At 54.3% G+C, this 133,874-nt stretch overlaps 13 protein-coding genes across 21 annotated transcripts in view; 6 read left to right on the plus strand and 7 right to left on the minus strand.

Moving 5' to 3' along the window:
- Positions 1 to 201, plus strand: part of LOC111160559 (histidine rich calcium binding protein) — a 3,681-nt gene extending 3,480 nt beyond the window's left edge. The window contains exon 6 of the mRNA XM_022523753.1: positions 15 to 201. Within this exon, the coding sequence (XP_022379461.1) occupies positions 15 to 51 (37 nt within the window). The 3' untranslated portion in view covers positions 52 to 201. The remainder of the gene's footprint in view (positions 1 to 14) is intronic.
- A 117-nt stretch (positions 202 to 318) lies between these two features.
- Positions 319 to 19,120, minus strand: LOC111160557 (PTPRF interacting protein alpha 3). The gene is made up of 28 exons (XM_022523746.1): positions 18,740 to 19,120; positions 18,370 to 18,471; positions 17,831 to 17,995; positions 17,395 to 17,469; positions 16,987 to 17,061; positions 16,241 to 16,462; positions 13,824 to 13,970; positions 13,582 to 13,716; positions 13,091 to 13,174; positions 12,825 to 12,956; positions 12,133 to 12,195; positions 11,888 to 11,967; positions 11,479 to 11,623; positions 10,745 to 10,932; positions 9,053 to 9,275; positions 8,237 to 8,400; positions 7,978 to 8,105; positions 7,151 to 7,244; positions 6,725 to 6,806; positions 5,820 to 6,020; positions 4,548 to 4,610; positions 4,358 to 4,384; positions 3,101 to 3,276; positions 2,603 to 2,700; positions 2,228 to 2,403; positions 2,071 to 2,139; positions 1,706 to 1,877; positions 319 to 1,271 (listed from the first exon to the last, which is right to left on the minus strand). The coding sequence occupies exons 1-28, from the start codon at positions 19,082 to 19,084 to the stop codon at positions 1,213 to 1,215; spliced, it is 3,690 nt and encodes a 1,229-aa protein (XP_022379454.1). The 5' UTR covers positions 19,085 to 19,120; the 3' UTR covers positions 319 to 1,212.
- A 4,459-nt stretch (positions 19,121 to 23,579) lies between these two features.
- LOC111160585 (chromosome unknown C19orf73 homolog) lies at positions 23,580 to 24,383 on the plus strand. The gene is given in 3 exon segments (XM_022523780.1): positions 23,580 to 23,714; positions 23,823 to 23,963; positions 23,965 to 24,383. Coding segments are annotated over 3 exon segments (633 nt in total). The 3' UTR covers positions 24,322 to 24,383.
- Positions 24,384 to 24,424: 41 nt separating this feature from the next.
- LOC111160548 (lin-7 homolog B, crumbs cell polarity complex component) lies at positions 24,425 to 28,080 on the minus strand. 2 transcript variants are annotated; one of them, XM_022523727.1, is made up of 6 exons: positions 28,019 to 28,080; positions 27,500 to 27,618; positions 27,153 to 27,224; positions 26,107 to 26,316; positions 24,879 to 25,042; positions 24,425 to 24,534 (listed from the first exon to the last, which is right to left on the minus strand). In XM_022523727.1, the coding sequence occupies exons 1-6, from the start codon at positions 28,053 to 28,055 to the stop codon at positions 24,513 to 24,515; spliced, it is 624 nt and encodes a 207-aa protein (XP_022379435.1). In that variant the 5' UTR covers positions 28,056 to 28,080; the 3' UTR covers positions 24,425 to 24,512. The 2 variants fall into 2 exon arrangements, with proteins under 2 accessions (XP_022379435.1, XP_022379436.1); XM_022523728.1 differs by lacking the exon at positions 26,107 to 26,316.
- Positions 28,081 to 31,964: 3,884 nt separating this feature from the next.
- On the minus strand, positions 31,965 to 48,728 carry LOC111160547 (small nuclear ribonucleoprotein U1 subunit 70). 3 transcript variants are annotated; one of them, XM_022523726.1, is made up of 10 exons: positions 48,529 to 48,728; positions 47,628 to 47,784; positions 46,234 to 46,296; positions 46,066 to 46,120; positions 39,839 to 39,903; positions 39,613 to 39,675; positions 38,876 to 38,957; positions 35,547 to 35,648; positions 32,868 to 32,955; positions 31,965 to 32,758 (listed from the first exon to the last, which is right to left on the minus strand). In XM_022523726.1, exons 2-10 carry the CDS (start codon positions 47,772 to 47,774, stop codon positions 32,134 to 32,136), a joined length of 1,290 nt encoding a protein of 429 aa, XP_022379434.1. In that variant the 5' UTR covers positions 47,775 to 47,784; positions 48,529 to 48,728; the 3' UTR covers positions 31,965 to 32,133. The 3 variants fall into 3 exon arrangements, with proteins under 3 accessions (XP_022379434.1, XP_022379431.1, XP_022379433.1); XM_022523723.1 differs by having other exon boundaries at positions 31,965 to 32,785; XM_022523725.1 differs by lacking the exon at positions 48,529 to 48,728 and having other exon boundaries at positions 31,965 to 32,785; positions 47,628 to 47,791.
- A 7,627-nt stretch (positions 48,729 to 56,355) lies between these two features.
- Positions 56,356 to 58,698, plus strand: LOC111160748 (potassium voltage-gated channel subfamily A member 7). Its single transcript, XM_022524079.1, has 2 exons — positions 56,356 to 56,952; positions 57,883 to 58,698. The coding sequence occupies exons 1-2, from the start codon at positions 56,398 to 56,400 to the stop codon at positions 58,696 to 58,698; spliced, it is 1,371 nt and encodes a 456-aa protein (XP_022379787.1). The 5' UTR covers positions 56,356 to 56,397.
- A 5,257-nt stretch (positions 58,699 to 63,955) lies between these two features.
- LOC111160824 (neurotrophin 4) lies at positions 63,956 to 65,578 on the plus strand. Its single transcript, XM_022524180.1, has 2 exons — positions 63,956 to 64,072; positions 64,931 to 65,578. Exon 2 carries the CDS (start codon positions 64,943 to 64,945, stop codon positions 65,576 to 65,578), a length of 636 nt encoding a protein of 211 aa, XP_022379888.1. The 5' UTR covers positions 63,956 to 64,072; positions 64,931 to 64,942.
- A 5,591-nt stretch (positions 65,579 to 71,169) lies between these two features.
- On the plus strand, positions 71,170 to 72,271 carry LOC111160757 (luteinizing hormone beta polypeptide). Its single transcript, XM_022524095.1, has 3 exons — positions 71,170 to 71,184; positions 71,531 to 71,698; positions 71,952 to 72,271. Exons 1-3 carry the CDS (start codon positions 71,170 to 71,172, stop codon positions 72,192 to 72,194), a joined length of 426 nt encoding a protein of 141 aa, XP_022379803.1. The 3' UTR covers positions 72,195 to 72,271.
- Positions 72,272 to 72,746: 475 nt separating this feature from the next.
- On the minus strand, positions 72,747 to 87,935 carry LOC111160659 (RuvB like AAA ATPase 2). Of its 2 annotated transcripts, XM_022523903.1 has the most exons (15): positions 87,511 to 87,935; positions 85,160 to 85,214; positions 84,057 to 84,112; positions 83,631 to 83,772; positions 81,890 to 82,019; positions 81,664 to 81,730; positions 77,503 to 77,609; positions 77,314 to 77,407; positions 76,803 to 76,926; positions 76,363 to 76,457; positions 76,142 to 76,260; positions 73,997 to 74,116; positions 73,455 to 73,584; positions 72,993 to 73,107; positions 72,747 to 72,867 (listed from the first exon to the last, which is right to left on the minus strand). In XM_022523903.1, the coding sequence occupies exons 1-15, from the start codon at positions 87,520 to 87,522 to the stop codon at positions 72,842 to 72,844; spliced, it is 1,392 nt and encodes a 463-aa protein (XP_022379611.1). In that variant the 5' UTR covers positions 87,523 to 87,935; the 3' UTR covers positions 72,747 to 72,841. The 2 variants fall into 2 exon arrangements, with proteins under 2 accessions (XP_022379611.1, XP_022379612.1); XM_022523904.1 differs by lacking the exon at positions 72,993 to 73,107 and having other exon boundaries at positions 87,511 to 87,846.
- Positions 87,936 to 88,134: 199 nt separating this feature from the next.
- Positions 88,135 to 104,867, plus strand: LOC111160708 (glycogen synthase 1). Of its 2 annotated transcripts, XM_022524019.1 has the most exons (16): positions 88,135 to 88,427; positions 89,915 to 90,096; positions 92,561 to 92,752; positions 93,467 to 93,652; positions 93,842 to 93,986; positions 94,850 to 94,967; positions 95,260 to 95,380; positions 95,660 to 95,766; positions 97,120 to 97,179; positions 97,271 to 97,349; positions 99,251 to 99,364; positions 99,651 to 99,777; positions 102,378 to 102,473; positions 102,627 to 102,790; positions 103,148 to 103,228; positions 103,387 to 104,867. In XM_022524019.1, the coding sequence occupies exons 1-16, from the start codon at positions 88,310 to 88,312 to the stop codon at positions 103,708 to 103,710; spliced, it is 2,214 nt and encodes a 737-aa protein (XP_022379727.1). In that variant the 5' UTR covers positions 88,135 to 88,309; the 3' UTR covers positions 103,711 to 104,867. The 2 variants fall into 2 exon arrangements, with proteins under 2 accessions (XP_022379727.1, XP_022379728.1); XM_022524020.1 differs by lacking the exon at positions 92,561 to 92,752 and having other exon boundaries at positions 88,160 to 88,427.
- A 2,049-nt stretch (positions 104,868 to 106,916) lies between these two features.
- LOC111160644 (ferritin light chain) lies at positions 106,917 to 108,285 on the minus strand. Its single transcript, XM_022523873.1, has 4 exons — positions 107,966 to 108,285; positions 107,668 to 107,814; positions 107,338 to 107,463; positions 106,917 to 107,224 (listed from the first exon to the last, which is right to left on the minus strand). The coding sequence occupies exons 1-4, from the start codon at positions 108,065 to 108,067 to the stop codon at positions 107,072 to 107,074; spliced, it is 528 nt and encodes a 175-aa protein (XP_022379581.1). The 5' UTR covers positions 108,068 to 108,285; the 3' UTR covers positions 106,917 to 107,071.
- Positions 108,286 to 111,016: 2,731 nt separating this feature from the next.
- Positions 111,017 to 114,760, minus strand: LOC111160657 (BCL2 associated X, apoptosis regulator). 4 transcript variants are annotated; one of them, XM_022523900.1, is made up of 6 exons: positions 114,679 to 114,752; positions 114,009 to 114,060; positions 113,772 to 113,918; positions 113,236 to 113,371; positions 111,641 to 111,745; positions 111,017 to 111,189 (listed from the first exon to the last, which is right to left on the minus strand). In XM_022523900.1, the coding sequence occupies exons 1-6, from the start codon at positions 114,710 to 114,712 to the stop codon at positions 111,124 to 111,126; spliced, it is 540 nt and encodes a 179-aa protein (XP_022379608.1). In that variant the 5' UTR covers positions 114,713 to 114,752; the 3' UTR covers positions 111,017 to 111,123. The 4 variants fall into 4 exon arrangements, with proteins under 4 accessions (XP_022379608.1, XP_022379609.1, XP_022379607.1 ...); XM_022523899.1 differs by having other exon boundaries at positions 111,116 to 111,228; positions 114,679 to 114,760; XM_022523901.1 differs by lacking the exon at positions 113,772 to 113,918 and having other exon boundaries at positions 111,017 to 111,228.
- Positions 114,761 to 131,178: 16,418 nt separating this feature from the next.
- Positions 131,179 to 133,874, minus strand: part of LOC111160798 (dihydrodiol dehydrogenase) — a 7,727-nt gene continuing 5,031 nt past the window's right edge. The window contains 3 exon segments of the mRNA XM_022524150.1: positions 131,179 to 131,276; positions 131,522 to 131,675; positions 132,650 to 132,774. Coding sequence (XP_022379858.1) covers positions 131,179 to 131,276; positions 131,522 to 131,675; positions 132,650 to 132,774 — 377 coding nt within the window.

The raw sequence follows: 133,874 nt of genomic DNA on the forward strand, positions 1-133,874 counted from the left end.
GTCCTCCTCTCCAGAGCCCTGGCGGACATGCTGGAAACTCCGGAACCCTGACCATGGGGCTGCGGTGCAGACGCACCTGCCTGGCCCTCCGACCCCTTCCCATGAGCCATATTTATTGAATTGCAGTATGAATAAACATGCTCCCCGAAACCTCGTCGTCAGGCGTGGGGTCCGGATTCTCGGGGCACCAGGGAAGGAGCGGGTGGGGATTTGGGACTTAGACTCATGGGTGGGAGGGAGGGGCGATCTGGCCTCCCGGTTTCCTGAGGAGGTCGGTTTTCCTAAGGTCCTGACAAATAAATCAGGCAACACGGGAGCTTTTTGAAACAGTTCTCTTTACCCGTGATCACTGAGTGACGCCTGGGGCAGGGAGGCCGACCAAGAGTCTCGGGCGAGGGCTCCCCCACCGTCCTCCCGCCCCCCACGCCACGTCGCCCAGTGGCATCGTGGAAAGAGGATTCTCCCATGCAAACCCCGGAGCCGGAGGGGAACCGGGAGCGCAGTTCTGCACCCCCTACCCCCGGGGCACGGACACGGCCACAGCACGGGGGGCGGAGAGGCCCCGGGGACACGAGACACTGGGGAGGAAGAAGGGACTCCACCCGCAGCTGACCCCAGGCACCGGCGACCTGACGCGGCGGGGCGGGGATGAGTGGCACATGGGGCGAGGCTTGTAGCAGCGAGTCCCCCCTCCCCTCCTTTCGGACGAAGAAGGAAGACTTGGGCCCCGCGACTGGGGAGGAGAAAGGGGAGCGGGCAGCCTCTCCTAGCATGCGGCCCGGGAGGGAAGCCCCGCTCCCTTCCCACGGGGAAAGGGCACCCATCTCCCATCGGAAACTGATCAATAAATTACAAAGTAGAGAAAAGGGAGGCGGAAGTTTGGGGCGGGATTTCTTCCTGCCCTCTTCGTTCCCCCTCTCAGTCCAGTTCGTGTGGTTTGGTCCAGACCCAGTCCTTTTGTGAGGCGGGGACTCGCACTCCCTGCTCGTCTGTACAGATGGTCCAGTCCGCGGCGCGAGCTCCCCCGCCCGCTCTCCCGGGCGAGACCATACTCTGGGCAGGAGGGGGAACAGCCCAGCGTCTGGAAGATTCTTCCATCCGAGTGAGGTCACCTGCATTGACGCCGGGGGCAGTACGTGGAGCCGTGAAGATCCATAGTGCCGCCCCGACCCCCCAAGATCGCCCAGGACAGTCCTCACCTGGAGGCCTACACTAGCAGGAGTAGGTCCGGACCGAAACGCCGTCTGCCCGGGAGCTCCCAGAAGTCTGGCCTAAAGGGAGAGCGAGCATTGGTTTGGTCTGGTGCGCACGCGCGTGTCCCCCCCACCCCCCCTCCCACACACGGTAGGGTTTCTCTGATCCTCAACCCCAAGCGTCCTCTCTTCGATTTCCCTTCCTGCGATGACAACGAACACCCGGCTCCACGCCGGTTTCCCTCCCCTTCCCGCAGCTGCGGATTCATCTAAGGTGCCCCAGGTGACTGTGGGCGGACTCATTTCCCACTTCGGAGAGGGGTGGGGGTTAATCCACTCCACACCCGGAGGGGGGAATTAGACTGAGCAAGCCATTCGTCACGCGTCAGGGAGAAAAGGACTAGGCCATTTCACAGAACCTGGAGGGAGGCTTCTGGAATGTAGGGTTGGTCCTTTTCCCACCCCGAGCAAGGGGAAGGGAGGAGGGGCAGTCGCCCTGGGGAGCCGCCCACCTTCGGGCTGCAGCTTGCGGAGAGGAAGCCCGGGGGATCCCAGGGCCCCCGCTGCGGCCGAACGAAAGTTGGGGGGTAACATCTCAGCTGAGTCGGGGGTTACGCCTCGGAGGTCCTTCTCTCGAAACATCTTCCTCCAGGACGGGGAGCGGCTGAAGGACTTGGCGCTATCCTAGGTATAGGGGCCGGGCCGGCGATGAGCAACGCGGACCGGTTCAGTCCCTTCTTTTGACTCCGCCCCGCTCGGGTTGCACCTCTCCCTTAGCCCCGCCCCTGCCCTAGCCCCGCCTCCAGCCGCCTCCGGCTGGTGCGGTCAAGCCCCATCCTTCAGCTCAGGCCCCGCAGGTGTCGCTAGCTGCGCCCACCTCGTCCAGCCTCCTGTCGGTGCCCAAGGAGATGAGGTTGCTGAACTCCTTCTCCAGGAGCTGCCGGGCCTGGGGACGAGAGATGGAAGAAGGGTGGCAGCGTGCAGTCTGCGAGGTGGGGGGTGCCCCATGTGCCCCGGGCCGAGCGGCCGCTCACCTGCGCATTCTGTGTGGGGATCTGCAGGAGCAAGGCCAGGTCGGAGTAGTCGAAGGTCTCGTCCAGGGCGAGCAGCGCCCCGTGCACCCCACTCTCCGTGAGGTTCGTGGCGAATTCCTTCAGTCCCAGCCCGGACACCCAACCCATGACCCGCTCGTTGGACCACACCATCACGTCTGGGACAGAAGGGGCTCTCAGTGGCCGGCCGGTCCAATTTAAGCCCCAGGTCTCCTCCATTTCCCTTTTCCGGACCCCCGCCCCCTACTCTGGCCCCGCCCCTCCCCCTCCCTTAATCACACCTCCTCCCCACCTGCCCTAAACTCCTCCACCTGGCCTGGGGAGTGGGGGGGAGGAGACTCCTATGCTTCTACTCACCCCGGATCTGGGTCTGACTCTCTTCCCGCCTCCGCTCCAAGTCCTTCCGGTCATAATTGAGCCGTTTCAGGCACATGATCCCATAATGCAGACTCACCCTGGGCAGTAGGGAAAGCGGGGTCACAGAGGAGCCTTCACAACTCCTGCGGCGGCGGCTGCTTCCCTCCCCACTGGCTGTGGTCTTCTGGGAAAGGTTGGGGAGTTGTTCTACTGGGTCAGTTTTGGGATCGCTGACCCTCCCAGACTTGGGGTATTTCCAACAGGCAGTTCCTACTGGATAACCTGGACAGGATGTGGGGTCAACGAGCCAAGCTGTCTGAGGACGTGAACTTTTCCTAGCAGGCCGCCTTATTGGCGGAAAGGACACAGAACTCGGGATTTCCTGAGAATCCGGGTGAAAGGGCCACAGATAGTTCCCGTCACCAGTCCCACCGGCCAACGACTCTCTAGGAGCGAGGCCTCCCCTCGGACTGTCCCCTTTGGCCAGGCAGCCCCCACCTGTGGAAGCTGTCCACCATCTTGAGCTGGCCCCGGAGCTCCTTCTTGTTAAGATGATCTAACATGCGGGCGTCCACCAGCGACTCCATGAAGTAGCTGCGGTACTGGGGCAGCCCCAGGCTGGGCAGCCAGTCGTTCCCCACCCACTCGTGGTTCATGTCACCATATGCCAGGATCTGGGGCCATGGGCAGGTGGGGGGAGGGGTCAGGCCCTCTGACCCCTTCCCATGTCCGTAGGAGGGTGCGCTCCAACCCCCTGACCCAAGGTCGTTCTTTCTCCACCCCACCTTAGGGACATCGGTCAACCTCTGCTCAGGACGATGGACCCATCCAGTGGTCTCCTACACCTTCCTAATAACAGAGCAGACCCTTGTCTCCTGGGAGTGTGGGCCCGGGACCCACAGGATCACCATCACCTGCGCACCTGCCGGCACTGCAGCATCTCAGACCCTCCCCCTGCTGGGAAGCAGAAGCTGCTCGCCCACCAGAGCCTCAGGCTACCGGAGCGGTCAGGGGGGAGAAGTACTAGTCCCAGCTCCGAACAATGCATCAGCCCAACATCACTCTCCCCCAGTCGGGACAACCGATTCTTTCAATGTAGCTGTCCCCACAACACACGATAATGGATCCATCCATCACTCTTGCACTGTCCAAAAATACCAGTCTCATGCTATAGCTATCCCAGGACAGTATTCTGGATTGGCCCAAAGTCCTTCACTCCGTTTAGCGCAAGGAAGCAATCAACACCTTCCCCCACCACCCCCCGCGCTCCCCCGCCCCACTGGAAAGGAAGACCCAGGTCCAACCTAGCTCGGCTACCTCAGGGGAGTTCATGCCTCTCCTTTCTTGAGAACAAAGTGTAGCTCTTCCTTCCCCGCCAACTTCTCAGCCTGACCTGCGCGGACCCTCCCCAAGATGCTTCCCCCCCCTTTGCCTCAGGACACTGGAACAGCCCCACTCCCCCTCGATCAGAGAGAAAAGGTCTCCCCTAGTTACAGCACTGGAACAGCCCCTGGTGCCCCGCAACCCACGATAATGGAATGGTCCGAGCCCCACGCTAACGATGGACTAGTCCAGGCTTCTCCACCGACCCCCACCAAGCCACAGTGAGACAGTCCAGAGCCCAGCTCCACGCAGCGGCCCCCCCGCGGTGATGATGGAACGCTCCGGCGAGAGGGCGGGGCTTGGGGAAAGAGGGGCACGCATGCAGCATGCACAGCCTGTTCATGCGTCCACGTCCCACCCCGCGCCCCCTACCTGCTCCCAGCTGATCTCCTTGGTCTCCTGACCCGTTAGTAGGAAGAGGGGAGAGAAGGGGTGGGTTAAGGGGCCGGCGGAGGGCGGGAGGAACGAACAGACTGACGAACGGAGGGAGATTCACCCCCCGCCCCACTCCTCCCCAGGAGAGTCAATGCCACCCCCAAGGCCACCGGCAGGGGTCACTCACAGGCTTGGTCGTGGCCGTCAGGGACTCCATCTCCTCGTGTGTCATCCACACGTTTCCTGTGGACTGAGGGGCGAGGGTTGTTATGGGGATTGAGAGGCGGCTTCTGGGTGGGGGAGAGATGTTCCTAGAGGCCCAGACCAGGTCCGCTTACATACATTCTGCTTTCTGCCTCAGAAAGGCCCGTCACTGCTGTGGGCCAGGCAGTGAAAGAGAAAGGGAATGGTCATTTATTGAGCACCTGCTGTGTACCAGGCAAAAGAACATGGGCTTTGAGGTCTGGCCAGTTCAGGTTTGAATTGAGGGCCTGCCCGGGTGTTTTGCTGTGTGGCCCTGGGCACATCACCTCTTTGACCTCTCGCAGGTGTGTGTAAAGTGACTTTCAGAACGAGGAGGCAGATACAGCAGTGGGGTGGGACAAAAGTTTGGAGGGTGGTAAAGGGGCTGTGTATTAGCATTTACTGAGCACCTGCCCCCAACAGCCCCATGAGTTCGGATTTCACACATGGATTCAGACGCCTCTGTAGCTCCTCATGGGAGCCAGGCATGGTTGTAGGGTCTGGGACACAGGCGGGGAAATTTGAAAATGGACTGAAAAGATGAAACTGACAATAATGGTCACGTTCTTAGGTATAAGGGCGCGGTGGCTGCGGGGGAGAACATTCTTACTGCTGGAAGATGACCCGATGAAGTAATTTTTGCGGGCTAACCGGTAATGGTGTCCACAAATTACACTGGAGGGTCTCAGATACACACATGCGCGCACGCAAACAGCAACTAGGGCAAGGAGTTAACAATTGCCGGATTGGGCATGACACGCAGAAGTTTGGGCACGGAACAAAAGGATAAACTATTAGAAGGCCATAAACACTAGGGGGGAAAATTCGGTGTTAAGGTACTGGGGTGATGGGGCAAGTGACTAGTTTAATCATTGAGTTAGGGAGGCTTCCTGAAGGCGGTGACATTTGAGCTGAGACCTCGAGGATGGGGGTGGGGGCGCTCATTAAGGACTTTGTAAGGAATCATATGATTTTGGATTTCTCCCCCAGATGGGGATGGAGTCCTGTCTGTGTAAGACAGACCGAGGTAGAGGGGAGGCAGGGAGACCTGAGAAGGGGCCACCGCCCCGCAAAGATAATCCAATCCCGCTGAGACACAAGGGGGTGAGGGTCTGAGAGACAGGGCCAAAGTGCCGGAGCCCAGGATTGGCTGGTCTGAGGGCAAGAGGCGGGGCCCCGAGGCGGCAAGGGGTGGGATTGGCCCGCGGACGCTCACCGTGCGGGAGGAGGCAGGCGCTGAGGGCGAGGTGAGGGAGACCATCTCTTGGATGGCCAGGCGCAGCTTGAGCCGGTGCAGCGGGTTGCTGATGCCGATCTCCCGCTGGATCTCCGTGTCCGACAGGTTGGCCATGATGGCCCCGCTCTTGACGTTGGCCCGGCAGGCGGCCACATACCATGCAGGCATGCCTACCCACAGCTGGACAGAAGGAGTGCGGGAGGCGGGGAGAGGGATGGAAGAGACACACACCGAGAGACAAAGACAATATGGGGCGGGGGGGGGGGGGGAGGACACCAGAGAGACAGGAAAGATACAGAAAGCAAAGGAGAGAGGGAGATGGGAGAGGCGGGAAAGTGGGCAGTGAGAAGCGATGGAGATGGGGCAAGGCAAACAAGAAGAGAGGGAGTCAAAGGGAGACACGGGGAATGGGGGGGTGAGGCGGGGGAGTCGGAGGGTAACGCCAGAGTCACCGTCACCGGATGGGGGTGGGGAAAGAAGGGAAAGAGGGATGGGGAGGGAAGGGAGCGAAGACATTGGGAGAGACACGCAGAAAGACGCAGAGACGTGGGAAGAAATGCGGGGAAGGACAGTAACACAGAGATGGGGAGACAGGCCCAGAGAATCCCATACAGTGAGAGAGAGATGTGGGGAGACAAAAACAGAGAAAGCCAACAGGACAGCAGGACCGAGTGGGGCACGGACAAAGGCGCAGGGGGAGGGGGACAAGGAGGAAGAAGGTGTTCAGATCAACAGGAAGGCTGACCTCTCTCAGGGCTTCATCCCCCTGCACCCACCCGCCCTGGGCCAGGAGGAGGATGCTGGGTGGCCCGTGGTGACTCTGAGTGGCAGGGCTGTCACAGGAGTTGGGGATCAAGAGTCGGGGTATTTCTGGGTCCCAGTACCTCCAGCCAGGAGACCACGGTGGGCCCATCCCAAGCAGCAAAGGGCAGGCCCTGGCGGCAGGCCTCTTCCAGAAGTTCGTGCCTGGGGACAGAGGCCTAGTAGGGTAGGAGCTCTCAGGGACAGAGACCGCCCCCCCCCAGCTGTCCTGGATGGGGCCCTTCCCCACAAACCCCCTCCAAAGCACAGTTCTATCTCTCATTGGGATGCTTCATGAATTTGCCTGGCATCCTGGTGCAGAGACCATGCTAATCTCTGGATCGTTCCACTGTTAGTACAGCGGCTGCCAAACTGAGCTCCCAAAGCACTTTTTATGAAAGGTAGAAAACTTGGAAGGTTTATAGGGCAAAAAAAAAAAAAAAAAAAAAAGTGACTCTCTATAAGTGGCCTCCCCTAACCCCCAGCCCACCCTACACACACACACTCACTTCCTCTTGTTCCGTCGGTCTTTGTCCCCTGGGCCCGTCAGCTTGGCTAACCCCAGAGGGTCTGTGGCCAGTGTCTCGTCCGAGGGTGTTGCTGCTGAAAGCAGAGAGAGACCAGAGTTTGGAGAGTCTCAAGTAGGAAAGAGACTCTCTGAGGTCAGGGGTGCTGAGAAGGAGGCCAGTGAAGCAGAGGTCCCCGGGCAGTGATAATGCCAAACAAGAAGTGATTCGACCTCCCGGGGCGGTGGGGGGTGGGGGGACTGGAGACCTGCCCCGCACAGGGCTGGGTTCACTGGGCTGGCCTTGGTAAGGGGGCAGAGGGATGCTGGTAACTGTTTCACCACTCTCTGCCTGGGGGGGAGGGAGGGAGGGCATATGCCCCGATTTGTGGTGTTCACCGATTTCCATGATGTAAAGAATCCCACCGATTTCAGGCTACTGATGTAAGGTCAGGCAAGCCCATAAAACTCCTGAAAATTAAACTCTTGGCTTTCACAAGCCAGTACAAGCAGGTTCCAGCACACCGTCTGCCCTGCCTTTCGGTGGGCCTCTCTCTTTCTCTATTTAAAAAAATAGGTAAATGCAATAATAAAATTCATTTAGCTCCCCACCTCCAGTCACCCAGGCAGGCCTCAGAGAGCCCTGTCCTTGTCCCTCTTCCTTCCCTTTACCTCTGCCGAGTCCTGACCCTTTCACATCCTATGAACTAACAAATGAATGAAGACTCTCAGATGAATGTCAAGTGAATTTGTGAAAAGGAAGAAGGAAGGAAGAGAAGAAGGAAAGAAGGGAGAGAGGAAAGGAGACAGGGTTGGCATCAGGGTCCTCACCCAGAGAAGAGCTGTCCCGGCCTGGGGGTCCCATTCGCCCCTTCTCCTTCTTGCCAAAGAGACGGCCTATGGATGACTTGATGCTCTTCTTCTTGGGGGCTTTGTGCAGGGAATCTGGGGTGCCCTCACTGGGTGAACAGGACAGAGTGAGGGCACACCCCCTCCGGGATGTCTCCTCCCCTGCCAAGTCCTTGCCCCTTCCCCCAACACACCCTCCCAAGCAAGCCCCTCCCTCATCCCATCCACTGTCCCTGCTGACCTTCCCCGCGAGGGCCCACCATCCTCCAGGGATCCCGCCTGCAGTGCCAAGGCCTGTGTCATTCTCTCAAGGCGGGCAGAACGGGGAGTGGGAGGTGGGGTGTCTCCTGGGATGGCTGGCCCCTCCCCTCGTGGAGCCCCAGCTTCCTCCTTGGGGACATGATTCTGCGGACAGAAAGGCAGAGAGGCTGAAATAAATTAGAGGAGTCATGCTGGGGGCTCTTCATTAGTTGGGATGTCTGCGAAGGGGTGTCCGGGATGCCCCTGGTTTGGGGTACCATTTCTTAAAGCAGCCTAGATCAGGTGGGGTGAGCTGCAGAAACATAAAGGCAATGAGTCGGCCTGGAGCTTGACCGGCCGGTTTTGAGGTATCCCAGCTTCTGGTGTCAGGAGTGGGATCTGCTCAGGCTCAAGGAAAGCTAATGAGTTACACATTCTGGAAGTCAGAAAACTGGGTGCAAGGCAATGAAATGGGACTAATATGTCCTATTCCTCCTCAAAGATCCATTCTGAGGATCTAATATTAGCTCTCAAATGTATGTTTAGTCACGGAAACCTTAAAAAAAAAAATGAAGAAATGTACTGCATAAAACAGGTAAAAGCAGGCCAGATCTGACTAAAGTACTAGTTAGGGTTCAGAAACCCCATGGCTCAGCCTCCCCACTACATCCTCTAAGTTGGATCTTGTAAGGAAAGTGAAGGCTGCTTTTGAGAAATCACTGGTGTGCGGGCTTTTTGCTGCTGTTGGTTGGGGAGCTTTGTCTCTGATCTCACCACCCCCGACCACCCCACCAAAATGAGACTTCAGAACACTCACGGCTTTGTCGGTGCCCTCACGGGCAGGGCTAGGTGGTGCCAGACGGGGCGTTGAGTGGCCAGAGCTGGGAGGGGAGGGGCTGGCAAGGGTAGAGGTAGTGAGGGAGGGGGGCAGTGAGCAGCTACTGCGGTAGCGGCCCAGGGAGTCAAGGCCAGAGCCAGACACCCGGCTCTCTAGCTCCTCTGCCCTTTGTTCTGTTGTCTCCTTCTCCTCTTGGATAAGCCTGAGGAGGAAAAGGGGGCAGACTGGGTGAGAGAACAGAAGCAAGCAATGGGGACAGAGGCAAGCAATTGGGGATTTCAAAAGGCCAGGAAGGCTTGGGGGTAGCGGGGAAAAGATTTCTGAGGAAAGCATAATGAGGTCAGAGGGTCTTGGGGCATTCATCATGGCCTTGTAGGTTCAAGGGCAGTCAAGGGGTCATGAGAGGCTCAGAAGGTCATGGAGGGATAAGGGACAACAGGAATATCAGGGTCTGCATCAAGGTTTCCATGATGATAACCACATGGTTCTATAAAATAAAAAAAACATCACTAAGGGGGGCGCCTGGGTGGCTCAGTGGGTTAAACCTCTGCCTTCGGCTCAGGTCATGATCTCAGGGTCCTAGGATCGAGCCCTGCATCGGGTTCTCTGCTCGGCAGGGAGCCTGTTTCCCTTCCTCTCTCTGCCTGCCTCTCTGCCTACTTGTGATCTCTCTGTCAAATAAATAAATAAAATCTTTTAAAAAAACACATGGGGCGCCTGGGTGGCTCAGTGGGTTAAAGCCTCTGCCTTCAGCTCAGGTCATGGTCTCAGGGTCCTGGGATCGAGCCCCGCATTGGCTCTCTGCTCAGTGGGGAGCCTGCTTCCTCCTCTCTCCCTGCCTGCCTCTCTGACTACTTGTGATCTCTGTCTATCAAATAAATAAATAAAATCTTTAAAAAAAACACACAACAAAAAACAAAACAAACAAACAACAAAAAAAAAATCACAAGGGAAAGAGGCCCAATTCTAAGGAGGAAAAAGAGAGCAATATCATAATAAGATCAGGGGAGATAAGGGAATCTGAGGTCAACCTAGGATCTGAGAAGTTCATGGAGTCATCAGAGTCAATGCCTCAACTCACAATGACTTTGGATGGAAAGTGGTGGTCACGTTGGCGTATTTGCAGGGGCCCATGGAGAGTGCATTGTTAGAGGACTGCCAAGTAGGGCAATTTCTGGGAAACCAGGGTAGACTTTATGTCTACCTGGGGATTCGTGATAAATCAAGGATTCTTGTTCTATTAAGTAAAAGTTCTTGGTATCTTGAATTGAGGTTCTTGAAGTGTTAGGGTGAGACTCTTGGTGTTTGAGTTTGGGGACCTTGTGTTGTGCTGAGATTACTGAGGCAGTGGGAGGCCCTGGCTACTAGTTGTGTGCAGCCATTGACATCAAGGGTGTGCTGAAGGATTCTTGCTGTACTGGCTTGCGAACCTGGGTATTCTGGGAATGCAGTCTTTGCTGTGCTGGGAAATTATGAATACTGGAGAGAGGACAGATAGACAGGAAGCACAGAGGAGGCTGCTGGGTATATCCTGAGGGATTCCTAGTTTCCAGAGGGAGTGTTGGGGTGGGGGAGTTCCTGAGGATAGTAAGAGAGGAGATGCGCTCAGGCTTTCAGAGGAGCTATGGGGTCAGCTAGGGCAGGGTGGAGGAGGACTAGGCCAGCGCTCACTTGATCTCCTTGTTGATGGCTTCCAGCTGCTCCTGAAGCATAATGGCGAGTGTCTGCACATCGGCCTGTCCGCTGGGGGAGAGCAGCTCAGCCCCAAACATCCCCTCAGCCTCCTCCTCATCTGAGCCATCCAGCTCCCCAGGGAATGGGGGTGGCATGGACCCCGCAGGGGCAGACCTCTCCCACTCCTGTCTCTGTGTGAGGACAGAAGGATGTCAGGTGTTGGGGCTTCCCTCACCTCTACTGACCTTGTCCACCCTCCATGACCTTGCCCGTGTCCCTTGACAAGGACTGGCCTCACCTTATGATCCAGCCCACACACTTTTCCCAGCCCAGCTTTGTCTCTTGACAAGTCCCTTTCCTTGACCAACTGCCCCAACCAGGATTCTACCTTGTCTCCTGATTCCACCATTTCCCTTTTCCATTGACTCGGGCCACTTTCTTTTTTCATCCTGCATCCCCATTCTAGGATTCTATACCGTGCCCATCCCACACTCACCGCCCCTCTCCCCACCTCATCATTCCGCTAAGGTTCTCACCAGGTAGCAGGATATCCACGTGGAGACATCGGGCAAGTGGAGAGGATGGAGTTGCAGGAGAAAAAAAACAACGTGGGTCCAGGAAACCCTGCTTCTCAGCCCAGCCCCCTTCCAGAGCCCTGCCTATTAGACTCTCTTTCCTACTGTTGCCCACCCACCCCCTATTCAGTCTGGGCCCCAAAAGTGGCTGCTGACCTTGGAGGGCTCATCCTTGACCCCTGACCAGCGGCTCCTCTTGCCTGCCCGGCCACTGCCAGCCCCATAGGGGTCCAGGTGGGCACCAGAAGGTAGTGTGGGTGCCTGGGAGTAACGGAGCTCCAGGGCACTGCCAGGGAGAGACCTGTGGGTATGAAGAGAGACCAAGGGGTCAGGAAAAGGGCAGAGAGGTCAGGCATCATGGGAAAAGCTCTGGGGTCAGAGGACTGGGAGAGGGATCTGAAGTCAGAGGGCAGAGGCCATGAAATCAGGTGTCAAATATAACAGGAGTCAGTGAAAGCCATGGGAGGAGAGGGAGTGGGGGTGGGGAAGACCTGGAGATCAGAAAGGAAGAGCTTGGCCAAGGGGGCTCCTATGGGCAGGGGTGAGGCAGAAGGACTAGTGTCACCTGGAGTAGGAGGATGGTGGCCTCCCCCGAAGCTGGTCGATCTCCATCTGCATCCGCTCCATCTCTGCCAAGAGCTGCTCCTGGTGGCAGGAAATTGAAGGTATCAGGTCAGAATCCACCCCATCCCTGAAGAATTGCCCCTCCCAGCCTGGCTGGTGCCAACACCCCCCCAACCCCGCCAGCAATGTCTGCTCCATGTCCGCGGTCCTAGGCGCCCATATGCTCTCCTCCAGAGCCCTCCTTACCTTGTTGAGCAGGAGTTCATCCTGAAGCTTCTTCATGTTGGCTATCTCCTCACTCAGTGAATTCTGTGGAGGACAGTGGGGGGCAGTGAGGGGCTGGAGCCTGGAAGGGGCATGACCTGGGGCTTTAAGAGTCCAGAGACTGGTGGAAGGTGATCCCAGGGGAATGAGGTGGGCATAAGTGGTGAGCTGGAGGGCACGGGGCTTATGGGGCCAAAGATGCATCTGGGGAGGGGAATGCCTGGGAGCCCTAGAATCCAGCATCCTGTGTAATAAAGATTCAAAGTCTGAGGGTCCATGGGTGCCTGGCTGGCTCAGTCCCTTGAGCGTCCGACTCTTGGTTTCAGCTGGGGTCATGATCTCAGGATCCTGAAATCAACCTCCCCTCCATTCTCTCCCTCTTCCTCCCCCACTGCCCCCGCCCCCTGCTCCCGCTCTCTAAAATAAATAAATAATCTTCAAAGTGTGAGGGTCCAAAGGGTCAGAGGCTTGGGGAAAAGCCAAGAACTCAGGGGGGTAGGTGCACCCAGCTGGTGGGGTGTTTAGACCAGGTACAGACCCGAGAAGTCTGTTGAATTCAAATTCCGGATGCCCAGATTTGACATTTCAGCTAAGGGTTTGGGGAACGGTCTGGGGCCCCGGGATGGTGGCAGGAGGCTGTCTAGGATTGCAGGTTACTGAAGTCCCGGGCACACCTTCTCCTCGAGAGCCCCCATGCGCTCCTTGAGGTGCAGCTGTAACCGTTCGTTGGACTCGCTCAGCAATTTGTCTACCGTCTCTGACAGCCGCTTATTGTGGTCATCGTTCATCTTCTCCCGTTGCCGTGCCTGCCCCAAGGACAGCAAGACAGGGACACTCTAGCCCACCAGGCCCGGAGTCCCGCCCCCAACTCCACCCCCTCATCTAAGCTCCAGGCACAGCTTCAAAGCCCCAGCCCCTCTGCAGTCGTCCGCCCCCTCACCCGCTGCAGCTCCTGGTTCTTCTCCTCCAACTGGGCCTCCAGCTGCCGAAGCCGCTCCTCAAAATTCCCGTGACGTTCCTCAGCCTAGTGGACAGGAAGCCAGGGCCTCTGACTTTGCCCCACTAGGACCCCGGCAGGCTCAGGCCCCGCCTCTTCCAAGGCTGGGGGCCAGGCTCCGTCCCCCAAGCCCCAGGCTCCTCCCCTGAGAGACTCCAGACCCGCAGTAGGATCCGCACCTTGCCCCTTCCTCGGGGGTCTGTTCTGTCCCTTTTGTGTTCCAGGCCATCCTGTCAGTCAGGACTAGAGAACCCCCAACCCATCACAAACCTTCAGGTTCTGCCCCCGTTCCAAGTTCCCTCCCGTTCCTAGACCCCCGGCCCCGCCCGTTTCCCCAGAATCCATGAGGCAAGTCTCCTACCCCTCCAAACCGAAGGCCCGGGCTCATCCCTCTACCCCACAGCCCCGCCCTCCCGCCGCACGCCTCTCCTCACTTTGTTGAGCGCCGCCACGCGCTGGGCCAGCTGGGCCTCTATCTCCGGCAACGTCTCCGCCTTCTGCAGTGTCTGCTGCAGCTTCTGCTTGGCGTCGTCCAACCACTCCGCCAGCTGACGGCTCTTCTCCTCACTCTGAGGGAGGGCAGATATGGGGGTGGGGGGTGAAGGGGGAAGGACAGGAAGCAGGTCGCAAAGGCCGCGGCCTCGCCCCCATGCCCCCTCCCTGGCCGTGCCCCCACCTGCCGGTACAGCGACTCCTTGCTGGCCAACTCGTTCTCCAGCTTGTCATTGGCATCGTGCAGAGACGTGGCCTCTCGCTGGGCACTCAGGTAGCGCTTCTCCAGGGTGGTGATCCGCTCCTCCATATCCTCCCGCTGCGCAAGCGCCTGCAGAAGCCGCAGAAGGTCACGTGGACCACAGCTCCCAGCAAGCCCCGGGGTTGGGGGGGGGTAATGTAGGCTTAGAACCCCAGACTAGGCACCCCAGGGTATCCTGGGAAATGAAGTCTCCCGCTATCTGGGCGTCAGAATGGCAGAAGTACACCTTCCAAGAACTGGGATAGCCAACCTTAAGGACCCCGACCACCCAAGAGTTCAACGGTGGTACCACACCTCCCACGAGCGTCTAGGGTGTACTGTCTTAGACCCTCCCCATATGGATGACCTGAAGCCCATGGGATCGGAAATCTCCAGTCTCCTTGGCCCACTCCCCTCAAAAATCCAGGCCTTAGGGGCGCCTGGCTGGCTCAGTCAATAGAGCCCTGTGACTCTCGATCTTGGGGTGCTGAGTTCAAGCCCCACCTTAGCAGTAGAGTTTACTTCAAAATAATAATAAACTGGGGCGCCTGGGTGGCTCAGTGGGTTAAAGCCTCTGCCTTCAGCTCAGGTCATGATCCCAGGGTCCTGGGATCAGGCCCCACATCAGGCTCTCTGCTCCGCGGGGAGCCTGCTTCCTCCTCTCTCTCTGCCTGCCTCGCTGCCTACTAGTGATCTCTGTCAAATAAAACAAATAAAATCTTTAAAAAATAATAATAATAATAATAAACTACCTTTTAAAAAAATTTTAGTTATATTCAACTGATGAATCACTAAATTCTACCTCTTAAGCTAATAAGAAAGAAAGAAACATATAAATAAATAAATAAATAAATAAATAAATAAATAAATAAATCCAGGCCAGATTTTTCAGCAACTTCTAGCACAGCCCAGCTTTAGAATTACAGAGCAAGTGTCCTAGGGTCTCATGAAAAACAAAAGTCCCGGGACACCTGGGTGGCTCAGTTGGTTGGACGACTGCCTTCGGCTCAGGTCATGATCCCAGAGTCCTGGGATCGAGTCCCGCATCAGGCTCCCAGCTCCATGGGGAGTCTGCTTCTCCCTCTGACCTTCTCCTCACTCATGCTCTCTCTCACTGTCTCTCTCTCAAATAAATAAATAAAATCTTTAAAAAAAAAAAAAAAAAAAAGTCCCCTCCACGTGGGAGGAAACATTTCCCAAGAGGCCCATGTTAGCACAGGCTCAGAAAAACCCAAGTCAGGACTCCAGGGTCTCATGGAAGATGGACTTCTATCTGGGAGCCCCAACAGGACGATCCAGGCTTAAAATCTGAAGTTGAAAAACAAAGTGCTCGCTCTTCTTTCTCATCCACCGACTTCCAGAATCCATACCCTACATTTCCCAGCAGTCCCAGGGACACAGGAGTTAGGATCAAGGGGCCTAAGACACGATGGGGTGAAACGCAGACAGAGGAGTTCAACTTAGAAGCACAAGAGTGGGGTGCCTGGGTGGCTCAGTCAGTTAAGTGTCTGCTTTGGGCTCAGGCCGTGATCCCAGGGGTTGTGGGATTGCCCTTCCCCCAGACCCCTCCCTGTTCATACTCTCTTTCTCAAATAAATAAATAAAATCTTATTAAAAAAAAAAAAGATTGTATGGAGGCGCCTGTGTGGCTCAGTCAGTTGGGCGTCTGCCTTCAGCTTGGGTCATGATCTCAGGGTCCTGGGATGGAGCCCTGCATGGGGCTCTCTGCTCAGCGGGGAGTCTGCTTCTCCCTCTCCCTCTGCCTGCCACTCTGCCTACTTGTGCTCTCTCTCGCTCTGTCAAATAAATAAATAAAATCTTTAAAAATAAATAAATAAATAAATATTGTATGTATTTATTCGAGATAGAGCGAGAGAGCACGAGCAGGGGAAGGAGCAGAGGGAGAGGGAGAGAAGCAGGCTCTCCACTGAGCAGGGAGTCTGATATGGGACTGAATCCCAGGACCTGAGATCATGACCTGAGCCGAAGGCAGACGCTTCACTGCTGAGCCACCCAGGTGCCCAATAAATAAAATCTTAAAAGCAAAACAAAACAAAACAAAAAGACAAAAAAAAAAAAAAAAAAAAACCTTGCAAAAGAATTTCCCAATGATAACCTATCTCGGACCAGTTATTGAATGCCTACCATGTAGGTTTCATGTGCCAACCCCCTGGCAAGGGTCATAAATCCCATTCTACCGGTGAGCAAACTGAGGCTCAGAGAGGAGGAGAGTCCACACAGCTTGTGGACCGATTCCAGGTTCCACCATTCATGAGCTCTGTGACTCTGGGCAAAGGGGGACGGGGAGGGTTAGGGGGAGGGAGGGACAGAGGGCAGCCCACCAGGGGCTCCGGCCTCACCTCCTTGAGGTCGCGCTGGAGCTTGGCGTTAGCTTCCTCGGCCTTACCCAGCTCGCGGTGGGCGGTGCCCAGCTCCTCCTCCAGCTGGCTCATCTGGCGGCACAACACCGCCAGGCGCTCTCGCAGCTGGCACACCTCCGCACGCTGCCGCTCCAGGGCCTCCTCCAGCTCTGCGGTCCGCCGGTTCGAATCCCCGCCAGGACCAAGGCCATTGGCCAGGGGCTGGAGTGGAAACAGTGAGAGAAGAAGGAACAGAACCCAGATTGGGAACACAGAGATATAGAGAGAATACGAGGATAAAGTTGATGCAGGGGATGGGGGGGTAGTCAAAGGTCAGTCTAGAGGTAGCAGAAGTTAGCTAGGTGACCTGAATCAGAGGTCAAAGACCAGTAAGGGTCTTATGACTTCAGGTGTCATAGAGCCAGTGAGGATCACACCAAACATTAAAAAGACAATCACAAGGGGCACCTGGGTGGCTCAGTGGGTTAAAGCCTCTGCCTTCGGCTCAGGTCATGGTCCCAGTGTCCTGGGATCGAGCCCCAAATCAGGCTCTCTGCTCAGCAGGGAGCCTGCTTCCACCTCTCTCTCTATCTGTCTGCCTCTCTGCCTACTTGTGATCTCTGTCTGTCAAATAAATAAAATCTTAAAAAAAAAAAAAGACAATCACAAAATCAGAGGGCTGAGTGGAGGTCACAGGGATGGGGATCCTTGAAGAGCCAGGGGAGCGAAGGACTACCGCCTCTCACCTGCCCATCCCCATCTTTGCCGGGCTCCTCCAGCCCCGACCGGCGCCTAGACAGCTGCTCTCGAAGGCTCAGGGTCTGGGAACAGGAAACGGAGATCAGGACGAAGGGAGTCCTAGAGCCAGCAGCTCTACTTCCCACTGGCACTGGTCCTGCTGGAGCCACCCCATCCCACAGTCCGTCTTTAAACCCTGTGCCTTCATTATATATCTCCTTAGCTGCTCAGCCTGAAGAAGTCCACTGTTACTCTTCCCCCTAGCCTCCTTGTGGCGCTGTCCTCTATATCCCTAATTTTCCCCATCCAACTATTTCCTTCATAATCCGTTCTTTCCCTTAGCCCCAACCCACTCAATCAGCTCCACCCCATTGGTAGCTCCCTTAGTCCCTCCTCCTCCTTGGCCACGCCCACACCTCCTGATTGCTCAGCTCCAACTCCTCCTCTAGCACCGCCACCCGCTCCAGCGCCATCCGCAGTCGCTCCCGGACCTGGGGATGAGGGCAGGACAGAGTGAAATGGGGATCAGACACATTTGACTCAGACATTTGACTGTGAGGCCGAACACCCCTGGGACGGCCTGATAGGGCAACATTAGCATTCCTCTACCTATAATGGTTGTGCAGCTCCAACCAGTTACCAAGGCAGCCCCACCCACCGGTAGCCCCCACTGAAATTCAGTTTTCAAGCAGTCGGGTCCCATTCTGAGTCGCCCGTCCCAATCGATCTCAGTTAAAATTCTTCCCACTTAGGATATCCCCAATCAATCACAGCTGGAATCTCTCCTATCCAGGACAGCCCCAGCCGACCATGGGCTTAAGTTCTGCATCCAGGCTCTTCCGATTCTCATACCTTCTCATCCAGGGCCTTGTGGTGCTCGAAGAGGGATTTTAGAGCCTTGAGCACCTCCACCTCGGAAGAGACCCCACCCGGGGACTGGGCCTGGCGCTTTACCACGGTCATGCGCAGTGACCTCTCGTGCCTGGACACCAGGCATTCCAGATGTTCAAGGAGAAGCTACAGGGTTAGGTCACCGGGCCAAGGAAAAAAGGCAAGGGAAGAGAGGCAGGTTCGAGGATAAGAGTAGTCCAGCCAGATGGGGCAGACACACGGAGTAAGAGGGGAGCCAAGCAAAGAGGTAAGGAGAGCAGTCAGGATAAAAGAGGGATATGAGAGGTAGGGGTATGGTCCAGGAAGGAGTGGTGCAGGAAAAGAACAATTATGGAGGTAAGGGAGGAGATGTGAGGGAAGGAGGGACCAGAGGAGACCAGCCAGGAAGTCGGAGTAGGGAGAAGACAGGAAGGTAAGATGGGTAAAAAAAAGACGGGTTAGGCAGCAACACCTTTGTGGCCCCGCCCACCCCATTTGGGCCCCGCCCCCACACCCCTCACCCGCGTGTTGTTGCGCTCCGCCTTCAGCTCTGCAATCTCTTCCTCCCGCTCCAGCAGCTGCTCCCGACATAAGTTCAGTTCTTTCGTCAGAGCCGCAAACTCCTGTCCAGATGTGGGTAGGATCGGGACAATTAGATCAATCCTTTCCCCATATCCCTCATTACACGGGCCTGGAAATGTGAAGGCCCCGCCCCTCCCTGCTAAATCCCGCCCCTTCCAGCGGCTCAGGCCACGCCCATCACCGGCAAGGCCCCCCCCATGTACTCCTCCCTTCCATGCACCAAGTCCCGCCCCTTCCGGACCGCCCCCTCCGCGCCTTCTGTGGTCGAGGTCCCGCCTCCCGCAGGCCCCGCCCCGGTCCCGCCCAGACCTGGGGCAGAGCGATGCTGAGCTGGCGCTGCAGAGAGTCCTTCTCATGGCCCAGCTCGCGCAGTCGCAACTGCGCCGTAGCCAGCCCGTCCTGCGCCTCGCGGAGCGTCTCCAGCAGGCGCTCGCGCTCCGTTAGCATCGTGACCATAAGGCGCTCCAGCTCGCCGCCCGCCTCGTCCGGGCCCAGGGCCGAGCCCCGCCGGCCATCCTCGCTGATGGTGGGCATCACCTCGCACATCATGGCGGCGGTGCTGGCCTGCGGGAGTGGGGAGGGAGCAGGGAACAGAGACCGGCCTTGTCGAGGCACTGGCAGAGAAACTGAGGCACGGCCACTGGGATACTCCATAGTGGAAACTGAGGTGGGGCAACCCAGGCATTGTATAGAAGAAACTGGGGTCCATCCGTTCTGACCATGGCGCAAGATAAACTGAAACCCATTGCTCTCAGGCAATCAGGCCCAGCTACGTGGGTGAGAGAATCTGGGGAAACCGAGGTCATACTCCATCAGGCACTGGCAGCAAATCTAAGACCGCTCTCGTCAGAGAAGCCAAAGCCAGGTGACCCATTGCCTCAGTCAATGTGGGAAAATCAGTCCACCTGTTCTGACCCTACTGGGAATACCCATGAGCCCACTGCGTGAGTGAGAAGACAAGCCCAGCTGAGAACCATGCCTTCAGGAGGTCAAAGAACTGGGGCCACAGAATTAGGTCAGTGGTACTAGTACAGGGTCACAGGGATGGCCCTCACCTATCCAGCCCAACTCCTGCCGCCAATTTCCCAGATATCGGGACCCCAGCTCCAGATCTCTAAAAAAAAATTCTTTCTCCTAGAAAGAATCTAAAAAACACTCCACTTGCTAGCCATCTCCCACAACCCAGGAGTCCAAGATCCAGCTCCCTCCTACCTCAAGTCACAGGAGGCTAGGTCCCCAACTCCCTTCTCTCCCCTAGACCCTGGAGTCCAAGCCTCCAGCCGCCTCTTCCCCAATCCTGGGGGTCAGACAGGGACACAAGAATCCGAGCTTTCCACCTCCATCCTCAGACCCAGAAATCCCGGCCTGCAGACCACTCCTCTGCCCCTACCCCCCGCCCAGAACCCAGGCGTCCAGGCCCCCAGGCCCCAGGAATCTGCCTGTATTAGCCGTGGGCGGAGATGAAGGGAGGTCTCCTGAGCTGCTCCCTCTACACACATCAGGTCAGACGGGTCCAGCTTGCCTGTTCGAAAGCAGGAGGGACTTTCACTCCATTCCCTCCTTTCTTTCTCTCCCTCCAGGCAGCGGCATAACCGGTTCTGACAGTGGATAGTTCCCAGCCCCACCCAGCATGCAGACTGTGTCCAAAACCTGGAACTGGGGTCTTGGAGTTCATTGAGAAGAGGAGGGGATGGAGGGCCCTGGAAACTGGGAGTGAAGGCAGCTAGATGCCTGTAGCCTTGGATCTTTGAAGAGGTGCCCCTAGGAATCTAGACACCAGTATGTCAGCACTTAGAGGCCAGATTTAAGACAATATTTATAAGGAGACAAGTCAAACCAAATGGTATCTAAACCCAGAACCTACTCGAGAGGTGCAACACAGGCTGTTTCCGAGAAGCCACTCTAGAACTTCCAATTCACTGAGAAGGAATAGAACTTAGCAAGGCTGGGTGTAGGATCTAGAAGGCCATTGGCATGAAGACAGTACAGAGTGCAGAAAGGACATATGTATCCACATGTACAGTGTGCTTGGGGTAATTCCTTACATAGGGCCAAGTAGAGGGGCATAGTCTAGAACCCAGGTCTGGAACCCGAACCAGTCAAAAGCAATCCAATAAATTAAAGAGTGGTCTGGGTCACCGAAGAACCCCAAACACAGAGGGGAGCATAATGATACCTAAAAACACACCTAATGCGATGTATGACGAACCTAGTCAGGAGACATCTAGAACTCAGAACCCATCAGGGAGGCAGGTGTAACAAAGAATATAGCAGGGGTCACACTCTCGGTGTTATCATGTGTCTAGATGACAGACAGAGGTGGAAGATAGACTCTAGAATTCAGAATATGCCCTGGGCATGGGGGAAAAAACCCTAGAAAGTCGCAAGGAGTTTGCCCGGAACTTACAAGTGCTTGGGGGAAGATTCAGAAGCATGCTGGGAATTGAGAATTTACTGGCATAAGGACTGAGCTGGCAAAGGAAAGGGGGAGAGATGTTCTGGAAATGAGGACATTTCTAGCTGAAGACTCCAAAAGAGGAGATGAGCCTAGAGCATGCTTAGAATGCTAAAGTGGCAGATGGAGGAGGAAGCCCACAGTCCTCCAGGAGATAAGTTCTAAACGAAGGTCACGTTAGGGAAAAGATGGACAGAAAAGGTCGGAATGGATGAGCCTAGCACCGAGTACCTGAAAAGGGAAGATGTACAACATTTCAGTGAGAATCCTTTAGATTTAAGACAGTAGATGTGGATGGAACCTAAAATAGGAAAGTGCATTTTAAACCTGATAGCACAATGTGGAGAAAGGCTAGAGCATATAATTGGAACACACATATTCTAGAATGGAGACTGCCCCTGGGAGGAGAACGGAATCTAGAACAATGCCAAGGATGTGGCTGGAACCTAGAACACACCTAAAATAGAATTTTAGCAGAGAATAAGCAAGTACTGGTTTCTAAAAATTCAGAACACATGTGAAGAGAAGGTGGGATCAGAATTTGGTTTGGGGACATTATCAAGACATTTGAATTCCCCTGGGGAAATGCATGCCTAGAATTTAGCATCTAACCTAGAATTGAGAACATACCGTGGGCAAAAACAGAAGATATTGACTGAGAGCATTCTAAGATTTAGAAAGAACCTAGAACATTGCAAGGGCACAGTTTAACTGAAAATACAGAAGACAATAGGTAGGTTCTGAGTCATCTAATGAACCTAGGTCACAGAACACATCTAGAGGAAAGCGTGTATGTTTGGTTCATCAGCCTGAGAAGGTATACACAGAGGATGGGACATCATGACACAAATATCATGGTAGGGTGCTCGAAACATCTCAAGAAGAGAGAATATCTGGGAATAGAGAAGACAAAGCCCAGGGAGCACAGTGCCTGATATGATATGGGGATGAGGCAGGGATTTGTTAAGGACACTAAAGTTGTCAAGTTGATGGGGGACCTGGTTCCCTAAGAGTAAGAGCTAATGGGCTGATACTTGGTGGGGGCCTGGAGTCCTGAATCGTTGTGGAGATAAAGGACAGTGAAAGCTTGGAGCCTGAGTCCTTGTTGGGAAGGAGGGTTGTGGCAGATGGCTTTGGTGGGCAACACAGAAGCTGGGTTCTGAACTCCTTGGTCCCTGAGGGGATGCAGGACCAGGGACAAAGCATCTAGGTCTCCAAAGGGGAAGGTGGGCAGAAGCTAGAGAATTGCATTAAAAAATTGCATTCCAAGCCCCTGAAAGGGAGAGTGTCATGGTGCCTGAATCCCTAACCAGGCAGATACTGGGATGTGGGGAGGCTGGGTATATTTGCCTGAGGGGCACAGTGGCTGTTGAACTGGGTCTCTAAAGGGGGCAAGAGCTGGGTGAACTGGATTCCCAGGTCCTGAGCAGGTGGGGGTTACCAGCTGGGGCCTTCAGCTAGACGGAATGAGCACCAGCAGGGCTTCCAGAGACAGGTGGGAGCTAGATCCCTGGATGCCAAGGTCCCTAAGGTGGACGAGGAAGGAACATTCAGAATCCCCGACTCCTCAAGAAGCAGCTGGGGTCCCAGAAACCTGGGGCACTGAGGACCGGCCGGGAGGCTCGCCAGCGGAAGCCTGAGGCTCGGGCGCCCGGGTTGGAGAGGCCCCGGGTATCTCCGGGTCAAAGGCGCGGCGGGGGGTATTCCCCCCGGCGCCGCAGGCGCCCCCTCCCCGGCAGCAGGAGCAGCAGGAGGTGGGGGAGGTGAGGCTGCCGAGTGCGCTGACCATGGACAGCTCCAGAGCGGGCCTGTGTCCAGGGCGGCTGCCGAGCCGGCCTGGACCGAGGGAGGAGGCTGGCTGTTCAAGCCGGAGGCTGGAGATGGGCAGACCGGGTGCACGAATAGGGGACTATGCACACCCGACGGGGGGCAGCTGGCCCTGGCTGGGGGTCTGACACAGCTACAGCAGGTGTCTGGAGCTCCCGGGAATGGGCCGAGGAGGAGGATGTAGGTCCAGAGGGGGCTGCCGGGCTGAACTGGGAAATCCAAGCTCCTGGGCCCTGGACGAGGCGCCAGGCGGCAGTACGCCTGGGATTCTAGGGTTCGGTTGGGGACTCTGAGAGCCGGGAGGGGCACGCCTGAGTCTCTGGGGTTGAGCTGTGAAATCTGGGCTCCAGAGCCCCCGGGGATAAAGAAGGCAGTCCAGGATCTCGGGAAGGAGAGGGAGGCTCGGCGAGGGGTCCCCGGGGTGGGCGCTGCCAAGCGGGCTGGGCCGGGCTCTTACCTACCTGGTCCGCGGCGGTTGCGGGCGGAGCTGGGCTGCAGGAGGGACGTGGGGTGGGGTGGGGGTACCGGGCGGGGCCCCTGGCGGCAGCCGGGGCCCGGATCTGTGGCTCCGGAGCCCTGTCTCCGCCGCTCGCGCGGGCTCCGCGTCTCTGGCTCCGGCTTGGGCGCTGGGGACCCCCCCTCCCCCTCACGGTCTCACAGCCCTCTACCCTAAAATAGCCCCCTGCCCCTATCACCGTTCAGCCTCCCCCCCCACGAGGCCGCAGCCGCCAGATCCAGGGGTGCCCACCAGCGCCCCCCAAATCCCACCTCCCCCCAAAAAAAATTCCTCCTCCCTCCCCCCCCCAATAGCTCCCGTGCGGTCGTGGCCCCTTTAACAGGAGACTGACAGACGGCTTTGAATGGCCAATGGGAGACGTAGTCGGAGCCGGCCGGCGGCTAAACCCCGCCTTCGCATGGACTGGGAGGGGTCGCGCGGGCGGAGAGCGGAAGGCGGAGCTCAAGGAGCGCCGGCCAATAAGTGCGCGGCGTGAGGCGGATGGGGTGGGAGGCGGAGCCCGGCAGGGGATGATGTCACCTGGAGCTAGTGGCGCGCGGCGTGGAATGCGAGTTGCGACCCCAGATCCCGGAGGTGGCGTGCGCCGGCCCTAGCGCCGCACGGGACGCGAGGGCTGGACCGCCGGTGAGGTGGGAGTAAAGGTTGGATTTTAAGGCGGGGGCGGCTCCCGGAGCCACGCGCTCAGGCTGGAAGGTGGGGTGAATGCCGGGTCGGCGGGTGCACCTTTTTCTGCACCCCCTGCGTCCACCTCGGGAACTGCACACGGCACCCCCACCCCGCACGCTGATGATAGTACGGCCTGCAGGGCTCCCCTTCCGAACGAAGCTAATGGTTCGCTCCGCCCCGCCCACACAGAGGCCGCCCACCGGCTCTGCAGCTTCGCAGGACTCCTCCGTCAGACCAACTACAGAAGGCGCTTGGCCTTCGCCCTCAGTCTCTCTTCAAGGCCAGGGGGCGTTGTCTTCGGTTGCGACCCCGCACTTGGACCCAAACAGGGTCCCAGCCTCGGCCTTGGACTTATGCCTAGGAAGCCGGCCAGCCTCCCGCTTCAGACCTTGGGGGAAAGTCTCTACCTCTGCTCTCAGACTCTGAAAAGCGTTTCTTCCGGGCCTGCTCTAGACTTCAGCTTCTCTCCCTCTCCCACATCCCAAGACACTCTAACCCCAGGATGCAGGACAGACGCACAGACACTCAGTGAGGGTCAAAGATCTTTAAATAAGGAGCCGGTGACAATAAATACTGTACAGGGGAGGGGGCGGGGTGAGGGTCCAAACACTGTGGTTTCAGCCTCGAGACTCCAAGGACCTGCAAAGAGGGTGAAGAGATGGGAGCCAAGCTCAGGGGAGGGGACCTGGGGAGGCTTGGGAGAGAACCAGGCCTGGGGTTCCAGAGCCAAGGGCCCAGGGAAGTGGACTGAGGGATTCCAGAGAGTAGGCTGCAGATCTCGAATTGACAGTGAGCTGGGAGTCCCCATGGGATGTAGCCAGAATGGCTTGTGAGAGCCTGGGTCAGGGTCAAGGGTCAGAACCCCAGGGAGAGGAGCCAGGGCTGGGGGTAGCCATGAAGGTCCCAGAAATCACTGGCCTGGCTTGGGACTCGGGATAAAGGAGGCAACAGAGGCCCCAGGGGTGTGGTGGCAAAGGGCTCACGAGTAGCTCTGGTGCTGCTGGCGCCGGCGGGCAGAGCGCATCTTCTCGAAGCGGGCCTCCATCTCCTCCAGCACGCGAGGTGTGTAACGCACCACCAGCTTCACCGAGCCCTGGGCTGCCTTCAGGAGCTCCACTGCCTTCTCGTGCTGCTCACCCTCAACGCTCTGCAGGGCAGTGCACAGACACCTGGGCCTGGGGCCTACCGCCCTCCCCCAGCCCCAACCCTGGAAATGGGACCTACTGTTGGTGAGCCTGGTACCAGCCCAAGAGGTCAAGGCCTCGTGGCCTCAGGGGAGAGTAATTATTCTTAGCTCAGTGTCCTCCCTCAAAACCTTCCAAGTTCATGTCGGGGACAAGCCCTATCTGCCCTCCCTCACTAAGCCAGAACTCTAGGTCCATCTTTATCCCCCTCCGTCCCCAAAGCCTGCTAATCCTAGCCCTCTCCCTCTTGCTGATTCCCTCCTCTTTGTCCCCACCACCCTGGCCCCAGCTCAGGCCTCCTCCTCTCCCTGGTCGACTTTTACCTAGCCTTCTCCCTAGAACTTTCTGGCCTCCAGTCTCTACCTTCAGTCCGTCCCCTGTAGAGTCCCAAAGGGATCCTTCTACACCTCCAAGCTGAGCCTATCCATCTCCTCTTCACAGCCTTCCCAAGGCTCCCCAGAACCCTTGAGACAAAGTTCCAACTTCTCAGGCTGGCCCTCGGGCCCTGCGTAGCCGACCCCCACTACCGATCCATCTGTGCTGTGTCTACTTCCAACTGCAGTGATTTTAATTAACCACGTGCTCCACTCCTCCACTAGACCTAAGCCCTTTCTGTACAGCTCAGAGGAGTGCAGAGTCCCAGCCCCTACCTACAACACCCTTAGCTGCTAATACACTTCTCTACCTTATTTGCCTGGAGAACTCCTCCTCATCCTTCAAAACCCAACTCAAATGTTCCTTTCCCTGCAAAAACTTCCCTCATCTACACTGGTCTGGTGAGAGCCACATTTGGGCTTCTGTACTGGTTTGTGCTTCCTCATTATGATCTCCCCAGATTAGGACTATTCCAGTCAATTCCCCTCACCAAGAAGGGAGTCCTTGGACATAGGAGCTGAGGCAAACTTCTTTCAGGATCTGTAGTGGCGCCCAGCACGCAGTACTCTATCGTTGCATGTTGAATGAATGTGAAAAGCAGGGACTGTGCTACCTGGAACAGACTGTGAGCCCAGCCTCAGTCCCCACTCACCACACCATTCACTGACAGCAGCTGGTCCCCACGCTTGAGGCCTCCATGGCGGTCAGCCACACCTCCAGGGATGACACGGGAAATGTAGATGGGGGAGTTCTGCTCCTTGCCCCCCATGATGTTGAAGCCCAGGCCCTCATCTGTTTTGGGCAGCTCCACTACCCTGGGATGTGCGTGGCCCTCGCTGGCTGTGAAGGCAGCCACTGTGGCCTGGGGGAGAGAAAGCATTGGGAGGTGAGGGCCATTCCATGGCTGGGGGCGGGGGGGGGGCAGGCGGGGTGAGGGGGGAGGATCTGGGCCAGGGAGAGCAATTTGGATCAGATCGCTTTCCCCACACAGGGGACACCTGCCACAGTTCAAACAAGCTTGCACTGTAATGAATCTCTCTTAATTCAGTCTGGATGCTTCAGACATGTCGAAGAGAATGTCTCCATTTGGTGTGAGTGTACCTTCAGTAGTCAACTCTTGCCAATCTCAATTTTTAATAGAGAAAAACAAGGGCTGGAAGAAGCTGAGAGCCTCCATGAAGCAGCAAGAAACAGCATACAACTAGAGTTTGATAAGATTTCAGTGTTTCATGCTATTTCATTATGTAGGTGTTAAAAGGTATCTTCAGGGGCGCCTGGGTGGCTCAGTGGGTTAAAGCCTCTGCCTTGGGCTCAGGTCATGATCTCAGGGTCCTGGGATGGAGCTCCACATCAGGCTCTCTGCTCAGCGGGAAGCCTGCTTCCCTTCCTCTCTCTCTACCTGCCTCTCTGCCTACTTGTGATCTCTGTCAAATAAATAAAATCTTAAAAAAAAAAAAGGTATCTTCATGTCAGGTATGCGGCACTAGTTTCCATTTGAAGTTGCTAAAGATGCCTTTAAATGACATTTAAGTACAACTTAAGAGATTATAATATCAGTAAATAATAGTAACAAAAGCTGGTACATAGCTTTGGCAAAAATCATGTAGGAAGAAACAGGCATGACTGACTTTAGGAAGTTACTAAGCTAGACCAGGCAGTTCGGTAGATACCATGAGTGATGGCGTAGGGGGCACCTACCTTGGCTGTGGCGTGGGCCCGGATCTCAGCACTGCCCGTGATGTCCAACGTGTCGTAGAGCTGCTCATACACCTGGTAAAGACGCCGTAGAGTCAGAGAACCACCAGGGGGGCTCCCCTTCTCCCTTCAGCAGAGTCCAGACCCGCAGATCCTCCCACCCAAGGATCGGCCCCGCCCCCCGCAACCCGGAGCCCAAGGAAACTACAACTCCCGAAGAACCCCGGGCTGAAGCGCGGGCACCCCAAGGCGGGCCGGCCCAGCCGCTGCTGGGAGGCGTAGTCCCTGGGCTCTGGGCAACGACTGGGACAGCGGCCGCCCGCTTGTGTCCGGCGCCGCGCTGTTCTCACCTCCCGGATGGCAGAGCAGAAGCGGCTCTGCAGGACTCGCTGGAGGGCCTGCAGCTTCTGCGGGGGCAGCTCCCCGCTGCGCTGGAGCCGCTCGAGGAGCTCCACCGCCCGGGACACGTCTGCGGGGCGGGGGCGGGGCGCAGAGACAGAGTCAGAGACTCGGATAAGCACGGAGCGCTGCGGCCAGAAACCGAGTAAGGGCGAGCGCTGACAGATCCCGGGAAAGACAGCCGAGTCCCAGTAGGACACCCGCAGAGTCGTCGGGGGCAAAAGAGACTGCGGCCGCAGCCCTGCGCCCCCGGATCCCCGAACGCACACAGGAAGGGCTGTGCGGTGGGCGCCGCTCCTGGGCCCGCTAAGCCCACGGACCCTCCCACACCCACAAACCGCGGCGCCCCCGCCCCGCCCACCCCCGCTCGATCTGCCCGCCCACCCGCCGGGGCTTCGCCGTGGAGGGGCGGGGACCGGGGTCCCGGACACGGGCCGCGGCCGGTGGGCAGGGCCCCCTGGCGCCCTTACCCCGCTCCAGCCCCAGCGGCTCCACCAGCGCAGCCATGTCTGCGCCGCCGCCGCCGCGAGCCGCCCGCCTGCCCGGTCTCCGGCGAGGGGGGCGGGGCTGCTCGAGGCCACGCCCCGGACGGCGGGCGCCCCCTGCGGGGGCGCGGCCCAACGTGCGCTTGGATCCCGGCGCCGCGGTCGCCCCACCTGCTGCCACGCCTGTCTGGCGGCCCAGCCCACGGTCGCCAACCGTCTGTCCGCTTTGCGACCCCTCCTCTTGCAGCTTGTGTGTACCTCCTTCCGTTTCACTGCCCTGCCCGCCACACCTGTCTCTCCGCTTTCTCTTTGTACCACGTTCATCGAACAAACGTTGTTAAACATCTGGACACAATGGTGAGCAGGGCAGACAAGCCCACTTCCCTTAAGGAATTTAGTCTATGAGGAGGGGAGGTAGACTACCAACTACGGCTGTGATGAGAAATCAGGAGTGAGGAGGTGTTCTAGGGCCACTGACCTAGTCCTTGGAGGGAAGATCATCGGGAGGTGGGGCGCGAATCATTTTCCAGCAGAAAGAGCCCACGAAGTAAAAACTAGAGTGGCTTGTGAGGGTGAGAAGGTAGGCAGGATCCAGGTTATACACGACCTTGGTTTTAGCATACACAGGACGACCTTGGACTTCATGGTAACCCCTAAGAGTTAAATGTGATATTCAAATGCGTATTTTAAGATCCGTGTAGCCAGAGTGTGGGGACTGGATTGGATGGCAGCAACAGAGGAAGCAGGGGGACCAGCGATTAAGGCTCCCCCAGCAATCCTGTGATGGCTTGGAGGAGGTCAGGAGACAGGAAGGACAGCTGGACAGATGTGGAAATGTCTGGCCCTGTCTTAGTGATCGGCTGTGTTCATTAGCTGGCGGCAAGGTAATATACAACAAAGAGGACCTAGGGCTGAGTTCCTGAAACTTCTACCGTTTCAAAGTTAGGAAAAAGACAAAGAATGGCAGGAAAGTGGGAGGGAAACCGGGTGGGAGGAACTGTTAAGAGAGTGCTTTCAAAAAAGAAGTGGGCAGTGGTAACACATACGCTAGAGAGGCCAGAGAAATGTAGGAAAGGTGGAGAAGATTGTGGAGAAGGCTGGCTGTTGCCCATCAGCAGGATTAGCTGGGTGGGGAAATGGAATCCTGAAAAGGACTTTTGCCAAGTGAGAGGACTAGAGCAGGTATGTCTATCCCTCTCCGTAGTATCTTTCTCTCGTTTTAACAAGTTTAATGAAAACAAAATCAAACACAGAAGGGCTAATATCGAAAAGCATGTCCTAAGTCTCCCCGCTGCAAGAGGCAACAACTTAGAGATGTTTTGCTTATATATCTAAGTAACCTGTTTCTCAATTCTAGGTGTTGGTAATATATTATGTATTGATTTTCTGCTCTTACAACCTTTCCGCTCTCTTCCCACGGTAGTTTTATGCTACCAGTTTTTAGGACAATCAATAAAGTGCTCACATGGTAAGTACTGTTTACTAGAGGGCCTAGGAGTGTTCTGTGATTACATTTCCTTTCCTGAACAGCTTTATTCCTGCAACTTCAGTCTGCTTTTCTTCCATGACATTCCCAACTTTTCAAACTTTCCATCACAACATATTTTATTCAGTCCTTTTTAGCCAGGTTTACGGGGGAATAATTGACGTGCATCACTGCAGCAGGTTAAGGGGTGCGTACAGCACGATGGCTTGGTATACGTACCTCGTGAAATGATAAATGCCATCCATTCAGCGACTGAACCTTCTTTATTCTGAAAGTCCTTGGGAACCTGAGTCAGAGCCCTGACTCCAGCCTGGACTAACCGCTCTCTAGAAACTGCCATCCCGGGGTTTTTTCCCCTCGCTGCTCTGAAATGGATCCTGTTTCCTCTCCTGTAAACCCCTTGTTTTGGTGACATGTATCTTTAACTTCCTTAAGAGATTGTGAGGTTCCTCTTAACTTTTGAGAAAGTTTGTCTCTTTTCCCCGTTAGAACTTCTAATGTGTTGTTAACAGAAACATTTTGGGTTATGTAGTATATGAACTGCAAAATGCACCTAAATTCTTAATTTATTTTCAGTTCTAAAGTTTGAAAAAAATTTTTTTTTCTTTTAAAGATGGCAGATCTCTTCAAAGCTCTCCATCCTTTCCTTGTTTCGTGAACCTGTGGTTATTTCACTCTCCGGTAACTCCCAACAGCAGAATGCCTGGGTCTGTTGGCTACTTTTCCCTTGGTTTTCAGCAACTCAGGTCTTCTTTCTAGAATACCTAATGGTTTTTGAGTAAATGCTGAGCACTGTGTACTAGAAATCACAGAGGCTCTTGAATTAGATCTTCCCCCAGAGGGCTAAGTCCTCTCCCAGCAAGGACATCACCTGTAATCCCGATGGGTCCAGTTTCAGATCTCCACGGAGATCTCCCGCACGGCCACCGCCAGTGCAAGTGTGCGAGTGGCTGCTGCCACCTCTGCTCAGCTCGCTAGCATCCAGCTACTGCTTTCTGATGAGCCCTTTGTGGGCAGGTCTTACACGGACAGCAAGCAGTTTAGCAGCTGGCAAATGTTTTGAGGGAAGGCCGCCCATGGAACTGGGGGCTCAGCGGCCCATCTGGAAATTCTGCCCTTAAGTCCAACCTGTGCGGTCTAACCTGTGTGAATTCAACTCAGCGGACTGCCACTTTCTGAGTCTATTCCCCTAGGTTCAAGTGGCAAATGCCCTCGGGGAACAGGGGAGGGCTAACAGGTTCACCGGTGTGCTTTCCTTTTCTTAGGCATCACCCTCTAGCCAAGCTCCCCAGTACCTTCTGCGGATTTTGTCCGGGCTTCGTGTAACATGCCTGTGCCACGCTAGCCCCAAACCCTGCTCTTCACGGCCAATTCCAGAAGCGCAGGTGCAGTATCTGGTATATCTATGAGCATATACTAACTAGAGGCACGGAGTTCTCTTTTAGTCCCTAAATTCTTCCTTCCAGAACCAGTTTTTTCATTTAGGTTGTGGTCTCCTGCTGCAGGATTTTCTCCATTGGCTGTCATTTTTGCACGGTTAGGTAGAATGAGGCAGTTAAAAACCATAATCCTTGTGTCAGTCGGATTTAGCGGACAGGCCACCTCTGGGTTACCAGACCAAGTTTACCTATAGACTGAGAAAATCCTCAGACACAAAAATAGGTCCTGTATTTGCCTACGCAGAAAATGCCCAGCTCCGAGGCATCCCGAGGGCTGAAACGGAGGACAGCCATTCCAGGCAGCGATTCTGGAGTTTGCTACACTCGTACTTGCAGCTGTGGTCTCGAGCCCCTCTGGGGTTCTGTGAGGCTCACTGGCTTCCTTCTCAAGGGGTCACCAGCCTGACGTGTCCTCACCCTCCGGAAATGGCCGGAATCTCAATTGCTGATGGCAGCTCTCCGGGTCGCTCAACCCTCCACTGACACCGGCAGCCAGAAGTAAAAATACTCATGAACTTGCTACCATTAACCACAGGCCCTTTGCATTCCCCACCTTGTGCAGCTGCTCTGTGGCACCCCATCTTGTCCCTCTGCAGCTCGTGCTCCTCGTTCATCTCCTCAGCCTTTCCCTGCTCTCCCAACTCCGGCAACAGCTTCCCTTTCACGCAGACCTGCGGCTCTCACTGAGCAATAGTGTCTGGAGCCCCACCTGGCCACCAAGACAAAGGCAGGGATGGCCCCACAGGGAATGTGTGGCAGACATTAAAAAAAGAGGAGGAAGGAAATCACAAAGCGACCAAAAATCCTAATGGAGGGAACCCTTAGAGAACACCTCCTTATCCCATTTTTAGCAGGCCTGGTGTAGTGTGGGTAGGTCCAGCCTTAGGTCGTCATAAAGCCCAGGTCCTTGGCAGGCCCTGGGACACAAACCAAAGTGGGGCTATCAACAGTCAGGTGACGACCCTGGTGGGGGAAATACAGGAAGAGCAGTGAAGAAACCAAGGTGCTCATTATCAACAGGAAATTAATTTTATTTTTAAATCTGAGGGGCCTGAACAAATAAGGAGACTCCTACCCTTGGCTGGCAAACTTGGGTGGTGGCCAAGGTCAGGGGAGAGGATGACAGCAGGGGGTGGGTAGGAACACGTCCAAAACAAAACAGGGGGAGGCCCTCATCACTCTGGTGCGGCCTCCATCAAATACCCGTTCTCCGGAGCAAGATACCCATCACCTCCCTCAGATTCCATGTACATGTCTCGGCTTTCGTTGCCCAGACCCTCCAGCCCGTTGTCCTGGCCGCCACCACCCCCACCTCGGGACTCATCCCTGCCCCGTTCGCCACCCCGCTCCCCCCGCTTGTGCTCGCGATCCCGGTCTCGGTCTCGGTCCCGACGCCGCTCCCGCTCGCTCCGGTGGCTCCGTCGTCGTTCCCGGTCACGATCCCGGCCCTTCTCCTCTGGACCATCAGGGCCGTCAGGACCCAGCTCCCCAGGAGGCCCATCGTCAGGAGGCGCATCGCCGGCCTCAGAGGGCTCTGCCATGTCACCACCACCTCCGCCACCACGCAGCTCCTCCTTGCGCTCCCGCTCCCGTCGTGCCCGCTCCCGGCTCCGGCTACTTCGTCGCTTTCGTTCCCGGTCCTTGTCCTTGCTACGCTCCCTGGAGCGCCTCCGCTCCTCCTTGTCGCGACTCCGGGAGCGCCGCCGCCGGTCCCGAGAGCGGGAGCGTCGCCGTTCTCGCTCCTTGTCTCGCTCGCGGCTTCGTTCCCTGCGCTCCCGCTCGCGGTCCCGGTCCCGGTCCCTGTGGGGCAGCGGGGAGGGGCCGGGCCTGGATGAGGTGGGCAGAGGTTTGTGGCAGGGCTCCCCCACGTGACCACCCCCATCCCAGGATACCGGCTGCCCAATCTTACCTCTCATCATAGCGGGAAGTATCGTCCCGGCCGGAATGCCGGATGTTCACGTCGGCCCCGCCTCTTCTGGTCCCACCGAGGCCACCTCCTAGGGTGAGAGCAGGCCAGAGAGCGTCAGTCTGGGCAGAGCGCTGAGGGAAGGGAAATGGGCATCGAAGAGCGAAAGGAAGGACTGCAGCCACACTAGGAGAGCCACGCCTTACAGACACGTGAGGACTTTCACAAGGTGCCAGCTGGGAAACACCTGCACTCAGACTCCAAAGCGCATGCCCCAGCCTCCAGATACCGCAGAGCCTCGCATACCCTTCCCACGCAGTGGCCGCCTCACACCGCCCTAAGCCGGTAACTTTTTTTAAAAAAAGATTTAATTATTTGATAGAGAGCATGAGTGGGGGTGGGGCAGAGAGAGGGAGAAATAAGACTCCCCGCTGAGCAGAGAAGGGGCTCAACCCCAGGACGCAGAGATCACGCCGAGTCAAAGCAGACACTTAACCAACTGAGCCATCCAAGCGCCCCAAGCCAGTGACCCTTGGAACTGACCTGCCTCAAAGCCTCCACTGGCTCCGCACTGCCCACCTTTCAACCGGGGACCCCCGGTTCTTTACGTTCTGGGTGGTCTCAATCTCCTCGCAGCCTCCATCTCGCTTCTGCCCCCGTCTGCGATCACTCCTCTCTCCCTAGAATCTCACCCTCCCTGGGGAGCGAATGTACTCTCCCTTCCCGTCTTAGCCGGAGCGGCACTTCCTCAGGCCTGCCCTGACCTACTGGACTTGGCCGCCCTCCACCATACACTCACAGACCGCACGCGCCTCCTGAAACCTGCGGGAGCTCACATTTACACACCCGTGCGAGTTGAGGGGCGCCTGCCTTTCCCGGCAGACTCTCAGCACCGTCAAGGTCGGGACTGACCGGCCCTGCTCGCCGTAACCAGCACGTGGTACAGCAGCCAGAGGATGAAAGTCTAGTGCTAGAGTTGGGTGACTGACCCAACGACTCCAAGGAGCAGGAGCGCGCCTTCTGCAGACGGGAAAACAAAGTCACTTGCACAGGGCCTTGGCTATGAAGGTGCAGAACCGGGCTCAGGCTCCCAGCCGACTCCAGAACTTCCCCTCTCGTGCCCCTCTCTGCACCACTCGGACTGGAAGAAAGATTCAGTGAGGCAGGCCCGAGTTCCATATAAGGAAACGGCTTCTAGCAATGCCAGTGAAAAAGGAGAAAGACCGTTTGGAGAGCAAACATTCTAGCCGGGAGAGGCCACTGCCAGGCATCTGGAACATCACAGGCAGGGCGTAGCATGGGCTGTCTCCCCTTTTCAGGTCACGATCCAGCTGTGGATCCCATCATCTATCGGATGGCTTGCAACCAATATATTAAAAAAACAAAATAAAACAACAGAACATAAAATACTAGTACACATTCCCTGTAAAAAGTAATTATTGTTCACAGAACTTTTGTTCTGGATACTATTTTTCCAGATATACACTGGGTCAGGATGTACTGCTATCACTAAGTCCGAATGCCAGCTGAACTAGAAGACTCTGAGATTCCAGAATCCTACAACTGCAAACAGCACACTCTGAAAAACTCACGCCACCCCAGAGAAACAAGGGGTGGTAAGGAGCACTCTCCTGTCTGAGGCTCAGCAGGTGCACATGTGGTCTGGGCCACCCAGGCCAGGCCAGGGTGAGAAGAGTGACGGGGAGGCGGGAGAAGAGCAGCAGTCCCGCACCCGCCTGAGGTGTCGGCCAGGGTAGGACCCCCTCTCTCGGAGAGCCGTCACTCACCCTCGCAGGAGCAGGGCCTTCACAGGCCTGAGAGGATGGCAGGACCGCAACCCCAGGTCCAGGCCCCATGCTGAGCCCCTGAGATCCAAGCACCGCAGAGCACAGAGACGCACCCAGGACTACGGGTAAAGTGGAAGTGGCACGGGGCCTGTGCAGGGAAGCACAGAAGAGACCAGTCTGCGGGGACAGCAGGCAAGGTGGACGCGGGCTGCAGGGACGCCAGGGGCAGCTCTGGGCAGCTCTAAGGCCCAGCCGCCAGGTGCACGGGAGGCCCATCACACATGTCTGGGCTCCAAGGGACTCCCAGGATTCTTTCCCAACAAGGCTCCTTTGTGCTTTCAAAACCTCAAATGTGCTCTTAATACTTGCAACCAAACTGACCTTGACTGACAGGCTGAGTAACAATCAGAGACAGACAGAGGCTGTCCACGTCTTGCTCCTGACTGAAAGCACAGTACACAGCTGGTAACCGATGAATAAACAAAGGAGCGAGAGCTAAGACTATATGGGTGACAGCGAGATCTTCATGAGCCCTACCGTGTGCCACTTGCCAAGCTGGGCATCCTGTGCTGAGCTCAGTGAACTCTGCAGTTACCCCGACTTTCCAGGATCAAGGGAAATGAGGCAGGAAGAGGGGCAAATGCACCAACTAGTAAGTGCACAAGCTGCCATCCGGTCCCAGACTCGCCTCTCCAAGCCAGGGCTCCCGCTCATTGGTGACCCAGAATGAGAATCCAGCCACCAGGAAGGATGATGGTGACAAGAGAAGCTGGAGGGAGGGAGGGTATGATGAGCAGCCAGGCAAGGCGAAAGAGGAAGGGGAGACAGGAAGCAGCAGAGGGATGCAGAAGGGGGTCAGGCCCACCGGGGCGCAGTCCCGGCAGGAAGTGCTCACCTAGCCGCCGGGGCCGCCAGCCCTTCACAGTTCGGCCCCTCTCCACATCCACAAGGACTCTCCTGCCATCAATCTTCTTGCCGTCTGCGTGCTTGTAAGCGGCTGCAACAGACGTGGGGAGGGGGGAGGGGGAGGAGTCCCCAGAGGGTCCTCTAGTCAGGACAGGGCCCAGCTCTGTGGCATCCCCAGCCGCACGTCCCCATCAATGCACTCTGTGCGCACGCGCACACACGCGCACACACGCACACGCCCACCAGACAGCCAGGCAACTGCCAGCCAGACCAGCCCTCTCCCAAACCGGGAGGGGCCTGCTCCATCTTGCGCCTGTTCATCACCCCCCAATTGCTACTGGGGGGGAGCAAGACCACCCCGACCACCACGCCCCTGGGCACCCAGGCCCTTCCTACTCCCATTTGACAGAGCAGCCCCCTCCTGCCCAGGCGGCCAAAGTTGCTGCAAAGAAACCGGAGGTTAACTTAAGGCTGGACTCTGCTGTGGGGGAGGGCTCCTCCACAACCCAGGCATGCACCCTAAACCATCATGCTGGGGCAGGAGGCCCAGCTGGGCCGCTCTGCACCCCAGTTCACACCGGTTTTCCTTTTTGTTTTTTTGTGTTTTTTTGGGGGGGGGGGCGGAGGTGAGCGTGGGGGGAACAGACATCAGAACAGAAAATGAACCAGAAAAGGGTGGGAGAAATCTTTAGGAGATGGCAGGGAGCAGAAGGGTGGGTTATGGTGCTCCCAGGGGGCCTGGAGGGGCCCCCTACAGCAGCTGGGGGAGAGGGAAAGTGGAGGGAGGCATGGGAGGCGTGCGGTGCTACCGACAATTCCTGCCTTACCTGAGCCGACTGACTGCCACCCAATCCCAGCCCCCATCCCATCTCTCCCTCCACACCCCCAGCTCAACACATGCTGGGAGGCCAACCCCAGCCGGAGCCTCTCGGGATGGGTGAGGAGTAGAGGGGGAGATTCAGGGAGAGGCAAGTTCCTGCTCTTGGGCAGGGCACGGTGATGGGCAGGCCTGATCCCGGGTCTGTCTTACACGGGGTGTCGGGAAGGCCAAAAAGGTCTCTTTCCCACCCCCAGCCCTGGCCTAGGGGGTTGTCCTCAACCAACCACAATACCCTGCCCCGCCCCAGCCCTCTCCCCCCCAAATAACAACCAGAGGAAGAGAAAAAGGTGCCATTTACCGATGCCGGCCTTGCGGGTGTCCAAACCGAGCGGGATGGGGGGGGGCTCGGCAACTCCTGGGGGCCTGGCGAGGAGGCGGGCTTCCCGGGGGGGGGGACACGGGACCGCTTACCTGGAGCCCCCAAGCTTACCTGAGCACGCGCACAGACCCCACACCCACCACCATGGGGTCAGCTAAAGCTACAGGGAAGGGAAGTTGGGGGTTCTAGGGAGCCACAGAGAGCGAGAGGAACCACATCTCCTGCACCACCTGGAGACAGGCAGAGGAAGTGGTGGACCCCAAAGAAACCTCATGGAGGCCTTGAAAGACGGGGGGAGACAAGGGTTAACGTCAAGTCTAGGAGCTGGTAAAGCCCAGGGACTAGCTTGTTGAATTTTTAAAAAGAAGGCTGGGGAGACCTTAGCGAACCTGTCCGCCCTTACCTTTCCCAGTAAAGTCCACACTAAACTAAGCACACGCCCCACCCCCTCGCAGCACATAGAAGGACTTTTCCACCTCGAATTCCACACTCCCTCCCACCACCTGCCACTCAAAAGGCTGGCACACAAGGAGACAGCCTGGGGGGTCCAGGAGATGGAGTGCTGCCTGTGATTTAAGGAGGAGGGGCCATTTGGCCCCCAAACCCAGAGGAGGGTAGTGGGGGAGAAGGGATTTAAGGACCGGGAACACAGTCAAGCAAAGGAACCCTGCTCTGGTTCAGTATCCCAAACCCCAGAAGAGGCCCAACCCAAGAGTACCAACAAAGAAACCATGTGACGTGTGTACTTCTAGGCTTCTCTTTCTCTCCCTCTCTTAGGTCTCTCGACAGTGGAAGGGTCTTAAGTGAAGTCTACAACACCTTCAACTTGCGGCCTGGCACTCGGTCCCTCCCACACCCAACCCCCAATTCCATGCACTCTGCAGAGCCGCTGGCCACCACGGCCCTTTGGCAGGCCTCAACCATGATAAGGCAGACAGAAAAGGGGCACAGCACCCTGAGTCTAGCAACCAAAAAGATTCTCCAGGGCCGCCACAGTGGCAGCCCCACAAAAGCACGGGGGCCAGGAGCAAAGGGTTGAAGGGTTCCCCATGGAGCCCTCGCCCTAGTGCGCCCTGTCTGCGGCATTCCCGTCACCCTGCCGCTGACGCCACGAAGCCAGGTTAAGTCAGGGGTTGAGTGGAGCCCGACCGGAGAGGCTAGCTGCCTTTCCCGTCAGGGCTGATCCTTCCCTTCCTGGGATCAGCAAGACTATCAGAGAGCATATACGGACTGGGGAAAGGGTCGGCAGGAGGGACAAAGGGCACCCAAACAAGGCAAGGGTTCTGGGTGCGGGGAGGCTGAGGGGCGACTGGGAATGGGAGGAGGGATGCCTCGCTGCTCCTGAGCTGCCTGGCTAAGCTGGGCTGGTGTGCGGGGCTGCGTGATCTTACCCATGATACAAACCCTTATACCAACCATACACTGAGGTGTTGTAAGGGGAGCGTAAGCATCAGCTGCAAGCCAGCTGCGTGGTGGCTGCAGTGACAATAAGAACAGTCAATTAATACGGCGGCCCCTGGACACGCCGCAGCCCTGCCCGCCCCCCCCCCACCCGTCCCTGCCCGTGTGGACGCCGCCGCAGCCTCAAGGGGGGCTTTGCAGAGGTGGGGGCAGGCGCTAAGCACGCCTACCAACCCACTGCCCGCTGAGGAACAGGGTGGGGGGCCGAGGGTGGGGAGGCGGAGGGTCGGGTGGCCCAGCCCCAGCGCTGCTGAGGGAAAGAGAGGGCAGGTTCAAAGGCCAGTCCTCATTCCATCCTGGCCGCCCCCAATGCTGGTGGGGGGAATGGGGAGAGGCTCCCCAAACATCCGACCCCTCCCCCACCTCCAGCTGGCCCCAGCCCCCACCCAGTTCCCTCCTTGCCCCTGAGGTTCAACGTGTGACACTTACCTCCCCAGGTTCACACACACACACACGTTGTGGGGGGTTTTGGTTTTTGTTTTTTAAAAAACACGTATATAAAAAAAAAAAAGATATATCAGAAACAGAGGGAGGAGGAGGAGAGACATCGCTAATGTCAGGTTTGGCAGGGTGGGGGTGGGGACAGACGACGGGAAGGGGCCGGGCAGCAGAGGAGAGAGAGGGCCAGCGCGCAGGGCTCAGGCCGGGAGGTACTCACAGTGCATGTCTCGCTCATGCTCGTACTCGATGAAGGCGTAGCCTCGGGGCTTTCCTGACCGCTTGCTGTAGACCATGTGTATCTGGGCGGGGCCGCAGGTAGAGATCAGTTCTCCGACTAGGAAATCCCACCCCTTCAAGCACCAGCCTGTGCGCAAGGCCCCGGGCTGGGCGCTGCTGCCAGCGACAGAGGCCGCAGACCCTCTCCCCGTCCTCAGGAGCCCAGAATGACTGCGGCTCTCACAGCGCCGTGTCGGCAGCGCAATAGTCCCCAGCCCTCGGCCAGAGCGCTCACGGGACTTTTCAGTGAATTTAAGACATGTTGCTTAAACACGAAGCCTTCCTCTGAAACAGGAGTCCGCACACACATTTACGCTTTTTCTCGGAAGGGCCAGACGGCAGGTACTTCCAGCTGAGGGCCTCAGGGTCTGACTACCTAACTCTGCCTTCAGAAACAGCAGCTACAGACAACAGTGAATAAAGGGGCTCAGCCGGGCACCGACGAGCCCGTATTTACAAACAGTAAGTTTGCAGTTTGCCTACTTGTACCCTAAATCAACAGAAAGCCGCCCTCCCGGCTACCTAAAGCCAGCTACGTGTTAGCGCACTCAGAATGTGAACGCAGGCCATGGCCCTCAAGCCCCAAAATGACAGGGCACATCCTTGGGGCCGGGAGCCAGCCTTCTCCCTCCCCGCATCACGCCCCAATTCAAGTAGCCAAAGCCCCAGTTCACTCACTCTTTTGATGGGTCCGTACACCTCAAACTCTCTCCGGAGCTTCGATTCTGTCGTGTCATAGTTCTATCAGGAGACAGACGCAACGTTAAGACGGAGAAGTGAGCCATCCCAAAGCCCTTAGCATTCCAGGACTTAGCCTATTGTCCTTTGTCCCACACTCAAGCTCTTAGCAGCCCAGGGATCTAGGCTCCTCTGGCGCTCCAGGGGTGGGGAGCTGGGGACTCACCACTCTAGCCACGAAGAGAGTCTTGAAGGCATCACCCTGAGCATTGGGATCATTGTGAGGGTCCCCTGCACGAGAAGAACACAGTGTGTAAGGACTGAGTGTCCACAGCCTCACCCAGCAAGACAGACACACACAGATGGGCAGAGGCCGGTTAGATAGAAAAAAACCGCTGGTGACCTGGAGACCTTGGGCATGCTCCTCTCTCCAGCTGCCCTAGAGCACAGTGGCCCTTCTACAAGTAGTCAGTTTAGGCTGACAGGGGAAGGGGGAGGCTGACCTCAAGCTGACTGGGCAGGACCACCCTCAATGCCATTCAGACCTATACATGCGAAGGCTCCAGTCCCTTCGGGGGGAAGACTGGGCACCTCTGTGGAGGCAGCCAGATCACCACTGGTGTGGGGTGGGGCTGGGGGCTTTCCTCCCTCACCTGCAGGGCCGCACTGCCACCCGATGGCACAGCTTGCAACTACAGCCCGTGGGAAAACAGCTCAAAGGCTGGGAGAGGGCCCCAGAGAGGCAGAGCCTTGCTTTCTTCCCTATGTGCTCTGGCCTCTGTGCCTCAGGTAGAAAGCCAGGGCACAAGATGCTGATCAGATTCTCCGCCCACAAGGCCACGGAGGAATAACCATCTCTGCAGACAGGAGCCAAAATCTACTAGAGAACCTATTTCGGAAGGGATTCTGAAGGCTCAGGCCCAGGAAGAAGTCCTTCTCAGACTATGGTGACCCAACCCCACATGATGGCCCTCGACTCCCGCCAGGGCCCCAGAGGCACCCTGCCCAGTGCCCAGCGGAGGCGGTTCCGCCATGACACAGTGCCGCCCTCAGGAACGACCTGCTGTGTTGTAGGGGAACAGGAGAAAAGGAACGTTAATAATTCATCGCACATATAATCAGGCCCCGACACTGTGCTGGATGCTGAGGATTCGTCATCTCGCAAATGGAAACAAAGCCAACCCCTGAAGCGTGGAAGAGGAAGAAGCATCAGAGCAGCGAAGAGGCCAAGCCCGGCTTCACACCCCAGCCTGACCTCACGGGCCGGGGGTTCTAACTACCAGGCTCCACGCTGAATGTCCAGGCACCGGCTTCCCAGGAAGATAGTCCAGGTGTTGCAAAAAGCCAGCGAAATAAAGTTCCAGATCTGTTTCCTGTGAGAGGGCTACACTGCAAAGTGCAAGGTGACTTCAGAGAATTTACTAAAAACCAGCAGACTGAGCCCACATTTAAAGGAATAACTACCTGGAAACTGATGGCAGCCTTTGAAGACAACCCCATCTTTCCGCCTGCCCCCTTAAGCCGCTCACCCTATGTCACCCCTCCGCGCTGTCATTTTCTGTGCCCTGGTCTCTAGGTCTGTGCCAGGCCGCTCTCATCCACTCATTTCACAGGTACCCATTAAGGACTAGCGAGTGCCTGGAGCCGTCGTTAAGTGTCCAGGATTTCACAGCAAACCGGACCAGAAGAGAGCTGTGCCCTCTTGGAGATCAGACACAAATGCAGGGAGGCTGGCCGTCAACAAGGTAAGGAAACCATTTAGTTCTATCAGACAGCGACAGACCCAGGCAGGAGAGCTGTAAGTGGAAGGTCAGGAAAGACCTCAGTGGGATGAGGGCATCTGACCGAAGACCCGGAAATCTCAGGGCAGCAACAGGAAATGCATCTGCCAACACCAGGCAGTAGGTGGTCAAACAGGTGCAGCAGGAATGCAGCAGAGGGACTGCTGCCTGGGGGGGGGTGGATGCCCGGCGGGCAGCGTGGAGGTGCCCAGCAGCGCCGCAGGTACACTGCGGCGGGCTCTGTGGTTCCTACTTCCGCGAGGGGCCCATGAGTGTGACTAAAAGCAAAAGCTAGTGCGGCCAGCCAAGAGCACCCTGTACCTGAAAAAAGAACACGTCAGCACAATGACCGCGGCAGAGAACTAGAGCTGGTCAGCAGGTCACCAGTGAGCGCTCCATCATGCCGGCAGAGAAATTCTGCCTTTGGGAAATCCTTGGCTAAAGGGCTGATCGAGGTAGAACCCAGAGCAGGGGCTAAAGGACTGTCCTGGGTGGTGGGGAAACCTCACGAGACTTTTGCGTCGGCGGGTAAAGTATCTCAGAACTACAGTAAGGGGGCGCCTGCGTGGCTCAGTGGGTTAAGCCTCTGCCTTCAGCTCAGGTCATGATCTCAGGGTCCTGCATTGGGCTCTCTGCTCAGCGGGGAGCCTGCTTCCCCCTCTCTCTCTGCCTACTTGCGATCTCTGTCAAATAAATAAATAAAATTAAAAAAAAAAAAAAAAGAACTCTCAGTAAGCATACTAGGCCTCAACAAGCCTCGATTTTCCTTGTCTTAAAAATATGAGTAATAACCCCTGCCATGTCTCGAAGCTGTGAGAAATCAATCACAGAACACAGACCAACCGCTTTGGGAAGGACAAGGTCCCCTCGAAGGGCAGCCGTTTACTGCGATGAGGCACGGCATGCTTCAGCAGTGGGAACAGAGGCTCTCGGACAAACGCATAAAAACCCTAATGTACTTGATCCATTCTTTTTTCTTTTCAATTATGCGGAAGTCCAAACATGTAGGACTGCAGAAAACAATACAACGAACCTATAGGAACTGCTTCAATTATCAACCTTGGCCACATCCGTTTCAACTGCACCCCAATCCCACTGAGGTATTTATTTTTTTAAAAAAGGGTTTATTTATTATTTGACAGAGACACAGGAATAGAAGGAACACAAGTAGGGGAAGCGGGAGAGGAGGAAGCAGGCTTCCTGTCGAGCAGGGAGCCTGATGCGGGGCTTGATCCCAGGACCCTGGGGTCATGACCTGAGCCAAAGGCAGAGGCTTAACCCACTGAGCCACCCAGATGCCCCTCACTGAAGTATTTTAAATCAAACCCCTTTTATACCATTTCAGCCTCTAACAGAGACTTTTAAGAAACCAGAACCACCACACTGTTATGGCACCTTAACACATTACTTCCTTAACTGAACACCCAGTACTCAAATGCCAATTGCTTCAAAACTGGATTTTCAGAGTTAGCTCATTTAAATCCGGATCCAAACAAATTCCACCCACACCACGTGGCTGACAGCTTTTGATTCCTTAATCCATACAGTCTGGCTCCCTGCCAGCCTCCCTTGTCACTTAACTGGTTAAAGAAAACTGTGTTACAAGTTTGTTGTCTATAATTTCACACATTCTGAATTTGGCTGACTGCACCTCTGTGGTGGTGGCTGTCATTTAACACAACAAGACCCCATTCCTAAAAGGGGGGGAAATAACTTCGAGGGGGACAAGTGATTTACCCAAGGTCACTTGGCTGCATTGGACAGAATCGGGGTTAAAGCGCAGTGGGTCAGACCACAAGGCCTGTGCCTTACCAACTGAACGAACAGACTCCCAGACTAACTGGGGCCAACGGTTCCACGTGCCAGGTCCTGTGCTAGCCTGGGGCCATCGAAGTGAGCAAATCCCAACCGAACCCTGCTCTCTCTGGGCAGTCGGGAAACTCCAGTGCAGAGAGATCCCCTTCAAATCCCCCACGCAGACCGAAGTGACCAACCTGCAGTGGGTCTCGGGGCTTTCAGGACACAAAGGGACTCCACCTGAGCAAGGAAGTCACAGCTGAACGGGGATACAAAGGGCTGCTACAAAGGTGTCATCACAGACTGGGGGAAGAGTCTGGGCAAAAGCCCAATGACAGAAGACCTTCCGGCAAGAATGAGGCATAAGAAGAGGCAGCTGCAGCTGGAGCCCGAGGGAAGCATGGTGCCCGACGTGTCTGGAACAGTGGGCAGGAAAGAAACTTTGGTCTTTATGCCAAGAGCAAAAGGAAACTGTTAGAAAAGGGTAGAATCGGGACACCTGGGTGGCTCAGTGGGTTAAGCCACTGCCTTCAGCTCAGGTCATAATCCCAGCGTCCTGGGATGGAGCTCCACACTGGGAATCCCTGCTCAGCAAGGAGCCTGCTTCTCCCTCTGCCTCTGCCTGCCGCTTTGCATGCTTGTGCTTGCACTCTCTCTCTAAATGAATAAAATCTTAAAAAAAGAAAAGAAAGGGGCGCCTGGGTGGCTCAGTGGGTTAAAGCCTCTACCTTCGGCTCGGGTCACGATCCCAGGGTCCTGGGATCGAGTCCCGCATCGGGCTGTCTGCACAGCAGGGAGCCTGCTTCCCTTCCTCTCTCTCTGCCTGCCTCTCTGCCTACTTGTGATCTCTCTGTCAAATAAATAAATAAAAATCTTAAAAAAAAAAAAAAGGAAAAGAAAAGAAAAGAAAGAAGTAGAATCATACTTAAAAGACCCAAAGAACTTGGTGGAGACAGAGATGTAGGGAAACCAGTTAGACTGTTACTGGGTGTGTGGACAGGAGGGCACTTGGGTGGTAGCAGACATGGAGAGAAGGGTCAGATGTGAGACAGAGAGCAACAGGGACAAGCTGCGGTGACAGGCTGGGGAAAGGAGAGAAAAAAAGCGTTAAAAGCAGTGGGCGAGGGGTGCCTAGGTGGCTCAGTGGGTTAAAGCCTCTGCCTTCGGCTCGGGTCGTAATCCCAGGGTCCTGGGATCGAGCCCCGCATCAGGCTCTCTGCTCGGCAGGGAGCCTGCTTCCTCCTCTCTCTCTGCCTGCCTCTCTGCCTACTTGTAATCTCTGTCAAATAAGTAAATAAACAAAATCTTAAAAAAAAAAAAAAAAAAAAAAGCAATGGGCGACCCACGAAAGAGATCATCACTTGCAAGGCTGCACAGCCATGTTCCATTGAAGAAAACATCCAAGGAGACCAGGTGGGTGGGAGGAGGAAAATCTGAATGCGGTTTGGATGCATACCAAAGATACCTTTGAGGCATCTGAGAATAGCAAGAAAAGAACTGCAGTGAGTCACTGCTCAGAGTGTGCTCAGCCGATATCCATGTCTTTAGATGTTAGGCCTCTGCGGGGGCTCAGTCGGTTAGGCGGGGGGCTCAGTCGGTTAGGCGTGCGACTCTTGGTTTCGGCTCAGGGCATATCTCGGGGTTGTGAAATCGAGGCCAGCGTGAGGCTCCATGCTCAGCTGGGTTCTGCTTTCAATTCTCTCCCTTTGCCCCTCCCCTCAGTTCACACCCGCTCTCTGAAATTAAAAATATATATTTTTTAAGTTGGGGGATGGGCGACTGGGTGGCTCAGTGGGTTAAGCTGCTGCCTTTAGCTTAGGTTGTGATCCTAGGGTCCTAGGATCAAGTCCCACATCAGGCTCCTTGCTCAGCGGGGAGCCTGCCTCTCTCTCTGCCTCTCCCTGCCACTCTGCCTGCTTGTGTGCGTCTAACAAATAAAATCTTAAAAAAAAAAAAAAAAAAAAAAAGAAAAAAAAAAAATAAGAGGGGCCGGGGTAGCGCAGTTGGCTAAGTGTCTGCCTTTAGCTCAGGTCATGATCCCAGAGTCCTGGGATCAAGCCCCACAATGGGCTCCTTGCTCAGCAGGGAACCTGTTTCCTCCTGTGCCTGCTGCTCCCCCTGCTTATGCTCTCTCTGAAAAATAAACAAAATCTTTTTTTGGACACAGAGAGAGATCATAGAGAGTCAGGCAGAGAGAGAGGGGGAAGCAGGTTCCCTGCTGAGCAGAGAACCCAATGCAGGGCTTGATCCTAGGACCCTGAGATCATGACCTGAGCCAAAGGCTGAGGCTTAACCCACTGAGCCACCCAGGCGCCCCAAATAAACAAAATCTTAAAAAAAAAAAGGTTAGGCATCTGCATAATTGCCCTGAGGAAAGATGCCTCAAGGAAATAAGGTCCAAAGAGACATGCTTCACCAGCCTCACAGGTGTAGAAGGAAAGCCCAAGTCTTCTGACTGCAAAGCCCTTCTCTGATAGAACCATCTGAGGCTGATATGCCCTTCTTGTGAAGTCTGGTTAATGGCCACAGTGTATCTGGTTCTGTGTCCCAATTCCTCCTGTACCTGCAAGGGATGGAAAACTCCCATGGTCAAGGACCAGAAGCGGGGCTGTAGCTGCCTCACTGCTTCAGCCGTGGCACCAAACTGGGCTGTGGCAGCCCCTCCATGTGCGCTCCCCAGTCGAGGGAGCCCAGCCCAAGGTCTCAAAGCTCCCTTCCTACCAACCCAGACCCCATCCTAAACCAGTGTTTGGCCAACTTTGTGGACTAAAAAAGTGAACCATCCCACCTTCCCATATTAGAGTCCTGGGGTGGATCAGTGGGAGACAAATGCAAGAGCGTTTGAAGAAGAGATGGCAGAGGAAGAGACACTTACACATTTTTAGCTCTGTCTCCACTTCCTGCTGTCGCCGCTCAATCTTTTCTCGTCTCTGTCAGGAGAAAGGGGGACAACTGAATGCAGAAAGAAGTGCCCTGATATCAGGGAACATCCTAGAGAAAGTAGCAAAAAAAGATGTGGGGCCAACAGGCAAAAATGACATACCTTTCTCTCCATGCGTTCCTCCCGAGTTTCTGCTCGAGTTGGGGGAGGAGCATCTCGAGGGTCCTGGGAACAAGAGAGGTGACAGGGTGGGAGGGACAGAGGTTGCAAGGGACACCGATCCAGAAAACAGTAGACACCTCAGCCACTCACTGCCCCCCCCCCAACACAAGCAAACATGGGACAGTTTCCAGGCCAGTGGAAGCGAGGGGGTGGCAAAGATCAAAAAACACGGGTCTGTGGACAAATACTATCCACAAACCTCTGCTGGTCTGTGACAAGAGAAATACAGAAACTGGAAGAATTCGGAAACTTCTACAGCAACCAGATGGAGCAGCTTTACACGCACCGAGCTTAATAAAAATTTGATCTTTTATTCTGTAGTCTTTCTTCAAAGATACAGGAAAATCAAAATCATTCCATTGTATACATGTAAACATCACCCTGCAAAAGATTTGTCCTTTATCACAAAAGGCGATCAGGACCAGGGTCGAAGCAAAAGGAGCTGACAGCGCAGTCCAGAAGCAATACCTGGACACCTTCTGATGGTCAGGGTAGTTCTCGAAGGGCTCACCAACCGCTCATTAAACTCTGCCACATGACCTACGCCATCTAGGGTGCCACAGGCCTGCAGCCATTAAATTAGTTTAATTAGCTAATAACATTTCCCCAGGACCGGTTCACCAAGGGTGGCAAATCCTACTGAAGAACCAGTCTCCTGTTATCTCTCCTCTACCTTCAGCGGCCCTTTCTTACCTGATACCAGAACTGGCCTCCTCTGACTTCTGGCTGTGTGCCAGCCCTTCTCAGGTGTGCTCTGACCCACCTCTGATGTTGTCACCCGCAGTTTACAAATGAAAAGACGGAGGGAGGCCCAAAAGCCCAAGCCACGTATGTGTGTTTACCCTGCAGCCGCAGAGCTGAAAATCTCAAGCCCATATGAACACCATCCTATTAATAATAAAACTGGTGACCATGGTAACATTGATGGTTGCTGACAACTTGATGTCAAGCCCTGTACCAAGTTTTGCAGTTAATTCCCTGCCAATATTGTGAGAAAAATACTACTACCCTTTGCTAAAAATGAAGACATCAACTAATTGAACATACCACTCACCCAAGGTCACAAAGCTGATAAATCGTGTGAGCCAAAGATGGCCTGACGCCAAAGCCTGAATCCTCAATTGCTAGTTCCCGAATTTTCCAAAAACAACAACAACAACAACAACAAAAAACCCTACAAGGAATACGGTATCAACCCTATTTAAGACATGATCGGAAAAAGTGAGTCCCCTGCCTAAATCGCACGGCTAGAAAATGGCCAGAAACCGGACTCCCAAATCCAGCTCTGCAGCCCCCTGAACCCAAACCATTCCAAGTCTGCTCAGTGAACTCACCTCAAACTCTCGAATGTAGGGCGCAATGCCACAGTAAGGTTGGTTGTGGTGTTTTTCATGTGGCAGTTTCTCCAAGGGTGGCAGGTATGGGATAGGGTCACGGGGAGCAAAGAGGGCCAGAAGGTTGGGTGGCAGGAACTGGGTCATCTTGCCAAGTCTGAGAGCAAAAGCAGGACAGGCTTAAGTTAGGGTGACCCGGTACTCATGAGGCCCCTACCGTCCCCTGACTCCCAAGAAATGAGAGATCCAGGGGCAAGGTCTCAGTATGAAAAAAGGTTTTGTAAGAACACGGCAGTGATCCTAAGGCTCAGTCTGAAAAAGAAACCAGGTTGGGGGGGGGGCGGTGGAGAGCGCTGTGTGAGGGCGGGGCAAAGCCGCTCAGGTAATCAAAGACTGAAAAAGAGTTTCTGAGGAGGTAAGTGTCAGAGTCCCGAGCAAGGGGCCGTGAGGCTGAGAGGTTGCCTGTGAGCGTGCCGGGGCGGGGGCTCAAGGATCCTTACAAGGGAGGACCCCCTCCCCACCCTGGAGAACAGGTTACGGGGGCGGGAATCGCAGGAAGTCCCGGGTCAAGGAAGAGGCTCAGAAGCAACAAGCCCCTCGAGCCAGGGGCTTGTGGGTAATAGATCCAGGCCCCCCACAGACGAAAGGAATTGTGGGTAAGGGTCCAGGCCGCCGAGGCGGCGAGGGAGAAAAAGGCAACACGCCGCAAGGGCCTGTGGGTAAGAGGCCGCGGGAGAGCTGCGGGAAGAGGGCCCAGGTGCCCAGAGGACTCTGGGTAAGGGGTGCAGAGAGGTGCGGGGGCGCGGGAAAGAGGCCCGGCCGCGGGGATAAGACTGGGGCCCACCGCAGGGGGTTGTGGGTAGCGGCTCCGCACCCGAGGAGGCCACTCAGTCACACTCACCCGCCGCGCGGCGCCCTCCTCGGCCTGGCGACGGTCCGGGGGCTCGCGGCGGCTGCTGCGGCCCCTCAGCAGCAGGGACTCCTGCTCTGGCTTCGACTCCGGCGGCGTCCGCGTCCGTCTGCCTCCGTCGCCCGCCCAGCGCGCGCACCAGGCCGCTGCTCACGAGCCCGCGCGGCCTCGGCTGGCGACAGGGGCAAGGGGTGGAACAAGTCGCAAATCCCTCCGCCGTCAGCGCTGCGCACGCGCCGCTCGATTAAGCACAACCCACACACAAGGATCTGGCGCCGGCGCGGGCACTGCGCACGCGCCGGGTCACTTCCCCGCCCCCCCGGGCGCCTTAAACTCCTGTGCCGCGGCAGGCTGCAGGCCGCAGTGCGCACGCGGGTAGCGCACCCAGCAGGAGCCCTGTCCATCTTGTACTCACGGCTCCAACCGCCTCTAGCGCGAGACTCCTCGATGCTCCGCCCCTTTCTCCTAACACACTTCCCGGATCTTGTACGCATGTCTGTGTTCTCCTGTACGATAAAATACCCCTCCGCCGCCTGGCAAAGAGTCCCTATGTGAATGGTGTCATTACTTTGAAGTCTAACCTGCTAAATCAGTAACTGGTCTTCCGGCAGCTAGTGTATGCTGGGCACTGTTTGGGCTGTGCAGATGTAGTACGTGACTAAGGCGGTCTTTTTCCTCTTGGAGCTTACATTTTACTGGGGGAGACGATAAGGCATTTAAAAGGAATAAATTTCGGAGAGGGGCTTGGGCAGTGAGAGTGGGACTGTTTTAGAAAGGGGATAGTGGAAGGTTCGTCTGGAGAGGTGAAATCCGATCCGGATGGAAGGGAGATCTAGACGAGCGAGCAGCAAGTGCAAAGGCCCTGATTTGGGACAGTTGGCAGGAATCCCAAGTTGTTGGCCGTGAGATCTGAGAGCTGGCAGCCGTGTTACTTAGGACCCTGTAGACCTGTAAAGAGTTAAGTGTTGTAGAAGTTTTTCAGATAGATGCAATGGCCTGTTTAATAAAACTACGTCAGTTATTACAAAATTTAACTAATTTCATGGTTCAAGAAACATGTAACATGAAAGCACATACTTTAAAAATATCTTGACATTTGTTTTATTTATGTACGTATGTGGAATTCTGCCATATTTTTGGATCTTTTCTGTGATTCTAAAATTATTTCAAAACAAAAAGTTTAAGGAAAATGAAGCTAAACCTGCTTTATTTTTATGTATTTTTTCCCGTACCATGCGCAAGTAATTACTGTGGCACATCACCTCTGAATGCGTCAGCGGGTGCCTCCTAAGAATAAGGATCTTCTGCATAACCACAAAATTATTTTAACCCCTAGGAAATTTTCCAGCCCATATTCAGATTTTACCAGATGACCCAAGAATATTTGCATTGCTCTCTTTTAATATTGGATACACACACACACAGAGACACACACATGCGCACAGACACCTTTTTTGTTGTTGTTCTTGGGTTTTCCCAGAGTCTGGACTGGTTTTCAGTAGAATGTCCCACATTCTGGATTTGTCTGATTGTCTCCTCATGGTGTTTAGTTTGTTCCACTAACCCTGTTTCACCTGTAAAATGGAAATTGAATCTGAAGTTTTGAATAGGTTGAAGTTAAGCATTTTTGGCAAGAACATTTCCCTAGTAATACTGTGAACTTTATCTTGCATCATACTTGAAGGTCCAAAACATGAGATGATCCCACTGTTACGATGCTGAGTTTGGCCACTTGGTCAAGGACCTAACTACCAGATCTCTCCTTCTAAGGGTACATCGTCCCCTTGGTAATCTGGGTGGTAAAACTTTGCCACCATGCAAACACTCTGTTCCCCAGCCTGTTTCACTAGCCATTGGTCATCCTGGCCTGCAGCTGAGTATTACATGAGAGAGAGTACTACATGAGAGAGAGGGCAGATTTTATTTGAAACGAAAGAGGAGGGGCGCCTGGGTGGCTCAGTGGGTTAAAGCCTCTGCCTTCAGCTCAGGTCATGATCCCAGGGTCCTGGGATCAAGCCCCACATCGGGCTCTCTGATCAGTGGGAAGTCTGCTTCCTCCTCTCTCTCTGCCTGCCTCCCTGCCTACTTGTGATCTCTGTCTGTCAAATAAATAAATAAATAAAATCTTAAAAAAAAAAAAAGAAACGAAAGAGGAAGTAATTAAAGGGTTTAGATCAGGAGGACATACATTTTTAAAAGATTTTTAAGAGATCGCTTCATGGGCTATGGACAGAAAGAATGTAGGGAAGGGACTGAAGAAAAACAGGGAGATGGTTAGGAGGCTGCATTTTCCAGGGAAGGGATAGTGTTTTGGACCGAGATGGTAACAGCGGGGTGGAAAGAAGTGCTGGGATTAGGGATATATTGTGAAGGTGGAGCTCACGCAGTAAAAATAACTCCTAGGGCCACCTGGGTGGCTCAGTCAGTTGAGCATCTGACTCTTGGTTTGGGCTCAGGCTCCCTGCTCAGCGCAGTCGGCTTGATTCTTTCTCTCTTCCTCTCCCTCTCTCCCACCCCTCCCCTCCTTTCTCTCTCTCTCTCTCTCAAATAAATAATAAAATTTTTTAAAAAGATTTATTTATTTATTTATTTGACAGAGATCACAAGTAGGCAGAGAGGCAGGCAGAGAGAGAGGAAGAGAAGCAGGCTCCCTGCTGAGCAGAGAGCCCAATGTGGGGCTCGATCCCAGGACCCTGGGATCATGACCCGAGCCTAAGGCAGAGGCTTTAACCCACTGAGCCACCCAGGCGCCCCAATAATAAAATCTTAAAAAAAAAAAAAAAAAAAACTCCCAGATGGGACGCTGGGCTGACTCAGTTGCTAGAGGATGAGACTTGATTTTCAGATGGTGAGTTCAAGGCCCACCTTAGATATACAGCTTACTTAATAAAAACAAAAGAAACCAAACCAAAAAACTCCTAGAGTAAATTAAGGAGACGAATAAATGCAACATGGGATCCTAGATTAGACGACGAAGCAGAAAAAGAACAATCATGGAAAATCTGTGAAATTCAAGTAAAGTTTGTGGAACGATTGGTTAATAGTATTGTATCAGTGTTAATTTCCTAACAAATAATGGTACTATGGTTATGGAAAAAGACTTTTGCAGATTTTTATGAAGGATATATGGGAACTCTCTGCTATGTTTGCAACTTTTCTGTAAGTCTGAAATTGGTTCAAAATGCCACGTTTGAACATTTTAACATTCGCTTATTATCAAATAAAGGATTAAGTCCCAATCTACCTCTCAGCACAATGTAGATGCTCGCCACAGTGTTGCTGCCATTAACTGGTGCCAGAACTCTTTGCCAATAACTGGAATTAGAAAATGTTGTAAAAAAAGAAAGACACTTGGGCGCCTGGGTGGCTCAGTCGGTTAAGTGTCTGCCTTCAGCTCAGGTCATGATCCTGGGGTCCTGGGATCCAATCCTGCATCGGGCTCCCTGCTCAGTGGGGAGCCTGTTTCTCTCTCTACCTGCCGCTCCCTCTGCTTGTGCTCTCTCTGTGTCAAATAAATAAAATGTTTTTTAAAAAGATTTTATTGGGGCACCTGGGTGGCTCAGTGGGTTAAAACCTCTGCCTTCGGCTCAGGTCATGATCCCAGGGTCCTGGGATCGAGCCCCACATCGGGCTCTCTCCTCAGCGGGGAGCCTGCTTCCTCCTCTCTCTCTGCCTGCCTCTCCGCCTACTTGTGATCTCTGTCAAATAAATAAATAAAATCTTTTAAAAAAAAAGATTTTATTTATTTATTTGACAGAGAGAGAGATCACAAGCAGGCGGAGAGGCAGGCAAGGGGGGTGGGGAGCAGGCTCCCTGCTGAGCAGAGAGCCGGATCCCGGGCTCCATCCCAGGACCCTGAGATCATGACCTGAGCTGAAGGCAGAGACTTAACCCTCTGAGCCATCCAGGCGCCCCCAAATAAATAAAATCTTAAAAAAAAAGATATTAAAGTAAAGAGTCTTCTGACACAATTGTCTCCTGATGGAAAAAAAAAGGAAAAAGTTAAGCATCCACTTATCACACAACCCAGCAAGCCCATTCTTAGCTAATTATTTAGGAGACCTGAAAACATGTTCATACGAAACCATGTACATGGATTTTTATTACAGCTTTATTCACAATCACCAAAAAACGAAAAGAACTCAAATGAATGGAACAACAAATGAGCATCGGTCCATGGCTTGGAATAGTACCGACCGACACAATAAGAATGAACCTTCGATGCATTATGCTAAGTGACAGAAGCCAGATTCCCCAGACTCTGGACTGGGTGATTTCATTTATTTGACATTTTAGGAAAAGCAAAACTGCAGGGACGGGGGTGGGAGTAGAAAACAGAGCAGTGGTTTCCAGGAGCTGGAAGAAGGGAAGCAGTTGACTACGAAGGGCAGGAGGCAACTTTCAAGGACTGCTAGAACTTTCCTATGTTTTGATTTGCACTCGCAGTGATGTGACCGGGTGGATGTTGGCCAGAACTCAGAAGTGTACCCCATGAAGGGTAAATTTTATTGTGTGTCAACTCAAGCTCAATGAACATGACAGAACAAAAGAGTCGGCTCCCCCAAATGTTCATTAATTATAGGCAGACAATAACTCTACAGTGGAGAAACCCAGCAGACACTACCCTAACCAAGTGATCCAAGTTTCCATCGCCTGCAGTGAGACATATCACATGCCTCTGATATGACAGGATGAGAAGGGAATTTCACCTCTGTGGTATCCTCCACTCCAAAAAAACCCTCTATAATCTCTATGTAGTCAAGATAAAACACCAGATAAACAGAGGTGCGGTCTACAACATAAATGACCAGTATTCTTCAAAAATGCCGAGGTCATGAGGTGCCTGAGGGGTTCAGACAGTTAAGCGTGTACCTTTGGCTCAGGTTATGATCCTGGGGTCCTAGGTTCGAGCCCCGCATTGGTCTCCCTGCTCAGTGCGGAGTCAGCTTCTCCCTTCCCTCTGCCCCTCCTCGCCCCAACACAGGCGCGCACCAAGAACTTTTTTTTAAAAAGTAACAAATGAAGATGCTGTTACAACATGGGAATGAAGGGAATGATACAGAGGAATGGGAGAAACTGTTTCCAGTTGCTGCTGTAACAAATTACTACAAATTTAGGGGAGCCTGGGTGGCTCAGTGGGTTAAAGCCTCTGCCTTCTGCTCGGGTCATGATCCCAGGGTTCTGGGATCGAGTCCCACATCAGGCTCCCTACTCAGCGGGGAGCCTGCTTCCCGCCCACCTCCCACCTGCCTCTCTGCTTACTTGTGATCTCTGTCAAATGAATAGATAAAATCTTAAAAAAAAAATACTACAAATTTAGTAGCTTGAAACCAAGCATATGTATTCTCATTCTGTTCTGGTACCCAGTGGTCTACCACTGAGAGATGGAGAAGCAGGCTCCCAGCTGAGCAGGGAGCCCCACTGTGCCAGTGTCCCAAGGAAAAGAGTGGGGCTGAGAGTAGTACGTGGTGTTCCTCCCAAGGTGGTCAGTTGGTTGGGGGAGTCACCAAAACCTGGGGACATGGTCTCCATGAGCTAGGGAGTGGCAAGATTCAGGATTTATCTTGTAGGACAAGAAAGGGGTGCGTTTTTGGAAAAGACAATCTAGTTACAAGTTAGGTTTTTGTAGGATCAATTGTGGGGATATTGAAATTACTAGGGATTGGGGCACCTGGGTGGCTCAGTGGGTTAAAGCCTCTGCCTTCCGCTCGGGTCATGGTCTCGGGGTCCTGGAATCGAGCCCCGCATCAGGCTCTCTGCTCGGCGGGGAGCCTGCTTCCCTTCCTCTCTCTGCCTACCTCTCTGCCTGCTTGTGATCTCTGTCAGGTGAATAAATAAAATATTTTAAAAAAGAAAAAAGAAATTACTAGGGATTAGGACAGTAGCTTTAGAATGAAGGATAGGGAGCCAGGATCTAAAAATCTTCCATGAAAAAGCAGGAGTGGCCAGAGGGAAAGGGTTAAGTTCAGTAGGGAAGGATGGGAAGTGTGAATGGGTAGCTTGAGCTTCAAAAGAGCTGAGGGAGGGGGCGCCTGGCTGGCTCCGTAAAGCTAGAGCGTGCAACTTTGGGCGTAGAGCTTACTTAAAAAAAAAAAGTCAGAGTTGCTAAGGGAGGAAGAATGGATGGTCTGGAAATGGCAAGGAGGAGCACCCATTGCAGATAGGAGGGTGTAAGACAAGGCGGCAAGAAGGAGGGACCAGTTCACACAGAGTTCAGAGACCCACAAGGAGAGGGGTCTCTCTGTGGTCTCTGAGAATGAAAGAAACATAGACGTTGACAAAGGGAGGAGCGAGACCCAGAGAAAGGGACTCAGAAATCCAGAGGGATGGTGACACAGCTTCCCAGAAATTGCAGACAGAAGAGAACGTGCCAGCATTCACAGGGAGTCATAACCTTCGTGTGTCTCTGCACTTGCCCAGCAGAGGGCGCTCGGGATTCCCCCCATTCCTACGAGTCCCGGTAACCGTTAATCCCCACCACTTCCCCCCAAGCCCATCAGATGGGGCTATTTTTGCGCGGTGTCACAGGACACCGGTGGCTGGAAGGCCATCGTCTGTCTGTCCTTTGGTCCCTTCGAGTGACCCTGCGTCATCTCCCCAGCCCACCCCACCCCCACCTGTTCCTGGCAGGCCCGGCCTCCTCCTCCGCTACCCAGGGCTCTAGCTCAGGCTTCACTGGGTCTCCGAATTCTTACCGAGAATACAGGTGGACAGGACCTTGGCGAGGAAACGGGGTGTGGGGCACACATGATCATGGCTTGCAGCTGCTGGGGGGGTCTCCAGGACGGGGCAACCACCAGGGCAGTGGCAGAGCCGACCTACAGTTACGGTCAGAAAGATATCCAGAGATACCACTCGAGAGACCCTGAGTCTTCCAGCGCCCTGAGACAGAAACTCGCAATACTTCAGGAATACAGGGAAAGAGACCCAAGGGGAGCCCCAGGGACCCTCAGGGACAGAGACACAGAGTGCTAAGAGATAATGAGAAGAGATCCTGGCAGAGGGGAGAGATAGAGACCAAGGGAGACAGATAAACTGAGACAAGCCCCTAAGAGTCAAAAGCGGAGATCCAGGGACCAAGGCACAGACAACTGATAGAGACACCCCCCCCCCCAATACAGAGTCCTCTAGAATGGCAAAACTCAGAGATAACTGACCCATAGCGATACCCAGCGAAATAGCCCTTGACAGAGACTCAACATGAAGACACAGGCAGCCGCAGAGACATACAAGATGACTAGAAAGACGTGGAAGTTTGTGACTCCAACAGAGGGGCTCAGATATTCGTAAAAAAGACACGAGAGGGGCGCATGGGTGGCTCAGTGGGTTAAGCCTCTGCCTTCGGCTCAGGTCATGATCCCGGGGTCCTGGGATCGAGCCCCGCATGGGGGGGGGGGGTCTCTGCTCAGCAGGGAGCCTGCTTCCCTTCCTCTCTCTCTGCCTTCCTCTCTGCCTACTTGTGATCTCTCTCTGTCAAATAAATAAATAAAAATCTTAAAAAAAATTTTTTTTAAATTAAAAAACAAACAAACAAAAAAAGACACGAGAGACACATGGGAAACCCGGAGAGACGCGGGGCAGAGGAAAGGGGACTGGAGAGCCGGATGGGCGCGGGGAACTGCGGCTGGGGGGAAGGGGAGGGCACCCCGGCAGAGGGCGCGCGGCCGCCCTCTGCCCCGCCGGGGTCAGGCGCCCCCTCCCCCGCGCCCTGGCCGGACGGCCGGGCTATTTTTATGCGTGGACACCGGACACCAGACTGGGGCGGCGGCGGCGGCGGCCGAGGCGGGGCCGGGCCGGGCCGGGCCGGGTCGGGCGTCGGGGCCACACGTCCGTCCGCGGGTCGCCGGGGCTGCGCGCGCCATGGAGCCGCGGTGCCCGCCGCCGTGCGGCTGCTGCGAGCGGGTGGTGCTCAACGTGGCCGGGATGCGTTTCGAGACGCGGGCACGCACCCTGAGCCGCTTCCCGGACACGCTGCTAGGGGACCCGGCACGCCGCGGCCGCTTCTACGACGGCGCGCGCCGCGAGTACTTCTTTGACCGGCACCGGCCCAGCTTCGACGCCGTGCTCTACTATTACCAGTCGGGCGGGCGGCTGCGGCGGCCGGCGCACGTGCCGCTCGACGTCTTCCTGGAGGAGGTGGCCTTTTACGGGCTGGGCACGGCGGCGCTGGCGCGCCTGCGTGAGGACGAGGGGTGCCCCATGCCGCCAGAGCGCCCCCTGCCCCGCCGCGCCTTCGCGCGCCAGCTCTGGCTGCTCTTCGAGTTCCCCGAGAGTTCGCAGGCCGCGCGCGTGCTCGCCGTCGTGTCCGTGCTCGTCATCCTCGTCTCCATCGTCGTCTTCTGCCTCGAGACGCTGCCGGACTTCCGCGACGACCGCTACAACCCGGGGCTCGCTGCGGTAGCGGCTGCCGGCCCGGTGAGGGGGCGGGGCCTGGGTGGAGAGAGGCGGGGCTCGGGCGGAGCCGAGCCGGGGTGAGGGTACGGGGAGGCGGGGCCTCTCGGGAAGGAGGGGCCCCGCTCTGGGGGGGCGGGGCACCGAGGGGCTTGTCACGATACCTGCCAGTGATGGGTGGGACGAGGGGCTCGAGAGGTGGGCAACCCGGGGACGGGGCCTGACCAGGGCAATCTACCTTTTAAAGGCGGGCTGGGGGCGGGGAAGGGATAGACTCATGGGGGCGGGCCCGAGGATCTAAGCAGGCGAACCTGCCAATCACAGGGCAGGGTTGAGACAAGGGCGGGAGGGCAGGAAGACCCCTACGTTAAGAAATGAAGCTGAGGGCTGAGAGACCGAAAATCAGGGGTCTGTTGGGCTGGCAGTAACCCACTGAAAGATGGGCTGAAGGTGGTGAGAGTGGAGCTTGAGGGAGCTGGAGACAGAGGACCGAGGTGGGAGGAATCCGTCACAAAGTCAGGCTGAGAGGGCCCTGAGAGTCAGGGCCCCAGGGCTTGGTATGCAAACAAGGTGTTTAGCCCTTGTAGTCTGGGCTTCTAGGGGCTGGTTAGGGAGGGCAGAGCACAAGAAAACATGACCTAGGTGGTGACCCTCCCCATCTGGAAAATCAAAGCTGGGGGTGGGGCTTTGGATGGAGCTTCACTCAGGAGACCTCACTTTCAGGAGCGCCCCCCCCCCCAGTGAAGGATCAGGGACCATATAAGGTCAGCTGCACAGGCATGATCCCTAGAGCTCTGGAAAGGGATCTAGGACAGCTGGGTCACTGGAGGCCTGGGGGGCAATGACTGCTGACCAATTTGTACCGAAGTAGTTGCACATTTAAATCACAAATGTGGCTGTTCCTGTGTGTCCCAGCCCTGGTGTGGTCCTCTCTGAACCCCTTCCTCCCTGCAGTTGCCCGCTTGGCTGAATGGCTCCAGCCCAGTGCCCGGACCCCTGTCTCGCATGCCCTTCGATGACCCGTTCTTTGTGGTGGAGACGTTGTGTATCTGTTGGTTCTCCTTTGAGCTACTGGTGCGCCTGGTGGCCTGCCCGAGCAAGGCAGCCTTTTTCAAGAACGTGATGAACCTCATCGATTTTGTGGCCATCCTACCCTACTTTGTGGCGCTAGGCACCGAGCTAGCCAGGCAGCGGGGTGTAGGCCAGCCGGCCATGTCCCTGGCGATCCTACGAGTCATCCGTCTAGTACGTGTCTTCCGAATCTTCAAGTTGTCCCGGCACTCAAAGGGCCTGCAGATCTTGGGCCAGACACTACGGGCCTCCATGCGTGAGCTGGGTCTCCTCATCTTCTTCCTCTTCATCGGTGTGGTCCTCTTCTCCAGCGCAGTCTACTTCGCTGAGGTTGACCGGGAAGACTCCCATTTCACCAGCATCCCCGAGTCCTTTTGGTGGGCGGTGGTCACCATGACCACAGTTGGCTATGGAGACATGGCACCCGTCACTGTGGGCGGCAAAATAGTGGGCTCCCTGTGCGCCATCGCTGGAGTGTTGACCATTTCCCTTCCCGTGCCGGTCATTGTCTCCAACTTCAGCTACTTTTACCACCGGGAGACAGACGGTGAAGAGGCTGGGATGTACAGCCATGTGGACACGCAGCCGTGTGGCCCACTGGACGGCAAGGTCAATGGGGGGTTGATGGATGGAGAGATGCCTGAGCTACCACCTCCACTCTGGGCCCCCCCTGGGAAACACTTGGTCACTGAAGTGTGAGGGACAGTTGAGGTCTGCAGGACCTCACGTTTCCTTGGAGGGAGGGAGGGAGGGGTAGAAGGGAAGGTTAGGGGGAGGGGTTTGGGTTTAGGAAGAACTAGGTTAAGTGGTAATGAGTTGGGGAACACTGAGTCTTATTGGGTCTTGAGTTGTGGTTTGGTAGCTCCCGTGGGTACTTCCTTAATTGACGGTGAATGGCCATGAGTTATAATGAGTTGATGGGGAGGCTCCTTTGGTTTGTACTACATTGGGTTGTGCAAGACTTACGGAGCCTTTCGTGGTAAGTGATGAGACAGATTTGGTCACATAGTTTTGTTTTTTAGGTCCTCATTGGGTTGGGCTGTGTTGTTGAGTCGGGTGAGTCTTGTCCAATTGCATTGTGCAGGATTCTGTAGTTTTATGAGTCCCCTAGGGCCATTTTGGATCAAGTTAGGTGGTCACCCACGGCATTGTTGGGACTGAGTGCGTGTTCATGCATGGTGTTGTGGAGTTGAGTTGAGACATGTTGGAAATTGTGTGGCTTTGTGATTCTTCTAGGGCTATGTTATTTTAGGTTCTGTGAACTTGTGAGTCACGTAGAAATACAAAGAGTCAAGTGATTGAATGTGAGCTTTCTAGGTCATGTTAGGTTAAGCTGGGCTGGAATGTATGACGGTCTGAGCCTTTCAGGGTTCTGTTGGGTTGAATTGTGTAGAGTAATGTAGCTGGAAGTTTTGGGGGGCTACACTGAGATGAATCATATCAAACTGTATAACCATGTGAGTCTCGTAGGGGTATGCTGAGGTGAATTACCCCAGGTTGTGTCATTGTGAGTCCTGTAGGAATGTTAGGTTGAGTTGGACTGTGCGTATGGGCTCCATAGGGCCATGTTAGTTTGTTTTGCATTTAGTGGTAGCACCAGGACCCAAGAATAACAACACTGGGGAGGAATCATGTATCAGGGAGAAAGTGTGGCATTAGGGACTCTGCGAGACAAACAACTGACTTGCCCAGTGTCATTTACTGTAAGGGGTGGGGCTGAGTGCTGAACCCCTAGATTCAGTTGTTTGTGCAGAGGGCCTCCGGGTGAGCTAGGAAGATGTAGACAGTCCTTCCATTTACTCTACACCTGCTTCATTTTGCCATTCATACCCTCTCTATCTGTCCTCCCCTACAGTTTTGCTTCTAACCATGGAGATCAGAGCCGCAAGGGAAGGGGAAATGGGAAGAATCTGTACTTTGTACAGGCATGATGGGAAAGAAGGGGACAGAAACCCAAATGAGGGGACAGAGACCTGGAAGTGACAAAGACTCAGAGAAAGAGAGATAGAAACCCAGAGGAGAGGGAGCAAAGACCCAAAGAGGGAGGAAGAGAGATTTAGGGAGAAGGAACCAAGGACAAAGACCCAAAGAGATAGGGAGATGGAGACCCAGAGGAGAGGGGTCAGAAACTCCAAGGAGAAAGAGAAATAGAGACCAAGAGTGGGACATGGAGATGGGGGTGTGTGTCAGACACCTGGAGAAGGACAGGCACCAGAGCTGGAGCCAAACCAGGGCGCCCCCAAGAAAGAGAACCAAAAAAGGAATAGAGAGAAAAAATTCAGTGCCTCTGAACCCAAGAGAGACGCAGAGTCTCTCTTCCACAGAATCACAAAGGGATCCCAAATCAGGGAACCCCACCCTATCTTCCCACAGCTCAGGGAGAATGTCAGGTAAACTTGGGAGCTCTATTTTCCAGGGGAGAAACTAGAGTCTTAGGGCACAGGAGTAGCTTCCTGAGGTCCCATGGCACTTCCCAGGAGCTGGGGTTTATGGCAGGCTGTCCGACTCCCCCTGTCCCATCAGCCTGCAGGTGTCCTCCAGCCGAGTTTCTCTGGAACCAAGAAACTGAGGCTTAGAGGGGAGGGTGGGATCCAAGGCAGGAAGCCAAACGTTTTCAGAGGGCTTTCAGTACCAAAAGGGCATTTGGAGGAGGAGAGGAGGATGCCTCAATCACGAACACATAGAGGGCTTCCTATGTGCCAAAACATCATCTGAAGTCCTTTACTTGTATTAATTTATTAAAACCAGTGGTTTACAGAGTGGTGGTGTTGTTATTTTCAGCTATTGGCCCCTCCCTTTTTGGGTCCAGTGAAATCTTACTTTGATGCGATGTGGCTCCTCAGAGGGGACCTGGTCTGAGGGACACACATGTCCATGGAGTCCTTCTTGGTGACTCAGAATGCAACTATGGAATTCAGTCTGGAAACCCGTGATTTAATCCAACTCCCTTTTTTATACGGAGTGACGGTAGAAGGGACAGATGGTGGGAAGAGTTTGATCAAGGTTGAAAGCCATAGAATCTGTAGGTGGTCCCTTACCTCTGAAATGGAAAGTCACATCTGGAGACAGAAATGGAGATAGACCCCCTCACGGTGACAGACACAAGGCAGAGTCTGGGTCCCAGCAGAGACCCGAAGAGGAGGAGACACATGCAGAGAGGGACCAAGACCTGGAGAGTGGGACACTGAAGGGGCAAAGGGAGAGCAGGAGGGTGGTGACCTAGGAGGGGGGAGTCAGAGACCCCCTCCAGAGATCCACAGAAGCTGGGAAGCCAACCAGAGAGGAGAGGTCAGAGATCCAGAGAGAGAGAGCAGGGCTAGAGGCCCAGACAGAGAGGGAGAGGGGGACAGAAACTGGTCTACTTTTCTTTGAAAACTTACCTGTTCGACCCCATCAGAGACCAGAAATCACATAGAGTGTCTCTGGTAGGGAGTGGGACCTGTTGGGTGCTTAGGGATGGGGTAGGGGGGGAAGTGTGGAGAGGTCAGGGAAGTAACCCCAGGGGACACTCAGACTGGGAAGTGCCCCTCCTCCACCCTTAGTAAACAACCCACAGCCACCTTCCACAGCCTTCTACCTTGCCTTGGCGGGACTGGGAAAAGGAGAGGGGGACACCCTAATCCGGGGACACCCTTCCTGCCACCTTGCCATGCTATATTTAGGCTGATGGAGGGGTATGGGATGACCCCCTGCCCCTCCCAAGATGGATATCAGCTTTCCTCCTAAAATAGCTCTGGGGGAGGGGTGGAGGGCCTGGGACTCTTAATTCCATCTGACCTCAGTCTGTCTGAGGATCTCTCTCTTCTCACTGGGTCTCTGTCCCCCTTCTGGGATTGTGTCCCCTTCTCTCGAGTGTCAAGTGTCTTTCCTCTCTCTAGGTTTTTGTCCCCCCCTTTCTCTCCATTTCTGTGCCTTTCCCATCTCCCTTTGTCACTCTTCATTTTTTTTTTTTTTCCTTCAAGCAGGTCGTTGTGTTTCCACATCAAATCCTTGTCTGAGTCCTATAATACCTTGAATTTCTCTTATCTGAGTTCAAGACAGACCCTCTCCCCAGTCCCCACCCAGGAAATTCCAGCAGAGGGGACTCTGTGGGAGAACACCCCCAACACCATATCCACTGTCTCCCAGGGCCTGGGGCCTTATCGCTGCCCAAGTCCAGCTGGTTAATGTCTGGCCTAGAGCTCCTGGGAAAGTGGGGGTGAGAGCAGAGGGTGGGAATCTGCCCAGAGATTGACACTTAATTGGCAACAGAACGCAAAGAAATCTCGGGCCCAGACTCCCGGCTCTAAGAAAAAGAGGGAGCTGCTGTCAGGACTCCTGGGTCTGAGGGAGGAGGGGGTTGGGGGTCCTGACTCCTGGGTCTGAGGGAGGAGGGCCTGGGGGAGGGTGGGGAGCAAACTCCTGGGTCTGAGGGAGGAGGGGCTTGGGGTGAGAACTCCTGAGTCTGAAGGAGGAGGGGCTGGGGTCGGATCCTGACTCCTGGGTCTGAGGGAGGAGGGGGCTGGGGATGCTGACTCCTGGGTCTGAGGGAGGAGGGGGCTGGGGGTGCCCAGACTCCTGATTCTGAGGGAGGAGGGGCTGGGGGTGAGAACTCATGGGTCTGAGGGAGGAGGGGCTGGGGGCGGGTCCTGACTCCTGGGTCTGAGCGAGGAGGGACTGGGGGTCAGAACTCCTGGGTCTGAGGGAACCCGGGGCTGGCGCCTGGCCTCCCGGGGCTGAGACCGGCCAGTTGCTGAGTGAGCCAGGCCGGCCTTCCGAGGTCCCAGCACGCGTCTGGAAGGCGGGATCCCCCGGCCCCTCCTCCGCCGTCGGGCACCGCCCCGCCCCCGCCCCCGCCCGGGCCAGCGGGAGAGTGTGCGGCGAGGAGCCGGCGGACGAGCGGGCGTCCCTGCAGCCGACGAGCGGAAGGAGGAGCCGCGCCGCGCTAGGGGCAGCGGAGAAGCCGAAGAGGGCGCCCCAGGTAAGAGCCTCCGCGCCTCCTTCCCCGGGATTCTGGCGGCTGGGTCGCCCTGCCCCCGGGTAGGGAGGGACGGGGGCGGGGCCAGAGGGGGCGGGGCTTGGCGGAGGAAACTGAGGCAGGAGCGAAGTCCTCCAGATATGCAGCCGGTTACCCCCAGAGGGGTCTCAGGAGACCATCCCCCCAGCTCGGATCTTCTTTGGGAGGAGGGCTCTGGGAGTACGTAATTCTGGATACCTGGGGAAGAGAGCCCTGAACTCCAGAGCTCCCAGGTCTGAGGGAGGAGGCGCTGGGGGTCTGGACTGCTCGGGCTCTCAGGGAGGAGGGTGCTGGGCTCCTGGACGCCAGCACGTGAGAGAGGGAGCTGGAGATCTAGACTCCTGAAGGAGGAGGAGGCGGGGAACCAGGACTTTCGGGTCTGAGTGAGGTAGCGGCAGGGAACAGGGACTTCTGGTCTGAGGGAGGAGGTAGCTGACTTCTGGTCCTGGTTGGATCGGCATCGTTGGGTCTCTTCACACCCTTCTTTCCATTTCCCCATCTCGGAGCCAAGGCAGGCAGCCACTCCAGGTATGTGCGGTAGACGTCTTGGACGGGCCCCGGCCTGTCCTGTGAGGATAGAACATTCCAGGAAGCAGCCTCAGGGACCCAGGGCTTCTTGAGTGTGGGCCCTCAGGGACCCGGGTGTCCAGACCAGCGCCACCCCCGCCCTGTCTGGGAGATGAATGGGCCGTGGAGGATGTAATTTTTTCCAGCCTCCTCTATCCTCCCCACTCCGCCCCTACCCTCCCAACCCCCGCCTCTCCCCTCACCTCCCCCATCTGCTTCCCATCCCAGCCAGGAGCCATCACCTGGTCAGGGAAGGGGCCTCTGGGAAGGGGGCGCGGCCTTGACTCTTGGGTACCCTGCACTTTAAGAGGAACGCTGGGAAGGGGAGTGTTCAGGCCCCCTCCCCCACTTGCTCACACAACCTGCCTGTTCCCTTCTTCCCCTAGGTGGCTGCCCCTTCTCTCTCCTGAGATGTCAGGAAAGAGGGGACCACCTGTGTCCCCCACAGGGGCCCCCCAGAGCCTGGGGGCCCCCAGCACTGGAGCCTGGAGGTGGACGAGGTGCTGACAGGTCTGGTAACCACCTGCTGCTTCCTACTTCTCTCCACACCACTTTCCCAGAACTACAGACTTCCAGAATATTGCAGAGAAACTGTAGGGTCCATGCCCTCACCACTATCTCCCAGCCCCTGGTTCCTTCCTTCCTTCCTCTTTTTTTTTTTTTTTTTTTTTTTAAGATTTTATTTACTTGTCAGAGAGCTCGCTCGCACAAGCAGGGAGAGCGGCAGGCAGAGGGAGAAGCAGGCTCCCACTGAGCAAGGAGCCCGAGTTGATCCCAGGACCTTGGGATCATGACCTGAGCCAAAGGCAGATGCTTAACCAACTGAGCCACCCAGGTGTTCCCCCGGTTCATTTCTTGGATAGGGAAACTGAGGCCCCACACGACAGAGGAAATGTCTTACCTTCTCAGTGGCAGTGTTGAGCTGAACTTGGGTCTTACTAGGATCCCAGAACATGGTCTTTCTTAGAATTTGGAACCTCAGACTTTCTCTAGGCTGCAGGACTTAGGGTCCCGCAAGGCTGTAGGTAGGGGTAGGATTCAGGGCAGAGTTGCTCTGACGGGGCTCAAATCCTACTTCTGGCATTTGCTGGCTGTGTGATCTGGTATCAGTCACTCACCTCTCTGAGCCTGTATTTCTCCACTTGCTGATTTGTTGGCTATTATTGGCAATAGTAGTAGAATAATTATGATTAATCCAGAAGGTGGGTGTTATCTAAGTCCTAGAATATAAGGTCCTCCCAAGGTTCTAGAACAAGGGCTTCTCATGGTTCTGGCATTCAGGTCCCCCTGGAGTTCCCAACCTCTGCCCCCCTCCCCCACTAAGTTTTTACCCTCATCTCTAACCCCAGCTTCCCTCTTTATCCTCAGGTGCTCAGCGAGATGCTCCCCAGCCCCTCCTGCTCCCTCCCCATCCTCCTCCTTTTCCTCCTCCCCAGTGTCCCAATGGAGTCCCATCCTCCACCCTTACCACTGCCCCCATTTCTAGCCCCTGAATGGGACCTCCTGTCCCCCCGAGTAGTCCTGTCCAGGGGCACCCCCGCTGGACCCCCTCTGCTATTCCTATTGGAGGCCGGGGCCTTTGGGGAGCCAGCAGGCAGCCCCGCCAACCGCAGTCGGCGAGGGGTGAGCGAGACAGCACCAGCAAGTCGCCGGGGAGAGCTGGCTGTGTGTGATGCGGTCAGTGGCTGGGTGACGGACCGCCGGACAGCCGTGGACCTGCGCGGGCGTGAGGTGGAGGTGCTGGGCGAGGTTCCTGCGGCTGGAGGCAGCCCTCTCCGCCAGTACTTCTTTGAGACCCGCTGCAAGGCTGACAGCGCTGCTGAGGAAAGTGGCCCTGGTGGGGGTGGGGGAGGCTGCCGGGGTGTGGACCGGAGGCACTGGGTGTCTGAGTGTAAGGCCAAGCAGTCCTACGTGCGGGCATTGACCGCTGATGCCCAGGGCCGTGTAGGCTGGCGATGGATTCGAATTGACACTGCCTGCGTCTGCACGCTCCTCAGCCGGACTGGTCGGGCCTGAGGCCCCTGCTCAGGAACTGGGCAGGCAGAGGAAGAAGACAGCTGGATGCTGAGGGACCTCAGGGGCGGCCTGACTGCTCTAGGCCTCAGTTTGGGAACTTGTGAAATGGTCACAAAATCACAGCTTTCTGAGTTGGAGAGCTCAATCCATGCAAGACAGGTGGTGAAACCAAATGGGGTTTTGAAGGATGAATAGGAGTTCTTCTGGATGAACTTGAGGATGAGGATGATGATATCCAATACTTTCTGAGTGTCTGCCGTTGATCAGTGCTAATACACAATCTGTCAGATCAACTCTGGTGGATTTAACCATTGGAGAAACCTTGGCTTCTAAGTTGCTAACTGCTTGATCTCGGAGGACATCTTGCTCACCCTGGAGAGAGTGACAAGGAAGTGATACATCAAGAAGTGGTGGGGGAGTATAAAAGCGGACACATAAGCAACCAGCTGGGAGCTGGGGTTTGAATGAGATATCTTACTTGGTCACATGGGGAGAGTGTTGGCTTAGAATGTTCTGTCTTAAGGTAGTAAGCTAGCCATCACAGTAGGAGCACAAGCAAGGTTGAATGATAAGAGGTCAGGGTGCTGGAGAGTTTAACCCTGTTGGGGAGTTTCTGTCCCAACTTTTACCTCATCTTGGGAAAGAGACAGACCTTAGAATCATCCAGCTTGAGTATGGTATAAAATTCGGACCAATTGACCTGACTCCTGGCTAGGATCAGGGGTCATGTGGACAGTGGAAGGCTTTGAGTGGTCCAATAAAATCCAAAAGAAGAAGTAGCCCCAGGGGCCTGAACGAGAGGTTCAGTGGGACCTGGGGTCAGGTTGCAGAAGATAGCCTCAGTTTTCCCCATCTGAAGAATGGGTTAGTGGGATGAGCTACTGGGAGCTGAGAAGCCAGAGCCCTTGACCAAAAGGTCTTTAAAGTAAGGAAGTGACAAGGGAAGTCAGGAGTAGACCCCACACCTTCAGGATACCCCCTTCATGTATCACCAGTCCATACCTTAAGCCTGTTGCCAACACACACACACACACACACACACACACACACACACACACTATCTTTTAGAACCGGCTTTAGGCTAAGGACTGAGACCATAGACACACCCCCACCCCATTCCTCCGCCAACACAGACTGGGTCCCTGGGAAGGGTAAGAGTGGGCGGTTCCAGCTGCCTCTGTTTCTACATCTCTGTGTTTCTAGGTCTGTGGTTCCCACTCTCCTTTTTGTCACCTCCCTCTCTGTCTCTTGTGTCTGGGTCAGTAGCTCTCTGTCTCTGTTTCTCATTCACTCTTTCTCATCCATTCTTGCCTGTGTTTCTCATCAAAGTTCTTTCCACATCCCCTCCCCTCTCTTCTTGCTAAGTATTTCCCTGTGTCTGTGTCTGTGTCTGTGGGTCTCTCCCTCGTCACCCACCCCCATATCCAGGTGGAAGTTTTCAACAAAATCAAAGGCAGGCAGGACAGACGAAGGCCAAGCCCTGGGCTGACGCCTCCAGCTCACACAGGGAGGGAGGGAGAGCCCTGGGGAAGTCTGGAAATCGTTACCCCTGAGGTAGGCAGGCCTGGCAGAGGGAGGAGGGGGCTGGGAGAGTTGGGACCCCGTAGGAAAGGGGACTGCTTCTCATGGATTCCCTGATGGCAGTGGGTGGTCTCCATCCTCCTCCCCCTCCGGGTCTCCGTCTCCCCCAGGCCGGGTTCTCTGTGTCTCTAAAATTCCCTACAATTTGAGCTATTCCCCCTTCCTCCCTCCTCCCCCTTTCGACCTTTCACTCTCTCTCTGGGACTCCCCTCCCCCATTTCTCTGAGTTTCTGTGCCCTTCCCTCAAAGTCCCAGTCCCTCTGAGCCTGGGTTTCTTTCTTACACTGTCCAACCATTCACACACCTGCAGGCCTTCCATTGGCTGAGCTCAGGGTGGGCGGGTTCTGTTACCTGGGGCAACAGGAACAACAAGCCTGCCCCGGCATGGCTCTCCCGCAGCGGTGGGACCATGGCTGGTCGGACCCTAGCTCTGCGCTACGGTCCCCCATGGTCCCCAATCTCTGGGACCGAGGTGCCTGGATCCTGGCCCAAATGGCGTCTCACCAGCAGTGGTGTCGCCCACCACATTATCCCGCCTGTGTCCTTTCCCCCGCCCACTGTGCAGGTGAGAGGACCCTAGGTTCCTGGGCAGAAGGAGGCTGGGGGCCCAGGCTCCTGTGTCTGAAGGAGAGGCCTAGGGGTCCAGACACCTGCCGAGAGAAAAGGGGGTTGGGGCGCGGGCTCCACTCTGACTGAAGGAGGAGTGTCCCCGAGTCCTGGATCTGAAAAAAGAGGGTCCAGGGAATCTGGATGCCTGGGACTGGAGGGAGGAAAGGGTTGGAGACCGACTGGGAGAGATCAGGGCTCGCGGGCCGGACTTGACCCTTTTAGCTGACGTCCTTCTTCCCAGTCCACGGTCGCGGAGCCCCTGCCGCCGGCCGCCAAGCAGGATTTGCACATCTGGGATTTTGATGAGGTCATCAGCAGATGGGAGACAACCTCTGGCTCGGCTTACGTGCCTAAGAAGCACGGCGGGCCCTACGCACAGCCTAGGGCCCCAGAGCCTTCGGACCCCACGAGGACTGTGGGGATCAAGGATTTAGACGAAAAGGTAACGTTCTGGGATGCAGAGGTCCGCAGGGGACAGAACTGGGGATGGCACTGGAGTACCGCGCACCCTCACGTTGGATCTCCGCGTCGCCTTCCCGCAGCTCAGACACCGTGGCTGGCGCCTCCCGCTGATCACGAAGCACCAGTGCAGTGAGATGCGGGCGCAGTACACGGGCTGGCCCGACCCGGATCAGCAGCGCCCCACCTTCTACGTCGGGCCCCAGCCCCTGGAGCTTGCGGAGCACCTTCGCGGAGGCCCTTCCCAGGTAGAGGAGAACACCCGTTGCCACCGTGGGAAAGAGCTTGTAGCGCCTGGGGAGGGGTCGGAGGGGCTCTGCGGCTAGGGACCAGGCTAGCAGACCCTGGGGTGGAGAATTTTGAGTCTGGGGTCGTGGGCAAAAGGTCTGGAACGGAATCAGGTTACAGAGTCTGGGGGTGGAGCTTGGACCTTTTGAGGTAGGGTCAGGAGGAGGAGGAGGGGCCTGGAGACCGAAATCCCAGCTCTGAGGCTGAGGCCACCGCCAGTAAATCCCGGGTGGGCGGGGGCTTGTCTAGGAGGGAGTTTGGAGGCAGGGTCCGGGCGCGGGGGCGTTCGGTACGTGGGGGCGGGTCTTGAACTTTCAGAGCCAAGGTCGGGAGGCGGGGCTAGGCTTTCCCGGAGCGGACGAGCAAAAAGGAAAGGTGGCCCGAGGTGCGACTGAATTCCAGTGGCGGGAGGTGGAAGCCAGGGGTCTGGGGGCGGAGCTGGGAAGGTTTTTTTTGTGGTTGGGGCCTGGGCTTTGTGTTCGATGACCCGCAAGTGTTTGGATTTTGGAGTAACCCTAATAAGGGTTCTGATATGGGGAGCGAAGCTAAAGTGCGCTAGCTTGCGATTGGTCAGGAAGGATTCGGATACTTGGGGCGTGAGGGTCTGTTGGGTCGAAGCGGAATCCTGAGTCTAGCGACCCAGGGCCTGGAATGCGGTATGAAACCTCTTTCTTGCTCATCCCTCCTCCCTGGATCCTCCTCAGGCTTTAATCCCTTGGACAAAGAACCCCGAGCTGGCCGGCCGGCCTTTCACAGTGTCTGACCAGGGCATCTTGGACCGCCGTCAGCTCTATCTGACCACCTCGGCCAAGGACTTCCGGGCCTACCCGAAGTGAGCCTGGGTCCTCGCTCGGCGCCGCCCCCCAACGTAGGCCGGCGGGCCGCCGAACCCGGGTGTCGGCTCCCCCTTGTCCGACTCAGGAGCCTCAGCCTTCAGCTCTCGCACGCTGAAGAAACCGAAGTTCAGACCTCAGCCCCTACCTTTTTTAGCGCCCAGGTTTCCTTAGTGTCAACTCTCAGGAATACGAAACCTGCCGCTTGCCCAAGAAGGGGTTCGGGACCAGGGGCGGGACCCTGAGGGTCCAGGGCGGGGCCTGTTTTGGTTCCCAGATACTCCTTCCCTTGGATTCGAAAACTGCAGATCCCAGGCCCTTAAGGACCTCCAGGACCCAGGAATCCAGGCTGGGGGTCCCCAGCCCCTATCCTTTCTGAGGGGTCTCCGAATCCTACAAATGTGTCTTTGCCTCGAAACACAGGAGTTCAGGTCTACAGGTTCCGCAGAACGCGAGGTCTGAACCTCAGCCTTGTCCCTAGGAACCAACTGTGCCTTCCCTCTCCTGCCTCTCTCACCCAACAGGAAGGAGTTGTCTGGATATCCCCGCAAGGACTCGCTGACCTCCTGGAGCTTTGACAAGACGCCTCAGGCCTGGGGCCATGACCCACAAAGGCCACCCTGTCCGCGCCCCTCTCGGCCGCCAGGGATCCGCGTGCCCCACGTCCACCCGGTGACGACTGCAGTGCCACACCGCGGGGCGCTGTCTTTGGCTCAGGAGTCCTACAGACCCCCGCTGCACCCCCTCCTCGGGTTCGACCGTTTCTGCCCGCTGGAGCTGCCCTGGGGCGGCCCCCACTGGAAGCCGATGTCGGGGATCTACAGCGTGCCGCAAGCCTACCGCACTGAGAACTCCACCTACGGCAGCATGAAGCCAGCGGGGGTCTGAGCCCGCAGCGCCAGCCCCGCCCTGGACACGCCCCCCCTCCCCGGGCACCGAGCTAGAGGACCGCGACTGGTAGCACATTGGGCGGGGCTAAGATCGGGAACCCCGCCCATTACGTGGGAGTGAGACCAGGACCCGCCCACTAAGTCGTGGGCGGGGCGACTCCCCATACTTGACCACACTGCTGACGGGGGCGGGGGGGACGGGGCAGGGAGGTGGGAGCTGAGCGAGAAAAATGAACTTTGGGGCTGTGGGCTCGCGGGCGGGACACGCCCTCTGCGACAGAGGGGGCAGAGCTTCTTAGTCAACGACAGAGTTAAATAGCCTAAACCATGCCCGTTGCTGGTGTCGGCTCTGGGAGCCTGGGTGTGGGGGGAAACGGGGCGCCCGCTGAATCCCTTGCGGAAGGAAGGCGCATCTGCATGCGGCGGCCACAGAATCCAATACTCCGCAGGGTTTAGACGGTGGCACAGGAATGGCTTTCAGTCTACGGCAGGTGGAGGGGGGCTGACAGGTGGAGGGGGGCTGACGTCTCGGCCAATTGAGGGCCCTTGGAAGGGGCTGACCTTCAGCCTTCCCTGGTTCCCACCATGATGGGCACAGGCCAGGCTACACCGCCGGGGTCAAGGCCAAGGGCTCCCTCTGGCCTATTACCTAGGACCCGTACAGGACTTCGCCAGCCCCTGAGGATTGAGGCCGTGAAGTCAGCTTCCCCGTGGGCGTCTCCCGCTTCTTGGTGTGGGAGCCACTCAGGGAGCGGGGGGAAGGGGCACTCCAAGGAACCACTCCTGCACACCTCCCTGACCTTTTCTGCTTCTCGCCCCCGGAAAGATTAGTGTCCAGGTTACCCCATCATGCCGCCACCCCCAGTGGCCTTGCCGCCTCCACAGCCTCCAAGTATAAGACCAGGTAAACCTCACGGGGAAGGCACTGAGAATGGAGACGCTCCAGGTAAGACTGCAGGGCCCCTGGGCACCTTGCAGCTCCAACCGGCCATAGCTGGCACAAAGAGGGAGAGTCCTGTGACCCGATGAAGGAGGCTTCCTTCTAGAAGGGTGTGGATGGCCAACAGGCTTCCCACCAGGAGGGAAGCAGGTGAACCAGGGCCTGAGAGGGGGGGGAGAATATGCAATGTTGGGGAGTCTCTGGGGTCCCCAAATATGGAACAGGGGTTCACAGTGGGAGGGATGGGTCCCGAACAGAAGATGCCAGGTAGGGGAGCCTGTCTAGGGGATGGGAAGGTAAGGGCTCAGGGTAGAGGGGTCCAGCTGGCCCTGAGACACTGGCCTTGTCCCAGGGGCTGCTGCTGTGGCTGCTGCTGAACGTGGGTGGGGTGTGGGCATCCAGGGGGCCACTACGGCCACTCTGCCGGCCCATCAACGCCACCCTGGCTGCCGAGAACGAGGCCTGCCCAGTCTGCGTCACCTTCACCACCAGCATCTGTGCCGGCTACTGCCCCAGCATGGTGAGCAGCGGGGGCGGGGGGGGGGGGGGGGCCAGCGGGGGCGGCCCCTGCTGGATTGGGGATGGAAGGGTGGCCTGCCCCCTGGGCAGGGGCTGGGGAATTGGGAGGGCAAGCTGGGCACGTGGGAGTGACAGCACAGGGGGTCTGCTGGCTGGACACCTGAGTCTGCGACCTGTGGGGGGCAGCAGGGGAGCTCAGGGGAGGGTCTGACCACAGGTGGACCATGCCCCCACCCCCCTACCCCGGCCTACAGGTTCGAGTGCTGCCAGCCATCCTGCCACCTATGCCACAGCCGGTGTGCACCTACCACGAGCTGCGCTTTGCCTCCATCCAGCTCCCCGGATGCCCGCCTGGCGTGGACCCCACGGTCTCCTTCCCCGTGGCCCTCAGCTGTCGCTGCGGGCCCTGCCGCCTCAGCAGCTCCGACTGTGGGGGTCCCAGAGCCCAGCCCTTGGCCTGTGACCGCCCCTCGCTCCCGGGCCTCCTGTACCTCTAAGGATCCCCCCTACCCCAACTCCTGAAGCCAGCAGATGCTTCTTTCCTCCCCTCCTAATAAAGGCTTCTCAAACTGCACTGAGGTTGTCTTTTGTCAGACTCAGGGTGCATGTACGTGTGTACACACACACACACTCAGAATGGGTTCAGTTTCAGGGCACCTGGGTGGCTGCTGGTTGAGCGTGATTCTTGATTTCAGCTCAGGTCATGATCTCAAGGTCATGGGAAGGAGCCCCACATTGGACTCCACACTGGGTATCCTGGAGTCTGCTTAAGAGTCTCTCTCTCGAGGGCGCCTGGGTGGCTCAGTGGGTTAAGCGTCTGCCTTCAACTCAGGTCATGATCCCAGGGTCCCGGGATCGAGCCCTGCATCAGGCTCCCTGCTAGGTGGGAGGCCTGCTTCTCCCTCTCCCACTCCCCCTGCTTGTGTTCCCTCTCTCACTATGTCTCTGTCAAATAAATAAGTAAAATCTTAAAAAAAAAAAATTCTCTTTCACTCTCCTTCTGCCCCACGAGCTCTCTCTCTCTAAAAAAAAAAAGAGGGGGGAATAGGTCCAGTTTCAGAACCATTTTATACAAAGTGACAGTGTCAGAACTCTAGTAGAAAACAGGGTGGGGTGGGGCGGAAAGGGCGAGGGTGACATCAGCTCAGGAGGTGTCCATGGTTTCGCCTTCTGTGGGGAGAAGGAAGGCCAGGTGGTCAGTGTGGGCTGGGGGCGGGGACTGAGGTCTCCAGATCAGATACCCGCCTGCCCTCTGGTGGGTGACCCTGGGGACAGGCACTGTGGGGGACACTCACTAAGCTCGTTGAAGAGAAAGGCGTCCTGGTATTCCTTCATGTACTGTGTGGAGCGTGACTCGTCCAGAAAGAGCGAGTAGACCCGTTTGATGTCATCTACCTGCACTTCCGTGCCCTGCCGAGGCACGGCCACACCTCAGTGGGGCCCCTGGCGGGTCAGGGTGAAGACTCTGGGGTCTGGGTTCAAATCCTGCCCGGCCATGGGCCCAAACCCTCCCTTCCTGGGTGGCTTCATCTGGAAGATGGACTTGACGGTGTTAACTTGGAGCTCCCAGACATCCCCGAGCACTGCTCTGTGTTGGGCCGGGAGATACAGGTATGAACTCCACAGACCCATGTTTCCGGCCTTTGAAAAACCCCAGTTCGGGACTAAATCCAAAAATGTACAACAGGCCCTTGGAGGGGCGAGTGGGGCCCTCCACGCCCTCGGGCTGGCCCCGGGGGGCTTACTGTTGGCCTGACCTTGCGCTTCCGGCACACGAGACTGGCCGCCGTGATGAGCTGGATGGCGTAGCGCAGCGAGGTCTCCAGCCCGATGCGCGTCAGCACCGTGTAGGCGTCCTCACTCATTTCTACGTCTTCCTCCTCACACCTGTGGGCAGGTGGTGGTGGTGAGGTGAGCCAGGGCCCGGGTTCCAACTGCAGGGAATGCCTGCCCCGGCCAGCCCATCTCCCCCTGGCGCTGTGGGACATCCTGGGGGATGTGCAGAGTTGATCTCCTCAGAACCACAGACCGTGTAGCAAGAAGAGCCTCGGAGGCACGGCTGGGCCTGCAGCCTGAGATCCCCCCGGACCTCCAATCGTGCCCGCCCCTCCGCTCCTTCCCCATCCCCAGATCGGGGGCCACTGCTTGGATGCCCAGCCCAGCCCTACCTCCTGCAGGCCCGGGGACCTTCCCCCTCAGACCTCTCTGCCCCCACTTGCCAAACATGATGGGCGCCAGCCATGCTGTTCAGGCCCACAGCCTGGCCCCAACCCGGGACAGCAGGTGGCCTGGCCCATACCGGATGCGGAGGATCTGCTTCGTGTCCTTCTCACTGTAGGGAGAGGTGGAGACGATGAGCAGTCGGTCCAGTAGGTCGATGGGGATGCCGTGGGGGCTCTGGTAGCTGGTACCCCGGATCCTGGGGAGGAGGGGGAAGGGAAGGCTGTCAGGGCTATGCTCCCAGGACCCGGCTCTCCATTTCCTCTCCTTGGAATACCCCCCCAACATCTCCAATGCCACCACGGCCCACTCACGGGGCAAATACCACTTAACCTTCAGCTCCTGGCTGCTGTCGCCACCGATGGTGCAGCTGGCCCCCAGCTGCGTCCACCGCCCCCCCTCCCCGGGATGGGCTGATTTTAGCTAGGTATCTTTATCCGGGATTACTGAGTCAAGGTCCCACTCCTCTGCGTGACGTAGAGCTCCACAGGGAAGAGACAGCCGGTCCTACTCCCTGCTGCACCGGGCTCAGCACAGGGCCCAGGAGACACTGTGGTTCCCGTTACTCACGGGAGTTACATTCTGTAAAGTGGGGCGAACGCCCAGGGGCAAGTGTCACACCGCCGCTTCTTGGGGATGCACGTGGTTAGGTTCTTGTGAACCTCTGGTCATAATATTGCTGTCAACCGACTGACATATAACCTGGTTCTGTGTGCTTCTGTTTAAAGACATCTTTCGTAACATATGTCATCGCCCCACTGCCCTCGAACTCACGTGAGGCTAGCTGCTAACACTTTCCATCAGGCCCGAATGGAGCTCACCCAACACACACACACTCTCTCTACGAGGTGCATCCACTCCAGCCTTGTGGTTGGAGACACTGGGAAGTGACAGGCCCCTTTAGACGTGAAATCCCCAATAAAAAGCATAAAATGCAGCAAATGCGGCCCTGAACCAATCAGGAAAAGGACATGCTTTTGCGGCAGGTGAGCTGAAACCAGAAGGCCAGCAGGGTGGCACCTTGTTGGAGCTTGGTTTGGAGCGTCCCTAGAGGGCGACTCAAATGTGTGGCCTCTCTACGCACATCTGCCCCAGGGCACTGGAGTGTCACAGGTACTGGTGTGTGTGTGGGGGAACGGACAAATCAATGTTAGTGAGAGGACGCGGACTCCCAAATACACGATGTGCAGATAATGAGGGACTTGGGTTGGCGCCCTGCTCTTGGCCAGTCTCCTCCCATCCCTGTTCGGAGATCAGCTCTGGCCCTGACCCCTTCTCCCTGTGACCTCAGGCATCCGTCACGGGGCCTTGCTATCCTCACCTGTAATGTGGGGCTGAGACAATATCCACCTCCCGAGCTTTTTTTTTTTTAAAGATCTTATCTATCTAATAGACAGAGGCAGGCAGAGGGGCGGGGAGAAGCAGGCTCCCTGCCGAGCAGAAAGCCCGACACGGGGCTCGATCCCAGGACCCTGAGATCATGACCTGAGCCAAAGGCAGAGGCTTAACCCACTGAGCCACCCAGGCGCCCCCTTCCTCCCCAGCTTAAGGGTCCGAGCAGTTCACCGGGGACACAAGCCAGGGACAATCTGCCCATTTGTCCCCGGCAGCGATGACGGGACCCCAGCTTCCTGGGGGCCATTTAGCCCCTGCTTCCAGCTCCCTGTCCGCCAATACAGATGAGGCAGAGAAGGCGGCCAGCTGGGATGACAGGGTGAGTGGTGCTGGCAACACCCTAGGGCAGAGGTTCCCAAGCTTCACCAGAACCTGGGGTATTCATGGCTCGGGAAGGTTTCCCAGGCCAAAAGTAATATCCAGCTCTGTTCTGTAAGGTGGTTAGGGCAAAGTGAGCTAAGCATAGTGATTTATGCAGTGTCCAACACACACCTCTATGCACCCCTCAGAGACTTAAACCATCCCACAGCCCTCTGTGTGTGTGTTCTGTAGCACCCTGGGATGCCTCGGCACACCGTTTGAGAACTGCAGCCTCAAGGGCTACAGGAACAAAGACAGAAAGAATGTGGTCCCTCAGCTTCCTTGTGGAGTAGAGCAGAGTACCTGCCGCCCTTGTCTGAGGGAAGCACATCTTTCCATCTGGGACCTGGTACTTGTGGGGCCTCGTTCCAAGCTCAGCAAACGTGCTCTGCTTGCCCTGGGCCTATACCCACTGCCTGGAGCACCCCCTTCTCCCAGAGGCCTTTGAGGGGGCCAGCAGCTGGCTCACCGGGTGATGCCGCGGTTGGTGGCCATGATGAGGACTGGCGCCATGTCACTCTCCAGGGCCCGATTGAGAAAGGAGAAGCTTTCAATGTCCAGCATGTGGACCTCGTCGATAAACAGCACCTGGGAGCCGTTGGGGGGTATGTCAAATCCACCACCCAAGCCTCTCTCCTCCCATTTCCCACCACTGCAAGCCACCTGCCCTGGCCAGGCCCCAATACTCACCCCGGGGATGATCTCTGCCTTGCCCTCCTCACGCCACTCAGCTACCTTGGCATTGATTTGTTCTCGGACTTCTGACTTGATCTCCCCTGTGTCGCCTAGGGAGGCAGGGGTAGTGCGGGGAGGGTCAGAGAGGAGACAGGGACCCAGAGCCGGAGGGTGGACGAAGACAGAGAAGGACGGGACACCAGGGACAGAGGGAAGACAGACCAAAACTGGAGTGGCAAAGGGACAGAAGGGGTGGGAATTCCAAACGTCCCAGAGAGGAGGAGGACCGGAGACAGAGAACCCACGAAGAAGAAAGGGCAGGATACGCAAGCTCCCGCTGGACCACCCGAAGAGAGGGACAGACGGCAACAGGGTGGGATGGACAAACCAGGGGGATACGCTGGAGGGTGGGGAAGGGGGGTTGCACGGAGCAGGGCCAGTCCAAGGTACCGCACCTGAGAAGAGAGCCAGGAAGCCCTGGGTGCGGGAGTTGATGACGTCAATTTCATGCAGGGACACGGTGTGGACCACCTCCTTGCGTTTCTGGAGCTCCCCGTCTGGACACTGCACGAACTTGGTCTATGGGGTCCGGGGAAGGGGAGGGAGAGACATCGGCAGAGAAGAGCATGAAAGGGGGCTCAGAGGGGCCTGCGCAGGGGGAGTTTGGACTCTGGACTCCTTGGAATGGAGCTGAGAATCCGGAAGCCCCAGGTCCAAGAGGAGTCACCACTAGGGGATTCAAGAGCACTGAAGGATGGGGAGTTCCCGGAGGACCTTGGAAACCACGAACAAGGGCCAAGATGAAAGGTCTTGGCTGTCCTAGAGGTTACAGGGAAAAACCAGGAGTGCCAGGGCCAGAGGGCTGGGGTGACTGGAGGATCCAGACCCTCTGGGCCATGGAGGTGTTGGCGGAGACACAAACATCCTGGTGTCTGGAGCAAGGGGACCCCCAGAGCCCTGGCCCACCTGGGAGCCCATAGCGTCATAGTCACGAGCACGTGTGAAGGAGCGGCCCAGCTTGGAGATCTTGCCCGTGGCCTTGTCAATGGTGATCACATCCCTGTGGGGGAGTGGGGGAAGGAGGGCAGGAGTGAGGACAAAAAAGGGCCCAAGATCGCCCACCCTGGCCACCCAGTGTGGCCCCCTGCCACTCACCCAGCCTGGACCTTGTCTTTGGTCAGGGACTCAATCATCTTGGTGCCCAGGTCGTAGATGGTCTCCATCTCTGTGGTCTTGAGGGTCAGCTTGCCTACCTTAGAGCCCTGAGAGGGGTGACATGCCAGGCAAGCAGTTCAGAGCGGGCCCACTATCTCCCCAACACGGCTTTGAAATGGGCATGACACCGGGATGCCTTAGGGGCTAATGGACATATTCACGGTCACGACCATGGTGATGGCCTCATAGGTACACACGTACGTCAACCTTCAACATATGCAACTTACTGTTTGTCAACTTCTTAACAAACCGATTACTAAACCCCAGCAAGCAAACAACAACTTGCCTAAAAGGTTACGTTTTTAAGAACAGCAACACGGACTAGCAGTCCCATGACACGGCAGGGGCGGGGGTCACAATCCCACATTCCTCGTTTTCTATCCAGGTAACTTTTTTACCGTCCACAAACCCAGATGACCCAGAGCTAAGCTAAACACAGCTAAGAAAACAAAAACGCCACTCTCCCTCCCACAAGGTAAGCACAGTCAGTGCACAGCCGCCGGTCTTGTTTCTAGGGAGCGGTCCTTTCTGTAGGGACAGGTGGCGGAAAGAAAGAGCCAAGATTTGGAAGGGAGAGAAAGATGGTTTTGGCTTTACATTTTTTTTTTTTAAGATTTTATTTATTTATTTGACAGACAAAGATCACAAGTAGGCAGAGAGGCAGGCAGAGAGAGGAAGTGAAGCAGGCTCTCCGCTGAGCAGAGAGCCCGATAATGGGACTCAATGTGGGGCTCGATCCCAGGACCCTGAGATCACGACCCGAGCTGAAGGCAGAGGCTTAACCCACTGAGCCACCCAGGTGCCCCAAAACATTTATTTAAGCATCTCTATACCCACCATGGGGCTCGAACTCATGACCTTAGAAAGCAAGTCATGCGCTCTACTGCCTGAGTCAGCCAGGCGCCTCCAGTTTTACATTTTTAAAGGCAGGGTGCAGGGGCGCCTGGGTGGCTCAGTGGGTTGAAGCCTCTGCCTTCAGCTCAGGTCATGATCCCGGAGTCCTGGGATCGAGCCCCGCATCGGGCTCTCTGCTCAGCGGGGAGCCTGCTTCCTCCTTCTCTCTCTCTGCCTGCCTCTCTGCCTAGTTGTGATCTCTGTCTGTCAAATAAATAAAAAAAAATCTTTAAAAAAAAAATAAAAAAAAAAATAAAGGCAGGGTGCATCCATGAATGTCTTCTGTGACAAAAATCTAACTTAAAGAACTATCTTGTGGGACACCTGGGTGGCTCAGTCAGTTAAGTGTCTGACTTTTGATCTCAGCTCAGGTCTTGATCTCAGGGTTGTGAGTTCGAGTCCCACACTGGGCTCCAGGCAGGGAGTGGATCCTTACTAATCAAAAGATAAATAAAAATAAAATAAAAACATTTTGTGGGGGGTGGACACCTGACTGGCTCAGTCGGGGGAGCATGTGACTCCTAATCTGAGGGCTGTTGAGTTCCAGCTCCACGCTGGGGGTAGAATTTACTTTAAAATAAAAAAATAAATAAAAACAAGGGGCGCATGGGTGGCTCAGCTGGTTAAGTGTTTGCCTTTGGCTCAGGTGATGATCCCAGATCCTGGGATTGAGCCTCGCATCAGGCTCCCTGTTTGGCAGGAAGCCTGCTTCTCTTTTTCCCACTCCCCTTGCTTATGCTTTCTCTCTCACTGTGTCTCCCTCTGTCAAATAAATAATAAATAAAATCTTTTAAAAAAATAAAAATTAAAAAAAATTTAAAACTAAATAGAAGAACTATCTTGGGGATGGCTTTCTCTATGTTTAAATATTCTTCTACCACATTTTTTTTTTTAAAGATTTTATTTATTTATTTGTCAGAGAGAGAGAGGGAGAGAGAGCGAGCACAGGCAGACAGAATGGCAGGCAGAGGCAGAGGGAGAAGCAGGCTCCCTGATGAGCAAGGAGCCCGATGTGGGACTCGATCCCAGGACGCTGGGATAATGACCTGAGCCGAAGGCAGCTGCTTAACCAACTGAGCCACCCAGGCGTCCCTTCTACCACATTTTTAAAATTCAAAAGGTAGGGGCACCTGGGTGGCTCAGTGGGTTGAGCCTTTGCCTTCAGCTCAGGTCATGATCTCAGGGTCCTGGGATGAAGCCCCACATTGGGCTCTCTGCTCAGCGGAGAGCCTGCTTCCCCCTCTCTCTGCCTGCCTCTCTGCCTACTTGTGATCTCTGTCAAAGAAATAAATAAAATCTTTAAAATTCAAAAGGTAATTGCCAATGGATGAGACTAACTAAGGAGTTAGGGACAGGGGTTAAAAATGCAAGTCGAGGGTGCCTGGGTTAAGTGGGTTAAGTGGGTTAAGCCTCTGCCTTCGGCTCAGGTCATGATCTCAGGGTCCTGGGATCGAGTCTCGCATCGGGATCTTTGCTTGGCGGGGAGCCTGCTTCCTCCTCTCTCTCTGCCTGACTCTCTGCCTACCTGTGATTTCTCTCTGTCAAATAAATAAATAAATCTTAAAAAAAAAAAAAAATGCAAGTCGAGGGGCACCTGAGGGGCTCAGTTAGTTGGGTGTCTACCTTCCACTCAGGTCATGATCCTAGGGTCCTGGGATCAAGCCCGGTGTCGGGCTCCCTTCTCAACGGAGTGTCTGCTTCTCCCTCTCCCTCTGTCGCTCCCCTTGCTCATTCTCTCTCTCAAATAAAGGAACAAAATCTTTTTAAAAAAAGAAATTGCAGGGTGCTTGGGTGTCTCAGTCATTAGGTGTCTGCCTTCAGCTCAGGTCATGATCCCAGGGTCCTGGGATCCAGTCCTGCATCGGGCTCCCTGCTCAGCAGGGAGCCTGCTTCTCCCTCTCCCACTTCCTTGCTTATGTTTCCTCTCTTGCTTTGTCTCTCTTTGTCAAATAAATAAATAAAATCTTAAAAAAGAAAAAAAAAGAAATTGCAAGTCAATGGAATTGTGCTTCTGAAACCTATTTCCATTGAGAACGATGAGCAAATGAAAGAAGAGGACAGTGTCCACGGGACAAGACACAGGAACTGGAGGTGACTCAGTGCGAGGTCAAGAGGCCTGAACTGTGTCTAAACTTTCCATCATTTGGCGTGTTACCAGCAACTACAACTGAACATGTGTGAGAGAATTACAGATGGAGGAAGAGAAGCCAGCTATGGCAAGTCACCTGCCACAGGACCCTGTGCGTAAGAACGGCCCCAAACCGGCAAATCCACAGAGACCAGAAGCGGATCCGTGGCCGCCAGGGGTCGGGAGCCAGCAAAGTTCTAGTTTTTTTTTTCTTTAAAGATGTTATTTATTTATTTGATAGAGAGATGATCACAAGTAGACAGAGAGGCAGGTAGAGAGAGGGGGAAGCAGGTTCCCCGCTGAGCAGAGAGCCTGACGCAGGGCTTGATCCCAGGACCCTGAGATCATGATCCAAGGCAAAGGCAGAGGCTTAACCCACTGAGCCACCCAGGCGCCCTGAAGTTCTAGTTTTTTATCTTGCTGGTGGTCCTAAGGGGATTTGCTTTATAATAATTTACTAACCACACGATTACTTTATGTGCTTCCTTACGTGTTTCATTTTACAACAAGAATGTTATCATTCTCAACTTTAAAAAAAAAAAAAAAAGGGAGGGAATCACAACAACCTGGATAGGAAATGCCTCTAAGTGCTAAGCTGCATAAAATCTCAAAGAACAGGTTCTTAAGCCTGACCATTAAGAATCAACCGTGAGAGAGTGCAGCAGCTCCTTCTGCCCACAGGTCCCGTCCCCGTCCTTTGAGAAAACCACCATTTTGCACACACACAAAAAAAGATTAACTATGAGAGGGCCCCCAGAGGGCTCAGTCAGAAGAGCATGCAACTCTTGGTCTCAGAGTTGTGAGTTCGAGCCCCATGTTGGGGGTAGAGATTACTTAAATAAATAAAACTTTAAAAAAAAATTAACTATGAGAAACTTCCAGACTTTCTCTCATGACACTATTTGGTATTAACTGGTATTATTTCGTATTAACTGCTCACAGTGCTGCCCACCAGGGGATAAACTGACCCCCAACCCGAGGCACCGGAAGAGGGCTCCAACCTACAGATCAAACATTCCACGGATTCCGTCGCCCCACCCTCCAGCCCTGGAGGTGGCCTAGGCTCACAGCAGACTCACCGTCCCTGTCGCCGGCCGGTCAATCTGGATTTCCACCACCTCCCCTTCGATGATCTCGGTCTCTTCCCTAGGCAGAGAACAGGTATGAGCAGAGAGCCCAATGCCTGGATGCTTGGGAATGGCTAACTCCCACAAGCCCTTGGGCACAGAAGAAGTCGAACAGGACAGGGGTCATCCCGAGGCTCTGCGAGCTGGCTCCATCGCCAGCCCTGGGTCTTGTGCTTACTTGATGCGAACTCCAATAGACCGCCGGAAGGCCTGCGTCAGCGCCTCTGTCTTGCTCATTTCCAGGGAGAAGATCTCGCTGCCCGCGATGGCTGTGAACGGGGTGTCAGGGCCCAGGGCCTGTGCCATGCCTGGGGAAGAGGTGGTCTGGGTAGGTGGGTGCAACCTAGCACCAGGCACCACCTACCCTGTGTCAAACCAGCTCTCTCCCTGCTCAGGAAGGAGCATAGCTGAGACGGGTTCAGCGCCGGGGGCAGACAGGGAGACACGGAGAAAGCCAGGACGGCAGGCTGCACACGGTGGCACGGTTCGAACCTGATGCTGACCAGAGGGCCAACTTCATGACCTTATCTTCTTGCCAAGCCCATCTCCCAACCTCTAGGAGCTGTTTAGCCTCCGGGCTCGGGGGCAATGCACAGGAGTAGAGGCCAAAAGAGGGCTGAAACAGTTAAGGGTAATGGCCCTGGAGACAGACTGCCTAGGTTGAATCCTGGCCCGACCGCTTAGCACCACGTGATCCTGAGAAGTCTTGTCTGCTTCGAGCCTGTTTGTCTCTCTGTAGAACAGGGACCACTAGTAGCGGAGGCACCCTTCAGAGAAGTGACCTGGGGGTGGCAGGTGGGCACTGGTGTCCAACCATGAACCCGTCACATGACCGCGGACAAGCTGGGGAACAGGTCTTCTCTCTGGCCTGGGGTTGGCTGGTGGCCAGCGGGGCTGATCTTGCCATCACTCCAAGCACCACGCCGAGTCCCACAGATAGGAAGTCACTGAACCCTTCTGACCAGTGGGAGGTGGGGACTCTTCCTGGTCCCCTTTTCAGAGATGTGCCACACTCTGTGCCTGGCTGTCCCGTCCTTTACTGTTCAGACACTCTGCAAGTCCTGGCTCAGGGCCTGACTTCTCTGGGAAGGCTCTCCTGGTAACTACCACCGCGTCCTTCCCTGCTCCCTCATAGGGTCAGGATTCGCCTCTGTCCATTACAGCACCCACCAGCCTGTAAGGAACTGTGTCCCCAAGACCAGAAACTCCCTAAAGTTAAGGCTTTGCCCTTCCTCATCTAAGTGTCCCCAGTGTCTGGCCCAGGACCTCCACTTTACTAAGGAAGCAATGGTCCACATTAAAACAAGAGGTGCTCATGTCTCATCATGTCGCAGTAAATGTGATGATATGATTAAGTTCTGGTCAATAAGATGTAAGTAAAACCGTGTGGGAGTTGCAAGACAGCTGCTTAAAGGGAGCTACCTTTAAAGGGAGGGAGGTATATAATCACTGCAAGATCTCTTTCTTCTTCCTCCTATGTGGAAGTATGGATGGGAAGGCTGGAGCTTAGGCAACCCTCTTGGAACAGGTGACCCTGACACGGAAGCAAGTACAGAGGATGTTGAGGTGGGAAGGCAGATTCTTCTACGTGAGAGAATGAGCCAGAATGTTTACGTTCCTGCCATTTTGGGCGGCCTGTTAAATGTGGCTGAAGCGAAGCCGGATTTACACAGTAAGGATTATCTGGCAGAGACCCGAAGAGCTCCTGCCCCGAGAGCATTCTTTTTTTTGACAGGCAGAGATCACAAGTAGGCAGAGAGGCATGCAGAGAGAGAGAAGAGAAAGCAGGCTCCCCGCGGAGCAGAGAGCCCGATGCGGGGCTCGATCCCAGGACCCCGGGACCATGACCTGAGCCGAAGGCAGAGGCTTTAACCCACTGAGCCACCCAGGCGCCCCCCCAACCCCAAGAGCGTTCTTACCCATGGCAATGGCCGTCTTCCCGGTGCCCGGCTGGCCAGCGATGAGCACTGCCCGCCCGGCAATCTTCCCTTCCCGGATCATCTCCAGCACAACGCCAGCCGCCCGCCGGGCTGCCAGCTGCCCCACCATGCCCTGGGAAGCCTATGGGGTGGAAGGCAAGAGCACACCAGGTGAAATCCCACTGGGCTGCCACCCCATTTCCACCACCTCCAGGCCAGGGAGACAGAAGGGCATGCTGTTGGCTAGGACTTCGGGAAAAAAGCTGAAAAAACCTTTTCCACCTCAATTTTTAAAAATTAATAAAACTCTACACGTGGCTACATTTTATAGATAGGTGGCCAGAGGTCTGGGAGACCCTAACACTCCCGGGCCCCTGTGCCTGGGACCAGGGATCAGCCTCCCCACCTTGCTGCCCTCAGCTCTACCTGCCGTGGCTCCAAGGCATCGTCCAGCCCCAGCCCCCGGATGTGCGAGTGTGCACCTGCGTCAGGGGAAAGAACCAGAAGACACAGTCACCAGTCAGCTAGGGATAATGTGTGGCCTGAGAAAAGGGGCTTCGTCTGAGCCCTGGTTTCCTCCTTGGTCAGATAGAGGGTCTGAGTCTCTACCTCACGGGGAGGAGGGCTGGTCGGGGTAAAGGCTTAATAAACTAGAGCTGCCCTTAAGCTACAGCACAGTGGGCCAGAATCACCAAGACCTGGCTTACCGCACCATCAGATCAGAATCTAACCGGAACGGCTGACGATCACAATTACTTTACGTTTATAGCCTAAGCGGCCCTACAGATTCTTAGCTCATTCCACATAACCCTGAGAAACAGAGTCGCAGCTATTACCACCCCAGAGTGCTTCTGGGGTTCAGCAACCTCCTCAGGCCCTCACCGCCATGAAGTTAAGGAAGGAGCCCAGAGAGGTTAGGCTCCTTGGCCAAGACCACACAGCCCAGTGAGAGACAGAGACGTGGGATTTCAATGTTTCACACTGGACTGGGGCTGTGCAAACTAGAGCCTGTGGGCCAGTCTTCTTGTTTTTGTAAATAAAGTTTTATTGGCACAGCGCCACGGCCATTCCCTTACACAGGGCCTGTGGCTGCTTTTGCACTGCAGCGGGGGAACTGAATTATTTGCCACAGAGAAGAGAGTTACAGCTGGCTCTTTAAGAAAAGATTTGCTGACACCAGCCCCAGATTGTAAGCACCCTGCGGGGAAGGTACTGGGTCTTCTGCTCCAACAGCGCCTGGCCCTCTAAGAGCTGAAACAGTATTGGCCCCTGCACGTTAAGGGCTCTATGTGCCTGACCTTATGGAATCTTCTGTCAGTTGATGAGGGGAACTATCTCTGCTCCATTCTGCAGATAAGGACACTGAGGCAGAGAGCAATCAATCAGCCTCTTGCAACGGAAGTGGTTCCCAACACGGTCCCCCATGTGCCATCTGAGTCCACTCTGGCACTCAGCCCACCTCCCTCTCAGGGTCCCTGGGCAGGCTGGCTCTGTCTCAGGGGCAGGCAGGGGTGGCTATGCTCACTCACCGATACGCTCAATCCTCGTCACATCTCGGATCTCTGGGACCTTGGTTGTGGCCGTCTGGGAGCAGAGGAAGACACGTCCAAAGAGTCAGATGATCCCAGTTTTCACTACCTCCTCCATCCCTCCCGCCCGCGTCCAGGAGGCAGTCCTTTTCATTCCTCTTCCCTACATAGGGCAGGCCAACAGCCCCAACATCTGTCACTCCCACCCTTCTCGTCTGTCACCAACGAATGCTGGTTGGTTGACCCCAGTACACCGAGTCCCAGAACAATAAGGACCGTGTCTGTCTCATTCACAGCTCTGTCCCCAGGACCTGGCACAGTACGTGGTGTCCTGGAATGATATGGTGAAGGAAGAAGTTTTCTCCACTCCCACAGCCAGAAGGACAGACACCAACGTGGAGTAGCAAGCTGGCTGGATCGCCCAGCCCCCTTGTACCTCACTGCCCAAATCTGTCACCAGGCCTTTGCACGCACACATCCCAGGGTCCAGCCTGCTCTCCCCACCTCCCCCACTGAATTAGATGAAGCGACATGAAGGGAGGCCCTCCCTGACCTCTGCCCCAGCCTGACTTATTCCAGGGTCTCCGGATGTCCGGGCAGAATGCGAGGTCTCCCTTGGGAGCCCGATCTCCCTGTGTAATCTCACATTTAGGAGGGAGACTGTCCAATCAATGTTCTCAGCTCCAGTGGATGGGAGTCCCATGAAGGGCACAGCCCACATCTTGCTTGTTCACTTGGGGTTCAACGCTTGGGGTTTGGATGAATGACATACTAAAGTCTGAGCTGACTCGACAAGCAGGTACTGGGTCCTCTGGTGTCCCCAGCTCTCTGAAAAGAGGAGCCAGCCACCATTCCTTCTCATATAGGGGAGAGAGACGAGTAAGTGCCCCCACGGGACAATTCAAGAGCCCCTGGAGGGGCACCTGGGTGGCTCAGATGGTTAAGCACCTGCCTTCGGCTCAGATCATGATCTCCAAGTCCTGGGATTGAGCCCTGCCTCAGGATTCCGGCTCAGCCGGGAGTCTGCTTCTCCTTTTCCCTCTCCCCCGGATTGTGCCCTCTTTGGCTCTCTCTCAAATGAATAAGTAAAATCTTTAAAAAAAATTCAAGTGAGGGGCGCCTGGGTGGCTCAGTCATTAGGCCTCTGCCTTCGGCTCGGGTCATGATCTCGGGGTCCTGGGGTCGAGCCCCGCATCGGGCTCCCAGGGAGCACTCCCCCTGCTTGTGTTCCATCTCTCCCTCTGTCAAATAAATAAAATTAAAAAAAAAAAAAAATTCAAGTGATAACCTACTGAGCATCAGCCCCAAGTATGAGGTGCCGAAATATGAAAATGGCCCAAACAATCCCATGACAGGATCCCCAGCCTCTGCACCCCCAGCTGTGTCCCCTTCCCCACGGATACCCTCTAGGTCCTCAACACTCTTGTGGCTCAAGATTAAGCAACTCCTCACTCTTAAGCACACAGGACAAGTTCCCACCTGAGCCTCCTCCTGTACTCAGGTGCCATTCATACCATCAACAACCCAAGGCTCCTGAATGGCTTGAAGCCCAAGATACTAGAACCCTCATCAAACTTTAGGGCAAAGTCTGCAGAACTATCTGCTGATTGCACCCAGAGGACTAGAAGTTGGGAGCTCCCGTAACATGATAGGGTCAGATCGGACCACTGAGACCCTGAATACCACTTGAATCCAGGATTCCAGGATACTACCCCCCTTACTCCTCCTCAGACCCAGGAGTCCTGGCACCCAGACTCCTCCTCCCTCAGACACAGGAGCCCAGGCCCCAGCAGCCTTCTCCCTCGGACTCAGAAGTCCTGCCCACAGCTCCTCCACCTCCCTCAGACCCAGGAGTCCTGACCCCAGCTCCTCCTCCTCCCTCAGACCCAGGGGTGCAGGCCCCCAGCCTCCTCCTCCCTCAGATGCAGGAGCCCAGGTCCCCAGCCCCCTCCTCCCTCAGACCCAGGAGTCCAGACCCCCAGTCACCTCCTCCCTCAGACGCAGGAGCCCAGGCCCCCAGCCCCCTCCTCTCTCAGACCCAGGAGTCCAGACCCCCAGCCACCTCCTTCCTCAGACAAGGGAGTGCTGGCTCCCATGCCCTCTCCTCTTCCAGACCCAGGAGTCCTGGCCCCCAGCCGCCTCCTCCCTCAGACCCGGGAGTCCGGGCCCCCAGCCCCCTCCTCCCTCAGACCCAGGAGTCCTGGCCCCCAGACCTTCTCCTCCCTCATAACTGGGAATCCTGGACCTCAGGCCTTCTCCCTCAGACCCAGGGGCCCGGGTCCCCAGCACCGTTCCCGCTCAGACTCGGGAGTGAGGATTCGCTCCTCAGCAATCCCCACGCCGGCACTTACCACGGTTGCCATGATGCTCACCAACCGCCAATATCCTAGCGGAAACGGAAACGCGCTAGAAACGAGGCGTTCTGGTCCTTCTAGACGGCCAGGTCCTCCAAAGATCTCGACGTTTCCTCATAAATATGCAAACTCTCCTTGTGGGGGTGTGGCGTCACTTTTCAGGCCCCGCTCCTCTGCAGACTGAGATGGTAAAGGGTTTCCCGGAACTCCTGGGTCGGTTCCCAACGCCTCCTGGCCCCTCCCTTTACCTAGACCTCTTTGCTGAGGCTGATTGCAAAATTCTTAAGACTTCTTTGGGCTACCACACGTCCCCCACGCTCCCTTTGCTCCCTATTCCACCCTCTTTTCTCCCTGCTAACTCTGGGGCCTCAAGATTAGGATTGACAGAGTTGAGGGCCAGTCGGCAAGCGCGGCGGGCAGCCACGCCCCCCAAGGTTCTAATTGGTCGCTAAGGTGGCGGGGCAGAGCAAACCCTGCCTTGTTCACCAATGAGGAGACGCGGCAGCCCCCTCCCCCAGACACGGGCCAATGGCTCTGGCCGGGGGACGGGCCCCGCCTCCTCGCGGCCGCAAGATTTCACTGCAGGGGCCCCACCAGCCTCAGTGACGCTGCAGCCACCTCCTGCCTAGGGCAGTGAGCTCCCGGGCGGGGGTGCGGTCGTGCAATAGGAAGCCGAGGGCGTTGCGATCTTCCCGTTGGGCACTAGCTACCTGGCCCCGCGCCCTGCCCTTTGCATTCCCCAGACACCTCTGGAGCCCCCACCTGTGGCCCCTGGAGCCCCCTTCACGCGTCAGCCATGCCTCTAAGTCGCACTTTGTCCATGTCCTCCCTGCCAGGACTGGAAGATTGGGAAGATGAATTCGACCTGGAGAACACAGTGCTCTTCGAGGTGGCCTGGGAGGTGGCCAACAAGGGTGAGCACGCCAGGCGGTGGGTCGCGGACGAGGAGGGCAATCGGGGATGGGGGCTGAAACTCTTGAGTAATAGGGGGACAAGACTACATGGCACGACTCTTGGGTTCTGGAGCCTATGACTCCTGTGTCCTTGGGGAGAGGCCGGGGTATGTCTTCTGGACCCTGGCGGGGTAGGGATGTGCCGCCTCGCTGTTAAAACGAAAGGGTCATAGGGAAGAGGGGGCTAAAATGAAAGATTCCTAGGTCCTGGAGGGAAGTTTCTGAGGGACCAGAAACCTGGGTCCGGAACAGGGAAGGAGATGGGCGGCGGGGGGGGGGGGGGGGGGGGGGGGGGGGGGCGGGTGGGGGGGGGAGGGGGGGGGGGGGGGGACTGGTTGGCACTTCCTAGTGCAAACCCGGGAAGTGGCTGGGTTTTAGACCCGCGTCCCAGGGGAGAGGAGTCTGGGGATATAACTCCGGATTTGGGAGAGAGCCAACTGGAAGATAGGATGCAGGAGTCCTGGTGGCACTTGAGAGTAAAGATGAGAGGGGCTACAGACTCTAATTCTTAGGTCTTAGGGTGGGAGAGAGTTGGGGTCTGAATGCCTAGGCTCTGAAGGGAGAGGAGGGTGTGAGCTATAGGGTGTGAGTAGAGGAGCCTGGGGCCTCAGACACATGCGTACTGGAATGAGGGAAGGCTGGGAAGTCCTAAGTTGGTCAGGGGCTGGGCCCAAGGATGGGAGTGGCTGGGGGGCCTAGATTTCTGCGGGGCCTGAAGTTCTGAGTTTGGAAAACCAGCTGGGCTGGAGGGAGCTGGGGTTTGGCTTTGTCGCGTCTTGGGAGAGAATGGGACCTGGTCTTACACCATGGCAGGCAGCCCTCAAACTGGGAGACATGTATCACCAGGGCCCAGGCTCCCGTAGTTAAGGAGCCCAAGAGCCCAGACTCCTGGGTCTGGAGTGGTCATGGGAGGTGCAGGGCCCTGCATGTGTGTTCTCAGTTGGGGAGAGAAGACTGGGGGATAGGTCAGCAGAGCCCCTGGGGGGCACGGAATGACAATTCAGCATTCTCTTAGGCAACTGTGGGAATCTGAATAGGGTCATGAAGAGAGAGTCTCCCCTGCTGTGACCTAGAGCCTGACTTGAGAATTTAAACCCAGTTCCTGTAAGCTGGGAACTCGGGAACCTGGGTCCTGCTAATCCTTGTCAGCTCCTGTCATCCTTGGGACCCCAGCCCCTAATTCCCTCAGGACCCAGGAGCCCGGGTCCCTGGCCCTTTCCTGTCAGACTCAGAAGTATAGCCTGAGCCCCGTTCTCCCTTCGACCCGGGAGTACTGCCCTCGAACTCCTATCGCATTCTCTCTGACTCAGAAATATGGGCTTCTAGTCCCTTCCTCCCTCTAAGCCTCTAAGGAAGTCCAGGGCCCTAGCACGTCCCATGCCCCCCACCCCAGGTCCCAGACCTGTGGACCTTGGCTGGGACCTGCCCTCACACACTTGGGCCCACAGTGGGTGGCATCTACACGGTGCTGCAGACGAAGGCGAAGGTGACGGGGGACGAGTGGGGTGACAACTACTACCTGGTGGGACCTTACACGGAGCAGGGTGTGAGGACCCAGGTGGAGCTGCTTGACCCCCCAACCCTGGCTCTGAAGAGGACACTGGACTCCATGAACAGCAAGGGCTGCAAGGTAGGACATGGCCTGGCTAAGGGTAGGGAGGTGGGCACCCAGAGTTAGGGCAGGCGCCGTGGATGGTGAAGGGATGGCTGGGGAGGGAGGATCGCCCCTGGTCGGGGGAGAGAGAGGCATGGACAGAAACACAGGATGACCCAGTACTTTCTCAGGCAGACATAAAGGAGGGAAGGGAAGGTTAACAGACACTCAGACAGATGCAAGATGCTGTGAAATGGGTCGGTGAGCCCCAAGCTATAAGACATTGGTGAACGGACAGACAGACAGCAGGTACAAGACAGACTGAGAGACAGTTCCTAGAGGCCAAGATCGTCAGACCCACAGAGAGAAAAAGAGCCAGGTAGAAAGACAGCTGGCCAGATAGAACCCAGGGCAGGTGGGCGTGGGGTGAGGCAGGAGTGCCAGAGTAGGGGAGCCTGAAGTTCAAAGTCACGTTCTCTACCCTCTGCCTCCGTGACGTTGGCTAATAAACATGCTAATAGCACCTACCTTGTACGGTTTTGGGGAGGATGCAGTGTTAATAAAGTCTTCAGGCCAGTTCCTGGCTTCTGTGTTATGAGATACTGTGATCGAGGCGATCGTTGTTATCGTCATTATTACTATAAACAGTCGAGCTTGCAATGAGGTGGAGAGGGAGACCTCTCCAAGGGAGAGAGACTGAGCGTCCCAAAAGGTGGTGATAGCGCCAGGGGCTAGAGCAATACAGAGAGAGAAGAAGAAAAACAGCCCATGGATGTTTCAGAGAGAAGGACTTGGAAGGGAAAAGAAGATGGAGTACTAGCAAAGAGAAAAGAGAGCTAGGTGAGCAGACCCAGGGGGGTAGGGGCGGGGCAGCCAGTTCAGAGGGGCAGAGCCAGGAGTTAAAGCTAGGAGGGGAGATCTCGTCCCAGCGTCCCGGAGGAGGACTGAAGAATGAGCACAGGGAGACGGCCGCCGTCCACAGAGATGCCCAAGACATAGCCGGTCTCAATCTCATGACAGGTTGGGGTGTGGGAGGGAAAAAGTACAGTGGTGCCTGCATTCATTCACAGCCTCTGGCTTGGGGTGGGGTCTGGAGTCCAGTCAGGCCGGGCCGTGTCCCTAAGGAACCTTAGGACAGCCCAGCCATCCCCCATGGCAGCTGCTCCCCACGTGCTGGGGGCCTAAGAATAGCCCCCCACCCCAGCGAAAGGGCAGGCAACAGCTGGCAGGGGGAGGGGCAGGGCATCAGAGTCCGGCTCCCCAGGCTGGGAAAAGCCAGGTCGGGGAGGTATCTGACTGCTTGCTGGCCTGCACAGGGCCATGGCAGCAGGCCCAGAACCTAGGCCGTCATCTCGGGAGGAAAAGCAGCCGCCGATCTGAGTAGCGTGGCAGGGCCAGAACAAAATGTGATGGCACAGTTTAGAAACAGGGCGGTGGGTAGAAAAATGCAGCCCCTCGGGGAGGAAAGAGGGCAGCTGGTGTTAGAAAGGGCAGCTGGCAGAGTACGAAACAGGCCTCAGAGCAGAGTAAGGAGGCAGTAGGTGACAAACTTAGGGTGACAGGCTCAGACGCCAGGCAGTGGGTGGAAGAAAGAGGGAGGGGAGGACAGGAAAAGAAGCATCCAGTGGAAGGAATTTGCAGCAGAAGGAAGAGATCACGGGAGAGAGCAGTGTGAGGGGTGGCAAGAGAGAAGTGGCAGGAAACATGGAAACAAGGCAGCAGGTTGGAGACATAATAGAAGTGGAAAAACAGGGGCACCTGGGTGGCTCAGTGGGTTAAGCCGCTGCCTTCGGCTCAGGTCATGATCTCAGGGTCCTGGGATCGAGTCCCACATCGGGCTCTCTGCTCGGCGGGGAGCCTGCTTCCCCCCCCCCCTGCCTGCCTCTCTGTCTACTTGTGATCTCTCTCTGTCAAATAAATAAATAAAATCTTTAAAAAAAAAAAAAGAAGTGGAAAAACAAGGCAGTGGAGGCAAAGAGGAAGGAGGTATAAAATGCACGGTTGTAGGTGGAGAAAGGTGGCAGTGGATAGGAGCAGGGTAGTGGTTACAGAAACTAAGCAAGGAACAGGATAAGTGTAACAAATGGGAAAAGATCATGGTGGGGGCACCTGGGTGGCTCAGTGGTTTAGGCCTCTGCCTTTGGCTCAGGTCATGATCTCAGGGTCCTGGGATCGAGCCCCGCATCGGGCTCTCTGTTCCAGCAGGGAGCCTGCTTCCCCCTCTCTCTCTGCCTGCCTCTCTGCCTGCTTGTGATCTCTTTCTCTCTCTCTCTGTGTCGAATAAATAAATAAAATTTAAAAAAAAAGATCATGGTGGGAATAACTAACAGCGCATAGAGAAATGAGGCAGCGGGTTAGAAATCAGCAGCAGATATAGAGACAGGGTGGAAGAGCTGCGGATGGGAGAGCCGCAGGTGCTGAGCCCAGTGACCTCTGGCCGCAGCCCTGAGCCTTCCCTTGACACCCACCTCCACCCCCCCACTCCCCACCCCACCCCCAGGTGTACTTCGGTCGCTGGCTAATCGAGGGGAGCCCCTTGGTGGTGCTCCTGGATGTGGGGGCCTCAGCCTGGGCCCTGGAGCGCTGGAAGGGGGAGCTCTGGGACACCTGCAACATTGGGGTGCCCTGGTACGATCGGGAGGCCAATGACGCTGTCCTTTTTGGCTTCCTCACCACCTGGTTCCTGGGTGAGGTAGGTCCCATTTCCTGTCCCCAAGTCACTCCTTCCGACTCTGGCCCCAGACTACAATGGTCATCAGCCCCTGGCCAGGGGGTGGCTGGGTGGGGGATTTTTTTTTGAGCTGTTAGCTTTAGGGGGTCCCCGCTGGGCCCCTGTGGAAGGTTTGTACCAGGGAATTCTGGGAGTTGTAGTTCTCTAGTCTGATAGTGGCTGCACTTAGCTCTCAGATGGGACCCTGGATGTTTTGGGGGATCTCCAGCCTATAGGAGAACCAGGAATGCTGGTTCTGACCCCGTTTTCGGTTTTAAAAGGCTCCAGAGACTTCACTTCTCATGCCCCAGGGTAAACAGTCTAGGAACTGGTTACTCCTAGGGCATGCTGGGAATTGTAGTTCTTTAGCCAGTACTGGGTACAGTTCTACTCTTGACTGAGATAGAGTCTCCAGGAATTGCATCCAGGACTTGGGGCTGCTTTCCAATTCAGCCCTGCTGGGTCTTAGAAGGTTGGCCAACCCTCACCCCAAATTTCCATCAGCCTTTGGGGATGGGGTCAGCTGGTCTGTCTCAAGGATTTACAGTTCCTTATTCTAGGGGGATGACAGTGGGTGACCATCCTGTGCAGGAGTGGTGATAGCTCTCCCCTGCTTCCTCGTCCACCTTGGGGGATTGTCAATTGCCTACACGACACACATGGAGACACAGTGGCCCCGTTCCTGTTGCCCCATAGTTCCTGGCCCAGAACGAGGAGAAGCCACATGTGGTTGCACACTTCCACGAGTGGCTGGCGGGCATCGGACTCTGCCTGTGCCGGGCCCGGCGGCTGCCTGTGGCGACAATCTTCACCACCCACGCCACGCTCCTGGGACGATACCTGTGTGCGGGTGCCGTGGACTTCTACAACAACCTGGAGAACGTGAGCCGGGACTGTGGCGCAGGGGGGCTCCCAGTGTTTCAGGATGGCCCAGGGGGAATCAAGGAGTCCAAGTCCTCAGCCCCGTCCCCCATCAGACCCAGGAGGAGTTCACCTTCCGGCCTCAACTACCCCAGACCTTCAGTCTTCTCCCTAGTTCTTGTGCCCTGACTGCCCTCCCTTCCCGTCCAGTTCAATGTGGACAAGGAAGCAGGTGAGAGGCAGATCTATCACCGCTACTGCATGGAGCGGGCAGCGGTCCACTGTGCCCACGTCTTTACTACTGTGTCCCAGATTACCGCCATCGAGGCTCAGCACCTACTCAAGAGGAAACCAGGTAGGGTATAGGCTGGGGTCCCTAGACATGAATGAGGTGGTCTGTGCTAAGACCTGGACCAGTTTTTCTTAACTATAGAGAGCAAAGAACTACACCTCCCAGGGGACCCTAAATTGGTGACCCGAATATGAAGCTGCCTCACCCAACGCCCTAGAGATTAATGGGAGGTGTCGTTTCTTTGACATGAATTTCAAAATGGTAAAGTTGTTTTATTGGCTAATGTAGATATTGGTCTTCTGACAGGGAAGGGAGTTTCACTGGGTTTGGATTTTGAGAAGAACAGTGTTGGAACCAGTTAATCTTCATGAGTTATGGTACCCATTCTCAACGGGTGTATTGTGAGAACTACAATTCCCAGAAGGCCCTAGGCTAGTCAGCTCCTGAGCCTCCTGAAATTTTGCACCAGGAGCAGGTGGGGGTTATAATTTTTCATTGACATGCTTTAATTTCTATGAGGATAGGAAATGGTTGGGACCCTAAGAAAGGCTTGAAGGTTGAAGGTATGTTCTGGAGAAGCAGGAATGGGGATGTTTAAATCATTCTCAGAGCAGGGTGGACTAGGGGCAACAAAATTACTACAACTCCCAGAGACCCCAAGGTGGATCATTTCTTTGTGGGGGCTTAGCCATTTGTAGGGGGCTGCTGGGATTTGTAGTTGTGCTTGTTAACCTATGCAAGTAACTTTGGGCAAGAAGGCATCCCGAGTGGCAGGGCAGCTGGGTCACCATGGGAGCTCCCAGAGGAGCTACTAAAGCAGAGACATTGTTCAGGGAAAGGAGTCTTTCCTTTGTTTATTCATTCAGCCAGCTGATCAGAATGAATAAATGAAGATCTAAAACGTGGACCTTCTCCCCTCACCCCAGATATTGTGACGCCCAATGGGCTGAATGTGAAGAAGTTCTCCGCCATGCATGAGTTCCAGAACCTCCATGCTCAGAGCAAGGCTCGGATCCAGGAGTTTGTGCGGGGCCATTTTTATGGGTATGTGGACCAGATACCCAGGTCTTGAGAGAGGAGAGGGTTGGGGGCCCATGTCCTGAGCGTACAGCTGGCGGCTCAGCCTCTTGAGCTCCTGAGCTCCAGAACTGTGGCTAAGTATTGAGGGACTGACCCCCATCCAAGCAGAGGAGAACCACAATTCTCAGGAATCCCCATGATGCCTCTGCTCTGGCTAAGAGGCTCTTTGCCCCTGTAGCTGCTGGGGTTTGTAGTTTTAAGGTCAGGGCTAGAGGGTCCCCACCTTTGGCTTCACCCTGCCTTGTGGCTTTTTTAGGCACCTGGACTTCAACTTGGATAAGACCTTGTATTTCTTTATCGCTGGCCGCTATGAATTCTCTAACAAGGGGGCCGACGTCTTCCTAGAGGCCTTGGCCCGACTCAACTATCTGCTCAGAGTAAGGCCCGGGCTGTGTGTGAGGACACGGAAAGAGGACGAAGAAATCAAGACATAACTGGGTGGGGGGATGGGAGAAACCCATGTATGGAGGGGAAGTGTCAAGACCCGGGTGGCAGACCAGAGTCCCCTTGGGGATGGTAACTTCAGTTTCCTGGACAAGAAGGGGCATGGTGGGGCCAGAGTGGTCTTGATGGGTGGTAAAGGGTAGGTGGCCTCAGCCTTCTCCCAGGTGATCCTGACCCCCTTCCCCCACCCCCACGTCTTTTCCTCTGCCCAGGTGAATGGCAGCGAGCAGACAGTGGTCGCCTTCTTCATCATGCCGGCTCGGACCAACAATTTCAACGTGGAAACCCTCAAGGGCCAGGCTGTGCGCAAGCAGCTCTGGTCAGCAGCCCTGGGCCCAGGAGCCCTGCCGTTCCCACTCCCAGTTTGTGCTTCAGGAAGCTCAGTTTTATTCTTTGGAACACAAGCAGCTCACCCCACCAGTTCTTAGGAAAGCGCTTGCTTGAGAGGCCCCCAGTTCAGGGCCAGTAAGGAGTTTCAGGGAGGACGAGTGTGACCACACAGCCAGGGCTCTGGCAAGGTACCCCTTGTGCCACTGCCCTTTGCTGGCCTTGTGACTTTAGGCAAATAATTCTCCCTCTCCCAGCCTCAGTTTCCTGAAGTGCAAAACCCATTCATCGGCCATCAGATATTCATTGCCCACCTACCACGTACCAGGCACTGTTCCAGGCCCTGGGGACACAGCCTGGATGAGAAAGAGAAGAATACGAAAGATACAAATGCCTGTCCTTGCCACCAAGCTCACATTCTAGAAAGTTCTATAGAAAGTGCTCTGGGGTGCCTGGCTGGCTCAGTCACTAGAGCATGTGACTCTTGATCTTGGGGTTGTGAGTTCAAACCCCATATGAGGTGTAGAGATAACTTAAAATCTTTCAAAAAGAAAAGTGGGAGTTAAAAAAAAAAAAGGAAGTACTCTGGCAAGAAAATAAAGCAAGACTGGAATATGAGACAGGACACGGAGTTGTCCGGACAGGCCACACTGACAAAGTGCCATTGGGTAGAGACCAATAGGAAATGAGGGAGGGAGCCCTGTGTGTGTTTGGGGAATAGCATTTCAGGCAGAGGAACAGCAGATGCAAAGGCCCTGTGGTGTGTTTGAGAAACCACAAGGAGACCAGTGGCGCTGGAGCAGTGTGCTGTAGGGAGATGGGGTAGAAAATGAGGCCTGAGCTATGAGAGGATTATGAGCCGAGGAATGTTGATGAGTCTGTAAGGTGTCACTAATTACTAGCTTCCCTCATGTACCTCAGGTTTCCTCTCTCAGAACATAATTTTCCCACTTTATAAAATGGGGCTTAGCATTACCACAGCCAGGACTAGTGCAAGTCCTAAAAATAGCTGACATTTCTGGAAGGCTCACCGTGTGCCAGGCACTGTGCACTTTTGTCATGAGTTTGTCAAGTTTTCACTGCAAACCTATGAGGTTGGTTCTATTTTTATCCCCGTCTGAGTCACTAAAGTCAGAGAGGGAAGGCCACCTGTCCTTTGCCACACAGCTGATGCAAGTCACAAGGGATTCAAGCCATCCAGGGCCCGTTTCCCAGCCCCCCATCCTCCAGCTCAGAATCCCCAGGCCCCTCTGCTCAGACCTCAGTTTTCCAGCCGCTCCAGGGACCTAACAACATACAGCAGCTGATGTGTGTGCATGTGACGCTGTGGCTTTGCTCCTTCCAGGGATACGGCCAACACCGTGAAAGAGAAGTTCGGAAGGAAGCTTTACGAATCCTTGCTGGTGTGAGTGCCCCACCCCCAGCCCTGCACCCTCTGGGCTCTCACTGCCCTCCTCAGCCCTGATTCCCAGACGCATGCGCTGCTCACCTTGCAGGGGGAGCCTCCCAGACATGAATAAGATGCTGGACAAAGAGGACTTCACCATGATGAAGAGAGCCATCTTTGCCACGCAGGTATGGTTGGGACCCCTCAACCCAGAGCTGGCAGCCCTGTTGGGGGGAATCCATTCCCAGGTCCACCAAAGGTGGGAGCTAACTGGTAGGCCTTCCGTTTCCTGAGGGCAGCCTGTTTTCCCATGGCTTATTCGGCTACAGTTCTGCTGGGAGTTGAAGTTTTCTTTCTTTCTTTATTTTAATTTATTGAGATTTTATCTATCTATCTATCTATTTATTTATTTATTTTATTTATTTGACTGAGAGAAAGATCACAAGCAGGCAGAGAGGCAGGCAGAGGGGGGTGGGGAAGCAGGCTCCCTGCCAAACAGTGAGCCTGATGTGGGGCTCGATCCCAGGACCCTGAGATCATGACCTGAGTTGAAGGCAGAGGCTTAACCCACTGAGCCACCCAGATGCCCCTCTTCCTTCTTTCCATCCTTCTTTCCTTCCTTCCTTTCTTTCTTTCTTTCTCTTTCCTTTTTTTGTTTTTGTTTTTGTTTTGTATTTTGTTTTGCTTTCTTTTTTAAATTTTTTCTTTCTTTGAGTCCCTGGGGTCAAAGGACAAGCCAACCCAGCCACAGAAGGAGAACTACAAGTTCCTGCTGTCCCTGGGTCTTGGGCACTCCAGCGGCATACTCATTAGAGCCCAACAGTCCGCTAAAATGCTTGTCATTACTGGAAGAACACTGAAAGCTCTCAGCACGCGCTGCTTTTCTCATCCCGCTGGCCGTGTCCTTGTCCCCAGACATGCCCAGGAGTTCTTGCTTCTTTAGATTCCTGAGGTTAATGCAATTAGGCAGATGGGAAACAGTAGTAGAATGTGCCAGGAACAGAAAGAGAACTACAACTCCCAGCAGCCCCTTCTTCACAGAGTCTTTCCTAGCCCCAGAGGCTTTGGGGAGGTGGAGTTCTTTTCTTCTCTGGAGTCAAGAATCTTTGGTACCTGCGCTCAGGGTTGGTGAACCATTTCCTGGGGAATGGAAACCTAGATAAGCCAAAATACGGTGTGATGTGCTTTTGGCCAGACTGCAGTTTCCAATAGTCCTAGGCAGTTGGCCTCCCTGAGGATGTATCTGCCATGGGGCTGCTGGGAGTTGTAGTTTCTTGTAGCCCCTGGAGGCCAAGTGAAGGTGAGTAGAACTTTTCATGAGATGGAAGAGAGACCCATAACTATCTGTCCCAGCACCCCATGGAAGTTCCTCGCTCTGGCCTCTCCCAGTGACTCTGGAATTGTGGTTTTTCTGGGCCCCGGTTGGGAGTGGGGATGGAGGGAAGTACAGGATAGAGAATAAAGGGAACTTGGAGAGAAAGTGAGCCAGATTTTCACAACAAAACTACAACGAAAGGCGCCTGGATGCCTCAGTCTGTTGAGTGTCTTGATTCCAGCTCAGGTCACCGATCTCAGGGTTTTGAGATCGAGCCCTGCATCGGGCTCTGTGGTGGGCATGGAACCTGCTTGAGACACACTCTCCCTCTTTCTCTCTCTCTCAAAACAAACAAAACCAAAACAAAAAACCCCTGCAACTTCCAGCAGCCCCTGGAGCTTGCTACCCATATTGGCAAAGTCTCTGCCCCATTGATGGAGGGGAGTTTTACTGCCTTTGGGTTTCTTTGATGACAGAGCAAAGAGTGCAGGACAGAGTAACTACAACTCCCACAGTCCGTGAGGCGTGTGAATGCTGGCTTCGCCCCAAAGGCTGCCAGGAGTTTTAGTTTATTTCCAGCTCATGGTGATTAAAGGGAAAAGCGGACCTTTACAAATAGAGCCAGATAGGAAATCTACGACTCCTCATTCCTTGGCCTTGTGGTTCCCACAGCCTGGCGGGAACTGTGGTCTCCCCAGGGTCAGCATGGCTAGTAGGGAACTCGGGAGCTCCCCGTCCCTTCTCTGACCCCCATCCCACTTGTGGCCCCTGCAGCGGCAGTCTTTCCCCCCCGTGTGCACCCACAACATGCTGGACGACTCCTCGGACCCTATCCTGACCACCATCCGCCGAATTGGGCTCTTCAATAGTAGTGCCGACAGGGTCAAGGTAAGGGCAACAGTCAGGGTGGGTTAAGCATGGTGGGGTGGGGTGGGGGTAGGGGGAGCCTGGGCCTCCCAATCCCCCTTTGCCCTAGTTTGTACAAGGATTGCTGTATTTAGAAAGGACCTTAGCTCTTTAAGCAGACACACTTAGATTCAGAGCTTTGTCGTCCCACTTGTGTGACTTTAGACAAGTTTTTAGACAAGTTTTTCACTCTCTCCGGGCCACTCCAGGATCCCAGGGAGCAGCCAAATAAGGCGCTTGGGCTGAGCTCTTCTTTTCTCGCTGGTAGGTGATTTTCCACCCAGAGTTCCTATCCTCCACGAGCCCCCTGCTCCCCGTGGATTATGAGGAATTTGTCCGTGGCTGCCATCTTGGGGTCTTCCCCTCCTACTATGAGCCTTGGGGCTACACACCGGGTGAGTGCGGCATGGTGGTGGGCTTCTGGTCCGATCAGGCATGAATGATGGAGTACTTGCCCCTTTCTGTGCCCCAAGCTCTCCTTTGCAAAACAGGGACGATGGTAACAGTCTCTTCAGCTACAGAATGTGTTTTGGGGACACACTAGCTCACGTGATATGTAATTAGAGGTCACACGTGATTTCCCCGCATTGGCTGACGTTTGGCCCCCCAGATAGCAACAGCTGAATGCATAGTTCACCCATGGAATGTGGTCAGGGCTCTCCCTGAGAGAGGGAGAGGCCCTGACTCCAGGGCCGGTCAGCTTCACCTTCCGCCTTGAGGTAGGGGTTGGCTCTGTTTAGAGACACAGTCTTTTTTTTTTTTTTTTTAAGATTATTTATTTATTTATTTGACAGAGATCACAAGTAGGCAGAGAGGCAGGCGGGGGGGTGGTGGGGAAGCAGGCTCCCCGCCGAGCAGAGAGCCCGATGCAGGGCTCGATACCAGGACCCTGGGATCATGACCTGAGCTGAAAGCAGAGGCTTTAACCCACTGAGCCACCCAGGTGCCCCTAGAGACACGGTCTTGAACTTATACCTTATCTGCAGTTCTCCCTCCCTTCTGGACATTCTGGTGTAACCCCAAATTCAACCCTGCCTCATAACTTTTCAATCGAGCTACCTTCATGTTTTTCAGGCTAAGGAAATAATCACATTTGCTGTAGTATTTCTTAATTTATGGGTAATTTAACAAAATCTCTCAAACCGTGCTTGCATGAGAATTAGGATGATGATTTTACTAGCTTTATTTCTGTCATGATTTCAGTGATGCTGAGGTTTTGTGTGCTTGGCCCCAACCCTGTTTCTCCCCATAAGCCCTGTTATCTCTGGAGCCTGTGTTAGCAGGTTATGTGGGTTTTTAGGAACACTTACGTTTGAATTATAACAGCTTGAAGCATTTCTCAGACTTCTTTAGGGTATTAAACGAGGCATTAATGAGAGTCTTTCTCTTACCTCCTGTCAAAATAGACTGAAGCTGGGGCACCTGGATGGCTGAGTCCGTTACGTGACTGACTTGGTTTCAGCTCCAGCCCTGATCGCAGGGTCGTGAGATCGAGCCCGGCATCAGGCTTTGCACCTAGTGCAGAGTCTGTGTGGGACTCTTTCTCCCTCTTCCACTACCCCTCACCACTGCAGCCCCCTAAGTAAATATATAAATCTTAAACAACAACAAAAAAACCAGACCAGGAGCGCTTGGGTGGCTCAGTGGGTTAAAGCCTCTGCCTTCGGCTCAGGTCATAATCCCAGGGTCCTGGGATCGAGCCCGGCTTTGGGCTCCCTGCTCAGCGGGGAGCCTGCTTCCTCCTCTCTCTCTGCCTGCCTCTCTGCCTACTTGTGATCTCTGTCTGTCAAATCTTTAAAAAAAAAAAAAAAAAGCAACAACAAGAAACAGACCAAAGCTATGATTAACCAGCACACTCTGGCACAAGAAACTATCTTCGAGGTTGTGTGGATTAAGTAAAATGGTAGACATTGGTGTTATGCCCCAATAATGGGTCCGTGATTAAAGGAGCGAGACTGATACAAAGCGAAGGTCAAGCAAAGCTTTATTTCGTGCCAAGCATCAAGAATCTAACCGAACATTTGGGGATGCACCTCTTAGAAAAGAGGGCGACCCTTCTCTGTTTCACAGACTAGCTTTTTTTTTTTTAATATTTTATTTATTTATTTGACAGACAGACATCACAAGTAGGCAGAGAGGCAGGCAGAGAGAGAGGAAGGGAAGCAGGCTCCATGCTGAGCAGAGAGCCGGATGAGGGGCTCAATCCCAGGACCCTGGGATCATGACCTGAGCCGAAGGCAGAGGCTTTAACCCACTGAGCCACGCAGGCGCCCCCACAGACTAGCTTTTAAGGGCAAAGGCCATGCGGTCGGGCCTGGCCACGCACAGGTGGCCAATGAGATTGTAACACACACACACACACAGGAAACTCCACAGTGATGCTAGGTGACCAACTGAGTTACGACTTACCCTAGTAGACATCTGAACCGGCCTATTACACTTTGATTGGGATTGGCGCCCAAAAGGCTCCCAAAGGGCGGGGACCATACTCCTTGGTAACCAGGGAGACAGTATGCATCCTCCCACTGATCGGATGTCTCCACCTGGCCCGACCCACCTTTGTATCTGGGCTTTGTTACCTGAAGCTGGTTTCCGGGACTTGTTTTTTAAGTGAATCCCCTGTGGGAAGGGGAGCAGGGACAGTTTAAGGGTTAAACAACAAGGTTTTGTTTAACCTCAATGAAAGCTTGCTAAAATATAAAAATATAAAATAGGTCCTTACAATTGGCACAGAGTCCGTACTTAATAATTCAGCATCCTATCGCCTGACTCTAGATTATTCGTCATCCTGAAGCCTTGGGATAAGTGAATTCCCTTTTCCAAGTCTCCTAGCTTCCCCTCTGAGAAACTATGAGAGTCTAATGGGCAACCTGATTTTGTGGGCTCAGTGATTTGCTCAAGGTGTCAGTAGAGGGCGCTGTTGGGGCTTTATTGCGATGTAAGAGGCAGCAAAGACAAAAGCTAAGTGGCCCTTCCTTCTCACGCCTTCCTGCAGCTGAGTGCACGGTTATGGGCATCCCCAGTATCTCCACCAACCTCTCTGGCTTCGGCTGCTTCATGGAGGAACACATTGCAGACCCCTCAGCTTACGGTCGGTGCCCAGACAGAGAGGATCCTGGGGGAGGAAAGGGTGGGCTCCTGGGTCCCCGGGGGAGGAGGCGGCGGCGTCCCGGCGCCGGAGAGTCCCTGGAAGAATGAACGTTTCCTTAGTCTGATTTCTGAGCCCCCGTCCTGGCCTCCACAGGCATCTACATTCTGGACCGGCGGTTCCGCAGTCTGGATGATTCCTGCTCGCAGCTCACCTCCTTCCTCTACAGCTTCTGCCAGCAGAGCCGGCGGCAGCGCATCATCCAGCGAAACCGCACAGAGCGCCTCTCAGACCTTCTGGACTGGAAATACCTAGGCCGGGTAGGACTCCCTCCCACGTCCTTTGCTGGTGAATCGGCCGTTTCCGGCCCGGGGTCTCTGATTCCTCAGCCTCCAAGGCTGGTGCGGAAGACAGCAGCTTTCCACTTGTAAACAGCAGCGGTCTCTTTAAGAAATTAACCAGCTTTTGCAGATAGAGCGCAGTGTGGCGGAAGAGGTAACTATCTATTTAGGGAGTGGAGCCAGAAAAAAAGATGATTGGCGCAGGGGCCGTCTGGAAGGCGCCGGGGTGTGCTCATCAGCATAAGGAGCGTGGTTGGGGTCCGTCCCCTTCTACCTCTGCCGGGGGCAGGGTCTGGCTCCCGTCCCTTGACACCCGGTCCCGTTCTTTTCCCCAAGTACTATATGTCTGCACGCCACATGGCGCTGGCCAAGGCCTTTCCAGAGCACTTCACCTATGAGCCCCACGAGGCTGACGCGGTGAGTGGACCCCGATCTCTCTGATGGCCTTGGAGCTAGACGGCTGGGGTGGGGGCGCGTCTGGAGTGGGAAGGGCCAGGCGGGGGTCGGGGGTGAGGAGGGGACCGTAGGGGCCTCTGCTCACTCTCGGGTTTGTGCCCACACACCCCGGAACGCAGGCTCAGGGCTACCGCTACCCACGGCCGGCCTCGGTGCCACCATCGCCCTCACTGTCGCGACACTCGAGCCCGCACCAGAGTGAAGACGAGGATGAGCCCCGGGACGGGCTGCCGGATGTAGACGGGGAGCGCTACGACGAGGACGAGGAGGCCGCCAAGGACCGGCGCAACATCCGGGCCCCCGAGTGGCCGCGCCGCGCCTCCTGCGCCTCTTCCACCAGTGGGAGCAAGCGCAGCTCGGTGGACACGGCGCCCTCCAGCTCGCTCAGCACTCCCAGCGAGCCCCTCAGCCCTGCTAGCTCCCTGGGCGAGGAGCGCAACTAAGTCCCGTGCCCCACACTCCCGGTCCATCCTGCAGCCCTTGTCCAGAGGGTGGACGAGGCCAGAATGGCGCTGTTCCTAAACCCCACTCCAGATCCCTAATCCTCCTGGGGGTCCACAGCCGTGCCCCCTCCGCCATACACTCCAGCCCCTCTAGCTCCGCTCTTGGAATCCCCAACACTCCAGAATCCACAACGCTGTGCCTTTCCTGGGTTCCAGAATGCATACTTTGTGCCCTGGAATCCTTCGGACCTGGCCTAGGGGCCAGGGGCCAGGAACCTGCCATTTCCCTGCAGTGGTGCAGGAGGTTCTAGGAAACCTGGTCTGTTGCCTTCCAGGCAGGGGCTCCTAGAGCCCTTTTTATAGCCCACAGGCCATGCCATGCTCAGGCCTGGCCCTGAGGGCCAGCAGGCTCTGGAAACCATGTGGTTTCCCTGCTAATGGGACAATCAAGTCCAAAGCTGGGGCACTTTCAGGGACTTAACTGAACGCAGAAGGTCCTCCATTTCAACTCCAGGACTCAGGCTCCAGACCAGGGCTCTCCCCTGTTTACTCTGATCTGGCCCTTCCTGGGGTGTTTGGCTCTGCCTGGAGGGCCCTTCCACCCCTGCTGTTCTCTTTCTCCGTCCTTTGGCCAATGGCGGGTGGTGGTGGTGGTGCAGAACCACTTGGCTTCTCATTCCTGTTGGAGAATATGCAGTCTTGGTCTAGATGCTTTTCTGGTCATTTCTGAACCAGACCGTCCTCTTGTTCCCTGAGTCTGATCTCTCCTCCCTATGTTGAGATTCCTGTTCCCTCCAGGGAATCCCCCTGCCGAGGACCTGTCTTGGACCTGACTGTCTTCCCCTGCCACAAGCCCCAAGCCCTAGGCCCACCACGAAACCACTGGGTTCTAGGTCCCGGCTGCTGAATCCAGAACCTTACCACTGTGCCGCTTCCTGGTCCCTTTCCCGTGGTCTAGAACTGAACCCACTAGGTTCTAGAACTTTTCATATTTATCTCGAGGCTCTTCCATCCTTAAACTGTGCCCTGCCCCCAGCTTTGGTGAAAGGGAGGGGCCCTTCTGTGTGTGCTGTGCTGTGTCTGATCCACTTGGTTTGCAGTTGGGAGGGGGAGGGGAAAAGGGGGTGTGATTGATGTGTGTCCAGAGATGAAAAATACATCTATATTTAAGAATCTCAGGTTTGGTCCACTGTAAGGGCTTGCTGGGCCTCGCTCCTGGCCCCTCCCTCCCCTTGGCTTCTCTACCTCTTTACCTCCTGTATTCTTCCCCCCTCCTCTGCCTACCCCGGAGTCCCTGATACCCTGATGTCTCGGAGAGACTTGGATTGCTGTTCTTGATTCTAGTTTTATTTCAAGGGAAGGCACTCCTGTTTAGTTGGGATTTGCAAGCAGGCAAAAAAGTGGGCTCAGCCTCTTTGGCAGAAAGGGGCTGTGTCACCAGAAAACAAAACAAAACCTTAGCCACAAGCTGGGTGAGGCTATTTAAAATTTAAATGAACCAGATTCCTCAGTAGCTCTAGACACACGCCAACGACCAATAGCCACTTGTAGCCACATGAAGCTTATAGGTACACAACTGAACAGCGCAAATACAGAATATTTATTTTCTTAAGATTTTATTTGAGGGAGCGCATGAGGGGGAGGGGCAGGGGGAGAAGCAGACTCCCCGTTGAGCAGGAAGCCAGCTGAGCAGGAAGCCAGCAGTGGGGACTGGACCCCAGGACCCTGGGATCATGACCTGAGCAGTGGGCAGAAGCTTAACTGGCTGAGCCACTCAGGCGCCCCTGGAATATTTTCATCATTGCAAAAAGTTCTATTGGACAACACTAGCTTAGAACATGTTTCGAGGACACTGGCCTCTGGACTTTAGCCCTACCGTATCCTGAAGAGCTGTTTTCCAGGAAAACTCTGTTTTCTTTTTTTTTTTTTTTTTTAAATTTTTTATTTTTTTGACAGACCAAGATCACAGGCAGAGAGGCAGGCGGAGAGAGAGGGGGAAGCAGGATCCCTGCAGAGCAGAGAACCCAATGTGGGGCTCGATCCCAGGACCCTGAGACCATGACCTGAGCCGAACGAAGGCAGAGGCTTAACCCACTGAGCCACCCAGGCGCCCCTGTTCTCTTTTTTTATTTTTTTTATTTTTTAAGATTTTATTTATTTATTTGACAGAGAGAGATCACAAGTAGGCAGAGAGGCAGGCAGAGAGAGAGGAAGGGAAGCAGGCTTCCTGCTGAGCAGCGAGCCCTATGCGGGACTCGATCCCAGGACCCTGGGATCATGACCTGAGCCGAAGGCAGCGGCTCAACCCACTGAGCCACCCAGGCGCCCCTGTTCTCTTTTTTTAAAAAAAGATTTTGACAGAGACACAGCAAGAGAGGGAACACAAGCAGGGGGAGTGGGAGAGGGAGAAGCAGTCAACCTGATGCAGGGCTCGAGCTCAGGAGCCTGGGACCATGACCTGAGCTGAAGGCAGATGCTTAACAACTGAGCCACCCAGGTGCCTCTTCTTTTCAGTTCTAGAGTGCTGTTTCAGGGGAATCATGTTTCAGGGGAATAGAAAACTGGATTTGCATGTGTGACCATCCCCATTAACTGTTAGTGATGGACACACCTCCCCTCCAGAACCGAGTGGCCACCAAAGTGTGGTGACAACAGCAGGTGCTGGGTGTCCAGGAACCACCTCCTAGATTCTTTGACCAAAACCAGAGAGGGTGCAGGGGGTCAGAGTTCAGTTTCATAGCTTGGGCCCAGCAGCTGCCTGCTAACCCTTCAGTTCCCATTTGGAGGACCTAGTTCCCAAGTTTCACATCCCGTTTCTGTGCTGTGCCCCAAGCCCCTAGCTCAGCGTCTCTTATCACGCGCTCCTGCTTGACAAAGTTACTCTTCAGAGCCCATTTCTGGTTACAGTTGGTTATTTTTAACAGTGCCTGCTTCCAGCCACCAAGCTAGGTCCTACTGGACTCTCCTTGGGAGTTTCATCTCTGCCTTGCAGGAGGGGCAGCTGAACAGCCTGGCCCAGCAGGGAATCTGCTACTCCACCCCACCCCACTCCTAAATTAAGATTAAAGGTTTAGAGAACCCTAGAGATCGTCTGCAGGGCCAGCACCTGTCTCCCCGCCAGGGCAGTCCAGCTGTAAGCCTTGTGAAAGTGGATCCCCCCCTCAGTTCCCACACCACACACACACAAGCACAACACAACCCAAAGCGCCAGCTGCTGCAAAAAGCTTTATTGTTTCCATTTGGTCCAGGGCTTGGGAGAGGGCTCCAGGGTGGTTACAAAGCTGCCTCTGGCTGCAGGGAGAGGCTGAGGCATGGATGTCAGCGAGGGCTCCTCAAAGGATGCTGCTGGTCTCCGGAGCTCCTAGTCGTGCTTGAGGGTGAGCCTCTCGAAGAGATACTCGCCCAGCCCAGCCTGGGGGCCGGCCAGTCTGCGGAGGTTCGTCAGGTGGTCGCCCATCTTCTTGATGAGTTTCACCTCCTCATCCAGGAAGTGGTTCTCCAGGAAGTCACAGAGCTGAGCGACAGGAGAGACCACAATGCCACTTATCCATCGACAGCTTGACAGACAGGGAAACGCGGCTCAAAGGGAAATGTGCCCAATTAAATGCGGATGAAGGGGATACTTACATGGGGGTCTGTGCGGGCAGAACCCAGGGCGTGCAGATCCAGAAGGGCCTGGTTCAGGCTCTTCTCCAGAACCAGGGCAGCTTCCATGGCGTCCAGGGTTTTCCCCCACTCATCTTGGGACGGCTTCTGTAGAGAGGCAGAGCGCTCAGGACTAGCTACATCGTCCGCTAAAGCGTCTAAGAGCTTGCATCTATCACCTCCAGGCTCCTACAACCACCCGTCCCAGGAGACCCCGTTGCAGTGTCTTCGGGGAAGGGCGCGCGCCTCCATTTTGCGCCGCACAAGAGTGAACACAATCGTCCAGAAGCCCGCTGCCCGCACACTATTTACCTGGACGTCCTGGAAGAGGGCGCGGCCGCCGCGCTGGTTTTGCATCTTCAAGAGACGCTCGGCGCCCTCCCGCTTCTCCTCAGCCAACTCGCGGAAGAAGTGCCCCACACCTTCCAGAGCCACATCGTCACGGTCGAAATAGAAGCCCTGCGGGAAGGGAGGCGCGGAAAATGGTTAGCGGGAAGAAAGGCCGGCCAGAAGCCCGGACTCCGCCCTCCGACTACCCTACGGGACAAAGGCGGCCAGCGCGTGCGCACTTGGAGGGAACTTAGACTGGGGGCGTCCTGGGGACCCTCACCAGAGAGAGGTAGGTGTAGGAGGCCCGCAGATGCATGTTGACCAGACGGTTGACGGCGGCCTCCACCTCGGTGGAATAATTCTGACGAATCTGGGAGCTCATGGTTGATTGAAGATCAGGAGGTAAGCCCGAAATTGACTGTGGGCTGGTCCCGGAGGCAGCGGGCGGCCAAGAAGATGGCTCCCAAAGTTGCGACTGGAAAAGAGGTTGGAGGGTGGTCGTTGGCTGGTTGCAGGGGCGTCCCTGGGTCTGTTCCGTCCAAACACTGTTGAAGCAAGAGACAGATCCGCAGGACCGCCGGGCGCACTGCGAGAGGCTGTGGCCAAGGCGGCTTCTTTTATAGCGCGCGGGCCCTCGGAGGTGGGACGTTCAGGGAAAGCGATCGGCCAATCCGCGGTGCTGGGAGGCGGGGCTTGGGACCCCTATTGACCAATCTGAGCTGACAGCAATCCCAGACCCCCCGCCCAGAAGTGGGGAAGTCACGCGCCAGTAGCGCGAGGCTGTTGTGAAATGGGGAAGCAGAGGTGGGGGGTGGACTGCAGGGTGCAAGGGTCCTGGGGCTGATTCTGGGACATCAGGAGATTGTGGGGATCTCCCTGGTAGGTGAAAGGTTAATGGGGACACTGGGAGCCCTGGAAAATTATGACTTTGGGGTCTGGGGGGGTGTCTCAGGAAAGTAGGTTGGATTCTAGGGTTCTCTCTTAGTGCATGGACTTTCTGGCACCTTGGAAGTTTCTCAGAGGTGCGGAGACCTCCAGATGACTGGGGTTTGCTCTGGAAGATAAGGGGTCCCCGGATCATTAAGAAGTTTGGAAGGTGGTGCGGTGAGATATTTCTGCAATCTTTGGGATCTGATAGATGGTTTGAAAAGGGGGGACCTGGAGCCCTGGGGTTCACTCAAAGATTGGGAATTTCTGTAGCACTAGAGTTCACGATGAAGTCCTTATTTTCTGGAATCTTCCCCTGGGAGAGGGGTGGTGGTGGTGTGTGTCTTTAGACTCATGAAGTCATCTTCAAGATTAAAAGGAACAGTTCTACAGCCTTGGGGTCCTCCTGTGCCCCCCCCTCCTCAATAGGGGACAGGGATATTTCTGGAAGCCTCCTAGGGGCTTTTCTAAGTGGTAGGTCGTCTTTGGAGCCTTTGAAAGATTGGGCCATTTGGAATACCCTGGGGCTATTTCAGGGGCCTGTTGTTTTTCTGGAAGCTGCCACAGTGTAGGATGAAATGACACTCAAGCTTTAGGGTCTCTCTGAGGTTACTTTTCCTGGAGACTATTCTGAGGGCAGCCAGAGACTTGGAATTCTCTTTGGCTCTGAAGCAGTCTCTGTCTTGCCTAACACATGCTTCTCTAAGGTCTCAAAGAGAAGCCCTGGGTCCTGAGGGGGAAACAAGGTCTAGGGACCTGTGGATGGGATGGGTCTCTAACCAGTGTACATTTTTTCAAGTCTATCAGTTGCGGGCTGGTGTCTAGGAAGCAAAGCTGGCTCAAACCAGGACCCTGCCCTCAAACTCCCCATGTCCTAGAGAGGGGGAAAGGAGACAAAGACAGGAACTTGACCCTGTTTTCAGTGCCCTAAGGGGTAGCCAGCAGGTTGGGCAGAGGAGCTGAAGCCCCTGAGGCCTGCTTTGCAGGTGGTGGGGGGGACCCCAAACAGCCCAGGCAGAGGGGGTGTTTCCTGACCTAGGGGATGCTGGACTAGGCTGTTATCTGGGGTCCTCAAGGGGTGCCTGGGCCATTGGCCAGGGAAGCAGCAGTGCTGAGTCATGCTGAACTCAGCAGGAAGGGTCTCGGGCAGAGGCGGGGTGGGGCCACTGATTGACCTCATGTCCGTGGCAGACTGCAAAGCAGCTGGGACCCTGAGAACTAGGCCTGGCTGGGAACCAGGTCTGGCTCACTCTCTGAAGAGGCGAGTGTGCTTGGTCTCCGAATCTTACAGTCCTTTTAGCTGCCTTGATGTTTTTCCTGGGCTCCTGCCTGTGGTCATAGTGTCCCCTCTTTATGGCCAGTAGACTCAGTCTCCCCTCAAGGCTGTCTCATCCTACAGCTCTCCCCTGACCTGGTGTCTCTGGGGAGTCTCTGGGGGAGGGGCAGTTGCCCCAGGCACACAGTCACAATGGGGCCTGAGTTACTCATTCACCAAATTTCATACCTCAGCCTAAAGACCTTTAGCCTCCAGCAGGCCCCACCTGCTGTGAGCTGGCTTCAGAAGTGCTCACAGGTGGAGAGAGAGGAAGTGGGGGGACAAAGATGATCTGAAGGACTGAGATCTTGAGGGTGGGGTGAGGGGTAGATCATTGGAGGGGGGAAAACAAGAGGCCCAGAGAGACAGAAGAAAGACCGAGAGGTTGGAGAAGAGACCCAGAGAGAAGGTACAACAGACCTTATGACCAAATGATCTTTATCTCTGATATCTTTTTCCGTGTCTAATCTACAAGGCAGCTTTTCTGGTGTTTTCACGAGGGCCAGCTCTCCTGGAGGGCCCCACCCAGGTACTGGGCCAGCCCGTCCCCTTGGACCACACAGCACCGGTGCAGGCCTTGTCCTCTCTCTCAGAACCAGATTCCAGCATTCTGACCAGTTAGCTTCTCCACAGGGCTCTAGAGCCCTCTCCTGGTCCAGTAAGTCCTCCTCCCAAGGCCTCTCCACCGCCCCGCCCCAATTCCCACCTCAGTAAGTGCAACTTCCTCCCGTCCATATAGCAGAGGCTTCCAAGCCCTAGTTCTCCAGGACCTGTTGCCCTGTTCTCTTTTCCTAAAGCCTCAGGCTCCACTGCCTGGCTTGGCCTTGCCCAGTGCTGCCTCCAGCACAACACCCCAGGCTTCCACACAAGTGATCTTCAATTCTCTCAGGACCCCAGGCTCCTGGAGGGCAGAGCTGAGACTAACTCATCACTAACCCAGAGGGCACCAGGCTCCTTCAAAAAAGGTTTGTCAGCACACAGGTCTCCTTAGACAGCCAGCAAGTGGGCTCAGTGATTCAGACTCCGAAGTGTGGCCTGAAAGAGGTTTATTGCCCCCCCCAGACCACTCCTCCCCGTGCCCCCCGACCCCAATAATTACAAAAGTAAGAAAAATGCCCATGACCCCCAATCCCACCCCTCCCGGAAAAATGCCATAATTTATGCAGAAAAGACACAGTCCAAGGCAGCTGGTGGCCTCAGCCCATCTTTTTCCAGATGGTGAGTGATGCAGTGAGCACTCCAGCCACAAAGATGGTCACTGTCTGCCACGTGGGTGTCCCAAAGTAGGAGAGGAGGCCGTCCTGTGGACAGGGACATCAGTCACTTCAGCAGCTGGGCCAAGGGGCAGCCCTTGGGCCAGCACATGAGGAATCAGGGAGGGAGGTGGTCATAAGGCATGAGTGGGGGCAAAAGCCTAAGATGAATGGATAATGGGGTCAAAGGGTCATCAAAAAACTAGAGGGAATCCACAGGAAGTGGAGGCACCAGGAAGGACAGAAGGTACTAATGAGGTCAGAGATCACTGAGAGGTCAGAGGTCACAGGGAGGTCAGGGATCACCAACAGGTCAGTGGATACCGGACAAATTAGAGGAGTTGATCAGACCTGTGAGGAAAGGCATTACAGACCCCGTTTGATGACCCAGAGTCAGAGAGAGCAACACTAGTGGGCTTCGAAGACCCGAGGAGTGGGGGAGGGGGTTAGGGGGCCTCACCCAACCACCCTGGTCCTGGATCCAGCCCAGCAGTCGCTCTCGAAGGAAGTCCAGTGTCCAGCCCATGATGGTCCTGATCAGCTCGGGCACCTTGGTACACAGGGCCTACAGGAAGTAGGGTGGGCCTTAGGGAGACTGAGCCTTGTCCCCACTGTCTGGGGACAATGGCCCCAAGCCTCCTTTCTCACCTCTGCCTCCCCTTGTACCCTGCTGCAGTCTACTTCCACTCCTACTCAGAATGAGCCTCATGAACTGTCAACTGGATCTTGTTATCCATTGCCTGCTCACATTCCTTCCGTGGCTCCCCAGGTAGTAAAGACCAAAAGGCCTCTCTCAGCCCACAAGGCCCTGTATGAAGGCTCTGACTTGACTGCATTCCAATTTTCCACTTCTTTTCTGTGTGTCATTTACCTTCTTCCGTATCTTCGTTCCCACCAACTCTTCCCTGCCTCAGGACCTTTGCACATGCTGATTCTTCTACCTAAATAGGCTTCAACCAAGCAAATTTTTACTCCTCCCTCAAAGCTCTCATGTCAGGTCTAATGTCACTTCTCTAGAGAGAGCTTTCCTGACCTTCAAACTAGGTAGGACCAGACATACCTCCTTGCAGATGACTTTCCAACTCCCTGAACTTCCCCCTTCCCACCCTTTATGTATCTGACTGCTTCCTCCCTATTGTGCCCAATACCTTACACAGCTCCATCAACATTTTGACCGCTCTCCCCCTCACTTCCAACATTCAAGCCCTACCAGCTGAATCTGGCAAACACGTTAAGACATCTACTCCCTACCTCCACTGCTACCAGTGGACGCCAGGTCAGTCAGTCATCAACCAGGATTACTATAGGTGCCCCCCTCACAGCTTTCCAGCTTTTACCCCATACTCTCTTCTACCCAAAACAGCTCCCCAAAATTGTTGGGTTTCCACTCCCGATATATCTTAAAGTTAAAAGGATTTCACAGTGAACAGCCATATGCCTGCAGCTGAGATTGTACAATTACCATTTTGCTTGCTAGAACAATCCTTGAAATTTACAAATCAGGTCACCTCACTCTCCTGTTTCAAAACCAGCCAATCACTCCCCTTTTGCTCACAGCAAAGTTAACATCTTTAACATCGACTATGGGGGCCCTCACAAGACCCCTTAAAGTCTTCCCTTAATGCATCAGCCCCTTGGCCTGCCTCACGGCCTTTGCACTTGCTGTGGCCCCAGGATGCCTCCCATGCCCCCGATCTTCTTAGATCACCACAACTTTGGCTTTAATGTCACTCGCTCTTAGAATGTTCCAACCACTTTGCATTACATCATCCTCGTTTACTTCTTTTGGCCCTACTGGACAATGTGAGCTCCAAGAGAGCAGGGACCTAGCCTGTTCTGTTTGGCACTGCATCTCAGGTGCCGAGTACAGGTCGGGCACACAGTAGGCCCAAGAAATGTTTGCTCCATGAATAAATGAAGGTGCAAACAACCAGCCCATAGCTCTCTCCATTCCCTCTGGTAAACGGGCTTCCCAGGGCTTGTTGCCCTCAGAACCCCCAGGTCCTCCTAGGTCTGAGTGGAGCTTCCCTGGGCTCATGCCCTGCAGCCGCCCACCTTGAGCACCAGTTTGCTGGCAAAGTAGAAGAGGGCAACGACCCGACCCCAGTTGAAGTTGCCATCAGAAAACATGTCAGCTGCCACTCGGAAAAAGACCTCGCGGGGGGAGTCTGTGTCCACGGCTGCAATCATCCTGCAGGGAAAGAGGAAAACCAGAGCTGGGGAGAAAAAATCAGGCAGAGTGTAGAGACCCTGACATTCACCTTGTACCAAAGACAAGGAAACTGAGGCTCAAGCCAAGCTGATGTGAAAAAGAAGGGGCCAACATGGGGAAAAGGAATGAGATGGACACTTAGGAATGTGGGGAAAATGACTGAGGGAGGGTTTCAATATTCTAAAGGAGGGAATGGCTGAGTGTCCAGGGTGCTGAGAAGGTGTGGGGAGGGGGGCTGGACCCCTGGGTCTGAGAGAATAGGAGGCTGCAGGTCTGAACTCCAGGCTCCTAGGAGAAGGGGGGCCTGAGAGCCAGGACTCCAGGGTAGTGAGGGAGAAGGGGACCAGTGGCTGGACTCCTGGGGCCCCTGGGGCCACACCTCTGTAACTCCACGTTACTGTCCAGTTCATCTCCGATGCGCTTGAGACACTCGCTCAGCTTCTTGGTGGATGCATCCTGGGGCGCCTGCTCGAGGGCCAGCTCTGGTGTCTCTCCCCCCATTCGCCCTGCTCGATCTTGGATGAAACTAGAGTGGGAATGGAGTTTGGGGGGTGCAAAATCAGAATGGGGCATCACTCCTCAAATCCACTCAGCAATAATCACACCTCAAACTCACCCCTGAAGCAAAAGGGCCCCTGTCTTCATGATCTGCTCAGAGCTGGTGGGCCCTAGAGGAGAAAGGAGGGAAGAGGTGCCTGGACTGTTGGATTCTAGGGGATCCAGGGACTAGGGTAGCTCATGATCTCTGAGGGAGGACAACACTAGGAGGTCCTGCACTTCTGGGTTTCTAATAGATACAGTAGTTAGGGGCCCGGACAACTGAGTCCCTGATGGAGAAAAAGGCAGTTAGGGACCCGGACAACTGAGTCCCTGATGGAGAAAAAGGCAGGGAGCCTAGGCCTGTATCCTACGTTCTTCCGGTGCAGGCGGCTGAGGGAACGCTTCATGCATCCAGACCCCTGGCCTGAGGGGGCAGAGGAGAAACCCGCCCCTCCCACCAGGAAGTGGTGCCGGCGACAAGCCCGGGCCTGCCCCGGGGGCTTGGATTTTGGGGTCTCCAGCTTCTCGGGAGTCCGAGAGCACCAGGAAGGAAGGAATCGGGGCACAGAGGCCAAAGAGCCGGGAACCCCCGGGAAGGGAGGGGGTTGGAAGCTGGCAGCGCCCGATCCGGGAGTTTCTGCCCCGGAGTGCTTGGAGATCGCACGGCCCCAGACCGGCAGGAGGGATCGTGGGGCCAGCCGGCGAGGGGGCTCGCCCTCCTCCCGCCCGTCTGCCTCCCGCCTCACCCCCGCCTCTGGGTTGCTCCCCGGACCCGTCCATCACCGCCGCTCCCGCCGCCGCCTCTCGCCGGGTCCGCCCGGGCGGCCGCAGCACGCCCCTGGTCACGTGACCGCCCCGCTGAGCGTGCCTCCTCACGTGATCGCCCCGCAAAATGGCGGCCGCGCGCTGTCGCCCCGCACGCCCGCGCGGTCACGTGAACGCACCTGCCTCACCTGCTGGGGAAGCGTCGGCCCCGATCACGTGACCGTGGAATCCACACTTCCCTGTAGGAACTGCCCGTGGCGCTCTTCTACCCGCCGCCTGTTCCAAGGCAGCTGTGAACTTTCATTCATTCCTCTGTGCAGTATTTTTGGAAGTTTCAGGTGGGATTTGAGCCCTCGCCAGAACAGAAGGAACACCGGAGGCCAAAGTTATCATCCTCTGAAGCAGGACGTTTCAGATGATTGTGAGTTGTTTTTGTGAAAACAAAAGGAATGTGAGGTTCAAAAAGTGGTAAAACTAATCTATGCAGAGGGACTGGAAGGGTATGAAAGGGGAAGGACCCCAAGTCAGGCACCTGGGGGGACCTGAAATGAGCTTTTATCTTGATCTAGGTGATGATTACTTGGGTAAACATGCTGAAAATTCATGGAGCTGCACATACGAAATGTGCACTTTACCACATGGGAATTGTATCTCCTTTGAGAAAGAAGAAAAAACCCAAGATTAGAAAATAGACTGGGGTCAGATAATGAACGGTGGAGCATATAAGAGAGGGTATCTAGGTCCTAAAGTGGGTGGGAGCCGTAGCAGTAAGATCATAAGAATCCTAATACATCAGCCTACCACCACCACCAGAACACAGCCTGACAAAGTCAAGTTTACTGACCCACTGTGATGATGGAGATCACACGGAGAGAAATCATGGAGCATCTTGACAAAGGAAATGGTAGAGTTACTATAGGACTTGCCAGAAGGTTAGAACTTAGGTGACAACTAAATGATGGGCTCAAGGCAGGGTCAACATCAGGCACAGACTGTGAAGTGGAACCAGGGTCTTCTACCCCCTGGAAACTACAAGGTCAATCCAGATGTAGAGTATTGGGTCCAGAAACCCTTTATGTGAAGCTCTGCACCTAGACTGGAAATCTAGGCTGCTATTTTGTTTCAAATGACTACAAGGAAAAGTGGGATGTTTCATTTTTACTGATAAAAATTTCAATACTTTATGATTTTAGGGAACAAAGTCTCCTGAAAGACAGCATATCCTTGGAGGAAATAGTGTTTCCTATTTGAAGCTAATGTTATCTGTGCCTATTATTCCAGCCCAGTAAGTTAGCCTTCCCTTTGCCTTAACTAGAGAGGGCTTTTAAAGTAGCTACAGACCACTAAACAATACAGCCACTGAGTAGTGGGGAGAAAACTTAGTTCTGAAGTAACAACGAAGATGCCACACTGGAACTTTGAAGCCCACGTCCAAGATGGCACCCGATGATTTTACTCCCCAGGTATTCATGCCCCGTTTGGTCCCCTCCCACACTGAATAGGGCTGAGCAATGTGATCAGTATGATATTGTGGAAATAACAGAGTGTGACTTCCAAAGTTAGGTCATAAAAGTTACTGCAACTTCTGTTGTGCTCTCTCTCAGATGACTAAATTATTATTATTTTTTAAAGATTTTACCTGACAGAGAGGGAACACAAGCAGGGGGAGTGTTAGTGCGAGAATCAGGCTTCCCGTGGAGCAGGGAGCCTGATAGGGGCTCGACCCCAGCACCTTGGGATCATGACCTGAGCTGTAAAAGCAGACGCTCAATGACTGAGCCACTCAGGCACCTTTGGATCCTGGCTTTGAGGATGCCAGCCTGTGTTGTAAGGATGCTCAAGCAGTCATCTTCCAGAGAAACACATGTGGTGAAGCACCAAGACCTTCAACCATGTGGGTGGACCACTTCGTAAGCAAAACCTCCAGCTCCACTCAAGCCTTCAGATAACAACACCCCCTGATGTAGGAAAGATGTTAGGGTGGGGCAACAAAGAATTCTTGAGATGCAAAAAACAAAAAAAGATTTTTATTAAAGCACAGGGGGGCACCTGGGTGGCTCAGTGGGTTAAGGCCTCTGCCTTTAGCTCAGGTCATGATCCCAGGGTCCTGGGATCAAGCCCTGCATAGGGCTCTCTGCTCAGTGGGGAGCCTGCTTCCCTTCCCCTCTCTCTGCCTACTTGTGATCTCTGTCAAATAAATAAATAAAATCTTTTAAAAAATAAATAAATAAAGCATAGGGACAGGACCCAGTGGACAGAAAGAGCTGCACCAGAGTCAGAAGAGGGCCTACAAGTTGGGGGGGAAGGTAAGGAAAAATGAAGGTTTCAAAAGAACTTTCATATGCTAAAGAGGACCTGCAAGATACTGGAGGCCTTGCCACTGTCAAGTTGAGGTTGTGTTTCCCTCTAGCAAGGTATTAACGTTAAGATAGTTGGGAGATTCCTGCATCTCTCGGCATCCGGGAAATACAAATCAAAATCACAGTGAGATCCCACCTCACAGCAGTCAGAATGGTTAAAATTAACCAGTCAGGAAATAACAGATGTTGGGGAGGAAGCGGAGAAAGGGGAACCCTCCTACACTGTTGGTGGGAATACAAGCTGGTGCAGCCACTCTGGAAAACAGCTCGGAGTTTCCTCAAAAAGCTGAAAATAGAGCTACCCTATAACCCAGCAATCACACTGCTCAGTATTTACCCTAAAGATACAAATGTAGTGATCCAAAGGGACACGTGCACCTGAATGTTCATAGCAGCAATGTCCACAAGAGCCAAACTATGGAAAGAACCTAGATGTCCATTAACAGGTGAATGGATAAAGAGGATGTGGTATATATATACTATGGAATACTATGCAGCCATCAAAAGAACTGCAATCTTGCCATTTGCAACTACGTGGGTGGAACTAGAGGGTACTGTGCTGAGCGAAATAAGTCAATCACAGAAAGACAATTATCATATAATCTCTCTAATAGGAGGAATTTGAGAGGCAGGTGGGTGGCTGTGGGGGGGGGGTAAGGAAGGAAAAAATGAACCAAGATGGGATCAGGAGAAAGAAAAACCATAAGAGACTCTTAATCTCACAAAAAAAAACCCCTGAGGGTTGCTGTGGGAAGGGAGGTAGGGAGAGGGTGGTGGGGTTATGGACACTGGGGAGAGTATGTGATATGGTGAGTGCTGTGAAATGTGTAAGCCTGATGATTTGCAGACCTGTACCCCTGGGGCAAATAACACATTATATGTTAATTAAAAAAAAAAGAAGAAAGATAGCTGGGAGATTCCTGGAAGAGTGTCACCCAGGGCCCACCCAGGAGCAGGATGGGATCGCGTGGTGCGAACTTCTGCTTTGTCTTCAGCCAGCCTTCTGTTCCCTCATCATTTCCCCCCTGAAAATTTTGATCCTTCAATCTTTAAGGTTGTTGAAGGTGGAAGGTCTCATCTTCTGTAATTTCTTCCTGCTGAATGGGGGCCTAGAGAAGTCCCTCCCTATGCGTCAATACTGGTCAGCTGGGGAACGTATAGGGGAGCTGCGAAAGGCAGAGGCAGCTGAGTCCAGGGGAAACTGCTCAAGGGATCTTCCCAAGTGGAAAGGCTCATCTGTTGACGTGACGTTATGGCAGCAAAGCAGTCAACACCCAGTGGGAAGACATGGGAGAAAATGGCAAAACGTGGTTAGTGAAACAAAAAGGAAAAGATGCTCAAGCTCCTGGGTGGCTCAGTGGGCTAAAGCCTCTGCCTTTGGCTAAGGTCATGATCCCAGGGTCCTGGGATTGAGCTCCCACATGGGGCTCTCTGCTCAGCAGGGGGCCTGCTTCCCACTCCCCACCCCCGTCTCTCTGCCTGCCTCTCTGCCTACTTGTAATCTCTGTCAAATAAATAAAAATCTTTAAAATTAAAAAAAAAAAAGAGATGCTCAAATAAGGGTTCTTTGGTAGTTGACAAAAATCCTTCCCAGTCCGGGTATTTAAGAAATCATTAAAGGAAAGAGAGGGATTATTTAAAGTGCCAATTTTAGTATTTACATCAGGGAGAAACCCAGAAGTATTTTGTGGTAATCCGGACTGAATACACAGCATTCTTTTTTTTTTTTTTTTTAAGATTTTATTTATTTATTTGACAGGCAGAGATCACAAGTAGGCAGAGAGGCAGAGAGAGAGGGGGAAGCAGCTCGATCCCAGGACTCCGGCATCACAACCTGAGCCGAAGGCAGAGGCATTAACCCACTGAGCCACCCAGGCGCCCCCACAGCATTCTATTTTTATGCTAGCCCAAGTTTCACCTTGTGTAACAGTTGAAACATCTAATGCCGTCCTATTTTGCAGAACTAGCTTTACGCATTTGTGTCATCTCAGTGTGTAGCAGGCAAACGCTATTGTGGGGATCATTCAGGGCCTTTCCTGTGTACTTAAGAGCTTCCATGAACCAAGCAACATCTTCAGGTCTCAAAGAGGGAACAAAGGTGGCTGCTCGGTCGTTATACTAACGTAATACAAACCGTGTCCGCCATTGTTTTATATTTGCAAGGTTGGCTGGGTTGGTGATGGTTTTAATAATGCATCTGTGCATCCAGGCAAAACCCAGAGTACAGTGGCCTGTCTAGCTTGGGGAAAGCTATGGACACAAGTTAGGGCCGCAGAGCCACTGGGTCCTGTTAGAAGACAGTCCTGTAGTTCTGGGTTTCTGTAACTACAGCCAAGGTATCTAGGACTGCTGAGTTTTGGAGAGCCATCTTTTGAATGTATAATAAAAGGCAGTCCGCTGTTACTTTGTACGGATGAAGGAAGTCCAAATATAGGGACAGTTTTTCTTTGCAAAATTTCTCTCACCTCTAAGGCCTTTTTACCCACATCAGTGGCCTGGCATAAAACCCTGTATTCCTTTCCATTTGTTCCTAAGGTCATATCCTTTGATGTCCTTTGCGGTGAATTACAGCTATCTCCTTAGGTAGGTGTGTACAGCCTTAAGAAGAGTAATAATTTCCAGCCCCTATTTGATTGGGGAGTTACAGCTTGATAATAACCCCCCTTTCTTCCAAACTGCTCCATGGACATGTAGGACTAGGAAAGCACATCTGGAGTCAGTATCAATGTTAATTTTTAAGGCTTTGTCAATCGCAAAGCACCACACATACCCCAAAACCATAAAGTGAGCACCACACATACGCAGCTTTTCTTAGTCTCTTTTCCATAAAACTACTGACATCAGTAGACCAATGGTCATCCGTCTTTTCAATGTGGGCATCTTTAAAATATGGCTGACTACCATCAGCAAGATCAATAACCTTTTAACAGTTATGCTCTACAGAAGGACGATGGTCAGGTCCGAGCATGGGTAGCTGGGTTTAAAGTCTGACCGGTCAAGGGTTATTTCAGGGGATCTATATAAAGCATAAGTCTGGGGGCGCCTGGGTGGCTCAGTGGGTTAAAGCCTCTGCCTTTGGCTCAGGTCATGATCTCAGGGTCCTGGGATCGAGCCCCGCATCGGGCTCTCTGCTTGGCAGGGAGACTGCTTCACTCTCTCTCTCTCTCTGCCTGCCTCTCTGCCTGCTTGTGATCTCTCTCTTGTGTCAAATAAATAAAATCTTTAAAAAAAAAAAAAGCGTAAGTCTGCCTCCATCATCCACGGGTGGCCTTTGGTTTCAAAGACACTCTGGGCCTGATGTGAAGTCATTATAGTTAGGGACTGTCCCATAGTGAGCTTTGGGGCTCTTTTGTATGTACTTGGCTAATGCCTTTGCTTTGACTGTGAGGGATGAAACAAGAAGACCTCTTTGGGGTAAAGTGTTAATATCCTAATTACAAGGAGTCACTGGCAAGTGGGGGAAGACTTAACTAAGAGATAAGGGCATTCCCAAGCACATTATGCAATAAAGCACATAATGCATAAAGAAAGTGGGGTCATCCATTATCTCCGGTAAGTCCACAGTTAACCCCATGAAGTGGGGCATGCTCTGGCTTTTAGGAAAGGATTTTTGTCATCCCAGCCATGTGGAACTGGTCAAAGTGATAGCTGAGTTGTACAATTATTGGGGAATCTATCCCATTCTCCAGTTGTTTAAGTAATCGTGTGCCCATGAGGGCCTGTTATTATCCCCACAGAAGAAAAAGCAGGAAGATTGTCTAAACAAGCTCCTGTGCTTTTCTCTGAAGTTTCCCTCAAGCTGTCTAGCTTAGGTAAATGACAAACATTTGAAGACAGTCAAGGTCTAGAATTTAACATCCACAAAGTGGGTTATTTAAACATAATTCCTTTCTCTAAAATAACCCTCATTTCCAGAGATAGCTGAATAGGGACAAATTTGTTTGCAAAACGAGTCCTATTTTAACAAACTTGGCCTAATTATTTACATACGCTCAGCAAGAACAGTGAGTGATCATATAGATCTTTTAGCATCTGCTTTGCTGGAACTTTTAAAAAATATATTTTATTTATTTACTTGACAGAGAGAGAGCTCACAAGTAGGCAGAGAGGCAGGCAGAGAGAGAGGGGGAAGCAGGCTCCCCACCGAGCAGAGAGCCCAAACTGATGCTCAGTCCCAGAACCTGGGGATCATGACCTGAGCCGAAGGCAGAGGCTTAACCACTGAGCCACCCAGGTGCCCCTGCTGGAATTTTTTGTAAGGAATCTCTAGGTTGAACTTTTAGTAGCCTCTCCAGACCCAGAAGCCAAGCCAAGCGCTTATCACCAGGCATGCTGGCAGTATCTGTAGATTTGGATGAATTCCTCTTCACGAGGTCCCCAAGGTGTCCTGAGGGTCCTGCACTTGCCAGGAAGTGACATTTGGGCTGCTGGGAACTCTGTAAGCAAGGTACCAGGCCAATGTTTCTAAGGGGCTTTATGGCTCCACCTTTCACAAAGTCAACCTTAGTTCCTTTAAGCTGTCTGGTCCTATCGGAGTCTATGGATGTCCTTCTCAAATACAACATTCCAGCCAAAGTCTTGGTAAAATAACCAATGTTTCCAAGTGTCCTCTTACAAGGAGAACAGATTCTTACAGAATTTACACAAATGACTATGACTGCCATGGAAGAAAGAATACTTACTGAGACCTTTTGAATCTTAGAGGGTACAGGTAGAGATCTGTTCACAAATGAATACTTTATCACGTTTTTATGAGTCACAGCTATCTTAAGAAAAAGAATTCTTAATCTGGAAGAGTGAACATTAGAAAACCAGCAATGTTTCGGACAAGAGCCACAGAATTATAATCATCTTTTTAGTTCATTTAGTCCCATGTTACTGATTCTTGTTCAGTTCGAATGCAGCTTTTAGTTAGTTCTGGAAATTCTTACTCATTTCAGTTCTGATCTTAAAGATACTAAATGCCTGTATTGTCCTACAAGTCTTTTGTATGAACCTCCTTGAAGATGAAACTCATTTTGCAAGACAGTAAGAACAATTACAAATGACAAAAAAACAAAAACAAAACAAAAAGACCCAAAAACGGACAGTGTTAATGATTCTGATATGAGAGTTCACTATGATACGACTGACAAGGAATCTCAAGTTATTCAGACACGTAACACTTCAATAACCAGAGCCAGAAGGTAACATATCACACAAATAAGCCTTGTCAGTCAACAAGACTTTGTTCATGATTTAAATCTTGGGGATGTTTGCTAAAACCTTAGAAACTTTGTGGGGCACTTGGGAGGCTCAGTCGGTTGAGCGTCTGCCTCGTGATCCCAGAGTCCTGGGATGGGGCCCCGCCCGGTAGAAGCCTGTTTCTCTGCCCCTCTCCCTTGCCCTCGCTCTCTTTCTCTCTGCCTGAAATAAATAAAATCTTTAAACAAAACCCTCAGAAACTTTTAAAGCACATGCCTAAATGGGATTCAGGATGTTAAAGATCTGATAAAGTCGAAACACAGAAACTGTGTTTTTCTGGGCAGGCAAAAAGGAAATAACTATTTACATTTTCTTAATCAAGAGCGGACCAACAATTGGAGAAAAACTGTTTGAACCGAGAGAAAGCAGACTTTTCAGTGTTATACCAGTGTACTTTGTAAAATCCATTCATTTCAAGGGGTGCCTGGGTGGCTCAGTGGGTTAAAGCCTCTGCCTTCGGCTCAGGTCATGATCCCAGGGTCCTGGGATCGAGCCCCGAATGGGGCTCTCTGCTCAGCAGGGAGCCTGCTTCCTCCTCTCTCTCTCTCTCTGCCTCCCTCTCTGCCTACTTGTAATCTCTGTCTGTCAAATAAATAAATAAAATCTTTAAAAAAAAATCCATTCATTTCAATCTTAGTCTGTCCTGACCACACCTAAAATTCTATTCTGAAGTTTCCCCTTCCTAAATGTCCTACAACTTTCCTTTGCAATCAGATTTTGTCCCAAGTCATTTCTTTCCGAACAACCAGTCTCGTTTAGGACAAAAGTACCTTCTTTTACCATCAAAAATGCATTCCCATTCCTTATATCTTTCTTACATATCTTCTACTTTTCTAGAGTTGTTTCCCTTATTTCCATAAGTCTTAATCACACTTAGCAGAATTTTGCACTCTTACAAACACAGTACTCCCCAGTGATGACCAAGTAGTAACCAGTTGTGACCTGTTAAAACAGTGTTCTTTGGATGGCAAAATTAAGCACAAAACGTGTTTACCAACAGACTTAAACATCCTTAATTTCTTTGCCGTAAGAAGTCAAAAGCACAAAACCTATGTCCAGGTATCAATGATTTAGGACTTTATCTGATTTGGAAAAGACCCAGATGTCCAAAGAATTTCATCCCATTTATCATCCAAGCAAAACTTTCAAGTTTCAGGATACCAAAGCCTTTGAAATATATTGTAGCAATTAACCATGAAAACTACGATGAGACAGACAGTTCATCATTTCAAGTCATCTTTTTACTAACAACTGGCAACAGAGATAACACGAGTTTTCTTTGACCTTCAGTAAACCTTGACAGAGTAAGAGTTTCACGTTTACTGCTGGTAACTTGAAAGAGACATTGTCTATCTTTTTTTTTTTTTTTAAAGACTTTATGTATTTATTTGACAGAGATCACAAGCAGGCAGAGAGGCAGGTGGTGGGGGGGGGGCACGCTCCCCGCTGAGCAGAGCGCCTGATTCGGGGCTCCATCCCAGGACCCTGGGATCATGACCTGAGCCGAAGGCAGAGGCTTAACCCACCGAGCCACCTAGGTGCCCCAAGACATGTCTATCTTAATTAAAACAACCAACTTAACTTAGTTTAAATACTGAATTATCCTCCCCGTTGTCAGTTTTTAGCTGAGACATAGGTGGGGAAGTCTGGACTAGGCCGTGTTAAGTCCAAGAGGTGCTCTTCTCACTCCTGGACAGTGAGGGTAAGAGGAGGAGCCAACAGTTCTGGAAGCATCGAGGATGGTCCAGAAGCCAGGTTTACAGGCCGCACCCATGGTGGTACAGAAACGGGGAGAAGAGGCAAAGTGCTGGCAGAAAACAGAGAGAAAAGTGTCCCCTGTCCTAGAGCTCCTCAGCTCCAACAGAGAAGCAGACGCCATGTTTCGCTGCCAACAAGAGGGGAACAGGCAGTCCATGTCCGGCCGGAGAACACAGGGAATTTCCCAAAACGAAGAAGGGAGTTTCAGCAGGTGCCTGGGAATATTCCTTGAAGTCCCCGTCCCGACGGAGACTAAACACAGCTGGCTCCAGTTATCCCCATTAACCCGGAAAATGAGTGAGGGAGAAGCCCCCACATCTGTTAGGAGGAACAGAGAGGAGGAGAGTCAGGGTCCCCTTTGCTAGGGAGGGTCTGCGTTTCCCTCCAGCAACCCGGGGACTGGGTGGCTCAGTTTTTAAGCATCTGCCTTCGGCTCGGGTCATGATTCCGGGGTCCCGGGATGGAGCCCCACACTGAGCCCCACATCGGGCTCCTTGCTCAGTGGGGAGCCTGCTCCTCCCTCTCCCACTCTCCCTCCAGCAGCCTGGGTTTATTCGGAGGAGGTTTATTTAGATAATTATCACCCGATATGTCAGGAGGGAGTTTACTAGCCCACCCGTTCTGCCCTATTTCCTACAAAAGAGATCTCTCTGACAGATCCCACTGAGGCTATGCGGTGTTACAGGAGCTCCGTCCTTTCCTCGGTTTTGCATTCCGAATTGTTTCCAGTGGGTTGAAGACACCCCAAGGGAAAGTTCTTGGAAACCAAAGGAGAAGCCTACAGAGACCATGCTTCCAGAAAAGTAAAAAATGTCCATTATCACAGCCCCACCACCCCCACTCCTAGATAGCGTCCCATGCAGGGTTATGTCAGAAGTTCCCGTGTGTCAAGAGCGACCTGAGGCGTCCCTCAAGCAAGACATCACTATTAATCGCAATCTGGCCTTCCCATGAAGGCATTCTGCCCTAAAAGGCCCATAGGAGGGACGCCGGCGTCCCAGGCTGCCCATGGGTGCCTGGTCAAGGGACCCAAACACCCGTGCCGTGCTGTCGTACGTCCCTGGAGGCTGCGTACTGCCCTGCCATTTTAACCCATGGAAAATACTAGGAAAGTTTTACAAGGGGCAAAGACCCAATTTAGTAGTTTTAAGTAGTTAGTAGAGAATGTTGACGGAAAACAGTACAGACAGACATCCACCATGGTCTAAGCAACATTCCAGCATACGCTGTCCTTTCAGCCAACTTCCCTAGGAAATGGTCCCTGGTTGGGTTTTAATTCCATCGGGTACTGGTTTCGGCAGGATTCCAGTGGCCGTCGCTCGGCCAGAAGCCGCTGGGCCAGGGACATGGAGGGGACGCATTAGATCAGTCAGGAGGAAACCTCACATGGGCGTCTTAACACTGGCAGCTGTCCTGATGACTCAGGCGGCTGTCCCATGCCCAAGACAGATGACTTTGTATTAAGGACAGGAATGAAGAGAGGGCATCAAGTTTCTGGGTCTTATTACCATGCCGGCCAGGGTACTAACTTCCAGTGAAAAGGCAGACTTTCTCCTCCCCGTACAGAAGCCACAGGCTAGAGGATAGCTACCTGAGCAACAGACAGGGAAACGTTCCAGTAAGACCGTACTCCTTGAAAGGCCCTGAAATGAGATTGAAGGAAGAGGAGAGAAAGTACTCACCAAGTTTGCACTGAAGCTCAGAGTCCGGATGAAAAAAAGGTTCAAAGTCCCTTCATGGTCGCCAGATGTTGTTAGCAAGACCTTAGGGTTAGGGTTTGAAGCCGAAGGCCCAGAAAGAGTTCTTCAGACGTCTTTGGTGCAAAAAGGTCACCAGCAAGGAGAGAAGACCCCTGGGGAGAAAGTGCTCCACTAGAGTCACAAGGAGTGGCCCGTTATAAACCTACAAGTTGGGAGGGGGAGGTAGGAAAAAAGGAGTTTTCAAAAGAACTTTCATATGCTAAAGAGGACCTACAAGATACCTGAGGCTTCGCCATTGTCAAGTTCAGGTTGTTTTTCCCTCTAACAAGGCGTTAACATTAAGATAGTTGGGAGATTCCTGGAAGAGTGTCACACGTGTCCCGTGGCGGGGGTGGGGGTGGTAAGGGGTGGAGGGGTAGGGGGTGGGGGGTGGTTACAGGGTGTTGGCTTCTGCTTTGCGCTCAGCCAGTGTTCTGTTCCCTTCTCTCCCCTTACCAGTGTCCTGATTGCAACTTCACGAGAGACCCTGAACCTGAAGCACCCAGCCAAGGCATGTGTGGATTTCCAACCTTCAGGAATTTTGTGAGATAATATTTATTGCTGTTTTAAGCCTGAATGTTTGGGAGCGATTCATTTCACAGCGATAGATGACTAAGTCATCTCAGACAATAAAGGCCTATTTACAGATGAGGAAACTGAGGCCCAGAGAAGGAGCTGAACTTTCTAGAGTTGCACAGGAGTTCTCATGGGTGCTCTCAGGTGTCCGGCTTGACAGCTGTGTCATTTAGACAAGAGCTTTCTTACTCAGCCCCACTCATAGGTCCCAGCCTCTTCCATGTCCTCCCAGCCTCCAGTCCCTCCCCTCTAGTCCATCCCCCCCACATGGACTTAGAAGGGTCTTACTATATACCCAGAGCTGACCATGGCCTTCCCCTGCTCTCAGCCCTCCCATGGCTCCCTGGTAATGAAAAATCTCTTACACGTTTATAAAAAATATTTATTTATTTATTTCAGAGAGAGGGGGAGAGAGAAATAGCATGGGCAGAGGGAGGGAGAGGGAGAATCTTCAAGCAGATGCTCCACGGAGCAGGGAATCCAACACAGGGCTCTATCCTAGAACCCTGATATCATGACCTGAGCTGAAACTAAGAGTTAGCTGCTTAACTGACCAAGCCACCCAGGTGCCCCTCTCTTACACGTTATTACAAGACAATGAAGCTGGGGCACCTGGGTGGTTCAGTCGTTTAAACATCTGCCTTTGGCTTGGGTCATTATTCTGGGGTCCTGGGCTTGAGCCCTGGGTGGGGGCTCTCTGCCCAGCGGGGTGTCTGCCTCTCCTTCTGCCTCTCCCACCCCTGCTTTCTCTCAAATAAATTAATAAAACAAAAAAGGACAATGAAGCTAATAGAATCTGCTATTTACAGTACATCCAAAGAGGAGAGAAACTGGTATTTTAAGACTCTTCTAACAAAGAAAATATAATGTACAGATATTTTAAAGTTATAGACTTATATTACAAGACGTAAGTGATAGGTGGAATCTGGGTGTGGCTTCCCTGGGGCCCCTGCTTCACATTCTCTCCCAAGGCTATCAAAAAGGGGTCAGCTGGGGTTCTGGTCTCATCCAAAGTTTCAGCTGGGGAAGGATCCATTTCCAACCATGTTTTTTTTTTTAAAAAGATTGTATGGACTTATTAGAGAGAGAGAGAGAGAGAACATGAACAAGGGGAGTGGGAGAAGGAGAAGCAGAAGCAGACTCCCCTCTGAGCAGGGAGCCTAATGTGGGGCTCAATTCCAGAGTCTCGGGATCATGATCCGAGCCAAGGGCAGATGCCCAACCAATTAAGCCACCCAGGCGCCCCCATTTCCAACCATGCTTCCATAGTTATTGGGAAGACTCAGTTCCTGGAGATAGGTTGGACTGTGGCCTCCATTCCTTGCTGGCTGCTGGCCACAGGCTATCCTTACTTCCTTGTCGTGGGACCTCTTCATAGGGAAGCTCACAACATGGCATCACAGTGAGCAAACAGGAGTGTAAGGAGGGCTGACGTCCGTCTATTATCACTTAGTCTCAGAAGGGACATCCCAACCCCCCTGGCCTTTAGCAGATCACTAGATCCAGCACACCCACAGGAAAGGGGAGACACAAGGACATGAAGACCAGGAAGTAGAGGTCACTGAAAGCCACCATAGAAACCAGCACCGGGAGATGAGGAGCCCTTTATGTTGTGGATGCAAAGTTATTCAGAAGCAGTGGGCCCTGGGGGCTGACCTAGGAAATTTTGCAGGGTGGGCAATACTAGGTAGGATTTGGGGATTCTGTTTTGCTTCGACGTACTGAAAATGAATCCATCTCTCATGTTCTAAAAGCTGTGGTATCAGGTGTTCCGGTCAGCTACTGCTGCATAACAAATCATCCCAGAGCTTCGCAGCTTCAGACCACAGGAATCCTCTTATTATCTTGCATAGCCCGTGGGTGATGGAATCAGGAAAGGCTTAGCTGGGCAGTTCCAGCTTGGGGCCGCTCAGTGTTTTTAGTCAGGCAGCAGTGGGGCTGGAACAGTAGAGTCCGTGGCGGTCGGAACCCACTGGCTGAGAATCTCCTTCCTCACAGAGTCTCCAGGCTTTCCGCATCGTTTCTGTGTGGGTTAGTTCGGGCTTTGTTGTGGCTTGGTGGTTTCAGGATGTCTGGGCTTCGGGCATTATGGCTGAAGGTTTCAAGAGTATTTCAGCTCACAAGGACGACGTTGCATGGCCTTTCCTGACAACCGCACAAGTCATGGGGGTTGACTTTCTGCCATGTTGCAGTGACTATGGCTGAGTCATGAGCACACTCAGTTTCAAGGGAAGAGGAACGAGAGGAACTCCAACGAGAGGGGAAGTGAGTGGGACAGGAGAGATCTCAGGAAAATGCAAGGCAGCCCACTAATTCAGCTTTAGGAAAGGCTAATGTGACAGTGACTTAAACATCAATGAAGCTTATTGACCTATCATGGGAAGTCCAAGAAGATGCCATCCCATGTGATATGAACATAGGGAGGGAAGTTCCAAGGTCAGGGAGTGTGTGTTTAACTTTCTATGTCAGCTTGGCTGGGCCACAGAATATCCAGAAATCTGGCCTTATATTTGCTGGGTGTTTCTGTGAGGGTATTTTGGGTGACATTAACATTTACATTGGTGACTTAGTAAAGCAAACTAAAAGTTCCTTCTTGTGGGTGAGCCCATTCAGTCAGGGGAAGGCCTGACTAGAACCAAAAGGCAGACCCTCCTCAGAGTAAGAAAGAATTCTTTCTGCCTGACTGCCTCTGAACTGGGACACCAGCCTTCCTCCTGCCTTCGGGCTCACGCGGAAACATCAGTTCTTCCTGCATCTCAAGCTGCAGGCCTCCTGAGGAGACGTGCACCTGGTACTCCAGCCTTTGGACTTGAGACTGGAACTAAACATCAGTTCCCCTGGGTCTCCGGCTTGCCAACTCCCGCTGCAGCCCTCAGGACCTGACCACTTCCATTGTCGTGTCTTTCTTCTAGCTCTCTAGCTTGTGGCTCCACCATCCGCAAACGTGGCTTCTGTCTCATGGTGTAAGACTGACACACCAATGCCCAACAACACATCTCTACTCCAGTATCAGGGAGAGGTTGAAAGGGAGACCATCCTCTTTGCTTAAAAAAGGCCGTAACTCAGACGCTGCATACATCCCATTGGCCAGCACCTACCCATGTGGCAAGACCTAGTTGCAAGGGATCCTGGGAAATGTAGTCTTTAGCTGAGCAGCCATAGGTCCTTCGAATACTTTCCCATCATTTAAGTGAATGATTACAGTGATGTTAGCCATGTTTGCCACGCAAAAGATGGAAACCAAGCAAGCAGAAGGCTGAAACCAGTGTAGTGATAGCTGAACAATGTTTAAGGGGACTTGGAATAGAAAATAATAGAAAACTCATTTGATTGACGTCTGATCTCTCTTATTTGCTCCAAGTTGGAACTGCTAGTGTAAATCCAATGTATCCATCTCCATCTTCTAGAGCCTGGTAGAGTTGGACTTCCTGGGCTCTCTCTGGCTCGTCAAGGTCGTGTGACTAGCTTTTGCCAATGAATTACAAGAGATTATGTATGTTGTTTATGTGTTAGGGCATTTAAGTTTTGGTACCAAAGCCTCCAGAACTTTCTTTCCTTGGCCACCGTGACTGGCAGGACTCCAGATGCTAGTGGCTCTGTTAGCCTAGATACCAGACGTATACAGACCAGAACCCTCAGCTAATACATAACACCAGTGAGACATACACCTGTTTGCTAAGTTGAGATCTGGGCGTTGTTACTGCAACATCACCGAACTTACACAAACTATTACAGAAAAATAGGAAAGTTAGATCTTGCTTAGAGCACAGAGTTAACCCTAATTGGCTGATCAGCCACCCACACATAGCCCCCGACCAACTGCTTGTAATTTTAGTGGGACAGACATCCTAAACCTGCTACACAGAGGGGCCTATGACCCAGGCTTTGCCAATAAGGCCACTGAAACTGAAGGCAAGGGGTGCCTGGGTGGCTCAGTCGGTTAAGCATCTGTCTTTGGCTCAGGTCCTGATCCTGGGGTCCTGGGCTATCAACCCCCATACTGAGCATGGACCCTGCCTCTCCCTCTCCTGCTTCCTCCCTGCTTGTGCTCTCTCTCATGTTCTTAAAAAAATAAAAAGAAAGAAATGGAAGGGAAATCCCTTCTCTCCCGTTAAAATGACTTTTTGTACCATAATGGAGGCCTGGAGTTTCTAGACACTGGTTTGGAAAAAGCATGACCTCAAAGGGAAGGGCCATCGGTTAACATTTGTTGAGAATCTACCCTGCCCCCAGGGGCTGTTCATATACCATCTCATTTAACCCTCACCAGAGGGGGGTCAGTACTGTCTTTTCTTTACTGAGGAGGAGACAGGGGCAGGGAGAGGCTGCAGGAAAGTACATTTAGGGACACACCTCCTACCCACAGGCGAGTCCTTGCCCAGGTCACACAGGGTATGGTAAGCAAAACAAGCTCTGCCCACAGGGGTCTGCTCTAAGAGCTTGTGAAAAATGTGGTCTCGGGATACCTGGGTGGCTCAGTCGGTTAAGCTGCCGCCTTCAGCTCAGGTCATGATCCCAGGGTCCTGGGATTGGGTCCCACATCAGGCTCTCTGCTCAGCGGGGAGCCTGCTTCTCCCTCTGCCTGTTGCTCTCTCTCTCTCTCTCTCTCAAATAAATAAATAAAATCTTTAAAAAAAATGTGGTTCTGACCCTGTCTTTCTCCCCTTCCCCACATCCTTCTACCAATTTATTCTCTAGTGACCCCTCTGGCAACCCCTTTGCTCCAGCTCCCACCAAACCACCATTGCCACAATCTCTGTGGGAGTCACGCCTTTTTTATTCACGGCACACGTCAGCCTTTGTCTTAGGGGAAGGTGACTCCAATGGCCTTCCTCACTTCTTCAAGGATGTCAGCCAGGAGTTCACTTTCCGCCAGGGGCATCACAGGACTTTCCTTCAGACCTGGGGGAGAGTACAGTTAGGGACCCCTTCTGACTCACGCCTTTAAGATCAAAAGAACTACCATTCCCTGAATCCTGTGAGGCACAGTCATACATGGTGCTGGCAGACGGATGCCCCAGGGGATCCTGGGAATTGTAGTTCTAGACAGCTACTTAGAGAAGCTGAGGGTTAGGGAGCAGCCCTCTTTTTCTACCAGGTTTGCCCCTCCACCCTGCCACCCTCTCACCCATCCTTCACATCCTTACCCTTTCGCAAGCACTCCCGGACATGCTTGGCCTCATAAACCATGCCCGCTCCATTTGGAAAATTGAGTTCCTTGCCTGGGGTAGGGGGCAGCGGGAACTCCTTACACTCTCCCTTCACCACCAGCTCTGCTGGGCACCAGCAGGGCTCGAGGACCTGGTGTGGAGAGAAGAGGTGGCTACCGTGGGCTCCAGCCTAAGGATATTCGGGGGGCCTCCCTCTCACACCTGGTGGCTGGGAGCTGGTAGGAAGAAGGCTTGTCCCCCCTCTTCCCCAATGCTGGGGATTTGCTTCTCAGCCACGGAACTGTCACAATAGAAAACTGTCCGTTCCCCTCCCCAGGGGCAAACCCCTCTCTAACCAGATGCTTAGGCCTCGAGGACGGCTTATCTCTACATGTGTGTGAATCTCCTTTGCAAGGAGGAGACTTAGACAATCCAGCATCTTCTTATTTACTAGGAGACTTGATTTTTTGGCCCTAGAGCCCCCGGAAGCCAACAATATTCCCATTACCAAGTCTAGGCCAAACTGGAGACAGAGATGTGCCCAGGCAAGGTCCAAATTCTTCTGCTAAGAACAGGATTTCTTTCTAGCAACAGAGCCCCAGGAAGCCCAATGAGGCTGATCTTTGGTAATGCCTGGACCCAATCCTGGAAGCAATTCCACAGGCCACATCGGCCCTCTAAGCATGGTTGATAAGAACTGGTTTCTCCTCAGGCTCGAGGATTTTTTTTTTAGATTTTTTTTTAAATTTTATTTGACAGATCACAAGCAGGCAGAGAGGCAGGCAGAGAGAGAGAGGAGGAGGAGGCAGGCTCCCCGCTGAGCAGAGAGCCCGAATGCGGGACTCGATCCCAGGACCCTGGGATCATGACCCGAGCCGAAGGCAGAGGCTTTAACCACTGAGCCACCCAGGCGCCCGGCTCAAGCATTTTTGACAGGCCAGGAAATTCACCTTCAGGAAGGAGCCTAGAGGTCCAAACCCATCCCATCACCTGGTGGTCGAGGATGGATTCCTTAGCAATGCTGGGGGAAAGGCTGATTTAGCCCCTAGCCGGGTCCGGCAACCACAACTGGCCCACTCCTGTTGCGAGGGGCCCCGGTTCCCAGCTCGGTCAGTCGCACCTCACCTGGGCCATGCCCTTGGTGCCGCTCACTGAGGCCGTGTTGGAGAGCGGAGCACAGATGCTGCAGGCAAAGCTGGCGTGGAGCTCTCCTGGGTACTGGAGGAGCACGGTGACCCTGTCGTCCACACCTGGGGAAGGCACAGGACAGGAGAAAGCCTGGTCTCGAATCCCGCCTATGGAACACTGGGGCACCTAGGTGGCTCAGTCATTGGGCGTCTGTCTTTTGGCTCAGGTTATGATCCCGGGGTCCTGGGATTGAGCCCCGCATCGGGCTCCCTGCTTGGCAGGAAGTCTGCTTCTTCCTCTCCCACTCCCCCTGCTTATGTTCTCTCTCTTGCTGTGTCTCTCTGTCAAATAAATAAAATCTTTAAAAAAGGGGGGGGGGGCGCCTGAGTGGTTCAGTGGGTTGGGCCGCTCCCTTCAGCTTGGGTCACGATCCTGGGATCGAGTCCCATATCCGGCTCCTTGCTCGGCGGGGAGAGTGCTTCTCTCTCTGCCTCTCCTTGCCACTCTGCCCGCTTGTGCTCTCGCTCTCTCTCTGACAAATAAATAAATAAAATCTTAAAAAAAAAAAAAAAGGAGACCTCGTCTCTAACACAGCAGTGAAAAAAGAATGAGGCACTAAAAACACACGTGCTGGGCACCTGGCTCAGCCGGTTATGTGTTGGACTCTTGGTTTCGGCACAGGTCGCGATCCCAGGATCCTGAAATCGAACCCGAAGTCAGGCTCCCTACTCAGCAGGGAATCGGCTTCTCTCCCTCTTCCTTTCCCTCTGCTCCTCCCCCCACAACACATGCTCTCTCCCTCCCCCCCAAAATAAATAAATACTTAAAAATTTTTAAAAACAACAACAATTACAAAAAAACACATATGCTAAGTGAAAGCAGACGCGAAAGGCTGCGTATTGTCGAATGCCACTTGCGTGAAGTGTCTCATGTCTGGCAAATCCCCAGAGCCAGAGAAGAGATGAGTGTGGCTGTGGAGGGCTCAAGGGTATGGGAGATGGGAGAATAATTCCAGGCCATGGGATTGTACACTTTGAATAAATACACTGTACGGTATGTGAATTATATCTCAGTAAAGCTGTTACCAAAATCAATGTATGCTGAAAAAAAAAGGGGGGTGCACCTGGGTGGCTCAGTCAGTTAGGCATCTGCCTTCGGCTCAGGTCATGACCCCAGGGTCCTGATATCAGGTCCCTCACTGGGCTCCCTGCTCAGCGGAAAA

Source organism: Enhydra lutris, unplaced genomic scaffold (assembly GCF_002288905.1).
Source record: "Enhydra lutris kenyoni isolate GAN:26980312 unplaced genomic scaffold, ASM228890v2 scaffoldscaffold77, whole genome shotgun sequence".
In the NCBI taxonomy this organism is placed as follows: Eukaryota; Metazoa; Chordata; class Mammalia; order Carnivora; family Mustelidae; genus Enhydra; species Enhydra lutris.

Bases quoted from the DNA above. Each gene is read 5' to 3' on its own strand.
- LOC111160657 (XM_022523898.1), bottom strand. From the start codon at position 114,712: ATGGACGGGTCCGGGGAGCAACCCAGAGGCGGGG. The intron at 113,919-114,008 runs GTGAGTTTGAGG...TTCCCACTCTAG, and splicing joins GGGGCCCTTTTGCTTCAGGG to TTTCATCCAAGATCGAGCAG. The intron at 113,372-113,771 runs GTGTGGCCCCAG...CTTTCCCTGCAG, and splicing joins AGTAACGTGGAGTTACAGAG to GATGATTGCAGCCGTGGACA.
- LOC111160824 (XM_022524180.1), top strand. From the start codon at position 64,943: ATGCTCCCCAGCCCCTCCTGCTCCCTCCCCATCCTCCTCCTTTTCCTC.
- LOC111160748 (XM_022524079.1), top strand. From the start codon at position 56,398: ATGGAGCCGCGGTGCCCGCCGCCGTGCGGCTGCTGCGAGCGGGTGGTG. The intron at 56,953-57,882 runs GTGAGGGGGCGG...TCCTCCCTGCAG, and splicing joins CGGTAGCGGCTGCCGGCCCG to TTGCCCGCTTGGCTGAATGG.
- LOC111160659 (XM_022523903.1), bottom strand. The intron at 77,610-81,663 runs GTGAGTCTGCTG...CACCCCTCTCAG, and splicing joins ACCGGCCGGCGACAGGGACG to GGCTCTAAGGTAGGCAAGCT. The intron at 76,458-76,802 runs GTGCGGTACCTT...CTGCCTCCCTAG, and splicing joins CTTCCTGGCTCTCTTCTCAG to GCGACACAGGGGAGATCAAG.
- LOC111160547 (XM_022523723.1), bottom strand. From the start codon at position 47,774: ATGACCCAGTTCCTGCCACCCAACCTTCTGGCCCTCTTTGCTCCCCGT. The intron at 46,297-47,627 runs GTGAGTTCACTG...TCTTGTTCCCAG, and splicing joins CCTACATTCGAGAGTTTGAG to GACCCTCGAGATGCTCCTCC. The intron at 32,956-35,546 runs GTGAGCACTTCC...CTCTCACCCTAG, and splicing joins CTGGCGGCCCCGGCGGCTAG to GAGGTGGCCTCGGTGGGACC.
- LOC111160757 (XM_022524095.1), top strand. The intron at 71,699-71,951 runs GTGAGCAGCGGG...CCCGGCCTACAG, and splicing joins CCGGCTACTGCCCCAGCATG to GTTCGAGTGCTGCCAGCCAT.
- LOC111160708 (XM_022524019.1), top strand. From the start codon at position 88,310: ATGCCTCTAAGTCGCACTTTGTCCATGTCCTCCCTGCCAGGACTGGAA. The intron at 92,753-93,466 runs GTAGGTCCCATT...GTTGCCCCATAG, and splicing joins CCACCTGGTTCCTGGGTGAG to TTCCTGGCCCAGAACGAGGA. The intron at 95,381-95,659 runs GTAAGGCCCGGG...TCCTCTGCCCAG, and splicing joins GACTCAACTATCTGCTCAGA to GTGAATGGCAGCGAGCAGAC.
- LOC111160548 (XM_022523727.1), bottom strand. From the start codon at position 28,055: ATGGCTGCGCTGGTGGAGCCGCTGGGGCTGGAGCGGG. The intron at 27,225-27,499 runs GTGAGAACAGCG...CGTCTTTACCAG, and splicing joins TCTGCTCTGCCATCCGGGAG to GTGTATGAGCAGCTCTACGA. The intron at 24,535-24,878 runs GTGAGCCCTTTG...CCCTCTTTGCAG, and splicing joins CAGCAGCACCAGAGCTACTC to GTCCTTGGAGTCTCGAGGCT.
- LOC111160644 (XM_022523873.1), bottom strand. From the start codon at position 108,067: ATGAGCTCCCAGATTCGTCAGAATTATTCCACCGAGGTGGAGGCCGCC. The intron at 107,815-107,965 runs GTGAGGGTCCCC...CCCTTCCCGCAG, and splicing joins CCTACACCTACCTCTCTCTG to GGCTTCTATTTCGACCGTGA. The intron at 107,464-107,667 runs GTAAATAGTGTG...GCCTCTCTACAG, and splicing joins CCCTCTTCCAGGACGTCCAG to AAGCCGTCCCAAGATGAGTG.
- LOC111160557 (XM_022523746.1), bottom strand. From the start codon at position 19,084: ATGGAGTATCCCAGTGGCCGTGCCTCAGTTTCTCTGCCAGTGCCTCGA. The intron at 17,062-17,394 runs GTGTGGGCGTGG...TCCTGTTCCCAG, and splicing joins TGGAGCTGAGCAATCAGGAG to ACCCTGAGCCTTCGAGAGCA. The intron at 3,277-4,357 runs GTAGGGGGCGCG...CCATGGCCCCAG, and splicing joins AGGAGATCAGCTGGGAGCAG to ATCCTGGCATATGGTGACAT.